The 144,179-nt window shown below is 26.6% G+C and overlaps 10 protein-coding genes across 15 annotated transcripts; 3 read left to right on the top strand and 7 right to left on the bottom strand.

Annotated features, from left to right (window-relative positions):
• Positions 1 to 1,687: 1,687 nt before the first annotated feature.
• Positions 1,688 to 21,755, bottom strand: LOC135928404 (MATH and LRR domain-containing protein PFE0570w-like). Its single transcript, XM_065464864.1, has 10 exons — positions 21,434 to 21,755; positions 8,724 to 8,889; positions 7,913 to 8,081; positions 6,049 to 6,246; positions 4,346 to 4,767; positions 3,455 to 3,559; positions 3,345 to 3,394; positions 3,094 to 3,298; positions 2,158 to 3,015; positions 1,688 to 1,826 (listed from the first exon to the last, which is right to left on the bottom strand). The coding sequence occupies exons 2-10, from the start codon at positions 8,797 to 8,799 to the stop codon at positions 1,744 to 1,746; spliced, it is 2,166 nt and encodes a 721-aa protein (XP_065320936.1). The 5' UTR covers positions 8,800 to 8,889; positions 21,434 to 21,755; the 3' UTR covers positions 1,688 to 1,743.
• Positions 21,756 to 29,981: 8,226 nt separating this feature from the next.
• LOC135928159 (large ribosomal subunit protein uL2m-like) lies at positions 29,982 to 38,685 on the bottom strand. 2 transcript variants are annotated; one of them, XM_065464523.1, is made up of 7 exons: positions 38,435 to 38,685; positions 38,295 to 38,392; positions 38,043 to 38,190; positions 36,992 to 37,147; positions 33,057 to 33,189; positions 32,741 to 32,899; positions 29,982 to 30,268 (listed from the first exon to the last, which is right to left on the bottom strand). In XM_065464523.1, exons 1-7 carry the CDS (start codon positions 38,631 to 38,633, stop codon positions 30,067 to 30,069), a joined length of 1,095 nt encoding a protein of 364 aa, XP_065320595.1. In that variant the 5' UTR covers positions 38,634 to 38,685; the 3' UTR covers positions 29,982 to 30,066. The 2 variants fall into 2 exon arrangements, with proteins under 2 accessions (XP_065320595.1, XP_065320596.1); XM_065464524.1 differs by lacking the exon at positions 38,435 to 38,685 and having other exon boundaries at positions 38,043 to 38,155; positions 38,295 to 38,328.
• A 7,601-nt stretch (positions 38,686 to 46,286) lies between these two features.
• LOC135928598 (protein PFF0380w-like) lies at positions 46,287 to 48,311 on the top strand. Its single transcript, XM_065465054.1, has 2 exons — positions 46,287 to 47,564; positions 47,694 to 48,311. Exons 1-2 carry the CDS (start codon positions 46,287 to 46,289, stop codon positions 48,309 to 48,311), a joined length of 1,896 nt encoding a protein of 631 aa, XP_065321126.1.
• A 5,852-nt stretch (positions 48,312 to 54,163) lies between these two features.
• Positions 54,164 to 64,297, bottom strand: LOC135927803 (choline/ethanolaminephosphotransferase 1-like). The gene is made up of 5 exons (XM_065463995.1): positions 64,170 to 64,297; positions 57,275 to 57,682; positions 56,809 to 57,090; positions 54,933 to 55,272; positions 54,164 to 54,795 (listed from the first exon to the last, which is right to left on the bottom strand). Exons 2-5 carry the CDS (start codon positions 57,657 to 57,659, stop codon positions 54,588 to 54,590), a joined length of 1,215 nt encoding a protein of 404 aa, XP_065320067.1. The 5' UTR covers positions 57,660 to 57,682; positions 64,170 to 64,297; the 3' UTR covers positions 54,164 to 54,587.
• Positions 64,298 to 67,650: 3,353 nt separating this feature from the next.
• On the top strand, positions 67,651 to 76,801 carry LOC135927950 (selenocysteine lyase-like). Of its 2 annotated transcripts, XM_065464236.1 has the most exons (4): positions 67,651 to 67,733; positions 67,991 to 68,101; positions 68,147 to 68,470; positions 75,588 to 76,801. In XM_065464236.1, exons 2-4 carry the CDS (start codon positions 68,002 to 68,004, stop codon positions 76,547 to 76,549), a joined length of 1,386 nt encoding a protein of 461 aa, XP_065320308.1. In that variant the 5' UTR covers positions 67,651 to 67,733; positions 67,991 to 68,001; the 3' UTR covers positions 76,550 to 76,801. The 2 variants fall into 2 exon arrangements, with proteins under 2 accessions (XP_065320308.1, XP_065320307.1); XM_065464235.1 differs by having other exon boundaries at positions 67,991 to 68,470.
• A 15-nt stretch (positions 76,802 to 76,816) lies between these two features.
• On the bottom strand, positions 76,817 to 88,140 carry LOC135927952 (ketosamine-3-kinase-like). Of its 4 annotated transcripts, none has more exons than XM_065464237.1 (8): positions 87,955 to 88,140; positions 87,828 to 87,911; positions 87,686 to 87,786; positions 87,514 to 87,640; positions 83,125 to 83,178; positions 82,933 to 83,077; positions 81,934 to 82,108; positions 76,817 to 77,141 (listed from the first exon to the last, which is right to left on the bottom strand). In XM_065464237.1, the coding sequence occupies exons 1-8, from the start codon at positions 88,108 to 88,110 to the stop codon at positions 77,051 to 77,053; spliced, it is 933 nt and encodes a 310-aa protein (XP_065320309.1). In that variant the 5' UTR covers positions 88,111 to 88,140; the 3' UTR covers positions 76,817 to 77,050. The 4 variants fall into 4 exon arrangements, with proteins under 4 accessions (XP_065320309.1, XP_065320310.1, XP_065320312.1 ...); XM_065464238.1 differs by having other exon boundaries at positions 76,819 to 77,120; XM_065464240.1 differs by lacking the exon at positions 76,817 to 77,141 and adding an exon at positions 79,931 to 80,139.
• Positions 88,141 to 92,659: 4,519 nt separating this feature from the next.
• LOC135927938 (uncharacterized) lies at positions 92,660 to 96,957 on the bottom strand. The gene is made up of 3 exons (XM_065464217.1): positions 96,827 to 96,957; positions 94,081 to 95,655; positions 92,660 to 93,957 (listed from the first exon to the last, which is right to left on the bottom strand). Exons 1-3 carry the CDS (start codon positions 96,918 to 96,920, stop codon positions 92,714 to 92,716), a joined length of 2,913 nt encoding a protein of 970 aa, XP_065320289.1. The 5' UTR covers positions 96,921 to 96,957; the 3' UTR covers positions 92,660 to 92,713.
• A 4,087-nt stretch (positions 96,958 to 101,044) lies between these two features.
• On the bottom strand, positions 101,045 to 105,716 carry LOC135928904 (biogenesis of lysosome-related organelles complex 1 subunit 2-like). The gene is made up of 4 exons (XM_065465356.1): positions 105,570 to 105,716; positions 105,409 to 105,528; positions 105,260 to 105,364; positions 101,045 to 101,217 (listed from the first exon to the last, which is right to left on the bottom strand). Exons 1-4 carry the CDS (start codon positions 105,658 to 105,660, stop codon positions 101,186 to 101,188), a joined length of 348 nt encoding a protein of 115 aa, XP_065321428.1. The 5' UTR covers positions 105,661 to 105,716; the 3' UTR covers positions 101,045 to 101,185.
• A 171-nt stretch (positions 105,717 to 105,887) lies between these two features.
• Positions 105,888 to 111,832, top strand: LOC135927934 (vacuolar protein sorting-associated protein 28 homolog). The gene is made up of 7 exons (XM_065464213.1): positions 105,888 to 105,988; positions 106,034 to 106,071; positions 108,212 to 108,301; positions 108,372 to 108,477; positions 108,527 to 108,628; positions 108,680 to 108,825; positions 111,558 to 111,832. The coding sequence occupies exons 1-7, from the start codon at positions 105,962 to 105,964 to the stop codon at positions 111,676 to 111,678; spliced, it is 630 nt and encodes a 209-aa protein (XP_065320285.1). The 5' UTR covers positions 105,888 to 105,961; the 3' UTR covers positions 111,679 to 111,832.
• Positions 111,695 to 128,934, bottom strand: LOC135927933 (uncharacterized). The gene is made up of 13 exons (XM_065464212.1): positions 128,802 to 128,934; positions 127,711 to 127,965; positions 125,768 to 125,868; positions 123,129 to 123,246; positions 118,265 to 118,378; positions 117,428 to 117,533; positions 116,259 to 116,482; positions 115,275 to 115,388; positions 114,187 to 114,312; positions 113,752 to 113,824; positions 113,528 to 113,694; positions 112,388 to 112,489; positions 111,695 to 112,300 (listed from the first exon to the last, which is right to left on the bottom strand). Exons 1-13 carry the CDS (start codon positions 128,803 to 128,805, stop codon positions 111,852 to 111,854), a joined length of 1,953 nt encoding a protein of 650 aa, XP_065320284.1. The 5' UTR covers positions 128,806 to 128,934; the 3' UTR covers positions 111,695 to 111,851.
• Positions 128,935 to 144,179: the final 15,245 nt, after the last annotated feature.

Genomic DNA, 144,179 nt, shown 5'->3' with positions numbered 1-144,179 from the left:
TAGATTACATGTTTCATTTTAAAATAAATGATTTCAATATTATTATTTTTTAATTATTAATTATAGATCACGCGTTGTTTTTTTAAAATAATCGATTTTTTAATATTATTTTTTTGATGAAAAAATATAATATTGTTTTATTATTATTTATTTTTTTTAAATTTGTTAAAAAAGAAAAATTATTTTTTCTCATCATTATATTTCTTTGGATTGAAATTTAAAGAAATTAAAAAGTAAAAAAAAATATATAGTCATCAAGAATTATTTTACTGAAAATACAAAGTGTAGAAGAAAATTAAAGAAAAAGTAAGATTTTTTTTGTTGAATAAGAAAAATAGTTGGAGTCTATTTAAAGTGTTGATTGATAAAAAAAAGGGGGGGGGGTTGAATTAAGCAGCTAAATTAAGTGTTGAACGGTTTTAAAAGTGAGAAATACCAAGTGTTGATCGTTTTTAAAGGTGAGAAATATCACAAGAATAGCTAAAAATTATATTAGATTAGATTTGTGTAACTGGAGATTTTGCTTTAGGTAGTACAAAGGTTTGGCCCTTTATTTGCCAAATCTTGAGGCTGATAAAATATTATTTTGTCTTAAATTTTAATCGGGCTTTTATTTTATATTAATCCAAATCGGGCCGTTATACAACACTATTTTAGACGTATTAAAATTAATTATACCTATAGTATATAATTCATTGATTACTGTTTACCGTCATGATAAAAAAAATACATATAGTTGTTTCGTGCTATACAGTATTTTTATTGGTTCTTGATGAGTTTTTTGGATATCATTTATAAATGATTAAAATATTTTTTAAAAAGTTTCTAAAATGGCCCCCGATGTAATTGACTATAAATTTAATATGACCAGTAATACCTAACCTAATCTAAATTATATTTACAATAAAAAATCCTTTTGAAAAGTTAAAATATTTAAGAAATATATTGTGGAATCGATATATTTTTTTGCAATTTGGATGTAATAAAATAAATTAATAGACCGTGAGTTAATCACTTGATTTTTCCTAAAATAAATATAGGCTTAAAAGGTTTGATACAAGAATGAGTGGTTTTATTCGTGGCAAAACAAACATTAACAAGGCACTAAATTAAACCATTTAACTTTCATGCTATATACATTTAACACAGCATATAAATTTTTCTAGAAAATAACAAATATTCTTTGATAGGCTTATGCATAAAATGTATATATGCCTTACCCCCTGGTAGAATAGTCCACGGCCTTATAGCGTTTTGTATTTTAAATGTTAATCTAATGAAAAAAAAGTGCTAAATAGTAAATTTAAACATGTTAAGATAAGCCGAAATATGAAATTTAGGTGCCAAAGTAGGAAAAAAAAGTCGTGCAGAAATTATTTTAAGGCGTGTCGGGCAACGTTATAACCCCACCCCCGCAACGCTACTGACATGATTTGGGATATCTAATTTAATTTTTGTATTGGACATATACGTAATCTAAACAGAATGAATGAAATAAAAATATAAAAGTTCTGCATTTCTATTCCTTGGTTTTTTTTAGAGAATTAATAAATTGTTAAACTTAAATTACTATTAGAATATAGTTTAAATAATTATAAAGAGGCCAAAACCATTTTGCAAAATGCTATATTCTATTATATTATTTTTTATAAAATAAAATTATTATTTACAATTTATAAATGCACAATATTATTATTTTTGTTGTATACTACTATATACAAACTTTAATTTGCTAGTATTAATTCAATTTTCCCACGAAAAGTGTTTTGTGAGCGGTGGGTAACCTAAATAGGCGTCATTTATTTTGTACGAACTATCCGCGCTAGCTGTATTACGAGAATATTTAATAATAATTAAATTAATTAGATGTATATTCAGATATATCTTAATTATATAATTTTTTGTAAAATAGGTGAATACTTAATAAATAAATTACATTATTATTTATTGGTTAACAAATCAATGCAAGTAAGGGCAGGGCGCTCCAGCTGGAGGAAGGGGGGTGGGCGACAATACTTTTTTGAAAGGTAGCAATTATAAAAATAAACAAATTTAACCAATGAATAAACCTTAATTTTAAATAACTATTTATATAAATCTTGATATAAAAAAAATTGTATAAAATAAATAGTAAATCACGAAATGATATACACATACCGGCAAATAATCCGAAATCAGGTAAGGTATTAAAAGAGGTTTCAATTGTATCTCGAGGAATGTCTAATAGTGCTAATTCCTTTGGAGCATTACTATATCTTGACGTTTGCGGGGAATAATTTAGACTATATTGATTGAGCTTATGCATTGCCATTTTATATGAGTCATTAATATCCTCATCTTCATCTTCTTTCGTGTTAGTGGAAAGGGACTCTAAATTTTTAGTTTTTTCTAGCGAATCATGTTTGGATTCAAAGTCATCGGATAAAAGTATAAAATTTGGGTTTCCTTGAAGCAAATTAAAATAGAGGGAAGATGAAAATTTTGCTTCGTCTGAAGCGTTTACACGACCATTCGAGTATACAAATAGATCTTCATAACGATCAATGGCAGGCAAATTGACCAATGAAATGCTTTTATCCACGGAAATACCTGGGGAATCTGAATTACTTTGAATTATATTAATTGGAGAAGAAACGGTGGAAGACTGTAAATGATCGTTGGTTATATATATTTCATTCGTATTAGCTCCATTATCGCATTTTGAAGTTTGGTGGTTTGGAATATCATCTAGGGTTGTTCGTGTGGGAGAAATAACTTTCAAACTATTACTAAGTTTAGCAGGATCCTCAATTTTATTATATTTGAAGGATGTTTCATTTTTAGAATTGCAAATTTGAGTATCCAAGGATGATTGAGTAGTGGTAGAAGGTGGACAAATATTATATGTTAATATATCTTCGTGAGTATATTCAATATTTTCTTTGATAAATTTATTGAGTAACTCCATTTGTTGATTTTGATCGAAGGCATGATTATATTTGGTGAAAGGAGGTAATATAATCTGTGATGATATATCTATAAAATTATTATAAATAATTAAAAGATCAATGGTTATTATAGTATGAACTTTTATTAAATTAATCACTATTATACCTCCAAGGGATGTAACCGAACAATTTTTGGCATTTTTCAACATTTTATTTTTGGGCCAATCTGTTTTGAGTGATATTTTGCGATCTGTGAACATAGAAATCGATGTGCTTATATTAATTTTCTCATTGCAATCGTCGATTGAATTAATGCACAAGGCTTGGTCGAGTGTTTTAATATTGTCTTTTAAGGTTTTTAAAATCTTATGCTAGAATCAAAATTAATGATAAATCAAAGTTGTTATTTTTCGGTACTTGATGATCTATCACATGATTTCCTAAGAAATTATTATTCAAGTTGTTTGCTAAATATTATAATAAATATCATTTTTTGCCCATTTATTTTATAAATGATTAAATTTAACCTTTATTCGTTTCCTCTGTTGATTTTGAATCACTATTTTTGTAAATATTTAACTTGTTCAGGTTTATGTTACTGACCAACATTTTATTAGGAGATTTGTAGACATCTTTTTTTTTAAACAAAGTATAAAAAATAGGATAATAGAACAACTGAAGAAATCTGTAACTTAAAGGAAATTTTTTAATTTAATTGGATGAAATATATTTAAAGTGAATCGATTAAAAGTTACAGAGATATAGGTTAGAATTAAGATACATTTTAAATGGTTTTTAATATAATTTAATCATTTTTATTAATAGGGTCATTTGATTAAAAATTTCAGATTCTATTGGGTGGAAGGAGAAGTGCTATCAATATTTTTTAAAAATGAATGAAAAAAAAAAGAAATCATTTGAAAGAAGAGTGATTATTTATTTTATTCTTTTTTTTCTATAAATATTTTTTTTTAAAAAAAAGAAACTCAGATTAATCCCAAATTAATCAATTTAAATAAATACTTCTTTAAAATTTAAAAAAGTGAACAAATTATTCGGGCAGTAAAATAAATCAAAATAGGCAGTGTTTTAATGGGCATTAGAAAAACATTTGGCAGGTATTTTAAATTTTTAATCAGTTAATAAGTAATTTTCTAGTTTATCTATTTATTTGGGGGTTTTTAATTTTTTCATAGTATACCAAAATTATATCAAGTTGAGATTATTGATTATATCGATAAATTACATCAATTAGCTCAAAACCAAATTATTTTTTCTAGAGTCTAGACATTTTTTACCAAAAAACTGGGAATCAGCAGTTTTAATAAAAATACTCATTTTTATTAATTCACAGCCCAAAAAAACATAACCATTTAAAAATCAAAAGAAGAGTCATTTAGACCCATAAAAATAGTAACCAGAAGGAGGAATGGAAAGGAAGCTATTTTTCTCAGTTGCAAGAGTTTTGGGAATGGATGGTGGCGTAACATTCCTATGTCCATTTTGCAATAAAATTTGTCGCACTAAATCTTCATTTTTAGCGTTTTGCAAGATTAAATCATCTATAGTTAAAGGTTTTTTAGTTGTTGGTTGTTCTTTATTTGCGAGAGTTAGTGAAAAGACAGGGGTATCCTTGGTAGAACATAATTTTGATTTCATTTTTTTGTTTGGAATTTTTAGTGCGAATCCCTCATCAATTAAAATATTGACATTTTCAGTCTCTAGGTTTCTTATCATATCGTTCTTGAAGTGCGGCTCATCTAAGATGGCTCCATTTTTAATTGTATCAAAATTTTTGATTTCGAACGACAACTTTTCTGCCGCGTTGTTTCGGACAATACTAAAAAAAAATATAAAAATGTATTATATTTAAAATTTATCATTTAAGATGAAAATATATTCCTTAAAGAATTAAAGTATATATTTTGTTAAAAAAAATCAGATTCAAGGGTGTCGAGGTAAATCGAACCGCGAAATATGCAGTTATAAGAAAATTTCAAAAGGGGAGTTCTCGGGGCCAGGGTTCCGAATCGAACTAAACCTATGGGAAACCGGAACGAACCGCTATAATTTTTTGAACTGTAACCAAACCATATAACAAAATATAAAAAGAGCAAACCAAACTGTTATAAATATTATAAAATCGTTCATAATGGTTTTTTATAAAAAATTAATTTAACCTAAATTTTAAACTTTAATTTTCCTTGGGAGCAATTTAAATCCGTGATTACTATTCAAATTAAAATTTTTTATACAATTAAATCATAATTTTTACTTTATATACTCGATTTAAGAGAGATTAGGTAAATTACTAGTTAATTAGATAAGAAATAATTTTCATGGTTAAATTAAATAAGGAATTATTATAATGTAAATTAAAAAGATTTTTTTTTAAGATATATATATATACATATGTGGTCTATGATTAATTTTTTTTAAAAAATCAAATTTATAAAAACCAAAACGAACCGAAAAGAACTATTATAAATTTGAAACCGATATAAATTTCTTGAAAAATTTCGAAAATTTTAAACTAAAACGAACTGCCATGCGAAACCCTGCTAGGGGTACCCTGAAAAAGATTTTTAATTGAAGTTAATATAAACATTTATATTTCATTTTTCGAGATGAAAGATTAACTATAAGCGGTTAATTTTTTTCTCTTTACCTTAAAAATTCTCCTATTTTTAAAAAAATCCAAAAATATTAGAAACCATATAACTTCCTAACAATTTTTTTTAAACAGTAAAATTTTGACCTTTTTTTAAAGTAACCTAGAATCCTTTCTGAGCTTTAGAGGTCTAAAAATGGAAAATTTTTTTGATCCAATTTTTTTACTATACCAGGTTAAAAATATTTATGGAGAGTGCTTAAATTAAACTACACTTTATGAAATATCACTTATATCAAATATCAGAATTCATTTATACAAATAATTTTTTTGTCTGGCCCTTCCGGCTCGGCCAAAATAGAAATAATTCAGAAGTTACCCGGTCCAGCCCATGTGCCGAGTCGGACATTGTATCCTTTTGCAAAGATATCCATTTGAAAATGAACATTTCAAGTATGGAAAAAAGAGCTAATAAATGATATATAAGATTGAACAAAAAAATTTTTGTACCGATTTATAGAACTGACACTAGGTATAGTGTCTTGATCACATATGCCCTCTATTAAAAGTTTGTCTCTTATCTCCCAAGCGAACATAGTAGGGTTATGTAGTTTATAATTGGTTATAGCGTCCACCACCTTAGGCGTCGCAACTTTGGGTTTGCTCCCACCTATAACGCCAGGGCGGATTGAACCGGTCTCGTAATATCTAAGAATTTTTTTAAAAAATCATTAACTTATACTTACTTTTCAAAAAATATTGTTTATAAGGATATTCTATTCATTTTGGGAGAAGAAAGGACTATGGGGTGGGTTTAATTTAAGATAGGAATGGCAAAAATCTTTTTTTTATATAAAAATTTTTAAATCATTTTATTATTTTTTGATTAAATCACGATTTTTTTTTGTATAAATGTTTTATAATATACGTCCGGAGTATCTTTCGGAAAAAGTTATTAATTGAACACATTCATTTTATTACGTTGAACATCCGTTTTTCTGAGAAATTTATGAATAAAATAAATTATTGTAAACTGTGAAATTGGATTGACTAAAATTATATTTTATTAAATATAATAATGTTATCAATATTTAATATTCGTACATTTTATTCTAATTTTAATACATTATAATCAAAAATTTTCTTATAATGTTTGTCTATTTAATTTAAATAATATTTTATCAGAAATAATATTGTTAAATAAACTGTGAGAACTAATTTTCTTATCAAAATATTGAATTTTTTATTTAAATAAGAACAAATTAAAATAATTATAGTAACTTCTTATATTTTAAATTAATAATTTAGATGTTCTTTTGTAGAGATTTTTTATATAAAAAAATTTTTTCAAGATTAACTGGGTAATATAGAAACTTTAAAAAAAAATTTCGTTCAAAAAAATAATTGGCCAGAAAGTGTAAAAAAAAATATTAAAAAATTATATTGTTGATAGAATCTTTCAGTTTTTAAAGAAATCTTGTATTAGATCTTTCTTTATTGAGATCTTTTATAAATAAATATATATTTACATATTTATAATCCTTATCAAATTGAGTATAAAAAAATATTTTTAAGAAAATATAGAAATTTATATATATTTAAAAATTTGCAATTTAATAAAAAAAACATTGCATTTCCATGAGCTTGTGAAAATAAATATAATTATTCTTTATTTTTTTGAATAAATTAGGCTCACAATATTATAAGGAATAGGATACCATTTCTTATTATTATCCTCAATGATTTAAATAAGCATTGGTAATTATTGCTGCACCCGGGTTCGGATGTAGGGAACTCTTTTATTTTTAGTTTAATTAGAGACATCGAAACCATCTAATCAGTTTATTTTGGGCTTTCAAATTTTTTTTTTAAATATAATTTATCTTTTTTTCTGTAGGGCTGTAAATTTATTTTAGATTTTTTTTTAAAGTAAGGATATATTCAAATGAAGCATTCAACAATTTAGGGATGATCTATAATTACCTTATGCTGTTGATAAAAAAAAATTGATGATCTATGGTAGAATAATTTTAAAATATTAATGAAGATGATTAGAGTTGACATATTAGAAAGTATGATTTTTTTATAGTGTAAGAAAACATGAGATAGGTAAAACGAGGTACCAAAAATCTTCAGGAGAGAATGACATCTGGCAATCCTTGACGATTAGTATCGATATTTAAAAGCAGCTAACATAATATTTTAGCCAAAAAATAAAATCAAGCCTTGAGATTCAATTAATAGATGTCCAAACCCTTCTGCCACCTAAGAGCAAAATCCATTGGTATTTTTGGCTAAAATAAAGGGTTAGCCAATTTTAAAAATTGAGTCTTCAATAGATATGATACACAATAAATAATGAAAGAAGATATACCTTCCCAGTATTTTACTAACGCACCCATGAGATACTTTGAGTTTTCTGGATATATCACATGGTCGAACGCCTTGGTGAGCAAATTCGACTATTTTTTGGCGCACTAAATCGGGTAGAGGTCTTCCGTTTACAAAAATTCCTCCTAATTGATTGATGCCTCCTCCGTTAGCTTTAAATAAATATATAATTTTCTAAACACAAACTAAACTTATTGTTGTAAAATAATAATATAGAAATACCCCCCCCCCCCACCCTGAAATAATAATATAGAAATATCCCCCCCCCCACCTTTCCCCCAACAACATTTAAATTAAAATAAGATTTGTTTTATATTAATATTGTGATATCATTTTTAATATATGTATTAAAAAATCATAGTGTAATTCTATATATTTTTAATTTAAAAAATGTTATGATTAGGTCAAACATTTCTACAACGCCCTAAGACAATGACTATATCACCATCCCCCTCTCTATCAAATAAAAATATTTATAGCAAAAAATGGAAAATACTCCCTATCACCTTTAAAATTCAGTAAACCTGCCCCCCTTCATTTTATTCCAATGACCATCTCCAGTAATACTTTGTTTACAATTTTAACAATTATGGCTCTCACGTTTAACCCCCCCCCCCCAAATAGAAGTTCATGAATTAGGATACTCTTTACATTTACTTTTTTGGAAATGATAAATATACAATCATTTCTAAAGGAGATAATTGATAACTCCCCCCCCCCCCACACCCCTGGAAGTCAAGTTGGCTTCAAAAATTAAAATATAAGTATATTCAGGATTCTGCAATTATATTTACATTTTGATTTTTTCTGATCATCGCTTTCTATTTCGATTGATTTGACTGGAGATGTGGTAGGATCCTCACTATTCATCCAATATAAATTGGTCGTGGCGTACACATTACCCTAACATTAAGATGAGATGTTTAGCTTGTTTTTTTATCGATATGGGTTATTTACTTTCTTCAAAATAAAAACAAATAGAAAAATAATGTAAATGTATGTTTTCGAAATATGTATAGATTTTAGCATCAATGTGTTATCTTTTCATTTTAAAATTATTTTTAGGGGGCGTTTTTTTTAAAATTCAGAAATCTATTTCAGTATGTTTAGAAAATCTATCCATAGAATTTCAGAAAATTTTGCTATTAACTATTGGGTCATTTATAATTTTTATAAAAAATATATGGAAAAACGAATAATAAATTATATTAAGCTCTGGTAAAATTTTTAAAAATCAGAGCAGGTTTTCTAAATACGCTGGAATACATTTCCTGTAAAATAATATATTTAAATTTAAAAAAACAATTAAAGTTATAAAAATAAAACATTAACTGAAAAAAAATGAGGAAAAGGAACGCCATTCGAAAAGTAATGCGTTTATTTTTTTTTGTGTAACGATATCACAGAAGGGTACACGTTTCTTAAAATTTTTACTTAAAAAATCTGAAAATAATATTTTTTTAAAATTTTATATATAATTTATTCTTTGTAAGTAGAAATTGTGCCCTAATTCAAATATTGAACCTCGATGTCCAGCAGCTCAAATCTTAAAAAAAACATATCAAGGCAGAAATATGAATTCAAATTAAATTCTAATAAAGATTAAATAAAAAATTTGATGAGGATCTGAATAAAGATTCTTGTGAAGGTGATCTAATAAATTATTTTGAAAATAAGGTCAATCCTTAAATATTTTTAATTAATTCTCCCATTTAAAATTTTTATTTATTAAATTCAGCTGAATGTTATGCACAGTGAAGTATTGAGCACTGAGCGCCCTTGTTTATCTGGTCAAAATTTTGAGAATCAATATAATATATATTTTTTTTATAATCTTTATTATCTATAGGGAAAAATAGATAAAAAGAAATAATTTTTCTAAAATAAAAACAAATGTTATTTTTACTACTTAAAAAATTATCTTAATGAAAAAAAAAATTAATACCTTTTCAAATAGATATCAATTTACCCGAACAAAGGAGATATCAAAATTACTTTAAAATATGATTTTCAATTATAATGTTGGGTTATGATTGAAATGAGCCATATAACACTCCAATTTTAACATTTATAAACAATAATATCATTTTTATAATTTGAAATTCCCGCCACAGCCCGATGCATAGGCTCACCCGTCTCACCTGCTTTAATAAAACTAATGAAGAACCAAAATGAGATTTTTTTAATAAGAATAACAAAGTATTTTTAATTTTCGTAAAGTTAGCCTTTTAAGACATAATTCCAGTCTCCCTTATTCTCTTCCCACCAAAATCCTATTTAAAAAAACATATATTTATAATTCTCAATTATATTGAACGTCTCTCTATATTATGTAACATCTCTCAATTGAAAATTTTATGAAGGGTGTTTCTTTCACTATTATATTATATATTATAATAATAATATAATTTGTAAGTATACAGTATACTACAAAACATATCTCCAATTTTAATATTATGTATAAAAAAAGGTTTTATGAAAGGAAAAGTTAAGTGTTCTATATGAATATTTATTCCACTTTCACATATCTCGAAATATTAATTATAATATTAAATAATATGTTTTAAGATAAATAAAATATTATTTTATCATGTAATATTAGATTACTTTACCGAACGTTGCACTCGTTAATTGACAATTTTATGAATCACACACATTTACGATTTAAAAAAAACGAATATTATTTAATTTCTTCGTGATAAAATTGTTATTTAGATAAATGCTTTTCTTACTAATCTGTGAACCCTCCATTCGAATGAATACGGGAAACTGGGGCAAAATGACAGGCGTTTTGCTTTTTGGTAAGAGTTTTTTTAAAGTTTTTAATTTGTGGGATTAAAAATCACAGTATTATTAGATAAGGTAAAAATTCACAGCATGTAGCTATGATACAGCATATTGATTATGATAAAATAATATCTTTTTCAGAAACCTGCATAATTAACCCATTTACAAGCCCGGTCAAGGTTTGTAAAGAATTTTTAGTATTTTGCAGCCTGGGGCCTGAGGTAAAAAAAAATTTTATCATTAAAAATAGTGTTGGTTGTATTTATGAATGATAAAGCGAAATCGAAAATAAGAGATGCAGCTCAATGTTTAAATGATATATTGCAATGATTTTTCAGCTGATTATTTGAGAGCTTCTTTATCAGATCATAATAGCTTCATTTTTTTTCGGCAAAACGCACGTTTCACACCAAGGAAAATCTTCATAACTCTAAAAAACGTTACCGGTTTTTTAAAATGAAATTTGGTATTTTATTTAAGAATATTTATCAGAGACCTGTAGGCCCAGCTCAGGAATACGAGGGCCTTATTTTAATTTTTTTACATATACCCAGGCTGGGCTAAAAAATATTTTCAAAAATACTCGGGTGGCAACCACCATTTGCTATAAAAATTAAAAATAAGTGTATTATATTTTTTTAAAAATCGGGGCCATGCAAATAGTACTTCTGCAGGTATCTGATATATATAGAACTTAATCTCAATTAATTTAATTTGAAGGTCCCCTTTATGTTGGATTATAGCTTGATGCCTACCTATTTTTTAAAATTATATCTTAACATTAATTATAACTCGAAACACAAGCATGCTTTGAAATTTATTTCAAAAAATTATAGAATTATAAAAATAACAAAAGTTCAATCTGTTCTCTTCGTCCATTGATCAAAGGCCAACTTAATTTTCTTGAGAAATTAAGGGCCACTCTTCACAATTCTTTTTCCAAAGTTCGTCCAAAGATTTAAAAGGTAGTGACCTATTTTTATAAATGAAAGTTCTTAAATTTGTAGCACGCATGATCTTCAAGTGAATTTAAATCAGATAATATCTACCATCCCTGTTTCAGTAGTCGCATATGAAAAATGTTTATCTGAATTAAAACTAATCTTAAGTTATTTGAGATTGTTTATAAGCCAGGAGTGGTTATCAACATTTACAATAATTTCTATTGAAGATGCAAATTTTAAGAGATATGAAAATATCAATATATAATCTTTTTTTATATTACCGAAATCTAATTTTTAAAAACAGATGAAAATGACATTTTTGTTGTTTTTTTCATAGGGAGGGCATGCCTTTTTTTTACCTAGGGCACGAGATTTGTCATAGCGACACTGATCTCGCTGGAATATTGGCCAAATTATCATAGAATAGCCAAGAACACACAAACTCAAAAAACATCCAAATTTTTTTTGAATATTATATATTAATTTTTTTTTAAAAAAGTGTAAAAATTTTTAATCTACAAAAATAAAATGAGCTATGAAATGCTATTTACGAAAAAAAATTCAAGCGATTAAGTAAATTAATCTGGGGTTTTATAGCAAGCAGGTTGCTAAAAATTTGCCAACACATGGCTGGAGCTCTAATCAAAATTATTATTATTTTTACATTAAATAATATTTTAAAAAAGAGGAATGACGAGTAAAGTTGATTTTTTAAAACTTCACATAAATTATAAATATTATTTTGGGGATCTGCGAAAAAAATGTCAAAAGTGATTGTTATATATGGGATCATGGAGCATGGTTAATATATTTTTATATATAAACAGGAGTTTTTTTTATGCAATTAAAATGTTAAGGATCAAAAAGAAGAATATTATAATTCTTATAAAGAATCGGTCGGTGTGGTTTAAAGCAAATTAGACGAAAACTCATGGAAGAAGTTCAAAGTATTTATTTATTTTTTTTAAGAAAAAGGGATTATATGTTTTTTTAAAAAAAAGATTTAAAAAAAGATTAAATAAAAAATTTATAACTTATATAAAAAGTCTATTGATTGCGTCAAATAAATTTTAAAAATTTTACTCCTGGTAATTAGTTTGCCTTTTAGGTCAAACTTTTTCTTTGTACCTCTGAAACAATTACTAAGACAATTTATAACTTACTTTTATTGAGATTTCAAATGATTGGCTTCTCACTTTCCTTAAAAGATAAAAAATAATAAGTTAATTGTGTACCTCAATTATGTAGAAAAATAAAATTTTTTTAGCATATTATTGGTTATGTTATTAAGCATTTGTCTTTCTAAACTTTGAATTTAAAATCTGAGATAAAATCGGAACTGATCTATCATTCACATAGGACTGAAGAATTAGGAAAAGAGAAGGGTCAAGTCATGCTATATTTTATCTATATTCATAGGCGTAGCCAGGATTTTCATAAGGGGGGGGAATTAAAAAATTACTGGGGGCGAAGCCACCAGACGCCCTTTTGGGCGGGTCTTCGGCCCGCTTTTCCCCTGCCTTCGGCCGGGTTACTTTAGTCTATAAGTCATAAAATATTTTTACAAATTTTAATAAAAAAAATAAACCAGGAACAAATATGGAATATATTTTTATTAGTTTATATAAAATAAAAATATAATAAATTACTTGTATTGTATATACCTTAATATAAAAGCATGGTAATAATTTATTCCAAACAATTATAAGAAATTTATTTATAAAAGTAAGTAGACATATAGTTGATTTTACTCTATTATATAGAATTAGTTATAAAATACTAGGTAAAATTCCACTTTTACAGACATATTTGACAGTTAGAGAATATAATACAGTTAATAATTTAACAAATTTTACTAATCAATGCTCTTGTTATTAAATATAGCAACAATTTGCATTCAATTATTTAACGCCATCTATTTATTTTAAGTAAAAATGATATTTAAATTTAATCTTTATATTATTCATCCCACAATGTCTTTAAAAGATATTTTCTGATGTCATCAATATTTTATAGTTTTCTGTAAAATAAATAATTCGCCTATATTGGTAAAAATTACTTGATTGTCATTTGATAATAAGATATACTGTAAATCTACGACATATAATATTCCACTGTTTGTATTGTGCTTTAATATTTTTTTAATTTATGATTTAATTTTATCAATAGTTTTATAATTATATTTTACTTTTATCAAGATAAATAAATTAAAATTACTCACTTTATAAAAAATTATATTTGATATATTATATTATTTTGTAATTTTATGGATCTATTATTAATAATTATAATACATTTCACTTCTGTCTTAAGACTTATCTTTGGCTTATATTCCATTTATTAAAAAACATTTTTGGTTCATTTATATTTATAAATTTATTTTCCCAAAAATCTATAAATTATGATGAATAGTTTTATAAAAAAAATATCAACTTTTACATTCTTTCTTTTAAATTATTATTTAAGATATATGCATACATATTTGAGGGTCAGGGAATGGGGGGAGGACTAAGGGGGATATTTTTTTATTAGCTAAAAATGATATTTACAAAAAGTGATAAACTTCTGAAGGGGGGGGGGAATTTCCCCTTGCCCCCCCCCTCCCCGGCTACGCCTATGTCTATATTAAATTAGGATAGATGTATGCCGATTTTTATATATCCGATCTGATGGCCAGATCCTTTATAAAAAAAGGAGGTATAATATAATTATTTGAAATTCATAACAATAATTTTTGAAATCGGTAAATCTGCAGGCCCCGTTTGTAGATTACATCATAATAAACTGGTCTTCAATGGACAATGCCTCAATGAATTGATTGTTAGTGAGATCATTAAAAATAATCATTTAGCTTCTTATATTTTCCATTTAAACCCATTTATATAAAATACAGCCAAAATCATTTAGAATGTCCTACTTTCATAAGTTTTGGGATGAGTCGTAAAATTATCAAATATAAAAAAACCAAAAGTAAAATTTGGAGGGGACTAGAAAATGAATTTAAAAACCTCGAACCAAAAATCACGGAGGCTCAGGTTCATTTTTTCAGAATCGGATCGAACAGGGGTTATATTTTACCCTTTAAAATAACGAACTGATTTCTGGTCGGTCTCGCAACGACTAAAAATCTACCAGACTCTTAATCCGATGAGGTGTCTGTTATATCCCATTTGTTTTATATATTTATTGTAAGGAGATATTATTGGGATTTTTTCATCAAAATGTTATTATTAAAAATTAGGATCGGTTGCTACCGGTGAGATCGCGGATCTAATTTAGTCGTTCTAAAAAGATGTTTTGTTTATTTATTTCTAAGGTTAAACTTTCAAAATTTAAGTATAAATATAATATGAAATACTTATATTATTTTATCATATTTATCCCACGAACCACGATTATTCTTTTAAAATCATAAATTTTTAAAGGTAACGCTTGATAGCGGGAGTATTTATTTTTTTAAAAAATCTCATGTTAATTATTATGCAGATGAGCAAAAATTATTAAAATTATCGAATTTAAAAAAAATTAAACGATAAAAATTATAAAAGGATTTGAAAAATAAAAAGCTAGGGAAGGGTCAAAAATATTTTTTCAGCAGATTTCGGACATTATTCTTTTTTCTCCCCTTTATACATAATCTGTAAAAAAAAATGTTAATTTTATACATATGTTATGCTCATGTTGTCCAGTTCTTTCCTAAAATAAGCGACGAGGGCATGTTAATTGGTCGATGCGACTCCTTGGACAACTTAAAAATAATTTTAATGGTCAAACAGAGAAAATTAATTTAAAGACCGGGCTATGCTAACATTTAATGCTAATATTCCAAAAAGAAAGGTGGAGATTAAGTTTAATACAAAAATATGCAATTTTGATATTAAAATATCTTACCAAATTATAAAAAATTAATAATAATTTTGAAAAAAAATGGAAATAATTGGCGCAGAATTTCAAAAATATTATCGAATAAATAATAATAAAATATAATTATGAATTCTTTTTCACTCTTTTTGATGACTTATCTATTTTTTTATTAAATGTCACTATTCGTTTTTTTAATAAATTAGGTTAGGGCAACATTTTTGTTTAAGGTTAGAATAAAAGGGGGGAGGGGGGGAAAGTTAAGCGATGCCGGAGATTTTACATGCGAAAAATTTTACTGCTAAAGATGTTAGGATATTCAAAATGGTGTCAGGTAGTTAAGAAATGGAAGATTTGGGGGAGGGGGAGTGCACTAAACAAACATCAAGTGCCAAAGAAACATACAAGAAGCAAAGAGAGATAGCCAAGAATAGGCCTTAAACTCTGCAAATAGATAGGTGAAGTGAAAATACTTCATTTGGGTTTATAAAGGCGCAAATAGTAATAGGTGAAAAATGCAAATTTTTGATATATTTGAAGGAGAGGAATATTCGAGAATGATTATTTTCTTATTTTGAGAATAATGAGCAGAACTATAGAGGAAAGGGGAGAGGAGGAGTAGAATGATAATCTGGTGGAGAGTATTATCTAAATTTGTCAAAATCGAAAAACTTCATGCATGGTGGATAGGAAAAATCCCTGCATTCATTCTATGGGATCTTCCTTTGTTATTTGTTGGAACATAAGTGATTTGGTTCGTGGATATACATTTATAACAGCTTATTTTTAACTTTTTTGAAATGAGGAATGGAATTATTGATATTATGCCTTGAAAAAAATCTCCATGGATATTATGTCTTATCCTGCATAGTGTTGATAAACGGCTCGTTTTGAGCTGATTTTTAAAAACGGCTAACTAACTCAATATTTTGGCCAGAAAAATATTGTCTAAAGCCTCGAGATTTCGCTAATAGATGTCTAGATCTTTATTCCTTTTATGAGCAAAATCTTCAGGCTTGCTAAATATTGTTCTGGATAAAGTATTGAGTTAGCCGTTTGCCGTTTAACAACACTATCCTGCACCCTACCCATCCACATACTTCTTAACTACGAAATTATGGTCTAACAGATTTTATTTAATCATCGTGACAAATTACTCCCCCTGCCTATCCTTTCAATCTCCCCCACATGTTATCTTTATTTTATCTTGTATGTTGATCCCACAATATCCTTTTTTCCATTTTGTTAAAAAACGAATTTAAAACAAAAATGTACATAAACAAATAATGATTAAAATTTAAAAAAAAACAATCATTGACAATTAATTAGGAGAGATGGGTATTTTTGCGAAATTCGCCAAATTATAAAAAAAAGGCATTTTATTTTTAAAAACCTAACTGATGCTATAATTTTTGGTGATATCTTTTACCCGATTCTTAGTGATCAAGGAATTATTTTTTACTTTTTTTTTAGTTTTAGGAGATTTTATAGCTCATTTTCCTTCAGAATATTTCTTAAAGAGGAATTGGCATTTTAAAAAGCTATATTTAAAGGACCATTTGATTATGCATATATAGGTTATTTTATTTTGGTGGCATCTTTGTAAAAATAATTGTGGGGGTGGGAAAGGACTTGAACATATTTTTTTAGCCACTGGAACAATTTTTAATCAATTTACTTTTACGAAATAATCAATGATATTATTTTCATTGACCAAAATTAAGTGACACGTGATAAAAAACCTTTCGTCCTCTAGTTAGGATTGGTGCACAACCAAGGGGTGGGGAACATTTAATCGCAAATTTGCTTATTCTCGTCAATACCCCCCCCCCCCCCAACTTCGTCAAAAATATATAAAATTATATTAGAATAAATAAGAATTTGTAAGAAAAATTAGTAAAAGTTATAACTTTTTAAATGATGACAATTCAAAATTTTTAGAAAAAAAATAATTTTATAAAAAAAAATAAGTAAAACCTCAAAATTATTTTTATAAAAATATAATATAGCCAAAGGGTCTACAATAAGAGGATCTAAAAACCTCCAATACAATTTATGAAGTTATTCCCCACATGATAGTGCTCCACTTCTTAATAAAATCCTGGATAGGCCTATGAGTTGTGAATACAAAAGAGCTACAGGTATTCTTCATTTCCATCAAACAATGAAACAATTTTAAGGAAAAATTGTAGATGTAAAACCCATTACACGTTTGGAGACAAGCCTTATTTATATGCGCAAAAGTCAGCAGACTCTCATTTGAAACTCTATGAGCCGAGATAAAAAGAGCTAGCTAAAGTAAGAGCTTATACCCGAGAATTGCACATTTATTTAATTTAATTATTTTATGGGATGAGTTAAGCAATTGTTACTTTCAGTCAATTTATTTTTGCGTTTTAAATGATCAATGGTATTATTCTCGCAGACCATAATTCAATTTATAATCACTTATAGACTCTCGAATAAAAATCATTTGCTCCAGTAATGATTAACTTTTCTCAATAATATACTTCGTCATTTATCTATGCCAAATTTTCTAAATCCCATTGTTTACAAATATAGTTAAGCAGCTATAAACTTTGGGGAAAAAGAAGGAAATTTTTTAAATACAAAGATAATATACAAATCTAATATATATCTAATATATATAATCTCCATAATCAAAACATGATCGTTTTCGTATCTTCCTAAATTTAAAATTTATGGAGACTATATAGTGTAATGTTATTTTTTGCTCTCTACGAGAGTCGAACACAAGCCTCCCGTTTCAAAGTCGTATGTTTTAAGTATGCACCAACTTGAATATAATTAAATTTAAAATATATTAATTAAAAGCTAATATTTTTAAATTTCTGCCGTTTATTACCATAAGCTGACGGGGTTGAAGGGTAATTATTTAGTTTGTGTGTATGGTACTAATACACTTTATTAATAAATTTTATATAAATATTAAAATTTAGGAAAGAAAGAGGTAAAATGCAATGTACCGTGAGTGTATTAGAAATATCAAAATTTAAATTTGTGATGGAAATCATATTGGATAAAATTTAAAATAGAGATGCTTTAAGATTTTTGAATTTTATATGGGTTATACATTGGCCGAAAATTTTTTTTTTGCAGACATAGCCAGGCCAGGCCTGATCAAAAAACCAAGTCCCATGCAACTTTCATAAAATTTTGCCATTTATTTTTTATTGTAATTTAATAAAAATGTCTTAATTTTAATTTTATATTTAGAATAAAATTTAGATTTGTGATAGAAATTATATTGTGTAAAATATAAAATAGAAATGCTTGAAAAATTTTTAATTTTAAATATGGGCTAGACATTGGCTTCAAATTTTTTTTTGCAGAAATCGTCAGGTCTGATTAAAAAACCAAGCCCATGCAACTTTCATATTCTGATTTTATATTTAAATGAATTGACTTTTATATATTTTATTTCAGTTCTCAACTAACAAAATTATTATGGTCTTTGGCGGGCTTGAGAAAATTTTCCCAACAATATGGTTTTCAGTGATTTACCTATCTCCAGGCTTGGGAAAAAATAACAAAATTATTATGGGTTAGCCATTGAGAAAAAAAATTTCAGGCCAATGTGTGGTCCATATTTAAAATTAAAAAATTTTCAAAATTTTACCCAACATGATTTCTATCTCAAATTTAAATTTTATTCTAGATATAAAATTAAATTTAAGATATTGTTATTAAATTACAATAGAACTAAATGTGATATAAAAGTTAAATTTAAGACATTGTTATTAAATTACAATAGAAATAAATGGCAAAATTTTATGAAAGTTGCATGGGATTTGGTTTTTTGATCAGGCCTGGCTATGTCTGCAAAAAAAATTCAATGACTACCCCATATTTAAAATTAAAAAATTTCCAAGCATCTCTTTTTTAAATTTTATTCAGATTTCTATCACAAATTTAAATTTTATTCTAAATATAAAATTAAATTTAAGACATTATTATTAATTTACAATAGAAATAAATGGCAAAATTTTGGGAAAGTTGTATGGGACGTGGTTTTTTGATCAGGCCTAGCTGTGTCTGCAAAACAAAATTTTGAGGCCAATGTCTAGCCTATATTTAAAATTCAAAAATTTTGAAGAATCTCTATTTTTTATTTTACCCAATATGATTCCTATCACAAATTTAAATTTTTATATTTCTAATACCCTTGATGCTCACGGGTTACATTTCAACAATTTTACCTCTTTTTCTCCTAAATTTTAATATAAAACATATTTAGTACCATATACACAAATTAACTAATTACCCCTCAACCCCGTCATTCTTGACGGGTTATTAGCTAGTAAAGTATATTGTTAGATCATTTTTTGGCTTAATTAAACAAGTCGTAAGGCTGTGTTTTGGTTCGACTTATTACTAATCAGCCATTTCTAGCCGGCTATTCAGCTTCGACTAAACAAAACAGCCTAAAAATAAAAGAAATTTAAAAAAAAAACGGAAAAAACAAAAAGATGAGAAAAAAATAGGAAAAATAACAATGCCATCAAAAACTTAAAACAAACCAAAATAGGATGTTCTGTTTCAAAAGCTATTTAGCAGTATTAAGTTTCAAAAATAAGTCAAACCAGTAAATGCAAAAAAAATTGATATCAGGTTTGTGACTCGAAATTTATTTTTTTAGGAGGCTCAATAATATTAGACCAATAATATTTATATCTGTATTTTATTTAATATATTAACTCCCAATATGACGAAGAATATTATGAATTGTTCAAAATTTATAGTAAGTATTCTACCGTGACAGACCATTTCCGGAAAAATTAGATTATTTAAATTTAAAAAACTAATTAATACACAAATTAGTGAAATATTCTTTATAACTTCAAATCCTCTTTCGAAGTTCTTGGGTTTAAAATTATAGAGGAAAGGGAAATAAGTCTTATTATTTCACAATTAAGGGATTCACCTCTGTGAAAAAGTTTTTTTAAAGGCTTATCAGGATTGTAAGATATTTTAGAGGAAATACTTTCACTCCAATATTCATTTTTACCAAAAAAATATTTTAAATAAGAAATTTGGGAGATTTTAAATAAGTATTTCTCACAATTACCTCCATTATATTCATTAAACCTTATCTCTTTTTTCATTTTTTGGCATCACGTTTGATAGACAACACAATATTCCTCCTTTATCCTAAAAGAACCTTTTAAATTTGAGCCTGACTGCTTGAAAACTCTGGAGGCTACAAATTTATTATCAGATGATGGCATAACTTTAGTATCTTGGTCTTTAGTCAAATCCATAATTTGAAAATTTGCGTGCGCCTCTTCCTTTCCAGAAATGCTAATTCTAATCCGGCTGATATTGCCGAGAAAAGGAAAATAAATAAAACTCTAAATTAATAAATTATGTTTGTATCTTTTCCCCTGAACGCCAAGCGGAACTTTAAGTTTTTAAAAAAATATAACCTGTAAAATCAGAACATTTTTCTAGAACAAAAATACAGATTTTTGGGGAATTATCCATTCTTATATAATATATTTTTTATTTTCCAAATTATCATAATGTAAGTACAATATATTTTAAAATAAAAGAAGAAAAAGTTCAATAGACTATCAACTTATATTCATTAATCTATTGTTATGATTAATAGTAGATTTGGATTTTAAAAAATGTTGAAAATTACTAAAATATTATAATAATTAATATTCACCCAACTTTTAAAATTTCCAATTGCATATAAATTACATAAAATTAAATTAATTCTTCGCTGCTAAAATTAGTAAAGTAAGGTGTTAGGAATTAGGATTATTATTTTTATGTTCTAAGAATATCACCATAAGCATACCTAAATAAAAAACTCATGAAGGAATGAAAACAAAAAAATAGGCATGAGTGAAAAGAAAATTTCTCTAATTTACAAACAGTTTTACTTCGATAAAAAGATTTTCGGAATAGTGATTTTTTGTTGAAATTAGAATATCTATAAGAAATGATAATAAGATGATTTTATAAGAATGACTTTCCCATATGCATGTTTCAATCCACAATTTAAAAATTTTATTATTACCGTTATATACTTTTATAATAATTATATTTCTTTTTTTTAATGTGTATGACAATTGTCAAAATACACACAGATATATTTATTTTAAATTGAAATCTTCTTACAAAACAAAACAAATATCCCTATCTCAGCATCATTTATGTTATCTTGTTTTGTTATTTATGAATTATAAAAATTAATAAAAACAAAAGCCACCAATAGATACTTTTTTTTTGATTTTTGAACACTTTTATAAATTAAATATGACAAATACCCCTATTATTAAGTAATTTTAGTTTTACTATTTTTATATTAATATTTTTATTATTAATTTATTTTTTATAAATAATAGAATGATGATATTGTCATGTTTTTTTTTAAAAAAAAATATATAAATTAAATATAATATTTATTTTTTTCTTACCTGCATGTAACCGAGTTTACTTATTTATTTTTTTACCTTAAAGGCATTTTTCTTATTTTTGATAACAATAAAAAGAATATATAAAAATTGCAAGACAATAAATAAATAAAAGTATTATAAAGTTATAAAAGAAAATAGAAAATCTTGTGAAAAAAAAATTATTAAAAAATATTGTATGTAAATGTATTTATATTATTATTATGGTTTTTATAAAAGAAAAGAATGGAATAATAAATAATATGATTTTAAAAAGAAGAAAGAAAAAATAAATAACCTTATCTTTTTTCAAGCTATATATTACAGTAGGGAAGGGGATATCTAGAAATTCCCCTAGGCGGAGGCAAAACTGTAAATTCAAATATTTTTTTTTACTTGTAAAATTTATTTCTGAAATTTTGCAAAAGTACCAATACAATAGCATCGTGAGACAAGGATTAAAAAAAAGTTTTTTTATCCGGCACAGTGTATACAAATTTTTGATAAAATGCTTTTGTATTGATATAGAAAATATGAGAAAAAATCATTTTATTATATCCAACGTTTTGATAACATTTTAGTTATCATTTTCAAGGAAACTTGGTGGTAAATTTTTAAATTTTAAAACCTTCAAGAATAACATTGAATTTTTATCTGCTCAAAAAATTCATATCGGGACGGAATTTACTAATTGTTTGATAGTAAAATAAAATTTTAGCTCTGTAATAAATCCCTTCAATAATTAAACCATAAATTTCCAATTGCCGATCTTCAAGTATTTTTAAATGCATAAATTAGTTGTTTTTTAAACATTTCTTCGTTAAATTTTTATTATACTAAGGTATTAAAGGACTTTTGGATCTACATTTTTAGTTCATAAACATAGTAAATCACCCTCGTTTGCAAAATTAAAATTGGAGAATATGTGGAATTACCCCTCCCCCCCCCCATTTTAACCTTTAGTAGATGTCTGACAAGTTTCGCCCACCCCCTTTCATCAGCTTGTTAGGGGGTTAGGGGTCATTAAATTTTTCTTCTTGTGCAATTATGTGCATTGTTTTTGATTTCCTTTATTTGCTATTTAAATTTTATTTTTGCTAATTTTAACATTATTTCTTTCTTTGAAATTTTTTTGCTAATCTGGATTTCCTTCTTCTTTTTTCCCTGCCTTTATCTGGATTTTTTTTTGGGCTTAGGCAATTGAATTTCTTATAAAAGCCATTATTTAATTTTATAAGTTACGATTAATTTTAAATAATCAGGATTATAGGAATATTTTGAAAATTGCATTGAAATATAGATACAAATACTTTTCAACAATTTATTTCTTAGAAACTCACCTCTATAATTAATATATTTTTAAATACATCCGCCCCTAGTCAATTCCCAGGATTTTTTCTGTTTTTCCCTTCTTCGCTTTTAAGTCTATCTACAGTTAAGTGAACATTTTTATCGTTATAAGCAATGGAATCATATATTTAATTTCTAAAGTATTTATTAATATATATATAGTTGTTTTTTTTTAAAATGAAATATACCGAATTAACTGTAAAAAAGACGGGGTTTTTGATGCAATATATAAAGTAGATGATTAGCGCTCAAAAAAAATTCTGAAATAATTTTTAATAAACTTAGCAGGTTCCAGAAGTGGTCATTAATCTATGAATCTTTTTTTTTGGCAAATAATTTTAGAAATAATCTTGAAGTATAAAGAAAGACCGCCATGAATTTCTTTTTGGCACAAAATTTATCAAAATAAAAATATATCAAATTTTAATGAGCCTTTAGGATATTATACAAAATAAAATCCTTTATCAAAATAAAATATTTTATTTTTCTTCAGCCATTTAAGAATTATGACAGATTTTTTTTTAAAAAAGTGGAGCATTTATTTGATTTAAAAAAAAAATGGCCACATTGAAAATCGAAACAAATCTCTTTTAAATTTTAGAAGAAAAAATCTTTAAATATTAATTATTATAGTTTCTAATGGTATACGGATAATTTAAAATTAAGGGCTCGAACACGGTGAAAGTACACTTACACCGACTGGCTCTTACAACAAGGTGAGTAAGGGCTCTATTAAATTTGAAAAATGGCTTCAATTAGAAAATTCTGTATCCAATCCCCCCCTATCATATTGGGTATTTTTTTAAATACATTTATTTTATCCATTCAATATTTAAACAAAATATTTATAACATATTTATGTTTTCCATTTTTAAAATGTCCGAAAATACTCAAAAAAGGATAAATCTTGGATCATTGTACATCCCTTTTCCATAGAAGAAATGACAAATTAATTGATCATATACAGATAAAACAGAAATCTTCGTGATCTGGAGACAACTCAAAATATTCATGATATAAAATTTTTTTGAATTAGTGACAATCTCAAGATTGCTTTGTAGAAGAAAGAAAGAAAAGCTTCCTAAAAAAATGTTTATACCCCCTCCCCCACTAAGAAAACTTTTTTTGAGCCCGGTGATGTTGTAAAGGCTAATAATGTTCCTGCCTAGAGACGTTTGAAAATAACGCGCTACGGCTACTTGTTTAAAAAGGAAGTGGCATGTGTGCTATAAATATCATTTTCATAGTAACTTTACTTTATAAAAAAAAATTATAATTGGATTTACTATGTTTTTTAAATAATTGTCGGCAAAGGATTGTAGTGCCATATTCATTCTTTCAATATTATAGTAAACAAGGGATTCTTAAAATCTTCTCATATTTTCAATAGATGAAAAAGTTCTATTTATAATCGATTTGACTATGTAAACTAGCTCTTGTACTTCTTAAATACTAAAATTATGGGAAACAATATGAATCACTTGTATTTTAATAATTTAGATAAATATATAGACCAAATTTAGAAATCCTTTGGCTATCGGGCTTGGCTAGACATATCATATCTCCCCCCTTTAAAAGATATAGGGTAATAGTTGATTTTAAAGCTAGACATCGACAATGTCATGTGAACAAATACAAATATGTAAGGCACGGCACGAAAGAATTAATATTAATCCAAGATTCATTATTCAAAGCCGATGTTCTTTCATATCTCGAACCACGGGATACTTCTGTTATTAATAACTCGCGGCCCGATGGGAATATGTTAATCCCTTGGGATATAGTGAAACACTTATATTGGGACTTCACATGTATAGACATTTTCGCCTCATCAAATAATAATTACGATTCCTTAGTTATAATGTAAAAATGGAAATCCCAAAAATATTTACATCTAGTTGACAATATATTTATATATATATATACCCATTGCTATTTCAACAAACTGCTCATTTGGGAAAGAGATCCCTAATCAAACTAATTAGCCAAAAGAGCCATAATACAACAATCTCAAAGGCCTGATTAAACAAAAAATCATTTATGAAATATTACGTTATAATTTTAAATAATTTAAAAATTCATGGCCGTCACCAGAGGAGGATGACTATTTTTAACAAAAATAATTTTTTTCTTCTTCTAAATATGTTGTCATATAAGTGTTTACATGTTATTCCTAATTACTTTATATAATTTCAATTACTAAATGAATAAAAAAATATCAATCAAGGGAAAATCAAACTTTGTATATATCACATTTTAAGATTTTTTAAAACTTTTAATGAATAATTGATAAAAATTAAGCTTATCTCTTAAGTAATGGAACTGGTATATTTGATTTATGAATTTTTGAAAAGCAAATGAGTACAGCAAGATTAGGCATTAATATCTTTTTACAATTTGCAGAAATAAAGGATTTTTTAATGATAAAATTTCCTAATTATTTTTAAAATAGTATTTACTTAATCTTTTCCATTAATTATTTATAAATAATATAATTTATATTTCGAAATATATTTAATCATCAAAATTATATGAATATATTTTTAGGTGTAATTATGAAATTATAAATTAATTTACATTTAAGTAAATATTTTTTTTTAATTGAAGCGACTTCGTCATCCTCATAAATAGAAGCGCGCTACTGTCACCACCATTTTTCAAAAAAAATGTGCTTTTTGAAATAAATTTCGGATCAATTGGAGAAATATATCGAATTGGGTCGGACTGAAGGATAGGTCCGAAGCATGCCTTTAAAAACGATCTATTTATATTAATATAAAATCATTTGAATATTTAAGTTTAAAAATATAAACTAAATCGTTTCATAAATGTAAAATGTTAAATAAATAAACTAAATGGTATAATAAAAGTTGAAGTTTTCTAGGTTTACTGGTAATAGGAATAACAAATTTAGGTGATTTTATTTATCAATTCAAATTACAATCGTATAAGAAATTTATAAAATTACTAAAAATGTAATATATTTTCATTTATTAGCTTGTAAAAATCAATTTATATAATGGAAAAATCAATTTAATAATTTATATAAACGAAAAATCAATTTAAATCAAAAGGTTAGTATTAAGTTAATAACAAAAAAGAAATGTATAAAAAAGATTGATCAGGTCATCTCAACATTCCACCCTTTAAGAAATGAACTCCACTCAGGTTCTTCTTGTATGTGAATCTTATAAACTCATGATCTTCATATAGCGCAGGCAACGTTTTATTTCTATTCGACCTCTAAACATCATATGTTTTCAAATGTTTCGTTTCATTATTAAGAGGTATGATACTCGTTGATCTTTTTTTGATTTGGTCTAAATGTCTTTTAATAATTCTCCAATATCTACTTCATATAATAAATTCCCATTTTTGCTTTTACCGTTCCTTTGTCCCATATACTATCCTTGAAAGTTTTATACCAAACTTTTCACCATTAATGATATTTCTATTTGACGATATATTACGATTAAATTCATTCACTTTATCTTCTTGTGGTTTAATTAAATCCCATCTCTTATAGTTCTGTTAAGCATCACTTCGCTTGGTACAGCGTCTACATGAGCGGGGGGGGGGGAGGGTAGGAACAGTTTGCATTATATTTTTTGAGGGGGTAGGCTGCTTGAATCGGGGTAGGATAAATTTTTTGAGGGGTTATCTATTAAATTTTGAGATGAATATAAATGATAAATAAATCTATTCGAAAATCTGAAATATTTAATGAAATTATCACCATCCCCACGGGCAAAATCTGCTACCTCGGCATCGATATCGACTTCGAGGAAAAGACAGCAGCCGTGGATAAAAACACAATTTATTGCTGTAAAAGTTAATACTTTTATTATAAAATTATTATCTATATATTGCAAACAATCATACACATTGTTTTCCAAATAAAACCTTCTGCTATCCTTTTAAATGTAATTTAAAAAGTTTAGATATATCAGCGCTCATAATGCCATAATAATTAATTCATTTGTAAATAATGGAGGTTTTAATTGAAATTATTATCTAAAAAATAAATTCTTTATATTCACAAAATATCGAAAGTTGGTAGAGATAGATTAATTTCAGTTACCCTTATAATTTCTCTGAAAAGAGTATTAATATAATTATAAAGGTGAAAATTATAATAGCTGGCTTGGTATCTTGTTGGTTATTGCGTTTGGTGTATTACGATAATTAAATAAGAATTTTTCTAAAGCTATATCTAAGTCTATTTTATTATTTATTTCCATATTACTTTTCATGCTTATTTTCATTGATCTTATCATTCGCTCACACAAGACCATTGAACTTTTGGTGGTTATGCACGGTGAGAATGTGTTCAATTCCATGATTTTCGCAAAATTTCTTGAATAAGTTACTTGTAAAGTTAGTACCATAATCACTGACTATTAAATTAGGTATACCTTTTTATTAATTCTTTAATTGTTGACTCAGTGGTTATGTTTCTCATTCTTCTAATAATAGGGAATTTGCTAAGTGCGTCAACACATACCATAAAATTGCGCAAAGTCGATGTGCATGCGTTTGAATACTTTTGTTGTTGTTTACCAAGGGTTTTGTATATTATGAGGATTATCTGCATATTTATTACATGTATCACAATTTTTCAGCTCCTGATCTATTTCAGAGTTTAAACCAGGCTACCACAAATAATCTCTCGTCAATGATTGTTAATTAAGCTCAGTTCCATTTACATATTTTATTCTTTATCTGTTCATTTTTTTTTATTGTTAATTACTTCCATTAATTCTATATCAATACTAGTTTCTTGAACTATTCTTTTGAAATTTATTGGAAAGTCCCAAAATTTTTCATTAATTATTTCACCATTTATTGTACTATCTCTTCTGTGTTCATTTGGGGTAATCTTGACAAACAATCCGGTACTTTGGCGAAAGATTATTTGTGGTGCCCTTTTAAACGCTGAAATAGATCAGGAGGTGAAAAATTGTGATACATGTTAAATATGCAGATAATCCTCATAGTCATAATATACAAAACTCTTGGGAAACAACAACAAAAGTATTCGAACGCGTGCACATCGACTTTGTCCAATTTAAAGATAGAAATTTTATGGTATGTGTTGAAGCACTTAGCAAACTCCCTATTATTAGAAGAATGAGAAACATAACCACTGAGTTTTGATGAAAATAATCAGTTTATTTGGTATACCCAATAAAATAGTCAGTGATAATGGTATTAACCTTACTAAATTTTACGAAGATCATAGAATTGAACACATCCCACCGCTGCCACCATGAAGTTTTCTAGGTTTACTGGTAATAGGTAACAAATTTAGGTGATTTTATTTATCAATTCATATTACAATCATATAAGAAATTTTAATATATTTTCATGCTTATATGGCTTGTAAAAATCAATTTATATAAAAGAAAAATAAATTTAACGAAAAATTAATTTAGCAATTTATATAAACGAAAGATCAATTTAAATCAAAAGGTTAATATTAAGTTAATAACGAAAAAGAAATATATAAAAAAGATTAATCAGGTCATCTCAACAAAAATCGACATTAATTGTAATCAAGATTAGAATTCTATAAAATGTGTAAACTGTTGGATATAAATGGGCTCTAAAATGTTTTAATTGTATATATATTATATAATTTAAATATTTAATAATTGCATATTAATTTAAATATTATAAACATTATTAATCACGAATATAAATTTGTCTACTTTTTAGTTAATATAAAATTATTTATAATATTTGATAATTGATTTATAGTTTTTGCTTCAAATGTTTGATATTATATTAAAATATAAATAAATAAAGTTTTTACTTATTTAACTTCAAGAACAAAATTATATTTTATACAGTTGATTTTGAAAAATAGCTCTAAATCTTTTAGATTAATATATATACTAATTTAGACAGTAAAATATTTTGTGGTTTAAATTTGAGCCATTCTACCCTGTATTTGCCAATTTATCCTGCGTATAATAATAGCAAAAAAAGGTTAACTTTCATAAAATCTTAAATAGCCTTAAACTATGAAAGGCATGAAGTAAGGCTTTCCGATTCGCAACTTTTTAGCTAATAAGTTTCGATATTAAATAATCACCGATCTGATACTAACTTGATAGTTAAAAAATTATTTGTTAATATTAATATTTTAATTGAGTTTATTTTAAAAATATAATCAGAATATTTCCATTAACTTTTCTTAAAAAATAAATATTCCAAAGCGGCTTTCTATTTTATTTTAAAATGAACTCTACTTAAATTCTGGTAGGTCAAGGCTTATGCCCAGAAGAAAGAAAATTCATTTCATAATGTATGGAAAAAATAATCTGCCAATATTATTGCAAATTTTAATTTTTGAATTCATTTTAAAATGATAATAAGCATTTTTGTTCTTGTACATCTCTTTCATGTCTCTTTCTTATAAAAATTCAAAAATCAGCTTTAAAATGATATAGCAGATCCAATCTTTCTTTATAATAACTAATATCGATGCCAATATATCGAATAGCCCTAGCAGGAAGCTTAGATTTATATAAATTAACCTTTTTTTATAACCTGATATCCCTAGTAAATATACATTTAGACCTAACCAAGTTATTTATAAAGCATAAATCAAAACGATTTAAATCTAAATACTACGTATTTATTATCAACGAATCATATTATCCTAAGATATGTTATCATAATCTGCATCAGGTCAAAAAATTAAAATCCTTTCATAAAGATAATAATATCATGAAGTTAGTATATATATAAATATATGCATATTTTCATCTATCCAAATTTATAAATCTAGGGGTTAGCGATATTAGTCGACATTTTTCAGCAGGAGATATATAAGGCCGAGAATTTAAATTATTGTAATAGGCTATAAGCAAATTTTTCCGCTTGTATTGCATCCTTTTTTGGAGCGCCATATAATTTTTGTACCTTTTGTCCTTTTTATCCATATCTGCGAACTTGTTCGTGGCACTAAAAGAAATAAATAAATTTCCAAGAAGGAAATTGATTTAGACATAAGATATTTAAAAAAATATATATACTCTATAAATAATTAAAAGTTAACATATATTTAATTCGTTATTGTTATCTATTAATTGAAATTTGTATTATAAGCATATAATCACAAACATCATCAAACAAGCCTTGCACATTGCAATAATGGGGAAAAAAATCTCTAAATAAATTGAGGCAAAAAGAAGAGATTCATGATAACAAGTAACTCAACGCTATTTATTTCATTACAAACAAAATATTCCATTGCTATATTTGAATCGCATTTAAAATCCTATCAACAAGTTGTAGGCTAATCCCATAGCAAATAGACCAATGATCATATCAACCATCTTAAAAATGAATGAAACTTGGCATGATAGTTATTTAAGTTTTAGATGTCAATAAAATCAAAATTTCAAAGCGTATCTCAACCAGATCCAAAGATAGATATACGCCTTCAAAGTCGAAAATCGCGCAATGCTTCATTTTATTAAATCTTGTTTTTTAAAAAAAATATTAAGACGGAGTTACAAATTATATATCATCTTATAGCCCTTAAAAGTAAAAAATTTCAAATGTTTTCTTATTTCAGGTAAAAAATAAAAATTAACATTGTTAGGAAGGGATTTTTTTGGGGTGTTGATATTATCTAAAAATGTTGATTACCTTTATATTAGGCTATTTGATAAAAAGTCTCGATAACATTTTTGTTTTTTTAATTTTTATTATTTTTATAAATAGAAAAGATAATATAGATGGCGTTATATTAAAAAATTATTATAACATTATATATTTAAAAAAAATATTAATGATTAGTATTAAAATAAAAAAAATCCATTGAGTATAACCAATATGATGTCTTGGGGAGACATGTAAAAAGGTAGCCCATACAGATAGAATTATTATTTGGAAACTATATTGTAAAATAAACATCTCTTAAAATTTTAAATACAAACTATTAGAAAAAAAAATATTTTAATTATCTTTATCATATTCCATTTTGTGCTAATTAATGGAATCACCTGAGGCCATAATTTATAGGCATATCTTGTTGCTGATGAGATCTACTACCGTTATTATTTAATGTCACTTGTGGGGTAAAAGAAGATTGTCGGTCCACGGGGTTGTAAAAAAGAAATATATCAGGAATTTCATTCTTTATTAGTACTGTGGCTAACCACCAAAAATCGTCATAAAAAAATGTTTAAAAAAAAGACTGGTTCAACATGTAAATAAAAGACCGATTATGTATATTTAAACGATTTTTGGTGGCTAGCCACATAATAAAAAATAATATATTTCTTTTTTACATTCCTATGGACTATCACCATCCTTTTTTTACCCCAAGATTAAGAAAAATGCCCGCTAATCAAATACAGTGTTATGCAAATTTAATGGAAAACATTTCCATATTTTTTAATTCGTTTGTAAATAAAATTATTTAATTTGCAAAAATTGATAAGAATAAATAAATATGTTATTGTAAAAATCCTTTGCAACTCAAATAATTTTATTTGCAAATAAATTAAAAAATATCTGCATAACACTGTAATAACGATAGTAGATTCCAACAGCGTCAGGACGTAGGAATTATCGCCTCATGAAATTCAACAATTTTTTTTATAATAATTTATAAATATAAAATATGTTTATTTAACAATATAAGGTCCTTATAATAATCATATCTATATGGGCTGCTTGCTTACATATTGTCTCAGGAAATCATATTGGTTATACTCAATGGATTTTTTTTATTTTAATACCAATAAAATTCCTATTTTTAAATATTATTATTATAACGCCATCTATATTATCTTTTTATTTATATAAATATTAAAAATTTTAATAAAATTTTTTTAAAAAAATGATCGAGATTTTAAATAGTTTAATATAAAGATATAAACATTTTTAGAAAATATCAACACCCAAAAATAATCCCATCCTTACATTGTTAATTTTTTATTTTTACCAGAAATAAGAAAACACTTGAAATTTTAAAATATATTTTCGATATTTTCAAATGTAAAATTTTAAGGGCTATAAAATGATATATAATTTGTAATTCTATCATAAGTATTTTTCAAAAAAACAAGATTTAATAAGGCATAGCGCGATTTTCGACTATGAAGGCGTATATATTTGGATCTGGTTAACTTAGCACTCTAAATTTTGATTTTATTAAAATTTACAACATAAATAATTAACATGCCAAGTTTCATTCATTTATAAGATGGTTGTCCGATAATCTCGTTTTTTGGTCGATTTGAAGTGGAATGATCCTTGCAATTTCTTATATCATATTCATTCGTCGGTTATTTAGGAATTCTGAAAACTTAGTCCGGCTTTTTTTTGGAGGCCAGATACAATGTATATTGTAAGGAATTCTATCAAAATTCATAAAGGGTTATTATAAAAGTTGTTTCCAATTTCAAGCATCTTAGAACTTACTGATAGGAAGGTTTAAGCTCGTTCACCAGCCCTCCACTAGAGCCACTATCCGAGGTTAGCTTATCATATATGCGTATTGGTGGGAGAGGTCTTATTTTACGTCCACAGGTTCCGTCTTTCCTATGCCAGAGTCCACTCCTTGGCCTATAACCTAGATATCTTATTTTTACAGGTTTTAATATATATATAAATTATAAATTTCAATCAAAATAAAGTACGCTATAGTGAATATTACTTTAATTGTTTAAAAGATTGCGAAAATCATGGTCGAAAAAAAAACTTTTCCAAATTGATCATTGAATAATTAATATTTAACCTCTTTTGCAAAGGACCTCCTATGACCATGTGCTTGTGTTCTGGATTAGAACATCTGCCAACAGTAGCTATGCATTCTCGGCTCAGGTTTACCTCTTGCTTGGAAGGGAGTCTTAGAATTACATGATCATTTACTTTTAAATGGAAAAAGAGAAATATTTAATTAGAAGAGGTTAATTACATGTTTTTTGAATTATTAATATTTTAACTGAAAAGATGACCTGAATTTAAAATTTCTCAAAATAAAAGTTATTAAGATACAACGAGTGTGTAAAATTCATTGGTAGACATCCATTTCAGTTGAGAATACGCCCAAAACAAGGAATGCCTATAACCAGGAAGTTAAATATGTGGATAATATTCTTTGTTACAGCATATCAATTTAATTCATAATGACAGTCAATTTTTAAGGCAAATAGTTTTTCTTATTGTTTATTTTTATTAGACATGCGATTTTTGACAGAAAATTAGTTCCAACTATAGTTGGGTAGTGGCTACGGCTAATTCATCCCAATCTACAGGCGCTAAAGAGTTTTAAATTATATTAGTTTCTTCCAAATTTGAGCTGCTATACTTTAAGAAAAACTTCAAGGCTAAAGTGATAGTTTTCGATTAAAAACTCGGTAGACAATTTTTTAGCCAGTTAAAAATTGGCTTAAATGTCTTAAAATATAGTAATTACACACCTATAGTTCCAACAATTGATTAATAAATACCACCTATCAGAAATGATTAAATTTTATTTTAAAAAAAATTAATAATTATTTCGAAAAATTTGATTTAAATCTAACATATTAATCAAATATTTTGTCCAATAAACAAATTATTCAAATAATTCGTTTAAAATTGTTAGTTAGCATTCGTTTTTAGATAGGTCGAATTAAAGGTAACATTGATGCTAGTCTATTAAATAATGGGTGTTTTTGAATTATAATAAATATATTATTATTTTATAAAATGTTACAACTTACAAGATTAAAAATTTAAATTTTTCATGTCTCGTCCAATAAAAATAAATGAATGATTATAGGCATTCCAGGTTTTAGGCCTAAATCGCCGTTAATGCATTATGCAACATCAAGGTAGGTAGGCCTATTAAGACGTGCTTATAGGTGGATTTTCCACCTATAACAATGTTTTTTTTCGAGATATTTAGGCAAATTGTTTTTTTTTAAACCTAAACAGTTTAAATAAATTTCAAATATTAGTTATATTTTTTAATTCATATTTTATCAGCATTCAATTTATAGAAAATTGAAAGGAATTAGGTTAAAACTATGACATGGAATCACTCCATTTTTTAATATGAAGAGGTTCATTCATATTAACAGGTTCTAATGATTTCCATTTTACCAAGAAAAAGAAATTTCAAAGTATTTCTGGTTTGCCTATAGTTTATAGTTAGTTATTTTTTTTGCATAGGCTAAAAGGTAAAGAAATTCACAAGTTAAAGAAGCTACTACACCCAAGAGTTGATTGAAGATTATAATTTTATCTGTATTATCACCAATAAAAATTCTATTTTATCTTCACCACTCAAGATTTAAGCCATTATTGGAAGGCGGAAACATTATTTTACTAAACACTTCTGATTTGTGTTGTTATTAAATTATTTATATTAGATGTTTCACTCATTGTTCGACACAATTTGATGCAATATATTCAAAGATTTTGCGATTGAAATTATATCTTTAAAAGATCGTTTGTTGATATTTATGACTTATCTGGTAAATTATGTTGAATATTTTCGGGTGTCTTCACAAATTATAAGAAGTATTGGGCATTGACTAAAAGTTCTCCGAGATAGATAAAATGGTTTATTTAAATCTCACAATATAAGAGAGGAACTACAAATAAATATAAACAATATTATAAGTATGCTTGGATACTAACTGGTATTACGCTGTCTACCCTCACTATGATCCTTTGGAGCGCAAAATTCAATCTAAAATATTTAATTTCGTTCTTCTAAACATTTTACAAATTACTAAAGAAGAGCTATGGTTTTCTTTATAAAGAAAACGGTTTGAAGATCTATTAATGGACTTTGGCATATGAGAAGCGCATTTAGGATATAAAACAGAATTCACAATAAGTTCCTTATCTAACATGTATTCCATAACTATGCTTATTCTGTGAAATTAAAATTATTTTTATATTTTATAATAAGACTATCTTTTTAAATTATAAATTTAATTTTCTTATATTTATAAAATGTACTTTTCCTTCTATTTAAATAAAATATAAAGGTATTCCTCATTAATATGAATAAAGATTTCACAAACATGATGGCATAAAAACTTTAACATAAATCCCTACGTTCAAGCTTTTAACATATATAATCTAGTGTTGTTAAAGTAGCGCGCTATATTTTTCAGTAGCCGTATCTTTAGCCCGCTACTTTTAAAAAAAGAGCAATTTTATATAATAAATGCACATAAGCATCATTAAAATATATTTATAATTAATTATAAAAATAATCTTGTTATTTAATTTTGAAATTTATATTTTAAAATCTACTTTATAATAGTTTTTAAAATAATATAAAATGTCGACGATATAAATTGATATTGAAAATAATTTTGTTTAATAATTTCCATGAAAAATGATAATAATATAGAATTTCCTTTTCCTAAATTCACAAAATATTTTAATTTTGATAAAAAAATTACCACAAGGTATAAATTTCATTGTAAGATGTACCAGAAGGTTTTATCATCAAACAAGACTTCTAGCTTCAACGAGGAAACATTTAAAAGTAATATATCAAACAAATTTAATAGTCCATTCCTTAATCTTTAAAAAATTTGAACCAAAGCTGTATTTATAATAGTTTTTGAATTAGATGAGTTTATGTGAAAGTTGGTTTTTTCTGGCTCAGTCCAAACAAAGTTTGCTTCAACTGGCCATAAGATTATTCAAGAATGATATTATAAATTAAAAATTATGAAAAATAATAATATTAAAATTTTATTTTATAATTAAACTCATCTATTTAATGATAATTTTCTCATTTATTATATGAATGTTAGATATGCTTTTAATTAACCATTCATCGTTTTATAAATTTATAAAAATTTATTAAAACATGCTAAAAAATACTTATTTCAATCCTTTCAAATTATAACCAATTTTGAAAGAAATTGGTTCAAAAGATAAAAAGTTAAAGGATGGTGGCCTGGCAAGGCAAACATTGTCATTCACTTATCTCCTGCATAATTTTTAATCTAACTAATATTATTATAATTTTAAACTGACCCTAGCAAAATCAAAAACGCCACTCACTATAGATGATTTTTTTGAAATATATATTAATACTATTGAAAATCCTTTAAACGCATTTTTTAAATCTAAAAATAATCAAATAAATATTTTTGATGATTTTCTTATATACAAAATATGTATATTAAATTTAATATTGGATTACGTGCTAATTTTGAACGATTATTTAGCCATAACTTATACTGATCGTCGCTCTAGACTTGGAGATGACAGTATGTAAACAATGATTGAGATGCAATAAAAAATAAATAAATTATATATATTTGAAATTTTATTCATAATTTATATTACGTAAAAAATATTTTATAAAAAATTCTAAAGTAGTGAGTAGCTAATAGCACGCTACTTTTTTGAAAATGGTAGGGGTAGAGATAATGCGCTACTTTTTTTGTGATAGCGGTAGCAATAGTGCGCTACTTTTAAAAGTAGCTTTTAATAACACTGATATATTCCAAACTTCTCTTTTTTTTAAAAAAATCAGATTTAAATTTAAAACATCTACATTTATGAGTTTAAAAAAATTATTGATTTTAAATACAATTTAATGAAAGATAGATGTCAAAATCAATTCAATCATTTTGGTATCGGTTTTGTTCAAATATAGAAAATCATCAGTTCAGATAGATGAAAAATATAATACACTAAATTTCTTACCTGAATCCTGGACCGAAGCTTGTCTAATAATCTGGCAAGCTGTGCCAGCAGCCATAGCCCAGTTGGATCCCCAGCCAGGTCGCATTTCAACACTGTTCACTAGTGTGCCCACAGGCAAGGCACCAAGTGGGTGAGCTTCACCTTCTATAGCTCTCACTGAATATAAATAAATAATATTCATGAAGCAATTTAAATAAGTTTATGATGTGATGCAAACTAATTACAGAAATATCTAAAATTGTTATTTTACCAAATTATTGCTAATAATTGGTAGTTTACAATGATCTTTAAAGACAAACATTGCATTAATGCAAGGCTAAACAATATCACAAACAATTTATATTATTTTTCAAATTTGGTGAATGAATGCATATTAGAGCCTTGCATGGGCTATCCAGGATCTTGTGAGTGAGGGGAGAGGGGGACTATTAGTTTGGCCTTTCCCCAGTAAAGTTTATTGAAGGTTTTAAGTCCACATATTGCAGGATTTTAGTTATGTTATATTTATTAAATAAAAACTAAGATTTTCACTTTTTTTCTAAAAATTTTGAATTATAGTTATTAGTTTAAAAAAATATTAACTTTACTTATTTTATTTTAAAAAATGCCCAGTAAGGCCTATGGAGTTGTGCATAAAACTATTTTTTAAGGCCTGACCCAATTCAAATTTTTTTTTTCCAACTAATTTTTTTTCAAAATCTGAGTCCAGTCTAAAATTTTATTTTATTTATTGCACAAAATATTTGGAATAAGATTGTTTTTAGTGAATTATTAATTAAAACATTAAATTTAAATTTTTACTTCTGATGTTCATTTTTTCAAGACCTATGAAATTTTATATTTATTTTTTGATTAACAATGGAGATAGATGGTTTTGAGTAGATAATAATTACTATTTTGATACTTGCCTATTTGTCATTAATGGGTTAGTATATAGATTGTGAAAAAAACTGTTAAGGCAAAATTACAAATTAATTCACAATTCCATATTTAATAAATTTTTAATTTAAATAAATGACAAAATATAAATAAATTTTTTTGTTTTATTTACCAGGCATTCTTGGTATAATCCCAGATGATTTTAAGACATCACCAACTTTCATGTTTTCTGTACAAATTATCCATCGTTTTTTGGTTCCACCAGCTAGCAATGCCAAGTTTGAACTATGTAAGGGGTAATTATTTATAATTTGAATCACCTATAATATTATTAAATTGGTTGGCTACATAAAAAAATACATTTTCAATTTAGGTTTTTCCAAATTAAGTATTAGTATTTAAGACAAAAAATTGCTAAATTTACCTTTTCAAACATAGGACTTTGATTAAATAAAATCCTGTATCTATCAACTAAAACAAAATGTCTTTTACCACCTCCTCCTCTTCTACATATTCGCTGCCCTGCAATATAAAAAATGAAAAAATAAACAAAAAAAAATATACCAGATTCTTTATCTCTCCCACCGAGCTTTCTGAATTCTAAAGGTTCATGTGTGTAACCATTACATGCTTTTAAAATGTTTTCAAAATTAGGTACAAAGCCTTCTCTACAGCGAGTATGATCAGGTTTTGTGCCTCTCTTTAGAAAGATATTTGTAGAAAGATGGATTGATCGTGATATTATAAATAATATTTTATTCATTTATCGTAAAACTTAAATTTTATTCAAGATTTGCAATAATGCAACGAGTCGAAATACACATATCATATGTTATTGATATATTGTATAATTACGAAAAAAAATAGAAAAAAAATAAAATAAAAATTGTGAATAATAGTGTCAATTGGCAGGCTTGTTAATCGATCCTTTTAAAAAGATCGAAATCCAGGATAGACCTTTTTTCAAAAGAAGGATCGCGATCACGATCCTTTTCTTATTTAAATTATTGATCGATCCAAAATTAACTAATATAAAAAATCAACAAATATGGTATAAATTAATTGTAATTGAATAATATAATATAAGTATAACAATTAGAATATATTTATTTATAATTAAATTAGCCTTTAATAACAAAATTTTTTCTAAATTATTATCATTTAAATAACCACGTTTTTCATTAAGTACATGTTTAGCTTTACTATGGTAAAGGTGTGTTATATTTAATAAATGTTTTTTATTAAATTAACATAATTATTAAAAATATTCAGTGAATCATCATTAGAATAAAAAAATTTATTAATGTAAAGCATTTTGTGACGAGTTTTTATCAAAAAAGGTATCGATCCATGCATTCATTTGAAGGATCTGCATATGGTTGACCCTGTATTTTCTAAATGGGCAATTAACCTATCTTTTAGTAACAAATTTTGCGGCAGATTAATAAAAGGCCAAGAGCTTAAATTTTGGTTGAATTATTGACACCAATATATTACAGTCATCATAGTGAAGAAAATCTATAATTTTTATTATATGCGTATTGTTATGATCTTCACAAATAATAAAGATTGTATTTTTGAAAGAATTAATTACTTCTAAATGCTTCTTGGTTTGAACTACTAATCTTTGAAGAAGATATTTTGTTTTTGCATAAAGAGCATTTTTCGTAGATCATTGTATGGTTACTTCCATCCGTTTCACATAAAGTAAAATACTTACGTAAATTATGAAATGGTTAAAGACTCTCATTCTCACTTATATCTGCTGTCACATCAATAGAAGTAGATGTATCATCTTCTAAATATATAATGGAGGACATTATTAAAACCTATAATTTATATTATAATATAATTAATAAATAAATATAACTTGTTCTTACAATAAATTTTGGAAATTGTTGAAATATAAAATCTGGTGGAATGGTGTGTGATAAAATATGATGTAGTTAGATATTTTTTTTAAAATAATATTAAAATTTAATTTTCAAAATTTTTATTTTATTTATTGCTTTTTAAGTAAAAAACATAATTTTTATAAGGATCAGGATCGAATATTTAAAGAAATGATATCAATCACGATCCACAATTTAAGATCAGGATCTTAATCCGAGAAAATTAACAAATTTAGGAACGAGTCCAGGATCGGCGATCTTATGATTCAATCCTTTAACAACTCTGTCAATTGGTCACTTTACATTAGTCACAATAAGCTTATCCATATTCTTCAAAACATGTGTAAAATTTGTGAATGGTAATATAATTTTATTATTTTGATAAAATGAACCATGAGATAACTCAAAATTTAATTAATTTTTACCCGCTGAAAAAATTAAAATTTGCTTGGTTCGGTTTCCGGTGAAATGAAATAAAATTTGTTATCCTCAATCACAATATAAAATACCAAGATTCAATACTATATTAGAAGTTATTATTATAATGTATATTTATTTTTTAGATCAAACTATAACATCGGTGGCGGGTATGCCATGTAAACACTAATTGATGTCCTATGAAGAATATTCAAAGTTATGGAATTATTTTCAAGAAGCTTTACATTTATCAGAAGATCCTCATGATAAGATATTGTGTTAATTATGTACTTCCAGCTTATACAATCTATATTATAATTTTTCGATGTCCTCATTACGTCGTCGTGACGTCATTTCATCGCTACGTCATGTCATTGGTATTTTTTATTTGTTTATTTTATTTATTTATTTTATAAAAACAGATGAATGGAATTTCGAGAATTGATGGTGTACACATACCTAACATGGTTGAGAGATTTGAAAAATCGTCTTTGAATTGATATAAACAATATTCCCTCAACTTTCTAAATATGAATGAAATAAATGATGTGAATAAAAAGATTCAGGCTAATACTTCACTTAATCCTTTCTTTATTTTTTAGATTACCTTATCAATTTTCATCTCATATTATCAATTACACATTAATGAAATCTCTACAAGATACTCAACTTGTATATTTATTTTGAACATACTCACAATTTTTGTCAGTACTTACATTACAATTTTTTATACTCATATTTTTCATTCATAATCAATAATAAAAAGATAATCAAGTATATTTAAATATTTAAATATTCTTATCCTAACTTATTTATAATCTCCAATCCTTATAAATAACTCTTTCTTTATTTTTTCCCCTCCCTTAATGAATTTATTTATCACTAAATTTTATTATCTCATTCTTTTCTTTCTAAGTCTATTATCTATTAACCACTATTTCTCAAAACCTTATCAATTCCTTTAATTTAATTTTTATTATTTTTATAATATAATAATTTATACCCTCCTTTTTCCCCCCTTTTTTAATCTTATTTTTTAATTACCTTACAATTAATTAACCTTAATCTTTATAACATTACAATCATCATGTTATTTTTTAACTTTTAGAATATCATAATAGGCTTGATAAGTCCCCCAAAAATTTTTTTTGATGATAGCCCTCCAACTACTAGAAATATGCATATTATATTGACCCATCCACCGGTTTTACATTATTTTAATATTTGTTTAATTTCAACAATATTTTATTTATATTTTTGCCTGATTTCTTTATTTGCCTAGGCTAACCCTAATCCCTCACATTGCTACAAAACATGATGAATCTATATTAAAGATAAGTAAAGAAAATAATGATGATTGAACAAACACCTTACCCGTTCTAGAGTTACTAGTAGACAAAATAATAATGAACTACGCTTGAAATGAACTCATCGGGAGGTTTATTTTGTTTTTTTTAATCTTATGTTTTATATTTATGTTTATTTTATTTTCACCCTCTCCAAATGATATTTCTATCACCACTACCACAATCCCTATGTCTTTAACAAATATAAACATATAATTCTGTACTATCATTCACTTAACTAGGAGTTATTATAAATATTACTTTATCCGATTCTCTGAGAAACTTTCATGATTATTTAGAGAAATATTCAAACTTGAATGTACAGTAAGGCCAATTTCATCAACTTTATTAATGGAAAAATATGCAGTATTTCTGTCGTGGCCTTTATAACAATACTTATGACCGTTTTATGGTTAAGTTAACATTGTCGTTCATGATTCTATTTTAGAGGGGGATACCAATGCTGACATTGACAGAAATATCGTTTTGCGTTCTTCTTTTACCAGTATCTCAATGCATAGGCATATCATCTTTATCAGGACGTATTGTGTTTTGTACACTGCTTTGGTAATCCATCATTTCTTTCATCTACAACCCTAAATGATATAATATTATACATTAATTATTTCCTCTCCAGACGACCGCCCAGATTTATTTTGTCACTTTTTCCATCAAAAATTAAAATGTCAACAAGGATTTGCTTTTAATTTTATTAAATAAAAAATAAATATTCCTCATTATTTTTTAAAAAAATTATCCTAAATTTATATGTCAATAAAAAAAATATCTTAAAAAATATATAAATAATTTGCATATAAGTTTCATTAGTGTTTAATGGCATTTTTGTAATTTAAATAGACAGCATTTTTTTTTACTTAACATAAAAAAATATATATCTTATCAAATTCTTTGACAAATAATTTCAGAAATGCAAGACATACATTAAATTTATCTGAAAAACAACAATAACCTTATATAATAAACAACATATTTTTTAGATATAATTTTAACTGATTATATTACAAAAAAGTATAAGAGTCGGTTATTTTTATCTTATTTGTCATAATTCTCTAATAAGTGGTTGCCCAGGCCTTCCCAATTTCCCATAATACGGAATTTACATGTTTTTTTTCCATATTAGACTAATTGGTAAATCAGATTATTCCCGTATATTTCCAGCTTATGTGATGATAAAAAAATTAACTATCTCCGAGGCGGGAAAAAATTTTCAAAATTATAATGGGTAGGACTGGGTTTGGAACCTCAAAATTAATATTAGCTTGCACCTGACTTGGGAATATCTTTTACAAATTATTAAAGGTTGAGCTGGGCTTGATAAACTTTTTTATAATTAAAAGATCTTGGATGCTTCCTAATATTGTAAGCTTGAACCTGGCATGACATCAAACGTAAAAAATGAATAAGGAATCTCATTCCTTTTCACTTTTGACGGGCTTTCTACTAGTTTATAATTATAACATGAATTTTCTTATCTTATATACATTTGAATCATGGTCAGTACATAGATAGTTACATTTAAAAAAAGATTTTGGTACTTGTGGAACCCTAATTATGGACATATATAGAACTGTAATGATCTTTCATTCGTAAAGAAAGGTTTTGGTACCTGTGGTACCCTAATTATGGACATGTTTTTAGAACTGTGATGATATTGCATCTATAAATCCCTTTTAAGGAAATAGCATTTATTAACTATAATGTAGATAAATATATCATTTTTTTTACACATATATCTTTAAACGGGAATGGTTACATTTAATCTATTTTAAATTTGTTGTGTACATCAGATTGATCTAAAAGACCACACAATTTGGTTATTGAACATTTCATTCCACTCTTGATTGTATATATCTACATTATTTTGTAATTTATAAGTTTACACAATTAGATATATAGAATATCTTTATTCTTTATAAGGATTAAAAGACATGCAATTTTATATTGAATATTTTTATTTCACTTAGTAAGTATAAAATAACCATACAATTAGATTTATTATAATATTCTACACTTACTTTTGCAATTATAAGTTTACTTACACATATACGTTCTAAACTGGAATGGTTACATTTGATCTATTTTAATTTGTTGAGTATATCAGATCCAAAGTTAAGTGAAGGGTCACACAATTAGATATTTTGAATTCCTTATTCTTGTAAATATAAGAACCAAAAGATCACACAATTAGGTTATTGAACAATTCATTCCCCTCTTGATTGTATATATCTACATCCTTTTGCAATTTATAAGAGCAAAGGATCATCCAATTTTATACTAAATATTTATCCCACTCAATTCCCTTTGAAGCTGAAATGGTAACATTAAAAACAGAGACTATGATTACTGTATTCATGGGTATAACATTTTCCGATTTCTATTATTTCTTATATTTTTTTCTTATATTTTTTTCAAATTCTTTTCTTCTTTTTATCATAATAAATTTTTCTTCTGAAAAATCGATAATCAAAAAATAATATATATAATTCCGAGAAAAAATAAATTCCATGAAAAATATTGATAAATTTCAAAAATCGATAATCAAAAGTAATATTGATAATTCCGAGAAAAAAAAATAAATAAATAAAAAAAAATGATGAACATAACATCTCTCCTCTTAGAGAATGTCTGTTCTCTTCCGCATTTGATCTTGGTGTCTTCTCCATCGGCCCTTGGAGGTATCCACAACGTATATGCACCTCCCAGCACGAGCCACTATTGTTCCTTTTATCCATTTTACCTTGTCGTTGTACATTTTGGCCCACACCGGTTGTCCTATCCTAAATTGACCTCTCTGTTCCGTTTGTGTATCGTTTGATCGGCTTTCTTGGGTGGTCTCTTTAATCATCTCCAGATGATTTCGAACATTTCGTCCCAACATCAGTTTTGCTGGTGTCTGTCCCGTCGCTGCATGTTGCGTGTTCCTATAAGCTAATAAGAATTCGTTTAATCCTTCGTACTTGTTTGGGGTTGTATTTTTTCCCATAGCTGTTTTAACCGTTCTTACCATGCGTTCTGCTTCTCCGTTTGAGCTCGGATGGTATGGAGGTGTCAGCACATGGTTTATTCGGTGTTTCAAGCAATATTCTTTAAATCGATAGCTGGTGAACTGTGGACCGTTGTCCGATACCAAGGATTCTGGATATCCCCATCTAGAAAATATTTCGCCTAGTACCCCCATAGTTCTTTCAGATGTGGTGGTGGTCATTCCTTTTACCTCCACCCATTTGGTAAAGGTGTCTACCAATATGAGCCACATTGTGTTTTTGAACGGTCCTGCGAAATCTATGTGAACTCTTTGCCAAGGTCTTGTCGGTTTCTCCCAATGATGATCTTGCATTCTTGGAGGATTGTTTGCCCATGTGTTACATGATTCGCATTGACGACATAATTCTTCTATTTCATGGTCGATTCCGGGCCACCATACATATTGTCTAGCTAAACTTTTCATTCTGACGATTCCTTGATGACCATTATGTAATTCGTTTAGTATTTTTTTTCGCAATTCTGTTGGAATTATTATTCTGTCTCCTTTGTATAAACAACCGTCCTTTTCCCATAAATTGTTTTTGCACATTTCGTATTGTCTTAGTACACTGTCATCTTTTGACTTGAATTGTGTTTTTATACTCTCCTTTACCTTTTTTAACATGTCGTCGTTTTTAAGTTTATCCCGAATTTCGTCTATCGATATTGGATGTTCGTTTATAAAATATACTTCATCATTATGGTCTTTGGTTTTGTTTTCCATTGGGCATCTTGAAAGTCCGTCTGCCACTTTGTTTTCCTTGCCAGCTTTATACTTTATTTCGCAATTGTACCCTTCTAATATTAGAGACCATTTGAGCAATCGTGGTGACGTTATATTTGCCAAACTTTTGTTGCCAAATATATATATAAGAGGTTTGTGATCGGTCCATATTGTAAAAGTTTGACCCACTAAATATTCATAAAATTTCTTTACTCCAAATACAAGCGCTAATGCCTCTCTTACGATAGTTGAGTAGTTTTTTTCTGCCGCAGATAGTGTCCGTAAAGCAAAACCTATGGGATTCTCGGATCCGTCTTTCTCGATATGAGACAATACGGCTCCTACGCCCTTCATAGACGCATCCGTAGTGAGTTGGATATCTTTACCTGGATCAAAATGCAACAAATATGATAACAATGAAAAAAATATAATAAAAATATAAGACGTAATAGAAAAAGGAAAATATTATAATGGCGACTATGTATACGGAAGAACCCGCGCGGAAATATATAGAAAAAAAAAAGAGAAAATTTAAATTTGATATAAAATTGTCTAAAATGCCAGCAGCAATTCCTGTTAAAGAAAATAATGACTCATTTACTACTTTTCGAATAAAACTAGAAGCCTACTTTACACTAAATGATATATCGGACAACGAGAAAAAGAGAGCAGCATTGATATCTGCACTATCAACCTATGACTTAAATAAGGTTATTTTAAAATTCGCTCCGAAGTCAATTAATAAAATAAAATACGACGATATGCTAGATTCGCTAATAGACAACGAAAAAAAAATTGCACCATTGGAAAGTTTTCAATTTTATAAACGTACCCAAAGGGACGGGGAAACCAATTTAGAATTTCTAAATTCTCTAAAATCTTTGGCACTTAAATGCAACTTCAATGAAAAATATGAAGAGAACTTAAAAATGCAAATAATTAATGGTTTAGAAAGCAAAGATATCACGACAAAGTGATTACTCGAAGAAGATATGGGTATAGAGGAAATTGAAAAACTCCTTCGAACCATGGACTTGATAGACGAAAAGGAAAAAACAAAAGATATATTTTATTGTCAAGCCGGAAAGGAACAAGAGGAAGACAAAATAGAAAATAAGGAAATAAACTATATACAAGACAATAAAAGGTATAATAGTAATAATAATAATAACAGAGTTCAGGAACGCTACAGTGACAATTATTATCCCCACCAAACGAGATTCGATAACAGATTTACTAGATATAATAATTATGACAACTCGAGTTATGGAAGATATAATAACGTTAATCCGCGGTACAAATATGATAACGATAACAAATATTATAATAATGATAACAAATATAATAATAATGACAACAAATATAATAACAATGATAACTACCGACATAAAAATTGGTACGACAACAATAATTATTATCATAAAAATAAGTATCAATATTCTTACGATAAGACAAGGGGAAATTACAACACCAACAATAATAACTTTAAATACAACGACAATCAATATTACAGTCAGACAAAAAAAACTTGCTTCAAATGCGGTAGCGATAAACATCTGATTAAATATTGCGATCAAAGAGACAAAGAGGAAGATATATCGTATATATACTCGATGGATATCAAATCTTGTAAAGAAAAATTCAAAATCAATTTAAATATAGAAGGTAAGAAAACAAACATGATCCTAGATACAGGAGCATCAGTATCAATCATTTCATTAAAGACATGGAATAAAATCAACTCCAATAAAACAATTCATGATTCGGACACAAAATTAAAGACGTACGAAGGTAACGAAATCGCCATCATAGGCAGCGTGGACGTAAAAGTTCAAATAAAAGAAACCATAAAATATCTACCCTTAATAATAGTGAAAGCTGATGGACCCTCATTGGTAGGTATAAACTGGATAAAGGAATTCAGAGAATTGGTATGGAAAGAATCAATATTAGCAGGAACAGAAAACACATACGATAATAATAACAAAATATATTATGTGGAACAAGAATTAAAAGCCCTAACGGAGAAGTACGTAACAATATTCGATAAACGGGAAAAAGCACCCCACTCAAAAAAATTACCAGATTTTATGCCTTGTCATATGACTTCCATTAACGATTCTGTAAATTCTTACAGTTTAGCACTTGTATCAAGTATCGAGAAAAAAGAGCAAGTCCCGTCAAAACGAAAGATATGTTCTAAGTATTTATTAAAGGATAAATTATACGTTAAAACCACTAAAATTTTACATAAGTGTAATAAAATTGATGTAATACCCAAGTCTTCAACTAGACATTATCAAGATATAAAAAATATTTTAAAAGATAAAAATAGTGAAAAAATCAAATTAAATAATGACAATATAAAAGTGAAAAATATTTTAAAGGACAAAAATAAGGGAAAATATTTACCCAAAATCAAAAAATACAAATTCGATATATGTAAATTAAAAATATTTCAATATAACATCTGGGACGACGATGTATCAGCATCTCAGATAAAATTAGGAGAAATCGGCAACAAAAAGATTAAGAGACTCACGATCAGAATAATTCAACAAATAGAGCTACCGAAGAGGGAAAAATATACGAATTCCAACAAGACTAAACTCACATCCAAGATCAACAACTTCGACTTCGGAAGGGGAAGGAAATGGAAGCAGGATACGAAAATAAAAAAGATACTAAACGAATTCTTATTAGCTTATAGAAACACCCAGCATACGACTACAGGAGAAACCCCAGCACAGATGATGTTCGGACAGAATGCTCGGAATCATCTTGAAATGATTAAGGAGACCACCCAAGAAAGCCGATCAAACGATACACAAACGGAACAGAGAGGTCAATTTAGGATAGGACAACCGGTGTGGGCCAAAATGTACAACGACAAGGTAAAATGGATAAAAGGAACAATAGTGGCTCGTGCTGGGAGGTGCATATACGTTGTGGATACCTCCAAGGGCCGATGGAGAAGACACCAAGATCAAATGCGGAAGAGAACAGACATTCTCTAAGAGGAGAGATGTTATGTTCATCATTTTTTTTATTTATTTATTTATTTTTTTCTCGGAATTATCAATATTATTTTTGATTATCGATTTTTGAAATTTATCAATATTTTTCATGGAATTTATTTTTTCTCGGAATTATAAATATTATTTTTTTTGATTATCGATTTTTCAGAAAAATTTATTATGATGTAAAAAAAAGAAAAGAATTTGAAAAAAATATAATAAAAATATAAGACATAATAGAAATCGGAAAATATTATTAGCTATTAACACCCAGCATACGACTACAGGAGAAAACCCAGCACAGATGATGTTCGGACGGAATGCTCGGAATCATCTGGAAATGATTAAAGAGACCACCCAAGAAAGCCGATCAAACGATACACAAACGGAACAGAGAGGTCAATTTAGGATAGGACAACCGGTGTGGGCCAAAATGTACAACGACAAGGTAAAATGGATAAAAGGAACAATAGTGGCTCGTGCTGGGAGGTGCATATACGTTGTGGATACCTCCAAGGGCCGATGGAGAAGACATCAAGATCAAATGCGGAAGAGAACAGACATTCTCTAAGAGGAGAGATGTTATGTTCATCATTTTTTTTTATTTATTTATTTTTTTTTCTCGGAATTTTCAATATTATTTTTTTGAAATTTATCAATATTTTTCATGGAATTTATTTTTTCTCGGAATTATATATATTATTTTTTGATTATCGATTTTCAGAAGAAAAATTTATTATGATAAAAAGAAGAAAAGAATTTGAAAAAAATATAATAAAAAAATATTATAATTCGTCGCCATTATAATATTTTCCGATTTCTATTATTTCTTATATTTTTTTATTATATTTTTTTCAAATTCTTTTCTTCTTTTTATCATAATAAGTTTTTCTTCTGAAAAATCGATAATCAAAAAATAATATATATAATTCCGAGAAAAAATAAATTCCATGAAAAATATTGATAAATTTCAAAAATTGATAATCAAAAATAATATTGATAATTCCGAGAAAAAAAAATAAATAAATAAAAAAAGATGATGAACATAACAATGGGTTGAATCATTAATAAAAAAAATACACTATATCTACTCAGGCAAATTTTTTTATTTTAATCATATTTATTTACAGATTCTATGAACATTAAATCTCAATAGTGATAGTAATCATCAAAACTTACATTAACTTAGAATCAGCCATCACCCACCTTTAAAGTAATTAAATTATACTGTCGTTCTCGGGTATAGGCTCTTTTTTTACCACTCTCCTTTTTACTAAGCCTATAGAGGTTTAAGCAACTTTTTTCGAAATGTTGCGCCTACAAGTACGTGCGGCTTGCCTACAAAGGTGTGAAGGGCTCCTCATTTTTCTTCCCCTAATTAACTATCCAGTTTGATGGATTTTGAGGAAAACCTAGCGTAGCTCTGTTGTACCCACAACCAGAGGGAGAAAACGCTTTTATCACGTATCACGTATATTGTTAATTAACAACCCATGATCGTTATCCTAATAGATGAATCTCCAGCATATTCAAATAAAACAGCCTTCGTTATTTAAGTAAAAGCGGTATTAGGTTCCACTTTTCACGAACCTATTTTTATATTTCTAGACTTGGTCGAGCAGGTGCGATAATAATAAAAGTAATAAATGCCCAATGAAATATTATTATTATATATCATTGTAAATGCCCCAGTTATTAGAAAGTTTTAAAATTGTATTAACATAATTCCGTATTGCTAGTGAGCATTTTCTTCTTATGAATGTCATTATGACGGATTTGCGTGCAGGTCTTATGATAAAACATATTTCCATTTTAAAGGATAAAGGTAAATGGGCCTCCTCTCAGTGGAATTCTCCATATATTAAAAAGTGGCTGATAAATTATATATCGACAAATAAGAACTAATCAAGTAAGCAAGTTAATATTTTTAAATTGGAAAAAATTTATTATAGCAAATATAATTTTTTTCGCCTTTGTTAAATCTATTTCGATTTATGCATTATAATATAATAATTCAATGATTTTATATAGTTATGAAATGCATTCTAAACAATGACCACAAAATTTTATGCAATATATTTCAATTTTTATATAACTTTCTAAATAACCATTTAATATAATATAGATATAATGTATTTTATATGAAATGCTCTTTTATAAACTATTCGAAAAATAAATTAAGTTTTCCAGAAAAAATGTTTGCCTTAAATTCTTGGGAAAACAAAAATCCGCCTCTATTTTTTGTCTATTGTAGCGTGCCCCTTACTATTTTTAGAGTAATAGAGTACACCCGTTGTTAATTTTAGGATTACAATATTGCTAAAAACATTATGGTTTCTCTTTCTAATTCAAAATATTTGAATTCATGATTCCATGATCTTTATAGACATCATTTGTTCTTTTCGGTAAATTTAATAGAAATATGATAATTCAATCCTCTGGATGAAGTTTGCCAAACTTTTGAAGGAACTAATTCCAAAGCGTAGGCCAATATGTGTAATGCTTAAGCTTAACTAATATACATCTTAGTTTAATGTGTATCAATCAGTTTGGTAGGGTAGAATTAGAAATATAAAAGCACTTAAAAATTTATAATAAATAAAATAAAATTAAAAAAAATACTATTTTAAAATCTTATATTAAAATATGGGACTCGATATATTTGTTTGTACTTAATTTAATTTTCCTCTAAATTTTAGATCCTTTCCTGTTAGAAATGATAGCATGATGTATCTTATTAATTGGATTTAAATTAAGCGCTCCTAAAAAAACTTTTAAATAAAAATTAAAGGTGTATATTATAAGACAATTGAGAGTAACTAATTTTTATTAAAATATAGGGATCTGCCGATTTTTTAAATATCGAATCTGCCAGATCATTCTTTTTTTAAAAAAATATCGGTTATCAGTCTATATGGTTTACTTAGTCGATTTGGTACATAAAAACAAAGGAAAATTTTGATACAATATTAATATCAGAGTTTGAAAAGTATCTTAAAAAAATCTTTGAAGAACTGATTTTTGATCAAATTTTACCTTAAAATGCCAAAATTTTTTGTAATTTTTATGCATGATCTTTTAAGATGAACTTAAAAAAAATTTTTTTAAACTGGCTTAGAAAAAATATTGATTAGTTTGTTATTAAAATAGTTCATTAACTTAAGATGCAATCAGTGGCCCCTACACTTTCTGAGGGATGGAAGCAGAATACCCCCTGAGGATAATTACTTTTAGACACCCATAAATTTTAAAAATAATTTTTATTGCATCAATCTATATAATATAAATAAATTGTAAAAAAATATTATTTTAAAATTAATAATTTAGATAAATCGTGGGAAGAGAAAGCTAAAGAATTTATAATTTCATCAATATTTAATTGTTTAAATAAATTTTTTCCATTGATAAAATTGATTTCCCTCCTTCATAAAATCTTGTGCCTTTGGAAAAACATCCAAAAATTCAGTGTTATTATCTATTAGGATTAAAAAATAATTAAATACAATAATTTAAATTATACTTCTCAAATTAATCAGGCAGTCTTTTACCAATTGAATTTGAATTATTGCAAACCCTATATTCTTCGAAATGTTTTGAAATTTTGTACAAGTCAAACTTGTTATCAACAATATTTTATCCACACAAATTGATTAAATAAAATCAAATTTTTCTATTCTAAAGATTATAGCCCTAGCCATAGTCAAAGTGGCAGGATCTTCAGAATTCTTTAAATTTGTTAAAGCTGCCCACAAGGCATCATAAAGCATAAAAAATTTACAAAAGCTTTATATCACGATAGCCAGTTTCTATCTAAACAAATAAAATAATATTACCGAGTGGTATTCTTGATGCGTAGAAATCGTTGTGATTTTGTCAGTGCATTACTCTGACATGTTTTGAGCACCTCATATCTTTTAACACCATTAAAATATATATAAATCTCGTCTAATATTAATCGATGACAATAGTACCAAATAAAAGCTGCCTTTGGCGCCTCCGTTCTAATCAAAGCCTGCACACCACTGATTCTTCCACTCGTTTGAGACGCCATCATAACTTTACCCAAATAGGAATTCAATAGGTAAATTCATGGAGCCAAGTTTGGATATTATATTCTTTATAATATCGAGACTAGTTGAATTTCCTGTACAATATATGTCTTTTAATCTTTCAATGAGCTTAGGCGTCTCACTAATTTCAATATATCTTACTATCAAAGCTATTGTTTTTGATTTCGAAACATCATATGTGCCATCAACTATAATTGAAAATCACCTGTTAAATTCAATCTCATTTTGAATTTTTTTTATAACCATATTCTTCATGGTTTCAATGAAACTATTTATGTTATTGTATGATAATAGATATGAATATAATTTCGTTTTTAATCCCTTATTTTTTTTTCCTTCATCATTTGTTGAATATACAATTTGAGTACTGGTTCAGAATCAATGAGTTTAATAATGTCCATCATATTGCCTTCTTGTTGTCTGTTCCCCCAGAAGGCTTGGTTACAAGATATTAATACCTAGATATCTTATTATTATTCTTATGATAGAACGGTTATTATCCACACAATCTTTCTGGGGTATTATAATTGTAATATGGAATTTTTGTTGTGCGAATGCCTTCCATAATCATCCATCATATGTGCCTGTGAAGATACATGCACAATAATATCAGGATTAAATTTCATGATCATTATCAGAGTCAGATACTATATTTTCATCTTACTCATTTTCGTTATTATTAGTACACTTTTAAAAAATAATTACATTAATAAAAATATTTATTATATCAACAGCATTGAACCCACTTTTTACTTTTTTTCTTAAATTGTGATTTAATACCCTTTATAAGATAAGTATAAACAATTATATATTTAATAAAAAAATTACTTTGCTATTTGTCCAATTTTGAGTAATATTCTAAAAGCTACTATTTCAAAGCTTTTCTTTATATCATTGAAATCAAGCCCACCATGTCTTTTTCTAATGTGGTCTGTCCATTTATCATCTCTTATATTATGCGATGTGGAATTTTTAATTAAGCATTTGTATTATTTTTGGGCATATTTTGAAATTGGAAAAATAATTTATGACAAGAAATCTCGGATAACAGCCTAATTTACAAAACATAGACCAAAATTTCCAGCAAACCATATTATATTAAATAATAAGTGGGGGGGGGGCTCTTATTATTACATACATAAACTAGAAATCATTGGTTATGGATGGATGTAGCAAAACAATAAAAGAATTAAATTTTTAAAAAAAGTACCCAAACTCAAATTTTTAGAAACAATTGCTTTGGATCCCCCCCCCTTCCACCGTTGTAGGGGCCACTGGATGCTATATTTTTGGCTTATTTTATTCCCTATTTACATTTTTCCCATAATTTTATTCCAGATTGGATCGACTCATATCGGCGATGTCGAATATCGATTTGATATTAAATTGGCTTCTAAAAACTGGATCGGCACATTAATCCATTTATTAAGTGATTAATTACTTTTTAATAAAAATATGTAGTTTAAATTGTAATTATTTAAATTTACTGTCACATTAAATATTTATTTGTTCCTAAATTATATTTTGTTATGTTATTTAATTATATATATTATGTTACATATATAATATTGCATGTAATAAAACCAAATATTATATTTATAATTACAAAATTTAAGATAAAATTATAACATTCTGAAATATTTACCATAAAAACATTTCAACGAAATAATAAATAATTTAAATAACAAATATTAATAATTTAATAATTTTTTGGTTTAAAAAATGGACAAAAAGATAACATAAATTAGTTGGCAAAGACTTGTTAAAACAGATAAGATTATTTGTATTAAAATTACATTATATAACACGATTAAAATTCATTATTCTATTTTTAATTTTACAGAAATGATTAGTAGTGATAGTAACAAAAATAAAAGTTAATGAAAGATAGAACAATATAATTCTCAAAACACTTGATCATTATAATACGAAGAAAGCCATTTCTTAATATAACATAGGTGTTTTCATAATCATTTTATATATATACAAAATAAATTCATTCATATAAAAGTAATAAAGAAATTTAATGAGGTGGTTGAGGGCTTGTCAAAATTCAAAAAATATATCAATAAATTTCAGGAGTCTTTTTTAAGTATGTTTAATTTTTTAATAATCTGAGATGAAATAATAAAAAGCTATAAAATATATGATCATCATAATTTCGCCTCTTTTGTATAAAAATATATATGGTATTAGTGTAATATTGTCATTTATATTTCTTAGCTCCAGCTTGTGCATTATTATTCAAATTATGATTCGATGCTAAAGTCTGTGGATTCTGATGTGCGTTCGACGAATTTTTAGGCAAGGTTAAAATTGGAATTTTTAGGGTTTGCGATATTTGCAAACATATGCAAATCGAGTAACGCGTTATGTCGAAAGCAGTAAATATGAACGCGAACCATAGAACAAACCTTTAAAAAATAAACAAAACAATTTAAATTTGAAAATAAATTTCTTACTCATAAATTAGTTCAAAATTTTACTAGTACGAAAAAATAATTAATTAAATCAACGTTTTTTAACTAAATCATTTAAAGAACAAACCAACCTCTCGTCGAATAGATGGTTGTAGTATTGATTAAGCGCCAAAAGGGCTGGCCCCCCGAAAATTCGATCCATCATACTCAATTCGCTTTTTGTCATGTGAGCTAGGACCAAGAGAATGGTGAGTTTAGCTATCACCAAACCGAACGTTAGAATGTATAAGCATAAGTGACGGCGTAGAGCTAACGATTTGTCGAATATGGCCAAAGCGGCTACGGCAGCGCCGGCAAACGGTATCGCAGGGGAAAGGACACTGGTATCAGCTACAGTTGACTTATTTCGACCCGCTCCCCCACTAAACACGATTGTTACGTATGAGTAGATTATGTATGCAGAACCCATGCCTAAAAATATTGCCCATTTGTAAACATCAATTTTTTATATATTATTATCAATAAATAAAAAAGAATGTAGCTTGAATAGGCCTGTGCACCACAGGCTGACCGCGACCGTTGGCAATTTTCTTCATGTCAGAAAACCAGCCGATTGAGATAAGACATACCGCAAAGTCCCCACCTACGACGGCGGCCGTGGAATTGTTTTTAATAAAATATTATTTTAATTTGAATTTTAAAATTAAGAAAATATAGTTAAAATTTGTAATGTGAAATTATGGGAGATCATCGTATATGCCTGCAATCAATTTTTGAGCCTGTCTAGATTTTGGATATTGATTATTCTTTCAAACCTTGATTTTATGTATATATTGATATCTCTGTCACATATAAAAATTCATCAACAGATCGAATTAATATGAAACATTAGATACGATTACTAAATCCAATCAGAGAGTCTGTAGAATTTTTTTCCTCCGAAAAGGGATGAACAATTAGGCTAGGTTTATTATTTAGCAGCAAAATAGAAAAAAATATACACAATAAATCTGATATAGTTATCATTTACCTAAAAGAAAATATGCAAAAAAAGCTTGATCATTGGTTTCCAATTTCCGAATTACAAGTTATTATATAAAATAATTTTTTTAAATATTTTTATTATAAAATTTATAAAATATTTTGAACATTAGATAATAGCGAGATTTTCAAAATTCAAATTTTATAGAATTGCAATTTCTAATTGGACATTTAAAATTTATAGAGCATGCTAGAAATGCAGTTAGATTCAAGTTGAAGATAATGGGTAAGCATCCAATTCATATATGGTTAAAATAGCTGATACTTTCCCTTTGAATCAACGAATAACTAACCATCTAGAATATCATATTTTACTTGGCCAACACTCTACCAGAACAGGACATATTAAATGGATGGAAAAAGCGACTGGAACTTCCTATATTTGCTAGTTTAGCTTGGAAAGTACTTTGTATATCTACAACCAATACACCTAGCGAAAGAACTTTTTTCATCGCTTGATTAATACTCTATGCCAAAAGAACTTTTTTTTATATCTCATCAAACTCGATAAAATATTATTTATTTGCCACAATTATAAATTTAACTAAATTTGATCTCCAATTTATTTATATTTTGTTTGCTTTCAAATTTATATATAAATTTGTTTTAATAAAAATCGATAGAGTATTGATGTGATTGATGTGTGTGACTATGATCTAAGTAAAAACGCAATTCCTAAATATATTTCGGAAAATGAGAAGTGCATAAATTTATAAAGAGGTGGGGCAAAATTATAAATCGTTGTAATACAATAAATTTTAACTATTCATTCTTAAGATATGTAGCACTGTAAACGCCGCCGCCAAATTATCAGACGGCGACTGATTTGACGCGCCGATGAAAAATGAAAATAAACCGCCGCCGCTTGAGACTTCGGTGCACAGGTCTAGGTTTGAATCATATTCGTAATAATGATATTATATGTAAGTGTGTTATGAAATGCGGCTTATTAAAAAAATTTATAACCTGATATAACGGCGATAACCAGTCTCAGATAAGGAACCGTGTCCCAAACGGGAGTTCCAGCCAATGCAGATATAAGTAAGACGGCCGCTACGCCAGCCTGTGCTTCGGTAACGTTCAAGGATGTGAATAGGAGTCTACCCGATACATAGGTGTGCCAGTGGGCCGTATAGAAGGCAAAAAGAGTGAGTAAAGCGATAAAAAGGGCAGGACCAGGCCACACGCCCAGCTTAGCGCTGATACAGACAGAAAGAACGGCGAAAACGGCCGAGATGGCATCACAGCCTGAAATAAAAAGTTTATTTTGGTATATAATTTTAATTAATGAATAAAAGGAATGAACAAAAAAACTTATAAAAATAAAGTAACCATAAATGATAAAAATAATGTTAATAATTCCATGTGTATGCACTATATTATAAATAAAGAAATCGCTCAATTAAATCAATAAAAATAGGAGAAAACAAACCGTGATCAAATAACTCCCCCAGAGGCGAACTACTGGACGTCCTGCGAGCTTGTTTTCCGTCCAAGGCGTCGAGAGACTGGTATATAAACAGGCCCAGGGCGCAAAGAGCGCATGCCCATCTAGGCACATCCCTGGCTGCATCCGGACTGTATACCATCAAGATCAGAGTAGTGAAAACATTGCAACTGAGCCCTAGAAGGGTTAGCACATTTGGGGCTATATAAAGGGGTATGTAATTTAGTTGACGTTCCCACAGACCCTGCATGCTCTTTTCTAACAGGGATTGCCCCGAAGCAGAATACTTGTGCTCTTGCAGGTGTTTAATTTGTTTGGGTTTCAGGATCGTAGTTGAAGGAAGGAAGAAAGATGAGGAATGGTGTGGCATGGTGATGTGATGATTACTCGATACTATATTGCAGAAATTAATTTTAAAAAAAATCTTTTAAAAAGAATACATAAAATGAAGATCTTAAACATTGGTTAAAATTTTTAATTTTTTTTACAAGGTTTCCAATTTTTCAATCAAAAAACATTTCGAAAGAAAAAAGTCACTTGTATCATGTTTTCAATAAAAAAAGAAAATCGGCCATTTTACACAAAATTTTAATTAATTTTATTAAAATAGCAATTTAAAGAACCAAAAAATTTAGTGATTTTAATATGTTTTATTTACCAAATTTGATCAAAATTAGTGAAATTTAATGGCCCTGTCGGTTTGATCTTTAGAATCCGTTTGGATTTTGTAATCGGTCTTTGACTCGGAATATAATCAAATATAAAGAATTTTCAGAATCTTATCAAGTTTTATATATAAGTTCCTATTTTTAATAATATATTATTCTTAGTTAGGTATATTAGATAAATATGTAAATAAAATATATATAATACTCTACAATAGTCCATAATAATATTAATGGTTATCTTCTATAATTATCAGTGACTTAGACACGGGATCCCTCCTCCCACCCCCTGAAAAATAGATAAAATTTAATGTTTATTGATAAAAAACCCTCTACTTAATTTTTATAATTATATAAATCATAATGAACTTCCTATTTAAAAAAAGTGCGCGTATCTTTTAGATTATATTAAATGCCAAGATCATATAATAACTCAATGTCAATGTCTAAAAGAAATAGTGAATAAAGATATCAAAAAATAATAATATATTGAACAAATGCAGACAAACATTGCATACATCCGTTTATGAATAATGATAGTCATCAAAATCACATACTAGACTATACAATCTTATGTGACATCAGATTTAAGCAAAATATAGATTTTTGTATGCCATTAGTTATAGAAATATATTTATATTTACATTTTTTTTTATTAATTAAAAATTTAATAATATAATTTTATTTATAAAATGATCATATATTTTTTTTTAACTGATATGTTAGGCAATAATATAAATAATATGATGTTCAATACGAAGATTACGTCATTATGATATAAAATATTTTTGATTAAAATTCATTTTTATAAAAACTTCAGGAAATTCTCTAATGAACCAATTTATTTATTATTCTAGTCTAGCTCTATAAAAGTGTCAAATAAAAATAAACTTAACAAAAAGGGGAATAGTTCTAGGCTCATTGTCATTATAAAGGAGGGAGGAGGAAAAGTGTCATTATCTAATATATTTTATAATACTCGTTTATTTTTGATAGAGCTGTCGGCGTTACTCAACGACATTACTTTTTAAAGTAACGCCATTACGTTGATTTCCAAAAATAACGCTTACTTTACTTTTTTTAAAGGGTTTCTATGAAAAAAGATTCAATAAATTTATGAATCAATATATATTTACACTATTTATAAAAATAAATACCTGGCCCGTAGAATGGGTGCTGATGTATTATATTTTATAAATAGTGTTTTAAAGAATTTTAATGTTCATTAGTCGACAAAAATCACTTTTTCTTATCTTGGGAATGAGTCTTGACACTGATTTCTTGTCTTATTTTATAAATATCTTTCCTCAAAAAAATGAAACAAATAATTTCCTTCGATTCATTTGGCTTTTAAAATTTTGAGATAGTATACAATTAATATTATCCACTAATCTCTAACACAATAGAAAACATCCAATAACAATAAAATAACGGCTGACAAAAGAATAAAGTGGCACCCTTTTAATTTATATAATTATCTAATTTTTTGAACATTTTTAACGCGTTATTGACAATGAATGGTAATAAAAAATACCATATTCTATACAATTAAGATTATAAGGCAAATCAAATTTAAAATTGTAAATTTATATATAATTTATTTGTCATTCAGGACACAATAAAATAAATTAATGAACAAACTTATTATCATTGACAGTGACAAGATTTTTTTTTTTTCTCTTTAGCTTTCACCTTTTCTGGTGGTAAGCTCAGTGACAAGATAAAATATGTTATAAATAACCCTTTATATCGAAAATTACTAGGAGTATCAAAAATTCTTTGGTAGTCATCGAGGAAGTATAGATTTTTTTAAATATCGTAGAAGCCTGAATATCGGTCAATATTTTTTTAAAGTATGTCAATAATCGGATTATTTGATATATGAGGTCTGTAAAGCCGGACCCGCGGGAAATTTTTAAAAATATTATATCGAGCCGGGTAATAAAAAAATACAACGGGCCGGGTAGAGCAATTCAAGCATATTTTTTGGACCGAGCTGGACTATTTATATTTAAAAAAAATCTCTGATTTTTAGCAAAATTTTAATAGGCCAGCCTGGGGATTGAAATGTTGAAACCATTTTGAAAATGAATACAATATGCTTATTTCTTTGTTTTTAAGAGCTGTCTAACTAAAATACATGGAAACTGGGCTTGAAAATGGGAAAAAAATCCACAACAGGTTTAAAAATTCGATTTATGCAGGTCTCTGAGTTAAAAAGTATAAAATATTGATTGAGATGTTGTCACATGAAGTTAATGTAGAAAATACTAGCATCTATTTAAAATAATAGAGGTAGAGGTTCAATAAATAAAAAATAATAAACAGGCATTTCTAAGACATAGTTTAGTTGGATAATAAAAATCAATTTAATCAAAATCGTGATTACTTTAATTATTTTAATTCTCGTTATTCATTTTCATACATATAATGTATTTTGTTCATTCTTATCTCCTTATATAGTGAGAAATCATTTAATATTCAATTTTAAAACCTAAACTAATATTAAGCTAAAAAAATGGTTTAAAAATTTTTATTAGAGATTTCTCTCAATAAATAAAAAAAATTAATTTGTAAAATTAAAAAATAACTTACCTAATTTAATAGACTAACAATCACCATGAAGGACTTTCGAAACAAAAAATAAATTAAAACGATTTTAAATAATATTTATATACTTTAAATTGATGAGTATAACTTTAATTAATATAAAATGATAGTTTTATTAGATAATATCATATAAATGACTTATGTTATGGTTATGGATGTTATATAATCAAATGATGATGTGATTAGAGATCTGCAAAAGTAGGCCCGGCCCAAACGGGCTTCAGGCTGGGCTTATTTTTAAAAAAAAATCAGGTTGGGGCTGGGTCTTATATTTTTAAAAATGGCCGGGTCGGGTCTTGGAGTTTTTTTTTAATATATTGAAATTTATCAATTTTATGTTCAATATTTAATGTAAAATAAAAATATTTGATTTTATTTATGGAAACTAGATTTGACACCACATAACATATATCTTTTATTTTGAGTAATTATAAAAATTAATTTCTATATTTAAATAAATTCGGGCCGGGCCAGCAAAACTTTTTAAAAATTTTTTAGGGTCGGGCTTGAAAATTAGAGATTCAGATCACTAGAGATACATACAATTAAAATATTTTTAATAATCAGATATGTAATATCGGATCTGTAATTAGCAGATGTCAATTTAATAACGGATCGACCTCTAATAATATCGTTATACTCTATCAAAAATATTGAATCGATTTTCTTATAACTAGGCCCGATTATGCCCCGATCCGGCATACCCCTAAAAATTAGCCACGTGGCATTGAAAATTTGATCTCATTGGTTGTATAATTTGAAACGTAATTCGGACTTAGAAGATAGGATAAGAATTGTGTCAGTAAAAGTAATATAATAATTTTATATATTTTAAAGGATGCAAAAAAAAAACCAAAAAGCAATAAACCAAATTATATATAATTTAATGTTATCAATATAAATATTTAAAAAATAATTACCTTTACTTATTTTATTTGTAAATATTTTGTTATAAACAATTGTTGAGCCGTCAGAATTTTTTTTTGTTTAAAATATTTATCATAATATAATTTAAAAGCGAAACCCAAATAGAAAAATGGAGGATTCTAAAATTTCTTGATTTTGTGGATACAATTACCACAAAACTCATAATGAAGATTTTTAAAAATGACTGGTATTCATGGATAGCCAGTTATAACAGTATCTAAGATTAAAGATATTAAAACAATTTTAAAAAATTTCAATTTGGTTTAAGGGTTTTATTTGAATTAGTGTTGATATTTCATCCATAAAACTATTACGCAAGCCTGAAGACTTAGTTTGTAGAAGGAACAGGTTTGCACATCTCGAGCAGTTTAACAACACTAATAACGATTATTCGTTTTAGAAAAAAAAGGTAGATAACGATAACCAACAAATTTTTATTTGACAGTTGACTTTCTATTTGAAATATCGAATTAAATCAAGTTCAATAATTTCCTGTGTGGACCTCTGGAAGCATTAACCCTTAACTTGCCAGCTTATATTATATCGCAGTAAAAAAATTATGATATAAGATATTTTATCAACTAAATTTATAATTAATCAGCATTTGATTAAATTCACAATTTAAATTTTAAAAAAAATTAAAAATTTTGCTTATAAGACATCACTCAAAACAAATTAAAAATGGAATTACGTTTGTCATTAAAGCTAATCCATATTGCATAGTATCAAAGATTAAAAATAATTTCAAAAAATAAATTACATATTCTTGTGAATTTCTTAAAAAACCTAAAAAATGGAAATGGGTTTGTCATTTAAAGCTGATTTAGAAAATTTGAGGTGAATACTATTTATTCATGCAAATTACATATTATTATAAAAATAAAATATAGTATTGAGTTAGTCAGGATCATATCTAGAAAGAGTTAACATAAATTTAATTCTTTGTTACTCTTTAATAATGTAATTTCAAACTTATTTTAGCATTTTTTGGATTAGCTTTATCACAAATCCATTTTTATTTTATTAGATTCTGAGTGATATAATTTATTGATCCTATACCTGCATGATTTCAAATGGGTACTAGCATTTTATATATCAGTTTCACAAAACAAACTCATTTCCATACTTTATATATACTTTTTTTAATAAATATGTTTTACTTTTTGGAAAAGTTTACCTGTATAATTAATAATTTTATGTAATTATCTATGTTATGAAAAACCAATTTCTATTTTTAATTTGTTATATTTAAGGAAATTTACCTAAATGTGTAGTCTAGTTTTTTTTCTCTTATTTTCTATTTCCCCCCCTTACCTATATAATTTCCAGATGTTAACATTTTCATTTTTCTATTTAAACAGATAGATTTTTGGTTATTTCTCATGAATGCCTAATAATGTGCATTCTAGTTTTTCTTAGATTTTTCTGTTTCTAAATTTATTAGCATTTTCTGGTAAGAATTACAAAGTAAACCCATTTCTATATTTATTGTTTTGAATATTATGCATATTTTTATGGATGTGTAGTACTCTTTTTTTATTTTTTATAGGTTTTAAGATTTTTAACTATGAACTGTAGGGTCACTAGAGAGGGTTGTGCACACAGGGAAAAAATATCTTTAAAAAGAAGGTCATTCTGAAAATATTTGCTTAAATAAAGGTCATTTTAAAAGTATTAGCTAAAGGTAATTTAAAAAAAAAAAGAATGTTAGACTAGTGACACCACTGCCTATGCATTTACAAAATTAACCTTATGTGACAAACATATTTTCACTTAATCTTTTTCGTGCTTTGTATGGATCAAAACAAATAAAATATCATTTTCGATTTTAATAACTCTGATGCTTATCACATATCTACTTATTTTTGATATATGAATTACTTTTAGAATAAAAATTAAAATTCTCAGAATTTTTTTCCTTAATTGCTATTAATTAAAAAATACTTAAAGAGATTTTTTATTGAATTTCACAAATTTTTTTTTTATATTAAAGATAATTTTTGGAAATTTGTTTTTTAATCTAAGCATCACAGTTTTAACCTGAGCAATTAGTATTCTTTTTAGGCAATTATTATTTTTATTTGAACATTCAATATTTGTTCTGAACATTAAATATTTATTCTGAGCATTTAATGAATTTGTTTAAAAATTCCTGTTTCTATTGTGAGAATAGGAAATGCATAGTTAATCACCACCCCCTTCCCTGATATGGTACAGGCCCAGATTAAAATTAAAATGTTAATTAATTTAGGTTATAGAAATTTCTTAGATCATTAAGAATGAATAAAATAAAGTATTCAGAATAAGCAAAATAATATTTTAATTGAAAAACTATTTGCTCCAAAATATTAAACCATGATATGTTATATATTATTTTTAAAAAAAAATTCAAATAATCTGATTATGTTTCAATTTTTGTTTAAACTTTGACATAATACTCCAATAATCCAGCAAGTCAAAATATAATATATTTAGTTTTAAAAATTTGACAATATTTTTTTAAAATTATTATATGTTAAAATAACTTTTGTTTCAATATTATAAATCAATAATTGTTAAAAATTAAATATATTGATTAGTTGTAACTTATAAAAATAAATTGCAAGCCTTAATATTTTAACTAAAGATAAAGATTTAAATCTTTGTATAAAACAAATTTGAAGAAAATTAGATGTTACTTTATATATATATTCTTATTTCCTATTTCTTCATTTATATAGCTACAAATTGTGGGTATGATTCTCGAGTTTTCATATGCAAACGTAATAAAGAAGCGCTAATAAAAAATAATAACATGACATCTTTCATTGTCATATGATCTATATGATCGATACTCTCATGTAGTGTTGTTTCAAGAAGCCCGATTCAGGTATATTAACATCCCTATTAAAATTTTAGGTGAAGTAATATTATGTTAGCCTCGAGATTATGTAAAAATAAGTCCAATTTCCACCATCTATTAGCAAATTCTTCAGGCTTCCAGAGTTATTATTTTGGCAAAAATATTAATGGGCATTTTATAATTCGACAAATATCGGGCTTTTTAACAACACAACCACAGGGTTGGAAAAAATTTCAGAATATTTATTTGAATATAAATACAAATACACTTCACAAAAAAGGTTTATGCATGTAAATATACATACGTTTTTAAAAAATGTATTTCAATTATAAATACTAAATTTCTACAAAATATTTTCACAAAAGTATTTAAATGAAACTACTTTGACGAATTTTTTTTATATAACTAAATATTTTAACGAATACTTTTTGTAAGTGGATTATTTTTATTACTACATTATAAATTTTTTTAAAATATTTTATTATTAAATGAGTGACGAAGGTTCTATAGAGGCAAGGGCTTAAGTTACGGTAAAAAATAAATATGTACCATTCTTTTTGCGTACGTAAAAATATTACTATTCTCAATGATATACTATTCTATAAGGCCATTATTTTTTTAAAATTGCAAATTAGTCATAATCATGGATCCTATTTTAAAATATTACAATCAATGTTTTTAAGAAACTATCTTAGTTTTCTAGAATCTCAATGAAAGCATAATTCCCCCCCCCCCATATATATGTTTTAAAAAGAACATTCCTTATTTTTGACTTTTTTAAATTGTTTACTTAGTTATTTTTTTACAGGTTAATATAGTTTTATATATTATGCATATTTTTAAATGCAAATTAAGATTTTTAAATATAAAAATTTATATTTTTATATTAAAGTCATTTTCTTTTAACTTACAATTATAAAGTTTTGTTTTAAAGGTTATTTGAATATAAATTTTGAAAAAAAATGTTTAACTTTTTGTTCTTTTCTTAATTTAATGTTTAACCTTAAAATAATTTGTTCTTTTCTTACTTTCGTAAAAAATGTTATATGTAAATAATCATATGTATATATATATCCGACAATTTTTAGTAGAATTAAGAGATTTTGAAAAGATAAAATGTTTTTATAATAAAGAATTAAAAAAATAAAGTATAACAATTTTTTATATAATCTTCTGCCTTCTATAATTTTTTAAAAATATTATATTCTTAAAAAAAATTTTTAATTGTGTTTTCGAAAGTTTATCAAAAATATCATTTAGCTCAAGATAATGTTTTTATAATATCTCATCTCATGGATATTTTGATATATTAAATGATATAAATTTTCTAATTTTGTTATAATTTTTCCATAAATGTCCAGAAACGGATATATTATTTAATATATTTCAAACTATAATTAACGATTATTGACTAGAAAATATTTTAGATTACAGAAATTTAGTTAATTCAAAAAAAACATATTTGATATTGTCGTAGCTTAAGATAATTTATTTATTGAAGCAAATAATCAAATGTATATAAAATCAAAAAGAAAACGTGGTGATTCAAAAGGTGATTCTCGGCATAGTATTTTGAAGATAAAATAAATAATCTGTTAACTGATAATATCATATAGTCTTATATATATTGTAACAACTTAGTATAATTAACTATTTAACAAAAAGAAAGTTACAAAATAAATTTTCCATTATATTAACTGTTGTAATATTTAAATAAAAACGAAAAATTATTATGGAAATTAAAAGAATTATAATGATATTATTTAAAATTACAGACTATGTAAATGATTATTAAAGAAAGGATATATTATTGAGATTTTGTGAATATCAAACCACTTTCTAAATGTTGGAATTTTATTTTGTTTAACCCTTTTTCTTTTAAAGCTTTTTATTTTTCTCATATAATTTGTTAATTTTTAATCTTTTTATTTTTATTTTTCGTTCTATCTTTTGTTACTTTTTCCTTTTATGTTAATTTAAAATGGATTAATTTATAATTAATAGAATTTTTTAAAGGAATTAGAATTTATAATATGTATTTTATTTCTAGGCTCTAATACCCAACTTATACATTAACTTTACATTTAGCAATATTTAAAATATTTGATTTATAGCCGCAAAAAAATATATAAATAGATAATATAATATTATTAACAAAAACATTATTAGAATTATAATATTAATATAGATATTTTTGGGGAGAATTTATATGTATGAAGACAATTAAATAAAAGTTAATAGATCCGATCTGGATGCCCAATATATAAAAATTTCATAAAATTCTAATAATTAAAAAAGACATGACCTTTTGTCAATGTAAGTTGCTAAGAATTATATTATATTATGTGGTTTTTAAAAACCATTAATTGAAGCATATTTATGAATTAATTAACCTTTTTAATCACTTGTAATTCTTTAGACGCAATTTTTTTTAAGCAGTCGAAATTATTTATACTGTAATAGATTTTGTATTAAAAAATATCATTTTTAGAAATGGCATGTATTGTTTTAATTATTTATATGCAAGTTTATTTTGTATGCATAATATAATAAATGACAAAATATGAAATTCAGAATAATTGTACATTAGCAAATTTAAAAAAAGTATTATATTGCAAATTTTGGATGAGGTCTTCGCTCACCATAAATTTTTTTTTAGTTAAGCCCCCTGAGATTGTAGACTTGTGACTCCCCTGAATTATAGATGTATAACCCAACCGAGTTCGACAAACTTGCATTTCTCAAATCCGCAAGGACATATTGAATATGAAAATTTTCGGATATAGTCCAAAGCCGAGCTATTTGAAAAGATAGGACGCGCCAACTATATTTTAGGGGTTAGCATGAAAGAGAAAATTTAGCATTCACAAATAAACAAAATATGCTCTATTTTTCACCGCGTATTCGCTCTAATGTGAATGAGAGGTTATCACTTCTAACAAATATCAACAGCAACACACTTACATAAGCCGAAACAAAACATTGGGTAACTTTATTATTACTCCAATGGCCACATTCATCCGTTGAGATTTTAAAATTAACTGTTAACACTTCACCTCTTTTCTAAAAATCTTGGGCACATAAAATACGAATCCACACATTGGAAGCCAAAGAATTCCTCTTCTAAAGACAAAAAAATACAAAGAAATATTTATATATAATTATAATTACTACACATTTTTTGAGTTACATTTATGTTTTCATAATTGTATCCCCTATCCTCTATTTAACCTTATTTTTTATTATATAAAGTTTTTATATGTCTAGTCCCTTAATGTTAAAATTGTGATAAATAATTTGGTTTAAAAAATTAATTCATGCATACGACTGGACATGGAAATCTTTGAAAAACTCTTGTATGCTTGTTATGTAGGATAACCATTTTATTTTTATATTTCAGGTAAAATAAAATATAAAATTTTAACTATTGTGTTGATTTTTAAGCGTTTAGTAGAAAAAAAATTTTGTATCACATAATTATTTCTTCTCTAAATATTATGAACTATATATTAAAGAAAATGTAGGATGATAATCAATTTCTTATGAAAAATAAAATAAATATTATTTTACCTTAATTATACATAATATATCTCATAAGTTTAAATATTATTTTATCATAAATACCTCATAAGTTATTTAACCTTATTATTTTTATAGCTTTCACAAAAATGGAATTTCTTTATTTTGACTATAATGCTACGACACCCTTGGAAGAATCTGTTCATAAAGTCATAAGCCATCATTTAAAACACTCCTGGGCTAATCCTAGTAGTAATAATATCTTAGGGAAAGTAGCTAAAAGTGTTATTGAAGAGGCTCGAGCTCATTTAGCAAAACTCATAGATTGTAATGATCAATCCAATATAATATTCACTAGTGGGGGTACAGAATCCAATAACACTATTGTTTATTCTGTGCTAAAGAACTTTCAAAAGACTAAAGATAAAATCTACAAAGCTCAAGCTGGTGTTGAAAGCAATCATCTGAACAGTCCAAATGGGTTTAATGAAGTATATTGTGCAAATGGTAACCATAATACTCAAATTTTTAATGAAAACATGAACATACCACATGTTATTACATCATGTATTGAGCATGATTCCATTCTTTTGCTACTTCAAGATCTTCAAAATAAAGGTAGATCAATATGGTTTTTAATAAATGTTTTCTTCTAAATTTATTATCATCAAATAGTTTGTATTAGTGCTGTACATTAGACCTGATATTTAGGTTCTATTAGTGTTGTTAAATAGTTGAGTTTTATTGACTCTGAACTCGAGCCATAGTTGTATAATACGGCTCAGACTAGAGCGGCTCAATAAGCCATTTGAGCCGACTCCTGAGCCGATTTTATATTTAAAAGTATTTTATATATAAAAGAAAGTAGTGTTGTTAAATAGTTAAGTTTTATTGACTCTGAACTTGAGCCGTACGTATAATACGGCTCAGACTAGAGTGGCTCAATAAGCCATTTGAGCCGACTCCTGAGCCGATTTTATATTAAAAATTATATTATATATAAAAGATATAAAATTTATAAAGAATTATTCAAACTATTATTTTATATATATAATAGAGTTGTTAAAAGTTATTTTTTAAATGGATCTAGGTGCAGATACAAATACATCGTCTAAAAATGGATCTAGATGCAGAAATATACAATTTTAAAGATACATCTAGATACAGATACAAATTTTTGCATGCTAATATACAGGGTTCGCCGTTGTTCTCAAACAGATACAGCAGATATAATCTTGATCTGTAAATATATTTGGGTTTATTTAGGGGATATATTATATGCCACAAGCTAAGAATCCGTTTAATATATTATTTGGTGTTACTGTAATTATATATTTTAACCGACCCATAACAGCTTTATTACCCCAAGGCGACATATATTATAAACATCGTTATTGCGTGGTGACTTCTCTATAGATTTCAGATAAATTTTATTTTATAACAAATACATTAAGGAACATATGTGCCAAATTTGAATCCTGAGGATATTTATATTTTAGTAAAAGCAAAATATACTAGAGAATGATTTTTATATTTTTTGGGTAAAAAACAGTTTTTTGACAAAATAGGAAAATCAGGTAAGTTTTTAAAAAGATGAACATAGGTATGAAATTAGATATAAAAATACATCTTCACACCAAATTTAAAATCTTTGTGCTCAAGGGTTAAAAAATTATTCGCGTTAACATTGTTACCCCGTCAATCGCTTTACCCAGGTCTCCCCTACATAGAGAAAATTTTTTAAGAGATATATAATATAATATAACATGATATTGCATCAAACTTTAAAATTTATTTAAAATTTTTTACATTATTATTTATCTCATAAGAATTCAAGTAAAATTTCTTTTACCTGAGATTATACCTATATAAATCCTGCATAATAATTTAATTGTATGATAAATCAATTGAAATTGACGCAATAATTTGTTTTTTATTAATATATTTTCGAATATTATAATTTTATATATGTATAAATAATGTAAAAAATATTATATAAACAATTTAAATAGTATAATACATAAATTATTTATTCCCAAATATTATCGGTAATAGTAAAAAGATTCACATCCCACGAATTTAACGACAGCGTCTGTTTAAGAACGGATGAAGACATCCTATTTCTCTTCTTAGTCATTGTATCGACAGCTCTAGAGAAAGTTCTTTCACTTGATACGGATGTAGTTTTTTGTGCCATAAAATCTTTAGCTATTTTGGACAACCTTGGAAAACGATGAGTATACCGAGACCACCATCCCAAAACATTCTCAGTGGTCTGTGCAACTGGGTCTGATAAATAATCCTCTATTTCCCCCATAGCAGGATTCACGGCTTCTTGGGCACAGCTAAAAATGAATATATAATTTATATATAAGTTAATAAATACTTACGTTCGCAATTCATTAAGTATATTTACTGACATTAAATGAGATTCATTTTCTTCATTAGTAAAATTATATCTATCCAAATTATTATTATCATCATTATATTGAATAAATAAATCTTTCATAATATTCCGATGTATTCAAAATCGGCGGCAAATATTTTTTCTTAATCCTTGGATCAAGTATACCGCAAACGTAATTAGGAAAATTTTTCCAGCATTTTTGTAGCCCCACTTTTAATACAATTATTTGTACTAAATCTACATACAGACTCCAAATTAGTCTGTATTTTATCCATGTATAACATGGCCATACCGATATTTCTGTGGCTCTCCTCACTTATTTCGCAGGTTATTTTATAAAATGGAAACAAAAATTGTTCTAAAAGCACCAAAAATTTAGATTCCTCGGTGTTTAAGCTAAAGTCTTTATCACCACTGTAATCTTTAGCTAGCTGGATATTCTATTAAAAATTAAAATATGTTAAATGTTATAATTAAAAATACCTTATTAATGGCTGTAATCATGATGTACTTGCTGTTCCACCTTGTGGCAACATCCATCGGTATTCTAATACCCCCACTTATCTTCATGAATCCTTGCATTAATTTGGGGCTTCTGTGAATACTTTTTACGAAGCCCTCAATTTTTTCTAATGATGGGGAAAAATAATCCAGCCCGTATTTCACGATAAGATTTATAGTATGGGCTAAGCATCGGTGATTATACATTTTTTTTTTATAATTTTTTTCTATATATTCTATCAATAAATTAACTCCATGGATAACATTAGCCCCATTATCATTCGTTATGCTTATTACTTTGCTAATAATTTCATATTCCTCTAAAGTTGTTTTTATTATTTCAAAAATATCCTGACCACCATGGGGGTGTGGGAATTCAAGAATATCTAATAAGAAATTCTTTATCATCCATGTTTTATCTATATAGTGGATTGTTAATGAACAAAACGTCATTTTATTTAATCCGGTCCAAATATCGGTTGTTAAGGAGACTTCACTACGAAGCTCGTGAAGATTGGTAATAATGTTTTTTTTGCAGAGATGTATATTGTAATTATGGAATCATTTCCTAATTACGTTTGCGGTATACTTGATCCAAGGATTAAGAAAAAATATTTGCCGCCGATTTTGAATACATCGGAATATTATGAAAGATTTATTTATTCAATATAATGATGATAATTAGGGATGTACCGATATTTTATATCGGATCGGGCCGATATTTCGCTCATTTTAAAATATCGGTTATCGGCAAATATTATAAAATTTTCCGATCCAATATAAAATGGCGCTTTTAACAAAATTTAAAAAAAGTTATATCTATAAAATCGAAATACATTTTTATGTTTAATTTTTTTAATAGAAATCATTAGTTAATAAACATTCTGCAATATAGTTATTTTTTTCGCATTCTGTTTAAAAAAGTGTTCATTAATCTCTTCAGTATCTGTTTTTAGTGATGCTAGTGATATTAACAGTCCCCATCACCGCCGACATATCTCTGATAAAAAGAAATCTTCGATATATTAATTTTAAATATTAATTTCAAATTTCATAATATATTTTTTTATTACTAATTATGTAAATAGATTAATGTTATTACTTATTATATAAATAATAGCAATTGAATTGAATATAAACTATAACTGACCATTATAATATATTTAAATGACATATGTTATGGTATAGTAAAATTATAGATGTTGTACTAATAAAAAGTATATTAAAAATTAAAACCGGTATCTTTGCAGAATACAAAATTAGATATGATATCGGATTGGTTATCGGCCGATATCAATTTAATATCTGAAATATCGGATCGGATCGGCCTCCAAAAAGTGGTATCGGTACACCCCTAATGATAATAATAATTTAGATAGATATAATTTTACTAATGAAGAAAATGAATCTCATTTAATGTCAGTAAATATACTTAATGAATTGCGAACGTAAGTATTTATTAACTTATACATAAATTATATATTCATTTTTAGCTGTGCCCAAGAAGCCGTGAATCCTGCTATGGGGGAAATAGAGGATTATTTATCAGACCCAGTTGCACAGACCACCGAGAATGTTTTGGGATGGTGGTCTCGGTATACTCATCGTTTTCCAAGGTTGTCCAAATTAGCTAAAGATTTTATGGCACAAAAAACTACATCCGTATCAAGTGAAAGAACTTTCTCTAGAGCTGTCGATACAATGACTAAGAAGAGAAATAGGATGTCTTCATCCGTTCTTACAGACGCTGTCGTTAAATTCGTGGGATGTGAATCTTTTTACTATTACCGATAATATTTGGGAATAAATAATTTATGTATTATACTATTTAAATTGTTTATATAATATTTTTTACATTATTTATACATATATAAAATTATAATATTCGAAAATATATTAATAAAAAACAAATTATTGCGTCAATTTCAATTGATTTATCATACAATTAAATTATTATGCAGGATTTATTATTATGCAGGATTTATATAGGTATAATCTCAGGTAAAAGAAATTTTACTTGAATTCTTGAGATAAATAATAATGTAAAAAATTTTAAATAAATTTTAAAGTTTGATGCAATATCATGTTATATATATCTTAAAAAAATTTCTCTATGTAGGGGAGACCTGAGTAAAGCGATTGACGGGGTAACAATGTTAACGCGAATAATTTTTTAGACCCTTGAGCACAAAGATTTTAAATTTGGTGTGAAGATGTATTTTTATATCTAATTTCATACCTATGTTCATCTTTTTAAAAACTTACCTGGTTTTTCTATTTTGTCAAAAAACTGTTTTTTACCCAAAAAATATAAAAATCATTCTCTAGTATATTTTGCTTTTACTAAAATATACATATCCTCAGGATTCAAATTTGGCACATATGTTCCTTAATGTATTTGTTATAAAATAAAATTTATCTGAAATCTATAGAGAAGTCACCACGCAATAACGATGTTTATAATATATGTCACCTTGATGTTATGGGTCGGTTAAAATATATAATTACAGTAACACCAAATAATATATTAAACGGATTCTTAGCTTGGGGCATATAATATATCCCCTAAATAAACCCAAATATATTTACAGATCAAGATTATATCTGCTGTATCTGTTCGAGAACAACGGCGAACCCTGTATATTAGTATGCAAAAATTTGTATCTGTATCTAGATGTATCTTTAAAATTGTATATTTCTGCATCTAGATCCATTTTTAGACAATGTATTTGTATCTGCACCTAGATCCATTTAAAAAATAACTTTTAACAACTCTATTATATATATATAATAATAGTTTGTATAATTCTTTATAAATTTGATATCTTTTATATATAATATAATTTTTAATATAAAATCAGCTCGGGAGTCGGCTCAAATGGCTTATTGAGCCGAGTCTGAGCCGTATTATACGACTACGGCTCGAGTTCAGAGTCGATAAAACTTAACTATTTAACAACACTACTTTCTTTTATATATAAAATATTTTTAAATATAAAATCGGCTCAGGAGTCAGCTCGGGTGTCGGCTCAAACAGCTGATTGAGCCGATCAATGCTGAGCCGTTTATTACGACTAAAAACTCGACTCGAGTGGCGGCTTAGCCGCATCGGCTTAGCCGTTTAACAACACTAGGTTTTATTGGCTTATTTACATTTTTCGCAGAGATGCACCACATTTAGCTAATACTCAACTCAATACTAACACAACATCTACCAATACCAGATGCTTAATACCAATATCAAAACTAATAATTATTTATTGAAAAATGTAGAGATGTAATTAACCATATCATTTTTAATTAATTTGTAAAAATAAATTAAAAGTTAAATAAGTAATAACATTCCATTTTTAATCACTTCGAATTTTAAAATAATTTTTTTTATATAATTGTAATTATCATTTTTGGCATTGGTTAAGAATATTACATATTCAAATAATAATAAATTAATAATAGGAATCTAAATTCAATTTATTTATAATGAAGGCCTAAAAAAATAGAATTATTTTAAAAGAAAACAACAAAAAATGATTTAAAATATTTAACAAGCCACATTCAGCCTTGCCCATATTTTAAATGAGACTTTTGGGGAATAAAAAACAAAATACACTCTTAATCATTAATCATAATGCACTAAATATTGCTTTGGCAACTATTAAGATATGCAACCCTTAATAAAAACTTAAAAATAATAGTGAAATTTCAAATAATCATACATACCAAAAATAAATAAATTCTAAAAGATATTAACTATTTTATACCTATTATACTATATAATATTTATTCAATTATAATATTCATAATTTAATAATGAAATAGCAATCTAAAATAAATTATTAACAGGAAACTTATAGTTATATTAATAAAATAATAAATATTGCAATCAAGTATCTTTAAATTAGAACCTAAAGATTTTATATATTTTTTAGACACATTTTACATTTGGTAAGGATAGAATTATTTTATTGAAGATATTATTCTACTGTAGAGTATTTATTATATTTGGGCCATGGTAATTCAGAATGTTGATGATATCGATGCTTACTCTAATCTATAAATAATATTCAAATAAAAATAGTGACTTGTTAAAAAATTCAACTGATATAGGAAACAGTTAATTAAAAAAAAACTTTTTTCATGAAAAATTTGGATCAATATTAAATTAAAATTTTTATTTTCAAATGAAGATTTTTTAAATTGAATGAATGCATTCGTCAAAAAAGGAACCGCGTTCACATTCAAAGTTCGTAATAAATAAAAGGAACGTCGTTCATTATCTTTTCAAAAAAACCAACTTAATTCATGAACGCATTCAATAGAGATCTGCAAAGTTAAACCCGGCCCGAACGCGCTTTGGGCCGGGCCTAATTCTATTTAAAATAATCGGGGCCGGGCCTAATATTTTTAAAAAAAAATCAAGCCGGGTCAGGTCGGACCTTGGTATTTTTTTAAATATATCTAAATTTATCAATTTTATTTGAATTTTTTATGTAAAATAAAAAAATTTGATTCTATTTATTGGAAAACGCCATATAACATATGTCTTTTATTTTGAGTAATTATATAAATTAATTTCTATATTTAAAAAAAAATTGCCGGGCCGGGCATGAATAATTAGGCCCGATGCAGATCACTAATTCATTTTGCATTATTTGAAATGAAACTCAAAACTAATGTTATTTTGATTGAAGTTATAATCCAGTGCAATAAATTGTTCCCGTGTGGTCTGAATAAAATTTTATTAATAGATCGGTCAGCTCCTTATAGTTATAATTATAATAATATTTTATTATCAACTTAATTTTTTATTATTGATAAAAATAAAAGGTAAACTCTCAGTAACCTATCTTCCAATATCCCCTATCAGTGGCAAAATACTTATATCTGATCTTGTATCAGCACTACAGCACAACACTCGCTTGATAACCATCATGTTAGCCAACAATGAGACAGGAGTTATACAACCTATCAAAGAACTCAGTCAAACTTTAAATGATTTTTGCCACAATCCGAATAGTCAGTGTTCTATCAATCGAAGTGATATAATAATCCATACGGATGCTTCTCAAGCTATTGGTAAAATACCCATTTCTATCATAGAGCTAGGGGTTGATTCCCTTACTCTCACGGGCCATAAATTTTATGGTCCCCGCATTGGTGCACTATATTATTCTTCACATTTAAAATTCCATAATAATCTTAACCCATTATTGTTAGGTGGCGGTCAAGAGGGTGGCCTGAGAGCCGGGACAGAAAATACGGCTCTTATAGCAGGGCTAGGAGAAGCCGCTCGTCTGGCCTATATGAGTAATCAAGCTTTAAATCCTACAGGAAAGGATTTCTCATACAGTCTAGAGACCATCACAGCTTATTTGATAAAGCGTTTATTTAATACCTTTGGACCTGTTATAAATTTTAATAATTTGCAATTTTTGTCGACAGACTTTGACTATTCAAAAGAAAAAGAGAACAATTTTATAGATTTCGAGCAATTATACTTAGACAATCACCGGGGTCATTTACTACCTAATACTTTGTCCGTTTCCTTCGAATCTGATTCCGTGAAGCATGAATGGGGATGCATGATACTGGAAAAGTGTTCTAAGTTAATGGCCAGTACGGGCGCTGCTTGCCATGCAGGCAAATATGAACCCTCAAAGGTTTTACTTAATAGTGGTATGAATGTTAGTACGGCTAAGAAATCAATTAGATTGAGTACTGGTAGGTTCACTACACAGCAACAAGTAGATGACGCCATTGAAGATCTGAGATTGGCCCTAAATTTTTAGACATTCTTCACGTTAGGTATTGGCTTTAAGCAAACAGTATTATTGATTATAAAGCTTTTCCTGATTAGTCCTTTTTCCTAGTCTTTAGATATTAATTCGCTCTATTTTGTTTTTGGTTATTATATTTTGTAGTCAATTTATATGTATATATATCGCGAAGAACTTTTTGAAAATTTATAGCTAATTTAAAAAAAACATATTCCAATTTTTTGTATTTTGGTGTTAATTACCTCAAATTTTATATTTAATATAATGCCGATATTCATTTTATTTAGTCAATTATTCATTATACAGGTTTACGAATAAATTTATAAAATATGCACTGCTTGAAAATAATATATGGTAAAAAAAAAGAAATTTCATCATAAAACAATTATTTGTTGAATCGACTTAAAAAAATTACTGATAGATTTGTAAATTAAATTGTAAAATTCGCTTCACCAGAAAATGAATGTAAAGAAAGAAATTAAAATACATTGTTAAATAAATGTTTTGATAAATCTAATAATCCTTGATTAGCTTTTTCATGATATTGATAGAAGGCGAGCGATAACTACCACCAAAATGATTCCTATTTAAACATTTATGTTTACTTTTTATAAAAATTGCAATTTATAATAAATATTCAATTCAAAGCCGGCTCTAGGCTCTATTTGACTTTATTCTGTATAGACAACTCCGTAATGATATTATTAAAAATTGGGTTGGCTATTTCGATTCAGGAGCGATTAGGAAATTGTTGGGAAAAAAATATATATAAACTATGAAATTTGATAATTTTTAAATAAACAATATAATCAGTATTTTCGTCGAAAAGGAGTCAATTTTTTTTTTGCTAAATTAAATATTTTTGTCGAATTCCCTGATTAAAATAAAAATAAAGCTATTTTTTTTATGGTATCCGGAAGGCCTAATTTAAAATCCTTGTGGGAATATTTTTTTCACTTATTAATTAACTACACGTCATTTAAAAATTATTGATTCCGAGTTTGTGGCTATCGTTTATAATAAAATAAGTATATACTGATCATTTTTTAAATATATGGATGTTGATTTCACAAAATAAAAGATTATTGATTCCAGAAAATATTAATTCATTATTATTTTTGCATTATAATTAGAAATAATATCAATAAATATTTTATGATCAAATAAATTTCTTATCCGTAATCTAAATTGAATTTTTTTAATCTTTAATATAGCAATTTCCTAAATTATAAAACATTTTTTTTGTAGGGGAAATTGCATCAATTTTTTATTAGATTTTAAAAAAATTGAAAGAATGCTCATTTAAATTTTATGGGTGGCGTGTAGTGTTGTTAAACGGCTCGTTTTGAGCCGATTCTTAAAAACGGCTAACTCAATATATTAGTCAGAAAAATATTCCTTAAGCCTCGAGATTTCGCTAATAGATGTCCAAACCTTTGTTCCTTCTACAAACAAAATCTTCAGACTTGCGCAATACTATTCTGGATGATGTTACATTTGAATATTTATTATTGTAAGATATATTTAAAGGTCACCTTATATTTGTATATTATATTATTCCGACATGTAATATTATATTATCGAGGTTAATCAAATTGCATATTATTACAAGTTAAATTGGATAATTATATAAATGTATATATACCATAAGAATTACAGTTTTTTTATAAAACATAATCGATATAATATTTGGCGACGAGGAAAAAGGTCGCGCGGTTTTCGGTCAAATTAAATATATAGAATTATAATTTTTTTTTGTTAAAAAAAATAATAAATTGATTTAGCAATTATGGATAAAAGATGAATGAGATAAATGGGCTACTGACGACTATAGACACATAAAATATCCTCAAAATTTTCTATTGATAGGAGCAATTAATTTCATTAGATTAAGTCACGCCCTACTGAATCCATAATAAGAATTAAGAATTCGCGATAAATTAATCGCCGGAGAACTATGTTTACGATACCCAGATACTAAAGACGAAGACCAATCGTGAAACTTAAACAAAATTATAGAATTTATGATAAAGGCACGATGCAGCCTATTTAGATTTCCATCGATTATAGAATTTATGATAATGATAAAGGGCACTATCAAAATGATTGATGCAGCCTATTTAGATTTCCATGGATTATAAAATTTATATCAAAATATTGATACAGCCTATTTAGATTTCCATGGATTATAGAATTTATGATAATGATAAAGGGCACTATCAAAATGAATTATAGAATTTATATCAAAATATTGATACAGCCTATTTAGATTTCCATGGATTATAGAATTTATGATCTATCAAAATATTGATAAGCCTATTTGGATTTCCGTGGATTATAAAATTTTACACAGCCTATTTGGATTTCAGGAATTATAGAATTGACTTATCGTTACCAACATATGTAGAAATTAACATGATCAACATTATAATGATAATGGTAACGTGAATATTGACAAACTATATAGAGTAACCTGGAGTACTCCAATGGTAGTGGTACGTAAAACTTCAGGTGAACTACGATTGAGAATATTTCTACCAACGAATCGCAAAAATCGCTATAGATCTACAGATAAATGATGTTAAAATAACAAGCGAAAATAAAACAGTGATGGTGGGAACAATTGGTCGAAAAACTAGAATCGCCATCACAATCCTGGAAAAGGGAAGAAGAAAAAGAAGAAACAAAACCTATTTAAAACATCCCGACCAACTACGCGAAATCAAATCAATAATAACAATTAAACCAAGTCAAAAAGGAAGGCAAACGGGTTATCTAACAAAGCCAACAAAAAAAAAATATAGATGAACTTAAACGCTATTTTATCCAAAGCCTTTTGATTTTTGTTAGATTGGCTATATAAATTATTTATCGTGTAATAAAGACTTTAAAGTGATTAACGTCAGTAACCATTTTTACGACATCTGATACCGCTAATTCTAAAAGGTGATTCAAACGAAACCAGTATATAATCGTTGAATATAGTGAGCAAAAGGGCATTGCGACAACAGATTTCTTCCCAGTCCGCCATCGCTAACGAAAAAAAATCCTTTTTATAAAAATTCTTTTGAAACGCGTCGGATTTAGGAAATAAACACGGCTAGTCAAAACGGATATAATCTTATTTCACAATTTATTGGATTTTCTGTTTTTTTATATTAAATTAGAAAAGGGTTTTGGAATTAAAAATACAAAATTACATTAATATAATTCAGAATAAAAAAAAATTAATTATATGCGAAAATACCAATATAAAAAAAATATATTTTGGAAAAGGCAAATCGTGTTTCCTTTGAATAGGGGTAGGGGAGGCTTAAAATTTATTAAATTGGTCTCGCTTTGATAATATGGAAATATATTTTAATAATAAAACAAAAAATAATAACATAGAAAAATGATTTTGTGGTATTATTTAATTAAGGCGGGAGGGGGGGGGGATAAAATTGAAATATTTTTTAAATATTCATATGGTGCTCCTAATCAATTATTTGTGCCCATACAAGGTTTTTTTGTCCTGTAATGCACCCAGAGCCGGCCATTGAATTATTCTTGCTTTATCATTAAATGATAAGCAAATCTATAATTTGTTTAATGTTTATAATCTATTTTACTGTAATATTTATTGCAGTTACATTATTATTGGTAGCACTAAAATTTTATCAAAAATTATTCTGTTAGAAATATTTTTGACAAATTTTGGTCAAAAATTTGAATAACTTTCTCTCTTTGTTAAATGAAAAACTTGAGATGCCATTTTTTAGCAGCAAAATATATAATGATATTCTTATGCAACATAATATCTAATTATTACAATTCTAATGCAATTATTTTAGATGTCATTCTTATGCAATCAATATTAATGAAAGAAATAACTTAACATTACATTCTTATTCAACTACATATGTAATTATATAATCACAATATTAATAATTTTAATGAAATAACTTTATATCATTTTGTGTGCATATAAGAGGTGGAATCAGAGACCTGTCGGCCCGGCTCTAAGCTCGGGTACACGGGCTGGGCCGTACTTATTTTTTAAAAGTACCCGGGCCGGCCTGGGCCTAAATTTTTTTTTACCCGAGATAGGCATAAATTAAAAAAAAAAAAATCCGGGCCGGGTCGTGTGAGCAAATGTTAATTTAAGTGCAAAATTCGATGAGTATATATTCTACATTTTATTAGATACGAGCCATTATCTTTTAGTTTTTACTGAAATACAGGACTGCGCTCTTGGACCAAGTTAATTGTTAGCTTAGGGGTATGAAACAAAGATAATGGTTAGCATTTGTATAAGATGAGAAGAAATGTTGATTAAATTAGACAACAAATCCATTACATTTGATAAAATCTAAAAAAAAGAATAATTGAAATGTTTAATGTGCCTTAAATGGGCAAATTCAAAATGGATATTGTTGATATAATTTTTTACATTTCGGACTAATTGTTATTAGCATATCAAAATTTACAGGAAATAAACGAAATAAAACCCAATGATTTCATAATGTTATACGTATAATTGGCCAAAAACACCGGATTTTTAGAATTAGAATTGATTATAATGTCTAAATTCTTTTTATATACGTTATTTCTTCGATCTAATATTCAAATTTTATTAAAATTTTCTAAAAATGCATAATGATCTCATTTTATACATCAAAATTAATGCATAAAAATTATAATTATGCTTTCGAATTTGACAAAAGTCCTTCATGGTTTCTTCCTTCAAAGACATTCTATCATTATCATATTTATCCCCAATGAGAATAGCCGCTCACATGAAGCCGAAGATCCCTATTGGACATATGTCAGTTGCTATTTTCGACAAAACGGGAAAATAATCCCCATGCGGTCTCCACGATTCTTAATTCATAAAGATATGTTTCAACCTCAAATTGATGAGATGATATTTTATTCGAATATTTTATCCGTGTTTGCCTGGACTATTGTTTCATCAGATGATGTATTAATATTATATTTAACTTTGTATTCATTATATATTTCCTTAAATTTTTCTAATAAAGTTGTTGTATTTATATTATATGAGGTAGGTAATTGTTAAAAGAATTCCATTATAAGTAATTTCGAATAATTCAAATCGAATAATAAAAAGCTTACTATTTCACTAATACTTTTCCTCATTCATATTCGATTCCAATAATTGTGTTATTCTTATTCGTAAAATATATAAAATAACAAATAATTTGTTTTAGACCTAATGACATCAAATTTTTCATTAAGATTGTTTGTTCTTTTAATAAAAGTAAGTTATTCAAATTTTTGAAGAAAATTTGCCAAAAATATTTCTAGCATTTAAAGAATAGCTGATAAATAATTTTTGATAAAACTCCAGTACTACCTGTTTTTCTAATGAAATTATTTTGTTAAAAACTAACCAATGGTTTAAATAATGAAACAGCTGATACAATTGGTGACGTTCATCAAAACCAGGCATTTTGGGAAATACTTTGTGGTATGCTTTATAAAACTGTTCATTAAACCCTCCAAAGATACCAGCTATTCCCAAATCATATTCGTGATGTCCGTAAAAAGAAGCTGGGTCAAATATAACTTTATTTTTAATTTAAATATTTAGAATGGAAAGTATATTGTCATCTTTACTATTATTAAATTTTGGATGATTATACCTAAATTGATAATTAGCATAAATCTTTAATATTTAGGACTAGTGCCGAAATTAAAAATTACCTTTTATTATCTTATTTCAAACATTATAGTGCACACAAATTGAGCTTTTCAAAGCGGTGTTCCAAACGCAAATAACGCATTTCCAATAGTATAATGCAAATTGTTCAAATTATCACCTGGCGTTAGTTACATCTGGTTTGCTTTTTCAATACATTTTTATATATTATTTTGCAAGTTAGCTATGATCATTCTCAAAAATTTTCCGCAAAAAAGACGACTAAACCTTGGAACCCAGGTAAGATTAATGGGGGGGGGGGCACTACTTTCAAGTTATTTAAAATGAAAATTGAATTTAATATTATATAAGATGTAAAAAATAACGTATCTTTTAAAATAGAATATTTCGAAATTAATAAAATAAAAGGCATACGATAATATAATTTACAAAAATCAATTCTTTTTTATAACTTGTTAAAAATGAGTCGATGCTTGATATTAATAATAAAAAAGGCAAACTTAGTTTAAACAAGAGATGCATTACGACTTTTATATTTAAAAAAGCATGGCATAACACAAACACTCAATTTGTGTGCACTATTAAGAATGAAAGAAACATTTCAATAATCTTTCTTTGATAGTATGATATTTATCTACATAATATCTACATACTTGAAATCGGCAAATTATTTAAATAAAGATTTTAAAAATAATCAGGAGAAAATAAAAATCGAAGCACAAAATTTGACCTGGATCTCCATCAGGTGTTTGCCCTATATTTCCAGACCACAGATCCCCATGTAAAAGGGATGGTTCTATAATTATACCATCAAAATATTTTGGTATACATTCTTTCAATTGACTCCAAATAGAAATGCATTCTTTATCATTGTGCTAAAGTTTAAAAAAGTTTTGCTACGTTAAATTTATTAATTATGAACCTTATCATCTATCATATTGATTTGGTATTCTAATTTTTGCTGAATAAAAAATTCCTGGATATAATTAAAAAAAGGAATAAAATCTATAGGGAATATTAATATCAATAAAAATTATTTATTAACCCATTAATGGTCATACCATAATCTGCAACAGTTGTTATTTATTGATTTTTCAAATATAAATTTGAATTAAAATAATTTCACATATGATTCTTATAGCTCGAAGATTGTACTATAACATAAAAAACACCTTTTAAAAAATATTTATTTTTGAATGCGATTGCTGCCATTTAAATTCGACAATTTTGGACTATTAAAATGCCATATGTTCTAGCCTCCCTCGTTAAAAGAGTATCTTTTTAATGCAATTGACATAAATTTATTTATTATAGATGACTTAATCTATTCTAATTAATTTGGCCCATCATTATATTTATTCTCGAATTAATAATCATATGTTTTTTTACTGTACCATTTATGCAATGTTGACCACATAAGGGTTCAAAAAAAAGTAATTTATATAAAAAATAATATATAAAAAAAATTTGGCATAATATTTTATTATAAATTTTTCTTTATATTCTTATTAAACAAAAATACTATTTTTTAATCATAATATTTTTATTATTTATAAAAGAAAAAATTCCAGAAAATTCATATAATTATATTTTTTCATTTGAATATAAAAATTATTTATTTAGAATATTATTATGACAAAATAATTTCTAACAGTTGATGAAGCCCTATCCATGCTTTCGATGAAGGCCCTGGTGATGAAGCAGATGTTGTAATTATACTTCCTAATGCTGCTTTAGTTAGTGATGAAGAAGATTTCGATAAAAACGATTTAACCGACTATTGCAGGGGAGATCGAAATCCATAATCCAGCAGATATTGATATTGTCTCAGAATCCTCAATATATATAAATCAAGAAAGTAATTAAATTTTCGTAATAATTTAAAATGGAGAAAAATTGATCCAATTTACACATCTTGACCTACTGATAATGATAAAGAATTATTATCAATTTGATTTGATCGGAAAAATTCCAATAAATATTGGAATTATTTTTGATCAAAAAATTTATTCACTGCTTATGGATCAAACGCATATTTATTCCATACAAAAAAATCGATGAAAAGATTTATAAGAATTCTTTTGCTGACTGGCATTCCTTACCGCAAGAAAGAATATATTGTTCGAATGACAATGAAATTACTATTCTAATCGTTAGAAATTCAATGACACCACTTACATTTCGAGATATCAAAATGAATCTATATTTATCTAATAACTCAACTCTTGTTGAAGAGGATAATCTTTATAAAGTCCGCGCATATTTAAATTTACTAAATAAAAAGTTTCAACAATTTGGTAAATTTTTACATAAGTTAGGCATAGATGAGCAATACCTTATTGAGTAAGTCATTCCTATAAAATGTTTATCAAAGGTAAACATATTTTGGATATAATCATGGACCCTTGCTTCCTCCTATGGATATATAATTTCATTTAATATATATCAAGGTAAAAATAAAAGCCCAATGGCTTCGAATCTTGGATTAGTAGGAACGGTTGTTAGAAATTTACTCAAAGTGGTCCAAGTACCTTCGGCTTATAGCATTTGAGGCATCTTGGATTTTTCACAACTGTGACTATAAGAGAAAATATGAAAATTCTCCTCTAGAAACAATTAAAGTTATGCCAAAAAAGAGAGTAATTATTACGACTACTGATTTGAAAAGACATATAGAATATTTGTAGTTCGATGGAATGATAGTTCAGTGATGACTGGTAAAGCTCTTACCATTTATGCAGCGTATCAAGATTCTCTCGAAAGATTTTCTCAAAAATAAAAATTACAACCTAATCTTATAAATTCATATAATTCCAATATGGGTGGAGTTGATCTGTGCGATAACCGAGTATCTATAGAATTATTATATAATGTAAAAAAATGTGGTAGCCTATTTTTAGTAATTTTATTGATGTAGCAGCAGTAAATTCATGGAAGTTATGGAATCTAGTGAATCCTGATGATAAAAAATCATAACTAACATTTCGGAGGGAAATAACTAATGACACTTTTGAAAACTCCCTCTGTAAATAAAAAGATGATTACAAGTAGAGGCCATCCTAGAAAAACTTGAAAATTCTTATGGTGTAAATTTCCCGGGAAACTATATTTCGGGGAAATTTGGGGAAAAAACGGGAAATAATGGGAAAATAGGGAAATAACGGGAAACTATCTTTTTTATAATACTTTACAGGTCAATATTGATTTTTTTTTTATGTTTTATTGAAAATATATAGATTATAAACATTATAATTAAACAAATATAAATTATTTTCAACTAATTTGCAATTACTTTACATGTTTTATTTGAAATATTATATATAGACTAAATAATATTTAAACAATTAATTTTGAATAGTTAATTATCTTCGTTTGAAGATGAAAATGATTCCAGATCAGAGCTTGAAATTCTGGAATCAAGCAATTTGTCATTTTCAGAATCCTTTCCCATAAAATGTAGATTGGCTCTTATATAAACTAATTTTTTTTATTCTATTTCTAGATTTAGAATGAATATTTCCAAAGGAGGACCATATTCTTTCGGATGCTGCACTTGTTGGTGATACTGATAAAATTCGTATGGCTAGGGTCGATATGTATTGATTGCAACATAGACCTAATAAAATATTGAATAACACTATTTTAAGATTAGAAAAAGAGTTAAGTTATTGTTTACAGAAATATAAAAGTATTTAACCTTTCCACCAACTCACTGGATCTGTAAATGATGCGCCTTGCCAAAGACTTGCTATATTAAAAAAATCTTCCCTTGCACGATATTTGGATAGGTTTCCTATTACTCTTGCAATATCTAAATCTAGATATCCAGAAAATCGGTTAATAATATCCAACCCCTTTACAACTTCATTGTCTCTTAAATTAAATCCGCAAAACCTTGGGTCAAATATATGAGCAGCATAATGAATGTCCCGACAACAAAAATTTTTTCGGCTTTCGATAAACAGCTCTATTTCTAAAATCTAGCTCTGCCACAATATATTTGATATTGTTTTATAAGCGTTAAATGTCTCCCTGATATGAATAAACGCTTGAGGGACATCAGATAATTAACATAACTTAAAATTTCATATATTATTTATAAATTTCATCGGTATTTATTTATAATATAAATATACTTTTCAGACTAGCTATTTAATTTTAACAAGTATCTTCTAAAATTTTGCAAATGTAAATAGGGAAATTGACATAATTCAAAAACAAAACACAATTATAATTTATGATATGAACCACGAGGAAAAAATGATTTTATAAAATCTAATAAAAATCGTATTTATTTTATCATAAGATCATTTTCAAAATTGGGAAACTGTTAATATTATAAAAATCATGTTGATTTAGGCAAAAAAACCTATTATAAAAATTGGGGAAACTATAGGGGAAATTTCCGGGAAATATAGGAAATTTCCCCTGTCTTACATCCCTACTTATGGTCACATTATGTTATAGCTATTATCGATAACAAAAGCTGATGTTGCAAGCTTTGTCATAGTCAGACAAGATACACATGTAACAATACATAATTATTGTTTTAAAAAATACCATAAAATATAAAAATTACAAAATTGTATCTTATATGAAAAATATATAATAAATTTTGAAATTATCTATTGTATTTTGATTTTTTGCAATAATATAATTTTATTTTTATAACTCTAATGGTCAATGTTGCAGATATGCAACAGTTGAATATTTTGGATGATTTTTTCATGCTGATTTTTTTTATGATTTCTTAGTTAACTAAAATAGATAAAATTTAAAATCAAGAATTTTTATTAGCTGGAAAAAGTGTGACCATTAATGGGTTAATTTAAATATACACTGAATTTATAAACTTATAAATAAAAACCAGGGACCTGGAACAACAATATTTGAGTTCCTGTTTGGGACAAAAAAGTGTTTTTCTGGGCTTTGTTTGTTAGCATTGTAATTTTATTTTATTAATGATAATTGATATTTAAAATAATTATAAAGAAAACTAAAAATAATTTATATAGGTACTGGCTAAATGGATATAAAATTTCTATCTTTTTCCAAATTTTTTATCTCTTATTATCAATTAAATTATATATCCATTATATATTGATTAATAAATTTTATTAATAATTATTAAGAAAACTAAATATAATAATGAAATCAAACATTTATTTATTTCCATATTATAATTTTAATAGTTTATAGGAACATTCTGGACTGTTCTGTAATATACCATCTGGTTATGTTAATTTACTCAACTTTCCATTCTTGGTCCCTGATAATAAAAATCTGATTATAATTATTTTAGAATATGTACAATCCAATCTGAAGACCAGTGATTGTTTTGGGGCAAAAATCCACAGCATGTTGGTATAGAAAAACCAAATTCCTTAACATATTCTTTAGAATTATTTTCTTTCATTGTTTTATTATAAATATGAAGTCTATATAATATTAATAAAACAATATATAATAAAAAAGGTATATACTTTGCTAATTTTGAACCAAGTTCTTTCTGATTTTTGCATCTTTCAATATCAATGTATTCCATTATTAAAAAAATATCATTTCCATTTAAATTTTTGATAATCTTCATTTATTATAAATTTATTGAAATCATAAATAATAAACTTTTATAGGTTTTGGAACTTTAACTGTATTAGTTTCCATAATTGCTAATAAGCTCTTAAATTCACCTTGAAACATTATATCAGACTTTAAAATAATGCTTGATGTGGAAATTACATATATATTCTACCTTTTCTTTATCGTTTGATTTAATGAATATTTTCCCTATATCGGTTATATAAGATTCTCCTGTGTTAATACATCCTCCTCCTCCTTTGTTTAAACATTCAAATTTTTTGACATTTAATTCACTAGTAACTAGGTTTTTCAAATCTTCAAATTTCATAACATATGATTTAATGCTCTAATGACTTATAAATTCAAAAACAGTGTTCTAAATTTAAACAGTGCCAGAATTATATTAGCATTAATAAATAGACTAACAAATTATTCAGGATCTCCATAATCAAATTAAAATGACCCTATATGTTCAGACTATAATAAAATGACTACCACAAATTATTGGCTGATCTAATAAATATACCGTTTTATTATTTTTAAAATTATCTTTATCAATTCTATTAATTCGAATGTTCCATTCTTTTTTATAAAATATAAAATAAATAACATTTAATACAATTTATTACAGAGACTAGATGCTGACTCTATCCAATATAAAATTTTAATTAAGTTTGAAACATTACATATTACAGTCTATGCAAGCCAAAAGCCAAATAGTATGTTTGCATTTATTGTTTTTTATAGTTTTTATGATATTAGTATATAAGTTTAATAATTAGATTCTTTTTACTAATGTTGTTAAAAAGTCGAGTTTTAACGATTCTGTTGAGTTGGAGTCTCAAAACTCATTTCGAATTGAGCAGCTCAATGAGCAGAATAAATCGACTCGAAAAATTTTAAATCAGCATGCTATTATTATTTACTCCTGGAGGAAAATTTTAAATTTTTTTTAACTACTTTGGTTTGGATGATTTAAATGTTCAAGCAAAATTCTAGGATTTACCTGTATTGTTGTAGTAAGAATATGACTATGCTATTATTTCTGACCATGCTATTATAATAATCATAAGATTTGAACTGAATTAAAGGTTTTGATACTCTTCCTTGTTTATTATTTTAAATACTTAATTTTCTGTGTGATAATATATTATTTAAACTATATAGATATGGAGCGAGTTCAAGTAAAAATAATGTATCAATATTATCAAAATATGGAATCTGGATGATTCATAAATTTTTTTTCTATCCAAATAATTTTTCCAGAACTTTTAAAACTGTGTTTTTAAATTTTATCTTCTAAATAAATAATATTTTATATTAAGGTTTCTAAAAAAATGTAAAATGAAATATTCAAGAACTAAACACTTTTTTCAAAATAATTTTTACTATTCCCTCTTTCCTTTGTAAAAGTTGCGATAAAATTTTTGACAATGCCTTTAGATGGTGCAAAGTTTATTTAAAATATTTATCAAGATTTTATTGTCGAAGGGTATATATTTATAATACAGTAGGGGGGGGGGGTTGAGGTAAGCTCGTCATTGAAATATGATAAGGAGAAATAGGAGAGGAAGTGTGGTTTTTTAAGATTATCATCAGGTTTAGTTTTTTTTTGCTAAAGGTATTAAGGAGGGTAGAAGGGAGGGCAAGGGAGTAGGGGATTAATTTTTTTTTTAGTAAAGCCTAGCATTTTTGGGCCATTTAGAATTGTTGTAAATGTTTCCCAGCATGGCCCGTAAAATTTTGCACGGCTCATGTTATAACTATTTAATAGGGTTCGGCATGTTAAAATTTATGAATAGTCTGGCCAGGATCGATTAACTCTCTTTTTTAAATTTTTCGACCACACAATTTTATCAATATCTAATTTTTTTCTCAATGACAATTGGGACTCATATTTCTTTTCTATGGCTACTCATTTCTAGAACACGGTTTAATAAATCAATTGTGTTTGTTATCTGTATTTGCATTGAGTCATATCATAAATAACTTGTTAAAATTTTCTGAATTCTATATTTTTAGATATTTATTATTTTAGTCCCCTCCCTCACCTCCAATCTTTATACAATTCCTTTTTATTATATCTTAAACTTTTTTAAAATCATTTTACCAGATTAAAAACTATATTTATTTTCCATTAAAAATAAACATTTAATTTTATAACTAACCCTACCCACTTTTCTATAAAGAAATATTATAATTAATGAGTAAAGTATAATATTTATCGTAGTCGGCATATGACAAACGAATTATCAAAGAAATATAATCAAATAAAAAACGGCACCTTTTTTCTAAGATTTTTAGAACATTATTGTTGTATTATTCACATATATCAAATCTAGGTTAATAAAAAATAAAAAATACTATTAGGATTTTATCATTTATACTTTGAATCAAATCTCCAAGCCACAAAATAAAATATTACAAATCTTGGCAATGGAATGTGTTTTATTCTAGCCTTTCAAATGAATTCAATAGATATTTTATACATTCTTTCTAACGATTTCGATAGATTTTGGAATCGCTTCATGAATTATGACTAAAAACATATTTTTTATAAAAAACATATCAATATTAAAATAATGAGTCCTTTCTTTTGACACAAATCATAAATAAGAGTTTGATATAAAATATGTTTTCATTAAAACTTTTTAAATAAAATTTATCTTTCTTGTGCATGAGCATGAGCCAATGTCAAAAATATTACCACAACCTGAACTAGGAAAAGGGGAGACTTAGAATAAGTAAACTATTTTAAAACAACACTTTTAATCTACTTTGTTGAATATCTAATTCGATATTATTTTTGTTAGCGAAAAACTTACCCAGTCAATTTATAAAAATTTTTGTAGATGTCCTTAAACTTTTAGTCATATTCACATAAAAAAAATTGAAACTAAATTTTATTTATCATTATCTTTAAATATTAATAAATATGAGTATGAAGGCAATGATTGATTAAGGTTTAGGTAGCCATAATAATCTTAATGTAAAATCTTATAAACATAAGATTATATTATAAAGGTTATTATTCCTTTTTTATATATAATATTCTAAATAATTGTATAATTATAGGTTTATAATATTTACAGATTTGAACCGAAACGAATACTTGTTCGGGTATAAATAATAGTTCAGGTTTGGACTTTGGAGGATATTTGTATTAATATATTCTATATCACTATAAGATATTAATAGTAAACACAAAAAATTTAGATTATATTAATTTTATTAAAGTTAATCTTTGAATCTTTTAATAATCACGAGAAATAAATATTGCCACTAATCCTTGGTCTCATTTACTCATAAAATCCGAAAGATAAATTAACATGATTTTAAAAATAAAAAAAATTATAGTTTTAAGTTTTAGAAATCCGCTTTTATGATGATATAATATAAATAAAAAACGTAGTATATATTATTTAATTAAATTTTGTTTATAAATTAATTTGGTATATGCCTATTACAATTAATATTATATTCTACTTATTTATTATAATACTTATAAAGGACTGAATGAAAAATAGGGGGAAGGGAGGGGGGCTAATAATCGTAATCTAAATTTTTATCTTAAGACTTTTACATAAACTGGAACGAATGTAAAGTAAAAGTAATAAAAACTGCTTTGGACGTCTTAGGTTAATGAAAGATATTCAAAATATAAACTGGAAACAAATTGATAACGATAAAGAAAAATCAAATATGAATATTAAACTTAAACACATTTTTTAATAAAATAATACACCCCAGAACCACCCTTTTAGATGATGCAACCGCATCAAAAAATCGGACAAATCGAAACTACCTATCCACTGTTTTGGGTCATTGACCTTATTCACTCTATATGGTAAATGGCAAAAATTTGTTGGAGGCAAATCCGGCTCTAAAACTAACCAGTGAGTATTATTAAAATACTATTGGGTCTGTATGGAAGCAAACTGAACGAGGTTTGAGTCCAAAAACAAGACCTCAAGCCTAACTCAACCATTGATCTATGGACCGACGAATTAATGGGCATCATGAGCAGATCATATCGACCCGCATGGTAACCCAATGTATCAAAATAAAACTACTTTGTTTTAAGTCGATTTCAAGATTTATTATATTAGAAGGATGTTCCAAGACTTTTGGGTTAAAAATTGGCTCTGCCATCTATTTTATTAATATACACTGAAAATGAAAAAAATATGAAATCAAATATTCTGTTTAAATTCAGTTAAAGATAACTTTGGTTTTCTAAAAAAAAATAGATTTTGGAATATGTTATTTTTCAAATTTGTAGATTTTTGTACTCTTCAGTATACTTTTTATTTTACATAATTTCACTTTATAACTTAATTTTTTTTTCCGGTTACCTTTATATAATTCTACCGATTTTTATTTTTTAAAACATTTTCTCATTTTTGTCAACTTTTATCTGTCGTATTTTAAATATTTTATTATATTTAAATTTTATCATTTTTTGGATCTTTATTGTTTTTGTATTTTTAAAAATTTTAAAAATTTTAAATTTAATTTTTTCTATTCATTCTTAAGTGTTTTATCATGTTTTTAAAGCTTATATTTTCAATTTTCTGTAGGTTACAATGTTTAGCCATACTAATTAATTTACTTGTCTCTCTTAGTATTATCTTTTTTAAATAGATCACATAAATCCGTTTCTTGTAAACTTGTTTTTTTAGAAAACTTTTAATCATTTCCAAGAGAACAAAATTCGACTTTTTTCCCATAAAATTACTTTCAACGCATTTCGTGGTCATCTCTTTTATGAGTAAAAAAGGAATCAAGATTCAAACTGATTCTTCAAAGATTTTCCAAAAGTGAAAACTTTTAAATTTATTATGGAGTTAGTGCCTAAATTTAAAATAATAATTCCATTTCCAGTAAAACAAATTTTTTATTATCCAATATTTGATATATTTATAGTAAAATCATAGCATTTTATTATAAACTCTGTTTGCGCATGTTCGTTCTTCCGGCGAGTTGCTAATATTAAGATAACCAGGGCAATCGGCAAATCCATCGCACACGAAATCTTTATCGATACAAGCTCCCGGACATTTAAATCCGCACGATGAATCGTCACTAGAATCCTTATTTGTTTTAGACTGTGGCTTTTTATATATTTTTTCGTAATATTTTTCATTCCAAACTTTTATGGGTTGAGGTTTCTTTATCAATATCCAATTGGCCAGTATTTTATAACTGTATTCATTTTTTGCATTCAATATGTTAGTCCGATCGATAATCATTTCAACCACAATTGAGTTTTTTTCGACTATAATTTGTGGAGCTTTTCGTGCTGTTTCATTATTATCGACAAGTTTATGTTTGGAAATAAAATTTGAGGATTGATGAGAAGACCAACTGTACCAACCAAGTGAAAAAAGGTCCAACAAAGTCTTCCTATTGTTATCATGACAAATACGTTTAAAGGGAAACGGCGACCCTAATGAATAAATTAATAAACTTTCCTTCCCGCAATCTTCCAACAGATCCAATCTGATTAATTTCAAGTAGACATAATATTTAGGATCGTTTACTACAATTATCCAATGGCACGATAAAGTATTAGTTTGAAATTGATTGAATTCCGTAAAATCGTTATTACCGGTTGTGTCGTAATGAGTGGAATTGTAGGACGAGTTATTATAATTGTTTGTCTGATTTAAGGGAAAATGAAACTGTCCCCGATTTCCATTCGTTTTTTGTGCGAAAAATGTAAACGGTGGGCAAAAAGTAGACTTTAAAAAACTGTATTCGAGTAGAAATCCTATCGAGCTTTTTCCCTCCCAATATTCGATGTTATTGATAACAAATATTAGATTAAATACTGGCAATCTACGAAAAAGGCGTAACCCGATATCCCTATACTCTACATTATCACAAAAACACCCTAGCTCCCTTCCTTCTTCAGAAAATATTTTAAAATATCTTGAAGGATTTTGGAGCAGGCATTGATAAGTCATGGATGTTCTATTGAAATAACTTGTGCATTGTGTACTAGATCCGTTTTTATCAAATTTGAAACTTTTTAAAATTAATGCTACTTGATATCCGGGATTCGCTCGCAATACATACCGACACCTTAGATCGTTGTTAAAACCCAACCCATATAACAACTCGTTCCTGGGACTAATTAGTGGTACATTAAACAATGATACATTATGTTTACCTACATAAATATTTATTTATTTGAAAGTATATTCATAAAACACATTAGGCCCAATTTTGAGCTAAAATTAAAAACTTAAATATTTATCTCAAAAATTATATATATAATTAAAATTTTAATTACCATGGTGTGTGTTTTGTTGATCGATAATAAATTCGCAAACGGTTCCTTGTTTGCGTCGACTACCAATTGGGTCCGAAACGTCAACAAATATAAAAGATCCTACAAAATTTATATTCATGCCGTCAAAATCCCCATGGCTATCAGAATAATATATGTAGGAATCTTGTTTTTCGGATAAATAACTAAAGAGGATGGCTGAATTTTCGATAGAATCTACATTATTTCGTGTAACATGATTATCTGGGATTTCCCCTGGACAAATTAATATGGCCTTATCTGAGTTGAATGCTGAATCACGGGTCAAGTTGAATGGAATGTTTTGCATGTATAAAATCACTTTTCTATCACAAAAATTACTATTACTACTCGATAAAGTAGTTGAATTTCCATCTAAGGTCTTATAAATGTCTAGTTTCATGATAAAAATATTAAATAGTAAAAGTACTCTGTGTTTATCTTTAACACCTTCAAATTTTAAAATACAAGCCATTCGAGGTTTCACCCAATGTCTTAAACTCGAAAACTTACCGCTTTCCGTTTTAGAGGCATCTATAACGAAATAACAATCATTAATAGACGGCACCGGTAGAAGCGAACCAATAGCTGGGTTATATTTTATAGTTTGAACGATCAGTTCAAACCCGGTATATCCAAATTTTTCTTCAAACGCACTTTTAAACACGATTAATATATCGGTCGTCCGAGTTATGATGTCTGGAAATTTGATATTTCCGCATAAAACAACAATCAAGTTCGACATTATGGGTGTTAAGCCATCATAAATTTCCAATCGATCAGAACGACAATTCGTAAATCTTCTTCGTTCAAGGCTTTGGATAATGCTAGAATTAGTATAATATAAATCAGGTCTGGGCAAAATAATTTTGGACTTGATTCCATTTCCACCTGATATCAGAAGGTGAGATGACTTTGAAGGGTCCCGATTACCTAGTATGTAATATTTGCAGGTGATGTTCCTTAAATAAGTCCCAGGCCACCCCGGAGATTGAACTCTACAATTTTGACTTGGTTCGCAACCGACAAATAATTTATCGCAATAAGTGTAAGGAATATGTTTTCCCCGAAATTTCGGAAATTCGTAACTTCCATGCCTAACCTGGGCTCGGCTATTGCTTACAAATCGGTAGATAAATTGAAATTTAAAATAAGATGACGAAGCAGCCGTTTTATCGATGTCGAAGAGATCTCTCTTTAATGTTATTTTTACGGTGTCATACTCTGAATAGTAATACATTTTACCCCCATTTATAAACGAACAAAATTTTCCTTCCTCATTTCCCCCTATCCTTGTAGTATTCATATGGTAATTATTAGTTGTGCCATCGTTATGTCTAGTACGCTTATAATCTTTTATAGAAAGGAATTCATAGTCGCACGATTTTCCAGCTCTCCTAAATTCGACATCTTTAAAGAACAGATGGATGATTTGATCAGGTTCTGCTTCCAACAGTATTAAACAAACAAAAGATAAATGTGCGTTATTGGAGGTATCGACGAGTATTTGGATCCTCTTCAAATTACCTTCTACACTTGTCAAAGTTATGTTACAATTATCTGTCGAGAATACAGTTGTGTGAATTGATATAAAAAATATCACATAAAATAACAAAGTAATATTTAAAATTATGGAATTGAGTTTTCTGTTTATATACGCTCTATATTTTTATAAACTTGTTAGCTAGTGGAGACCATGGCTAGTTGTGGCAATTTTTGTCAAAATCATCATAGGTACGAAAATAATTGTTGTATTTGAATTTACAAAATACCACGAGATAGCCAAAACATTTATCTAACCTTATCCATTGACAAATTTTTCAAATATTTTTTAATATTTTCTCAAGATTGATTCTGGTAAAGGTTTTTTTTGCGCCAACCCAAACCCGGGGCTTGCAGATTCAATTATTTTATTAAGTTTTCCCATAAGATATTTAATAATGTATAAAGTTTTTAATAATTTTTTTTATTTTTTAATTATATAATAGAAGCCAATGAATTTTTATTTTATATTATTACATAAATTATTTTAATATATGGTTTGTAAGCATAATTTGATTGATCCGAGTAACCCTGAGTCTACTAACCCCTAGTTACTAATATAATTAAACCTCTTTATATATGATTATAAAACTTTCTTAAATGAGAAAAGAGGGGATTAAAATTTCATATGTCAATTTTATTATTTTCAAACTCTTAATAATTTAATGCCGCCTAATATTGTGGTGTAAAAACAATTTAATTTTTACATAAAAAATATATTTTATCATAAAATTTTTTAATAACCTAGTGGTATAAAATATTTTTCGCCTCAAATATATATATATTATACAAGACTATTACATTATGTAATTTGAATTTCTAAACATGTCTGGTTTTTAAATAAAATCCGCTGAACCGAAGCCTCTTGGGCCGACGAGCCCTGGTCTCCTCTAATCATGGACGATTATAGACGGGGGAGGGGCGGTGTCATATATATTATAAATATAAGAGTATCCTAATGGGAGTGAGCATATGCCATTTGGCCAGGTAATGTGGACTTCTATAAAAAGTTGTAACTATTTTTGAATTCATAATAATATTTAGAAGTTAAACGATTTGATTTTTTATGTTTTCATAATAGAAAATATTATGCTCATTAAAAAATGTTAATTTTGAAAAATAAAGGTAAATAAAACATTTTTTACATTATAAAGTTTTTCAATTCCATTTTATGAAAAACCATGATAACCTGGGGTGTAGACTTGATCCAAAATAGCCGTTATAGTCTGTACAAATATACATATGACAATAAATCGAATATAGAAAATTAAGACGAATAGCATTCAAGAAATATATTTTTTATAAAAATGAGTTCAAAATATAATTTAAAAAAAATATGTATTATTACAATTTTATAAAACAAGATAAAATTTTGATCTACCATTACGCGTTTTAACATGAGAAATTTTAATTAAATTTAAAAATAAATAAATTAAATTGATGAATTAGTATGTGTGCTGGATGTATTTTTTAAAATATAAAGAGTATAAAATAACGTCTTTGAAAGTAACGCTGTTATTAATGGCGTTACTTTTATAATAACAAATTTTAAAGAGATCGTAAATCAATATAAATTATGCAAATATGAGAGTTTAAATTTTTTTTAAAAAATGATATTATTTTATGTAATTATGAATTTTTTTTTTGAAATAAAACATTCATTGACGTGAAAATAGCAAGAACATTAATTTATAATAACTAGTTAATTTGGCGCGATAAATTGGGCCCATGATGATTCGAGGTAGTCATTTCGGCTAGCGTCAATTTACTCGGCTCATGATAATTCTGGGTAATCAATTAAGTGCAAATATAATTAGACGTGGACTCAAATTTTTTAAATATAAATGTATATAATCTTTATTATTTTTTAAAAAAATTACTAAGGAATCTCCAATACAGGGTGTTTCCCTATAATTTATTTATTTAAAAAAAAATTAACTAAGCGCATGTATTTAATCTAAATAAATAACTTCAAAAACTCTTTTTTTTAAAAAACTTAAAACCATATTTATTATCAATGTTTTTTATTGCCAATCTAATAATAGTATAACATAGTTTATCTATAGCTCCAGCTTGACGCGCTTCAAGAATTTACAGCTAATTTTCACAAATTATCTAAAAAATTAACATTAAATGGCTTATATGCTCCAATTTAACATGCCTAAATAATTAATAAAATATTAATTCGTGTGCTTCCCGAAGACAAATCATTGTCTTCAAACGTGGGTAAATGAACCGCATGAATTGTCTAAGGAGCTGGTGTTCAGTTAGATACGGTTAAACAGTTATAAGGTTTATTTATGAAAACATATGTTGGGACGGAGAAAAATATTAGCCGTTTTTTATAAAATTATTGTATATTTCTTGGAAAAACTGGCGAATCTATATTTGGAGACCAAAAACTAGAGACAGGTGGACACCGGCACAACTTATATATTTTGAAAGTTGCTTAATATTATACGAAAGTGCTCTATAATAGACGATATGATAAAAAAATGATTATCATGCGTTTAATACCCGATTAAATCTACTATTAGTTTGAGTGGTGTATTAATCTCGCAAGAAAAGTCTACATGGTTTGAAATGCCTATATCATTTCCCGCAATAAGCCGTCGGAATAGAATGAACAGTTGATTATGCTTCAAATACTTATGATAAATAAGCATTAGCAGGGTACAATCCAAGGTACATGGCAAAACCCTGAATTGCCTACAACTAAAAAGAGCGGGGTTACACTATTTAAGGTGCCGTTGAACATTCCTATCCATCTCAAAGCAGAAACAAAAAAAAGATCAATAAATTCATAAATCTTAACTTTCTTTTTTATTCTGGCATTTCTATTAAAAGTTTAAAAAAAATCTTGGCAGTAAAATTAGACATTTCAAACGAGGCCAAATATTTTTTTATATATTCATCAAAAAAATCAAATAGAAATCTTTAGATAAAAACATAATTTTTTTTTACATAAAATCAGAGATTCAAACAGAATCTAAACTAGCTTTGTTAAACAACTAGATTAGAGATTTTTAAAAACGGCTTACTCAATATTTTATCCAGAAAAATATTAGACAAGCCTGTAGTTTTGCTCATAGATGGCACAAAGTTCTAGACATCTATTCTCGAAATCTCGAGGCTTAGGCAATATTCTGGCTAAATTATTGAATCAGCCCTTTTTAAAGATAGGTTGCCCTCTAACACTTCGTTAAACCTATATTATTTACGGAACCTAAACCGAATCGTTAAAAAACACTCGACCCTGAACCGAACCTCTAAATATCCCTATGAACCTAATTAAAATTTATACTCTCTTAGAGATGATAAAAATCAGTTGACTGATTAGGATCAGTATATCTTTAGATATTTTTCTATATTGCTATTTGATGGTGCCAGCTACTCAATTTGTTAGCATATAGAAGTGTTCTCAACATTAGAATTTATTCTACCACCTTATGGATATAATTTGACTGGTGAGAATCTTGAAAATATTTTTATTGTATTCGGCTCAATAATAGTTTTTTGAGAATAGTTATAAAATTTTAAAAAAATGTTCTTTTCTTTACATATTAATAAGTTTATATGTGAAAAAAGCTTAAACCGGTTTTAAACGTTCAAACCGAACCTATATTACTATTTTTACGAACCGAACCTGAGCCGTTATTTTCCTTGAAACCTAAACTTGAATCGATATTCGTTATGGTTTGGATCCCTGCATAAAATCTTTTTAAAAAATCTTGATTGGGATTTCCCAGGAGGTAGTGATTGTGGAACTTTTCCCGATTAAAAAGGAATAGAAAACAATTTTTTTGAAAAAAATAATTACCCTCCCAAAACGAAAAGGGATGAAACTCAATGACGTGAATCTATATATTTCTGCATCGGGCCTAATTTTTCAAGACCGTCCCGGCCTGAAATTTTTTTTTAAAAGTTTTGTAAGCCCGACCCGAACCCGAAATTTTTTTAAAAAATTTTGCCGGCACGGCCCGAACCCGAATTTATTTAAATATATAAATTAATTTTTATAATTACTCAAAATAAAAGACATATGTATGTTATATGTCGTTTAGTTTCAATAAATAAATCAAATATTTTTATTTTACATAAAGATTCAATATAAAATTGATAAATTTAGATATATTTAAAAAATTTCCAAGGTTCGACCCATCCCGGCCTAAAATTTTTTTTAAATATTAGACCCGGCCCGAATCCATTATTTTAAATAAAATTAGGCCCGAGTCCGGCCTGAAACCCGTTCGGGCCAAGCTCAGGCCGAGCCTATCTTTGCAGATCTCTATATATAACACTAGTCTGACAATCACAATAAAAAAATGAGAACGGGAATCATCCTAGTTAACTCATATCATTTAAAAAAAATTATACATCATATATTATAGTAATAAAATATATTTTAATTCGATTTAACAATTCAAAAAGAGCATTTTCGTGAAATTTACTAATATTTTTAACAGATACCTATAGACACGAATAGTATTTTAATTTTTTTTATAATACACCGGAGCCGGGCCTATAAATTTTCTTTTAAATACTCGGGCCAGGCCTAAGATTTTTTTTAAAAATACCCGGGTCGGGCTGAAAATCTAAAACCTGGTAGGGCAGAAAATTTTTTTGAAAATAATCCAAGCCGGGCCATGCAAATAGTACTTCTGCAGGTATCTGATTTTTTAAATATATTTATCTCTTGTTTCATCTTATTCACAAGGTACTAAAAAATAAGAGATCAAGTGACTTCAATTATTTTCATCTCATATTAACCTAGTCTTAGTAAATTCCTACAGACCAATTCCAGCTTACATCAAGAGTCCTACAAGATGAGATATTTACATCCTCAATCCCAAGATATTTAATGTTTATATTTAAATTTGCGAAAAAACTGATGATGGCATCAAAATTAGAAAGAGTTGTTTATCAATAAAATTATGTTTTTGTGGGAATTAATTTTGCTTATTAAATTAGTTTTTTTATATATATTCATTACAGATACCCCCCCCCCCTATCATATTAATCAAGTTTCAAGTATTAAATCGAAATAAAAACATTTTATTAAATATAAAGTTCTGATTAACTTATTACTGCCAGTCGGGCTCGAAAAACTGGTAGTCTATAATATCTTTTTGAGGAATGAGCGGGTTAACACTAAGATCATAGTAAAAACAAACTTTTAAATAAAAGGCCAATTTTATTCGTTTTATTCATATCTTCTCCGAACAATTTATATCATTTAAAAATTATTTTCCTGCTTGGCTGGGAAAAAAATTTAATGAATAGACTTAATTTGTTAATTAAATATGATTTTATTTATTTAAGAATTTTATTAAAAGCTTAGAAGTATAAGACAGGCCTGCTACCCGCAATTTATAAAAAAAGACATTTTTATTTGTATATTCGTTATATTTATCTTATAAATTATGGTCTATATTATATAATAAATACTATATTAATTATAATAAATTATGTGTTGTTTGTATGTTGTTTCATTTGAATGGCAAAATCAAATGTTGTTTTATTAAATGGCAGTTGAATAACCGGATGTTCATATTTTTTCGCTTTGCTTAAATGTAGTTTCTAAAAGTTTGTTTGGTATAAAACGAAAAGATTAATTCACATGCATCATAATATATTTTACGAGAATATTTACTAAAATGAGTTGGAGCAAAAAGAGAAATGAAGGATATATATGAGAAAAATAAATTATTGAATATTTTCTTAAAAAAGCTCGATCTTAGGTAGGGCTAGGGGAGGGTGGCTTAAGATATAGCACATTTAGTTTGTTTAAAAAATAATTAAAAATTTGGCAGAAAGTTATGTAAGTACATCTTCCTTATTGTTAAAATTAATGTAGTTCTGAAAAATGTTTTAACTACTATATACCTCTTCCAACTGGTGCCTATTTTAAAACCATAACAATTGGGGAAATGACGACCGTAAAAATTTTTGTTTAACGACCCTCAGACGAGCGAGGCTCGAAGTTTAACTCCGAGCCGCAAAGTGCATTCGAAATATCGATGTTCAGTGTGCCCTGTAATTCACACTAACTCTCTCCGACTATGTGAAGACACGTGAAGGGTGTAGGATAAGTGGGAGGGCAACCGCCAGTGAAATACCACTACCTTCATCGTTTCTTTACTTATTCGGTTGCGCGAAAAATCAGTAATCTCCTTACGATAAGTATTATCGTTTTGGCCTTAACGGACCGCTAGGGATGTACTGATATTTTTTATCGGATCGGATAGGGCCAATATTTCGCCTATTATAAAATATCGGTCATCAGCCAATATTATAAAATTTGCCGATCCGATCCGATATAAAATGGCGTCCTTAACAAAAATAAAATGTTATAAATTTTTTTTAAAAAGTTATATCTAAAATCATTTTTTTTATAAATAAAATCGAAATCCATATTTTTTTAATAATAATAATTAATTAATAAACATTCTGCCATATTGTTATTTTTTTGCGCATTCTGTTTATAAAAGTGTGCGATAATCTCTTCAGAATCTGTTTTTAGTGAAGCTGGTGATATTGACAGTTACTATCGTCGCAGGCTGATTTCTGATAAATTGGAAATTTTGATATTTTTAAAAAGAAATCTTCGATATAATAATGTTAAATATTATTTTAAATATTTATTCAAATTTCATAATATATTTGTTTATTACTTATTATGTATAGATTAATGTTGTTACTTATATATAAAAGTGATTTATAATAATATATTTTATATACTTTTAGGCAATAGAATTGAATATAAACTATAACTGATCATTATAATATATTTAAATGACATAAGTTATGGTTAAATTATAGATGTTATACTAATAAAAAGTATATTACAAATTAAAACCATTGGTATCTTTACAAAATACAAAATTAGATATGATATCGGATCGGTTATCGGCCGATATCAATTTAATATCTGGAATATCGGATCGAATCGGCCTCCAAAAAGTGGTATCGGTACACCCCTATTGGCAACTAAATGAGAAAAATTGTGCATTATTAGCGTTTAGCCATAAAATGACAGGCCAATCCTTATGTTGGTTACCCCTTGTTTAGCCTCATACATTACTGATATAGGTTCTTAATATATGAGTGAATCTAACAAAGGGTTCTCCATCATGGGTGAATATTATTCTGTCTGGGTGTTAAAATTTTAGTGAAGAAAGTAAAAAAAATAAGAATCAGTTATATCTTTATTTCTGGTGTAGATATAGGAATTGTTAGTGCATCCACAATCGTTTTTTAACATCCCAAAAATTCTTTATGCCTTATTTATTTCTTTGTGGTGGCAGATCAGTTTTTATAACATGACTATTTATTTATTCAATAAATCTGTTCTAATTTAATTTATCAAAATTTTTACATCTCTTGATAGAATAGTTAAATGGGAATAATATTTCTACAATAAATATTATCATAAATAGAGACAATATGAATAAAATGTTGAGGCATTTTCTTAAGACATCTCTAGAAAGTCAAAAATATGCATATCCTTGGTACATTAGTAAATATGTTATCAATTTTTTTTAATAGTTATGTATTATTTATAATTGTTTTCTTTTAAGTTATTTTAAGTTTTACATTTTTAAAATATATTAAAGCATTGTTTTACATTTTTACACTGAACTGAACAGTATAGAGTTTAAGATCTTTATCATTAAATATATCTTCAAAATTGTTCCATATTTTATTTTACTACTACCTAGCTTTAATTGTGTATTTACTATTTAGTAATATACTTATAGCTGTTAACCGTACTCTAAAAATTAAACAGTCACATTTTGCATTACTTTGTAAAAATAATAATATAATTAGATTTATGATAGAAATTGGTGCAGCCCAACAAACTGTTTTTAAAGTTGATAACTAGGCAAATTCATTTTGTCTATTTTCCTAAAAAATCATTAGCAAGATAGGCCAAACAACTTGTACAAAATATATTTAACGGGCCAGGTAAAAAAAAATTAATAGAAAATTTCCCAAGCCAGTTCAGGCCTAGCTGACCTCATTATGTTACCTAAAAATAGGGCTGTGCCGATATTAAATATCGGATCGGTACCGATATTTAGCGTTTTCCGAAAATATAGGATCGGGCCGATACCTGTAAAAATCGATCCAATCCTTTAATTTTCTTTTTTTGTTATTTTATTTTATTTTATGTATATTTATTTTACATTATTATATTTTCTAACTAATTGTTTTAAATTTTATTTCTTTTTTAAGATAGATTTATAGTATTTAAATTTTTTTTTTATAAAAATAACAAGGAACACCCAAAGTTTTATTTATTTTAAATCTTTTTAAATAACGTCAATTTTTTTATTTATACTTTAAATAAAAGAATTTTTTTAAATATGGTATCTGAATTATGAAAATATTTAAAGAAAAAGATAATTTTGCAAAATGTGTTATCTGCAGAATCATCTGAGTCTGTCTTCAGTATGGCAGGAGATATAGATAGTCCATATTGTAGAAGCTTATTCCCAGAAAATCTCGAGGCTCTTATTAAAAAAAATCTAATATATTATAGTTTTATATATTAAATATTACAATTTTATAATTCATACCAACATAAAATGGATATATTATTAAATATATTTTTTATTATAATCTTAATTGCATAAATAAAAAAATTAAATTAAATTCATAATTCGATTTTTTGCAAAAAAAATATTGATTTCTTAATTACATTTGGTTCAAACGGGGGTGATTAAAAATCAGTATAAATATCTGATTGGTTTTGAAGCAATATCAGAAAATATCGGATTGGATAAAAATATGTGTGGATCAGCACAGCCCTACTTGAAAATATAATGTCATAACTTTAAATGCCTTTTTAAAGTTCAGAAACAGTTTCTATGAAAGTGGATTGCATAAATCAAATAATATTTATTAAACAAATCCCAAAATTAAAATGAATAACAGAATTTATTATTATTATTATATTATGTAAATATACTGCCCTTTTTAACAATATTATATTAATTTATTTTCAAAGTTTTTATGCTTATCACTCACTTTCAGAACCAAGTTTGCTCTTTTAAAGCTCATATAATAGATGTTGAGAACAGTAGAGGTTATTAACCAAAGATTTAAAGTTGGAAAAGTAATAAAGGTGTATACTATTACTATAAAATTAAAAATAATTTTTAAAATAAAATATTTTGATTTCCCTGTTGCTTCCTGTTCCCAAAATTTTACAGATTAAGTAGTTTTTCTGGTATAAGAAAGACAAAGTTATTTTGATTTCTACTGGATATAATATTTTAAAAATTTTAATTGTGAGGGTTTAAACAAATTATTTTCTTAAATTTTTTCTTTTAACAAATTGTCTAATAGCATAACCTAATTGAGCATTTTCAGTTTTGCATTTTTATGCTTATAAATTGTGATCATTATGCACAATATTATATAAAATGCATTGTTTTCATTTTGCATAACAAATGATCAATTAGGTTGCACTAAAATTCACATTAAAATTTCAATATAAAACTAATTGCAATCTTGAGTAGTGTGAAAGACAGAGTAAATTTATTTGATATTAATGGGATTAAATTTAAAAAAAATGCATTATGAGAAAAAAATTCATCAGTTAAAATTTGTTAACCTAATTGCTTGCTATAATCTTGTAGTTTAAAGACAATATTTTCTAAAGCGATGATATTTGTTTCTAAAGTATCAATTTGTTGTAATAGGGGCATGACATTTTTATCTTCAATCAAAAAAAATATTTATAATAATCACAAGATTGATTACATTTTTTTAATAATTCATGTGAAAAATCATTAATTTTCGAAAGTGATGCTTCCATTTGATTATACTTTTGAGATAATAAATTGTTTGCTTTCTTAAGAACGTCAGTCTCTTTATTAGCTACTAAATGTTTCAGGATTACAAAAAATTTAATTGTTAATTACGTAAAATTTCGCTCTCTATACAACTCTTTATCTTTGAAAAAGTTTGCTCTGAATATAATTTAATTTTATCTTTTTCAGAATTATTATCCATTGTAACCAACCACTATATTGAAGATACTATAAAATGACCTGTATGATTGGACTCAGTAGTTCGAAATAATTTTGACATAAATATATTTTTTAAGTATTTGTCAGATAAATTCAAAAAATTAGATAAAATCAGATATTGTAAAATTAATAAATATGTTGTATGTTTTTTTACAGATAGATATTTCATATATTTTAAATTGATATTGTAGCATGTCAATATTAAACTTGTGTTACATTTCATAAGATGCCACTTTTTATGGAATTTTCTGTATATTCCTAAAATTTCGTTAAAATATAAGCGAATGGATATAAAGAATGATTTATATAGAGTATGAATAATTAATCACATATATATATCATTTAATAGCATTTAGGAAATTAAACTATATAATAGCCCCAGAGAAAGAGAAAAGTATGTTTTAAATACTTTTATTACTAACAAAATATTTATTTATAATATTTATATTTTATTGATTATTTTAAAAAAATGTATAGTTTTAAATTAAGAATGGGCAGTTTTATTATAAATTATTATAAGATAGAAATTTTAATTATAAATTTTTATCGTAATATATATGACTAAAATACCCTTGAAACTAAGAATCCCCTATTAAACAAGCAAAAAATAATATGAATTCCTGTTTAGCACTTCAATATGATTAGAAAATGTTTTTTTTAAAAAGTAAATTATTAGAAAACATTTTTTTTCATAACTAAAATAAGAATTCTCACTAATTATGGACTATTATAAATAAATCAAAATTGATTTAAGTTTATCCCTTCAATGTGATTCAGAAAATGTAAAAATTATTTTTAAATAAGTGGGACATTGAAAAAACACTATTTTTTTGACCAAACTAAGAATTGCCAATTAAAATGCCTAAAATTTACAAAATATTCTGAAAAAATTAATATTTTTTTGACTAAACTAAGATCCCTATTTAAAAGGCTCAAATTTAAAATAATATAAATAAAATACTGTATAAATGTTAACTTTGACTAAACTAAGAATCTCCTATTAAAAGGCTTTAATTTAAAAAAATGATTATAAGTCTTATCACTTCAAGAAGATTCAGAAGATGTTTTTTAATTTAATAAATTGTAAATTAGTAAAAAAAATTTTTTAATGAATTAACTAAGACCTTATTAAATGATATTTATATGATTTTTATTTACCATCTATCTTTGTATTACTATCATAAATATATCAATATCTACTTTTAAATAAAACCAAAACTTTCAGGAATGATTATGATTAAGTGCATTTTATTATTATTATTTTTCATAAGTTAATACTCATTTAAAATATTTGCAATGTTTATGAGTGAATGTAGTGTTGTTAAACAGCCCCATTTAGTCGATTTTAAAAAAAAGGCCAAATCAAAATTTTAACCAAAATATTGCCTATGCCTCGAAATTTAGCCAATACAAGTCCAAACTTTTCTGATATTTGTGGGAAACATCGGCAATATTCTTGGCTAGAATTTTTCATTAATTTATTATTTGAAATTATTAATGAAATAAAAAAATGATTATATATACAATTATAAAATAACCAAAAACAATAAAAAATATCAGATTGGGGTTTTAAAAAAGATAGGCCCAACCGGATATTTTTTGAAAAAGCTAGATATAGTTGCCAATCCGACAGTAAATATTGGCATAGCCTTAAGAATATCATCTCTTCAAAAGGATTAAGTAAATATTAATATTAACTTTTTTTTGACTAAACTAAGAATACCCTATTAAAAAGTTTTAAATTTAAAAAAATAAATATAGAATGTATTCTTCAGGAAAATTTAGAAGATGTTTTTTTGTAAATTTGTAAAAAATTTTAAAAACAGCCTATTTTTTTGTTGACTTATCATTTTCTGAATATATTTATAATTTTTTATACTAATTTACCAATTTTTATTAAATTATAAAAACATCTTCTGAATCCTCTTGAAGAGTTATACATGATTCTATAGTTATTTTTTAAAATTTAAACCTTTTAATATGGGATTAGTTTATTTGGTCAAAAAAAATTAATTTTTTCAAAATTTTAAGATATTAATATTAACATTTTCTTAATCCTTCAGAAGCTTTTTACATGTTTCTATATTTTATTTTTCAAATTTGAGGTTAATAGGGGATTCTTAGTTTAGTCAAAAAAATAATAGTGTTTTTCAATATCCCACTAGATTAAAGATAATTTTTTTTTAAATTGATTTCTACTTCTGAATCACATTGAAGAGTAAACTTGAATCTATTTTAATTTTTTTTATAATAGTTCATAATTATGGACAATTTTTATTTTAGTCATGGAAAAAAATGTTTTTTTTACTTATTCACTTAAAAAACGTTTTCAAAATCTTATTGAAGAGCTGAACAGGAATCATTCTATTTTTATATATGTGCTTGTTTAATAGGGGATTGTTAGTTTCCTTTCCAGGGTAGTGTATTTTAGTTACATCTCCAATTTCTATTTTGTATTTCTGCAATTTACCTTTTTTTGTCATTTTAGTTATATTTTAAGATTATTCATTAATAATAATAAATTTATTCTAAAGATTGGATAATGAAGCAGAATTGTTTTCAGTTATTTGTACCTTACAAAATTTAGAAAAAGCATATATTAAAGATGCAGTACCACCAAAAGAGTAATATATAATATTATATTAAACATTTAATAAATTTGTGTACATCTCTTTAAATTCATGTTTACAATAGATATACAGCTTCATGTTCTAAATTACTAGTCCAATATAAAGCTGCTTTTAAATTAGTGCAAGGTTCAGAATTTAAGACTGTTGAAGATTTTCTTAAACATTATAGAGTAATTAAACAATCATAATTTGTAGATATAAAAAAACATAATATTTTAGTGTACATTCCCTGCTGCTATGGAGAGAATTAGAGAGGAGAGACCTATTACCATCAAAGATGATAAAGGCAATACCAGTAAATGCATAGCCGATATTGTGTCGGTAAATAATTTGATAGCAATATATATCTAAGCCATGAATAATTTTTTTTAGTTATTCATAACTATTATGGATAAGCTGCGTTTAGAAATCAAAGCAATGGACGAAATTCAACCAGACCTGAAGGAACTTCTAGAGGTTATGAATAGATTAAGAAATCTTCCTAATGATTTTGATGGCAAACGAACCATTCAAACATGGTAAAATTATTTTTTAAATTTTATTGAGATGATGTTTTAAAACATTGTATAATTAGTTTATAAAAAATTTTGAATTAAGATTAAACTGTATAACTTCTCACACAGCTTACTTTAAATTTTGAGAACCGTTTTTATTTGTTAGATAGAATAGATAAGTTCTCTTGGAACTTCTTCGATGGCATAAAACAGTCACATATTCAAATTATCAATCATAGGTTTAATTAGGAACAATAATTAAACGTTTTACTTTATTTGCTAATGTTGATAGTATTTGGAATGAAATCTTACTTTCCAACACCAAATAAAAATATGAAATTTATTTATTTATATGGGTTATTTTAAAAAAAATGTTTAGTGAGTCATCTTCCTCTGTTTTTCTTATTTAATCTATTTCCTCAGAAGCCTATAAATCATTAAAGATTTTTTGGGCTAAATTATACACTTTTTTGTGCTGGAAATTTATCTTTTTATTTTTGTGGATTTAATAATATTGCAAATCTATTTTTCACTATTTTATTATTTTGCTAAAATAATCAAACGCGTCAAACATGGATATAATTTTTAACAGAGAATAAAAATATTCTAACATAAATAGAAATAAATTATAATTATTTGTCCATAAACAAAACAAAAATACAAACAAATTATACATTTTTAACCTAATATGACATGTCCCCTCTTTAAAAAAACACCAAATTGACCATCCACGAATCACTCCAATCTTGCCTCAAGGAAATCATCCATAAGCACCTTGGCTGTCGGTTCCGCATTTAAACCTTTGGGATTCTCCGTATTCGTCACAACGCCGATAAAATCAAATTGGAGCTTAAAGATGCACATGATATATCAAAAACAATTCCACAATAAGGAATTGAATTCGGTGAACATCGGCAGTTTTACTAGCGACTTATGAACCAGGGAATGGAGGATTTAATAGGGAACGCCCTTGGTTGACGGGCAGGATAGCAATGGGAACTTGAGTGCTCACTGGGTAAGAAAGATTAGTGTCTGGTAGGAGGAGCCATATGGCGATCACCTGTTATGGTTGTGGTGGTATTGGTCACATATCAAGGCATTGTCCGACGGTCACAACTTTTGGACCAAGGGGAAGAGGGGTTTCAGAAACTCGACTGTTGGCAGCGGACCATGTTCCTTTTCCCAGATGGAGTGACTCATGTGATGCGAAGGAGTGTAACGACGGTGATACGTTCGGCTGCAGATTGTGTCAGAAAGGAGCTTAGACCGAGGACGGAACGTGGGTCCAATGTGGATCATACGGTAAGAGATGCTAATGTGGAGTCAGCTGGAAGAGTGGTGATCCCGGTAGTAGCGATTCCGGGAAGCGACGGTTATGACGAGTACAAAGAATCCTAATGGTTTGGAGGAACCGACAGTAGAAGCGCTTATGGATGACCTCCTATAGGGCAAGATTGAGGCGATTCATGGATGATCAATTTGGTGTTTTTTTCAGAGGGGGCATTGCATACATATTTGGTTAAAATGTATATTTTGTTTGTATTTTTGTTGAAGGACAATTAATTATTATTTATTTTTATTTGTGCTCAAATATTTTTTATTATATACTTATTTGATAATTTAATTTTTGGTCCCTTCAACAAAAATCTACCATTTTAACCTAATGTGACACTTATAAAATAAATTGTTTTTCATATCCATTTTATCATCTCTATAAATTCCCAATTGAATTTGAATGCAGCATGGAAAATTTGCCATAAAGCTATTGAATCTTTTATTATTACCAATACAAAATTCTAAATCCACAAAATAATTTAATTTTGAAGTGGATTCTCCATGTATAGAATAGAGATCTGCAAAGTAGATCCGAATTGAGCATACTTTTAAAAAAAATGTACAAGCTGGGGCGGGCCTAATATTTTTAAAATAAATTGAAGCGGGCGACAAATATTGTACAAAAAAAATTCGATTGGGATTAAAAAATAAGGTCCGATGCAAATCACTAGCATAGAGTACCGGCTCAAAATTTCATACAATTTTACCGTGAATTGGACTATCAATTTATATTAATTATTATCATAGTCCTGCAGAGGTCTAAATTTTCAAGTCCATCCTGGATTTGAATAATGAAATCATTTGTAAACACAACCCCAGCTTGGAATTTTTAAAAGGAAATTAAAAATAAGAGCATTATTGTATATTTTCCAATTGAGATAATTTTAAATACATATTTTTTAGAACCTGCCTGGCCTCGATTATTAATTTTTTTTTAAATTCTTAAGCCCAGCTCGATTTTAAAATCATTATTTTTTGCCCCGTTCCAGGCAGGACTTGCAAGTATTCCGGCAAGATAAGACTTCTCGCTCTTTTATAAATATTTTACCAATTTGCTAAAAATCTGGGTCAATAAAGTATTGAACTCAATTTGCTAAATTACTACAACACATATAGTATTAATGTATTCGAATGTTTACCATTATTTTTAAAAAATTTATGCAATAAAATTAAAGTAGCTAATGCCCACTCCCAAGTTTTCTAAGGTAGCAGCTCTAGCGTTTTTTGAAACGAAGCGGTACTACTTAACTTTAAAATAAGAGTATTGTAACTATTGATTTACAAATTCAGAAAAAATTTGTCAAAAAAACACCGTCCAAGCTTAGAAGTAGGAAAAATATTTAAATTAAAGCCGGAACTCGAAAATCTATCATTCACATCTTTCATAATTCTTAACTTAAATTATATATAAAAAATACAAGGCTTCAAAAATTAAACACTATGAGCGTGTCCGAAGAATTAACCCACGATCAAGTTAGACAAATGCTTTTCGATCTTGAATCGGCTTACAATGCCTTCAACAGATCTTTACATAATTTATAAAATATTCTTATACATATTCATTTATTATATTGGCACAAAAAATTTAATGACTCATTTTATAAATATATATTAAAATATACAACAATTTTCATTATTATAATAACATATATATTTTTTTAAATAATTTCCTACTTTATTTATTTTCACTTCAAAATAATCATACAATAAAAAATTTAAACGTTTAAATTCACTATTACGGCCTTCATAAAGGCAGCGGCGGTTAGGGCTGAATAAGGGGCCCATTCATTAGCATTCATGTTACTTCCTTTATTCCCAACACTTGAACCACCACAATGGTCATTTATCCCCCTTACGCACACGTAATTCTCCACTCTATTCCCTTCTAAAGCATCTAAAACCAGGTCAAAATCTTGGTCGAATGCTAGAATACCGTATTTAGAGGATATATTGTCTAATAATGATGCATTGTTATTTTCTAGTTTTTCTAAAGTATCACACCCCGGGGTATGAAAAGATCCAACCGCACCCAAATGAATAGATATTTCGTTGTTGCTATTAATATAAGTGTCTGGATCTAGATATAGGAAATCGTTACCGCCTATTGATATGGGGATTTCTGAAGAAACTGTAGTTGGTTTGTTAAAGTTGACATCGGTTTGGTCTAATAAAATTATTAGGAAAGAGGGTAAATAATAGATAATAAAATTAAACAAAAATAAAATAAATGGATTTTTTAAAAAATTGATACCTTTAAGCTTAACTAGCGCATCTTGAAGATATATATTCCATGGGCAAAAATCAGGATTTCTCAAATGTTCCCCAATTATAACATGAATCAAATTGTCAAGTCCTGAATTTTTTTTAAAATATATGCGATATAAACTACGGCTCCACCATTATTAACATGGCCAGACACAAATATCACTAGGGGTAAGTCGCCCCCCCCCTTAAAAACCTATATCTACCCCCCTAAAAATATTCCACCACATTTAATTACAAGTTTTTATTTATAGTGTTAATCCCTTCATATATTTTAAAAAGATTAACCTAAATTATAAATATTATATTAAAACTATCAAAAAAAATTGTGAATGTGAAAGAATTATATTTTAGAAAACGAATTGAATCTCTCATTTACGTTGAATGAATTAATAGTGTATTGTTTGGCATAAATATGAATTTGCTGATAGAATGTCTAACCCTTTCAAATTACATTTAAAAATACAGCAAAAAATTATTCAGAAATAAGTTTTATTTGAAAATATGACTAATTATATGATAGAATCAGTCGTTATTTTTCATATAAAGCATAAAGTTGGTCGATGTTTATCAATATATATTATAATATAACAGTTATATAATAAGTATTAAATAATTTTTTGCAATAATATATTTGCCCTATTTCATCCAAAAATTTAATTGATAACCCCCAATAAATTTACTCATCGATAGACTACCAAAACAAAAATTTACTGAATATTCAAAAAAGAACCTAAACAGAAAAGTATAAAATAAACTTAATTCGATAACAAAATAAAAGCATAAACCAAGAGCAATTATAAATATATTGAGTTCATAACACTACTCTTTATTTATCAAGTTATATTTACAAGAGCTGAGATTTAAAAAATATATTTTTATAAATTGAAAATTTATTTATCTACTATTCAGGTATAATTAGAAAGGAATGAGTGATTATTAAATCCAATAAATTAAAATTTATAAAATTTAGAACAAAAAACGATGCGGGCTTAGCTTCTGTGGGAATTTTAATCATATCTATTTTACTCTCCAAGAGATAATAAATAATTTTAAAAAAATTATCTTGCAAAACGAATAAAACATGGCATTTTAAATTATTCATAAATTATTTTCTTTCATTATTTACTAGGTGATGTAGGTTTCCATGTTTTTACATTAAATTCATGGTCCCTCTTAAGTTCTTTATTTGTATCCGAGGTTGGCTCGATCCAGGAATAATCGCACCTAACATATATGTAATCGCAGCCAGGATTTTTGGTTGACACAACGATATCCCCTAATTTAAACTTTTTTCTTATGATTTAAAAAAAAATCAATTAAATAAAATTTAGTAAAAAGTGTAAATTTTACCTATAATCGCGAAATTTATTTATCGCGGTACCAATTCCCACTAACATGATGTATTTGATGGATGAAAATGTACCTTTGAGTAAATGCAGTATAAATAAATGCGTTACTATAAAAAATTTATTTCATAATGAGTCAAGACCAAACTTATCAATCCAACTAATACCATATTTTATAATCATTCAAGGCATATTTCGACTTTTACAGGGCTGCCCATATAAATACATTTTAAAAATTTTAATCTCTATCATTTAAGATTTTAGGAGACCCCCATATTATTCATCAGTTTCAGAGCGCTGTTCTGTATATTTTACAGTTGGAGCTAGAATTTGGCGATAATTCTCAAAAAAATTTTATTCGTGTATTTATACAGAATAGCTGGAATAAGAGCATGGCAAATAATTAAGATCTTATCAAGGAATTATGAGAGTGAAAAACCTAATAATCGTGTTATAGTATTGGTGGCAGATATCATAGCGTGCCTCGTTTGGCCCAATGTGGATAACTTTATGGATACTACTTTATAATTACCAATATCCCCGATAGTGTATAAATGGTGAGAACCTTAAAAATTTGATATATTTTTTTAAAATAATCAAATGATTGTAAATTAAATATAAAAAACGATTTTTTGATTTTAAACAATATTGATTTCCGATCGTAAATCTACCACATTCATAATTGTGCCCGATTCTGAAACCAAATAATATTTAACTATCAAGGCGTTATTATTAATTATTATGAAAAGTTGATTTCTTTTATTATGTTTCTAATGCCATCTAATTATTTGGAAGAAAAAATGTACGTTATATTATGGCTATGTCCAAGACTTTAAAGACAAAATTGGAGAACTTTAACAAATTTAAATAAAAATTTTAATAAACTTCTCTAAAATTAAAAAATATAGAGTAGATAAGTGTTGTGGACGGTAAGTAGAAAATAATTCCCCTGGAAGATAATTGCTCGGAAAATAATTTCCCTAAAAAAAAATTCCAGGGAAATAATTTCCCGAAAATAAATTTTCCATTTTTTAAAGTTTAAAAATATAAAGTGGAAAATAATTCCCCGGAAAAAAAACCATAAAATAAAATTCTCGCAACCATTTTTTTTCCCCTAGATTCGTTAATACTATATTCCGATAGAAAAAAATAATCGCATTTTCTTTATTTTAATTATTGTTCTCGAATTTTATCAATTTTTTTATTAAATTTTGGGTACCGTCAAGAAAAATATTTTTTTAAAAACAGCATAATTATGAGTCATGCAGAGGTACTATTTACACGACCCAGCCCGGATTTTTTAAAATATATTTATTTTTTATTTTTATAGCTAATGGCGATTTAAAATATTTGGTTTTAAAATATAAAGCCTGGCCTGGGTATTTTTTTTTTAAATTTCAGGCCTAAGGTATTTTTTTTAAAAAAAATTCAGGCCCGGCCCTTGTATATTTAAATAAAATATTGCCGGGCTTAGAGCCCATGCAGGTCTCTAATTATTATCCTAAATATCTTAAAATAGAATGTAACCTTGTTTTTTATACTTGACTAAAGTAAAGGCGTTTTCCATCATCGCATCGACGGCTAATTTTTCGCAATAATTCGATGTTATTATGGCAATAACCGGGTTATAATTATTATAATCTAATAATGAAAAATTATGAATATCGATTCAAGTAAAAAAAAATACAATTTATATTTAGACTGTGTCCAAAACTTAAATATAACAAAATTAGAAAACTTTACAAATTTAACTAAAAAAATAAATATCTATAGAATTTTTTAAATTAATAGGAAGAAAATTATAGAAAAATGTTGAATGAGAAAACAATGGAAGCGACGCGATTTACCTTAAGTTTATATAATCGTTTAATGAGATCAATTTTCTTTATTAATCCACTGTGAATTCAGCATTATATCCGAGATTGATAATTATGAGGTAAGATAGTATACTCCATGTCCAAATATATTATTTTTTAAACCTATATTTGATAGGCAAATAAATAGCCGAAAATTTAAGACCAATAAATTTCTGAAAATTTATAAAAATTCTATTTCCCTTTTATTATATACAATATTTTCTATTGCGAATAATTTTGACTATTCAAAATATAATTATATAGGACTTTTTTATACTAAATTATAGCCTATAATTTATGTATAAGGTTAATTTTTAAATTCATAATATTTCTGAAATAAGGAATATATTTCGATTATACATAAAATGCAATATATTTTAACTTATATAAGAATTTTGCTAACGAAATGATATTTCCTGAATTTGTTTATCAAAATTCACGCAAATTTTACATTTTGTAATTGGACTTAAGTTGCCCGAAAATAACATGGTAATCATCTAATCTTATTTGCTTATTTTACATAGTTAATGTTAATAGAGACGGGTTTGGATTAAAGGTTTGATCTAAAAAAATATTCATACAAAATAAACAAGGTTAGTATAATTGCCAATCACTTCATTTTCGAATAGTCCAGTTAATTCTATATATACTATACCTGTCGATCTTTTTTTCAAGATAGTATCTTCTATATTGTCAAATGAAACGTCATCAATTATCGTTTCAACGGTAGTAAAATCATTTATCCGAATCCAGGATTGATCTTCAAGCTGGCGAATTTTGTTGAGCTTGGAGAATAAGAATAAAATTTTTTTGATACTTTCCTCGAGTGCTTTTATGATGTAAGGGTCTTCCAAATATTCATATTTTTGTTTGATATGCCTAATATAAGAGGGTTAGTTTAAATATAGATATTTTTTTAATAACATCGATAAATAGAGTTGTGGGTACGATTTTGATTATTGTTTCACCTTAAATAACAGTATTGTTAAACGCTACCGCTAATATTACTTGGCAATCGCTAACAATTTTTTTTGGAAAAAACTTACTTTCAAAAAAGTAGAGCATTATTAACTTTTTAAATTTACATGTCTAATGTATGTCCATAAAATTAAATTTTAAATTCAAACATGTAAAAGATATTGACATAAAAATATGATTAAAAAGTAAAATATGTATACGCTATTTTTTTTTGGTTGCAATTTAATAATAATATAATCCCTGTATTATCATTCCCTAGTTTAGAAACGCTATTTTGCAGGTCCGGCTCAGAGAAAAATTTTAAAAAAAATTTGTCAGACCGATCCCATTCTATATTCTTTTAAATATGGGAGCCCGATTCAAATTTATTTTAGAAATAGGCCACTTACAATTTTGTCGAGCTTCGAGTCCGTAAAAATCAAGGGCCCGTCTGACCGAATATGAGAAAAAGTCTACCCAATAGTGACCAATTCGACAGGTCTAATTTAAAAAGGTCCGTGCAGAGTTCTATTATATTATATGCTTTTTAGTCAGAGTCCTTTTTCAGAAAAATAGTGATTTTTTTTCCAAAAACATAATATCCGTGTGTCTTAGAACATTGCTAAGTTAACATCTTTATTGATTTAAAATTTTAGCTTTTCATCTTTAACCATTGAAAATAATAGGGGGGGGGGGGGGGTGATAAAACATATAACATGTATTTATATTTTATGGTCTTAAATAATTTGAATTTCCCGATACAATACACACCATTTTACTGGACTGGGTTATATTATAATTGATTAAAAGAAAAGTTATTATGATTTATATTTGTTCTTCTATCGATAGAGGATGTATTATTATTACTTAAAAATAGAGGGATACATGATTGAAGACGGGTATACAGATTCTATTATTTCTAATAGCTTGCTTTCCAAAAAATTTGAATCGATTTCCGGCTTGGATTTGTCATCTTTTATTGAGAATATATTGCAAAATAACAACATTATTATTATAAACATTTGCGTTACAATCCGTAGCCACCATAATTTTTAACCACGCCGACACTAGAAAAAAAAGTATCTCATCAAGCCACCACCGATGTAAAAATTTGGCGAGTGGTGACGTGATATATATTTTTGATTATATTAAATAATATATTAAAATATTTAAAGATATATTCGGCGTCGCCCCCGATTTTCATGTTGGCGTGAAATTAAATGCGCTGCCGCTAATCAATCTTTTAAAGAAAGAAACGCTGCCGTTGATAAAACTATCCGCGTACATGTCTAATAATATGACAATTCAAATGTACTAGATAAATCGAAATATTGTCAATTATGTAAATAATTTTTTTTTAAAGTCCGCAAGAATCAGAAATTAAGAACAACAGCAGCGCGAAGCCGATATAATATCCTTATCTGCATCCGAAACTGATGTGTATGCCAAAATTTAAAACAGAACGAACAGGCCAGTCCCTAGAATCAGTTTTGTTTTGTTTCGTCGGTTAAATTTTTATGATCGTTACAGCCAATAAATGAATAAATTCCGAAAAAACAGTTTAAATAATGGTTAGGATCACTAATTCTTGTTAGAATATAAAATTCCTGTCCAGCCTTCCACTGACGAAGACACAAAAAACTCAACCATATACATTTAAATTAATCTAAATCAAATCGTTTGCCACTTTTAATAATTACATACTTAATGGTATCTCATGGCACGCATGTGGTTCAACCTTGAACTTAATTTGAATGGTGTCAATTTCTACCGATTTCTGCATAAGCTTCATGACCTTTATCAAAAATCCGATATAATCTGAAATAAATCGAAAAAAGAGATATATATAAATATTAAATAATATCACCACCCCCCCTTCTGAAAATACAACTTATCAAAATAGGATCAACTGCTTATCGCGTTAGAAGAGTTTCAATTTAAAATTTAGGCGTATCCATGGCGACTTCGCCATCGGAGTTAACTAATAATATAGAACAGACAATAAACTAAATATTGATATAAGTGTAAAATTTTTACTACTAATAAAAGGACAGTAAAACTGATATTTAAAAAATATATATTGTTAGGTATAAATTAAATTATAAAATATTGTAACATTTTGAAATTTTTGAAAGGATTGAGAGATTATAACCGTTGTCAAATAAGAAAGGTTAAAATAAAATGATACTAAATCAGACTAATATCCTCGTTAGAACTAATTTGATACTAAATCAGACTAATATCCTCGATTATATATATTTTTCTATAATATTCGTCAAATCAGAAAAGTTAGAACTAAAATGATACTAAATCTTTATTAAATAATAAGTTAAAAATATAATCAACTAAATTAAAAAAAATTAAAATAATCAAAAATTAAAATTAAAAATTATAATTAAGTTCGTAAAATCATGATCTCTGTTTATACAAATATCCTCGAATATATATATACTTTTCTATATTTCATTTACATAATGTTTTACAAACAAACTGAAAAAATCTTGAACTTATTCGAAATTTAATTCTTTTTTCTTGAGTAGATTTGAATATCCTTCGGCTTTGTAATTTGGTTTAACAATTACAACACCATTCCACTTAGATTAGTCCCACCATTCTGCGAGTAAGGCATGGTTCCCGATACATTCTTCTAGCTCCTTTAATTATATCTCGTTTTACTCCCACATTATCCTAGTCTTTGCTTGTTTCTAACGGTTTCTAGTAACTAATGACGGTAAACCACTGACGATAATTTGTCTGCGAGTAACGATGGTTTCCACGACTTCTTGTTCGATTTTTTATCTTATACTAAATTTTTGATAAGCAATTGGCTATAATTTGTCCGATAGCATCCTGGTCTTCTTGTCAATATATCCACTTTGCCGTAAGATCTCTTATACGATAATGATTTCTTGTATCTTTTGATCCAAAATAAAAATCCGATCTCTAATTGAGCTCGATTGCGGCATAAATTTTCTAATGACGAAAAGCCGTTTCTCTTTATGAAGATTTTTAGGTTAATCAACAACCTGATATTTTGCTAAATATTATCAACTTAAATAACAGTCAACCATATATCTTTAATAAAAATTTATAACGAATTTCTTTTAGCTACATCGATCACTTGTACGTATAACGATCTCTTGTGAAGCATTCTTTTTAGCTAAACGACTAATTCTCCGAAATACGACCATTAATATTGATACCATTGTTTTTTTGCTCTCATTCTTTGTCTTAGTGTCGATAGTCATCTCATACATCCCCTTCCCCCTTTATTTAGAATCTCTTTTCAGAGTTAATTAGACTGACTTTTGATCTTCTAAAGCCTGGATCAATCGCTGTAAGGCACCTCTGTACCCATATGGTATTGATATTTATATTGCTGAGGCTAGTGTGAGAGTTAATTAGACTGAATTGTTGAAATTGCCCTGTCGCCTCGCCTCCACTCTCCAACATCATTGTAACATTTTGAAAAATTAGAATAAGAATTGGAAGATTATAATCGTTGTTAAATAAGAAAGGTTAGAATAAAATGATACTAACTCTTTATTAAATAATAAGTTAAAAATATAATCAAACTAAATTAATTAAAAAAAAATTAAAATAATAAAAAATTAAAATTAAAAATTATAATTAAGTTCGTAAAATCATGATCTGTCTTATACAAATATCCTCGAATATATATATACTTTTTTATAATTCATTTACATAATGTTTTACAAACAAACTGAAAAAAATCTTGAACTTTCTTTAATTTGAATAATCATTCTTTTTTATTCCTCTTTCTTTAAATCATTTGCATTAGAAATTTAATTCTTTTTTCTTGAGTAGATTTGAATATCCTTCGGCTTTGTAATTTGGTTTAACAATTACAACACCCTTCCACTTAGATTAGTCCCACCATTCTGCGAGTAAGGCATGGTTCCTGATACATTCTTCTAGCTCCTTTAATTATATCTCGTTTTACTCCCACATTATCCTAGTCTTTGCTTGTTTCTAACGGTTTCTAGTAACTAATGACGGTAAACCACTGACGATCATTTGTCTGCGAGTAACGATGGTTTCCACGACTTCTTGTTCGATTTTTTATCTTATACTAAATTTTTGATAAGCAATTGGCTATAATTTGTCAACGATTAACGATAGCATCCTGGTCTTCTTGTCAATATATCCACTTGCCTTAAGATCTCTTATACGATAATGATTTCTTGTATCTTTTGATCCAAAATAAAAATCCGATCTCTAATTGAGCTCGATTGCGGCCTAAATTTTCTAATGACGAAAAGCCGTTTCTCTTTATGAAGATTTTTTGGTTAATCAACAACCTGATATTTTGCTAAATATTATCAACTTAAACAGTCAACCGTATATCTTTAATAAAAATTTATAACGAAATTCTTTTAGCTACATCGATCACTTGTACGTATAACGATCTCTTGTGAAGCATTCTTTTTAGCTAAACGACTAATTCTCCGAAATACGACCATTAATATTGATACCATTGTTTTATTGCTCTCATTCTTTGTCTTAGTGTCGATAGTCATCTAATCATTCTTTTTTATTCCTCTTTCTTTAAATCATTTGCATTCGAATTCTTTTTTCTTGAGTAGATTTGAATATCCTTCGGCTTTGTAATTTGGTTTAACAATTACAACAAATATAAAGATTTCCCAACTCACACAACGTTGAATAAATTGGAAGTGGCGATTCTTTTTAAATTTTTGGGCCAATGATAATGAAGATATTTTAAGCAGAGAGAACCTGACCCCTTTGGATCTATATATACCTGAATCCTTTTTTAAATGTAAGGTTAGGGTTAAAGAATTGCTCTTATATTTATTTATATTATTCACTTCACATCATTCCATTGAAATAACATATATATGAAAGCTGTCGTAAAGGAATAACAATCGCTATTCTCTATCATAGGAACCCTTCCTTCACCGTTGAGCTAAATGTAGATAATTCCATATCCGAATCAAACTCTGTAATTAAATATCCAACCTGAACCAGTCTGAGATATTAATAATGGGAATTAAATACCCAGCTCTAATCCAAGCCTCCTAGTAATTAATGAAGAATCAAAAATATCCATCATTTCGATTAGTCTGCCACTACAACTCCCAATCTCCCATTTGTTTTGATCATCAAGCTCTTCGTTGTCGTCAATAGATGGCTTCTAACTTTTCTGGAAATAGGCCAGGAGTGAGTCAACTCGTTGGTCAAATTTTATATATTTGACTAAAAATATTTGGCATTAATTTGAATCTTTTTTCCACTAGAAAAAAAATATTAAATTATTAACCTATTTTTATTCATCTTTAAAAAAAACTTATTATTTATTATTAAATTTTTCAACCTGGTATTACAAATATAAAGATAAGGAAAAAAATAAGCAGCTTATAGTATTTTTAATGATGAATATCGATTTTAATGAAGAAAAAAAAAATATTAACTTAAAAAAATGAATCATTGATTATAACTATTTATTTTAATTTCATTTATATACGAAGAAAACATTTATTATTTTTACAAAAATGCTTTGGTTCTTTCTTTTTTTGTAAAGGGGGTGTAGGGAATCAGAAAAAGAGAATTATAATAAATTAACTCAATAATAACGGTCCTACCTACGCTCGTATAAAACTTTTTTAAAATTATTTTTATTTAGCGACCTTGTGTTTTTAAACATCCTCGTATAAATTTTATTAATATTATTATTTATGCGAGGAGATAATTTTTAACGGCCTCGTATAAAAAATAAAGATATGCGAGCTTTTGCTTTAAAACATCCTTGTATAAAACTTTTATTTTTTAATATTTTTTTAAAAAAATTATATAGTTTGTAAAAAAACGTGTGTCATTTGGGCACTAATTTGGAATCAATTTTTTTTAAATAAAAAAAAATAAAAGTTTTATACGAGGATGTTAAAAACACAAGATCGCATAAATCCTTTGATAATCGTTTATATACGAGGTATTGCACTATTATAATAACTCCATAGAAATAATTTTCAGTTATAACATCTGATTCTAAGAGCGTTTAATATTACGGTATCAATTTTCTTTTTAAATATAATTTATTTATCGGTCAAAATTTATGTTTTTCTCATGTATTTCTTAAAAAAAAATATATAAAATATAGCTTCTTTTTCAACTTTAAACTACATGCTCAAATCAAGAACCGGAAACCTTTTTAAATTTTTAGGAACCGGAACTGAAACCGGTGCTAATAAAAATGCGCATTATTATTATGCAAATATTGTTTTGGAAGGATTCATTAAAACTGGAACTAACCTAGAGGTGTCGCGATATTTATAATATCGGTCAGTATTAGCTGATACTTTCAATTTTAAACGAAAAACACTCGAAACTGGGTCAAATTTAAAAACCGGGGCCTCTATCTTAAAATACCTGAACTGAAATCAGAACCCATTTTTAAGATAAATATTTAGAAATATAACTCTTTTTAAGTTCAGATTTCATATAGTTTAATACAACATCGATATTAGATCAAGGATTAAAACATTTTATAAATTTTTTAAAATAATTTTATAAAATGGAAAATATATACCTCTAGGAAATTCGTTGGGGGAAAATAATTGTCGCAAAAAGACATTGGTCGATTGGTACATTGCATTTTGGGAAGATATGTGCGATTCGTCAAACCAAAAGCTTAACGTCCTATTTTCCTAAGATATATATTTTTTTAAATTCTTTTAGTTAGCAGGGCATTTTCAATAATATCGAGTGTTGTTGAAAAAAATAAAATAGTTAGAATAATTATCCGATTCATATCCACTAAAATAGTATTAAAAAAATTCTGATTTTGCTTAAAAAAAATATACATATTACAATTATATCTGGCTCTATTTTTAAAAGATTTAAATTAAACAATTAACCAATGAAATTATCATATATTCAATTTTCCTTTGAAACCATTTGCAAGCCAAAATTATTTAAAATGAGCAAATTTTTAAAATGCGGGCTGGACCGTAATACGATAAAAATAATTTTTTTTAATTTAGGGCTGGGAAATAATATTTAATAATTCAAGTCGAATCATTTAGCTAAAATAATTTCTTTCTTTTTTTCTTTCCTTCCTTTCTTTCAATTATTAGACTAATTTCAATTAATGTCTCATGTTAAAATAACATAATCACTGTTATAAAAAAACGAAAAGATAATAATAATTTAGACCTTAGGCTTAAATCCTTCAAAAATATTTTATTCAAACTGAGTCAAATTATGAAATCACTTTAAATTCAAAAAATATTATATATAAAAAATAACCTTAATTATATAAATTATTTTAAAAAATATATTTTATTTAATTAGACATGTTACATGTCTAAAATCGACTTATTTTTATAAACTTTCGAACAATTTGTATTTTAAGTATATATATATATATAATTTTGACTATTTGATGAATAAGGATATAACATTGAAACAAATTAATTTTTATATCAGGCAGGTGTTATACGATATTATAAATAAAGTAATTAATTGGTGTTGTGATGAACGACAAAAAAAAATGAGAAAAGGGTTTTGTTTCCCTACACCTCTGTCAGAAACAAAATAATCGATAGTTTTCTATTTAGTTTTTAGACAATATCACCAAAAGCATTTATAAATTGTGATAATGTGGCTATAAAATTTTAATACAATATTATATTCTTTTTGTTTTGTAAATCAATTTTTTAATATGATGTCGTTTTCAACATTTACAATTCTAAGTTGATAGAAAATTTGTATTTTTTGTTATTAATATTTATCAATTGTATTATGATTCATAAAATGATATTATAATAGGCGATATATATTTCAGCAGATATGAAATATTATAGATACATTTTATTTTTCGTGGTAATAAAAGTAAAAATCGTTTTCTGTTATTTTAATTGATATTTAAAAGATAATTTGTAAAGAATATAACGAAAAATGAATAATAAAAGTAACTAGATTAACATTCGAAAATGATTAATAAATATAATCACAACCAGACAAACTCCGTAAATCACAAAAGTTCCTCAAAACTCCATGAAGATAAGATCCTTTGTGCACCGTGGTTTCACCCCCTTTGATTCTGAGAAACCCTAGGTAGATCTAATAGGAAGAGTTACATCTAAGTCTACACTATGGAAAGTGAAGTTTTATTCAAAAGATTAACTATAATTAATCTATTAAATTCATGTCCATGCGTAAATTTTTATATAGTCAAACTTATTTTCTTTATTTAGGATATAGTCTCGCTATAGCGTTTGAGTCGACTTCGTAATAGGGCGGCAAATTTAATGTATTCGTAATTTCTTTTTAAATACATCGCTAATTAAAATAAACTAATTCGACTCATCCCTGGGGGCGCTGGCGGAAACAAATCAAATATGCCTTGAGGCGCGAGCGTGAATCTCAGATGCTTATCCTCAACGTTGAAACGTTTTCCAGAACTTCAAAGCCCAGTTGTTTTTTTGGGTTAAAAAAATATTAACACAATTTGGAGTAGAAATCAACATTTTAGTGGCGATTATAATATATGCACATATATTAATAAAATAAAAAGGTTTAATTTATACATTTAGAAGGTTATTCTATTGGCTATAATAAATAAGCCAAAATAAATGATATGGGTATACGATAAATCGGTTAAATAATGAATTACTCTTTATAATTCTGGCAATTCCCCAATTTATTCAAAATTTTGAGTCGAAATAAATTCCTTTTATTACTTTAAAGTATAAAAGGTCTTGATAAATTGGGCAACTGTCAAGTTGGGGAAAAATCTTGTTCCCAACGGTATCAATTAGGGGTTTACTATATATATACCTAAATGTTGAACTCAAAATTTGACTTAATTTATATTTGAATCTTTTAATATAGGACACGAATAAAAAAAAATAAATATAAAAATTATCAATCACTATGTAAGTCTTGCTTGAGGTTGTAAACCCTCAAAGTAACTTTCTAGAAAAGAAAATTTAAATTGAAAAATTTGATATTCTTTAAAATTTCCCAAGCCTAGTAATTGTTATATTTAACACACATAGTAGCGTTGATGGATCTAAAAAATCATCTATTTTTAATGCGGCCTCCCTTGTTTTATAGAAAATAGAGAATTTGATATCATAACAATCTTAAATTATTTTGATCAGTGTTTATTTTTTTTATAATGTTTTAATAATTTTTTTAAAATATATATAATAAATTGAAAACTTTTGTATATTCGATAGCTTGAGTCTCGCTTCCAACATTAGCACGCGATAAAAATACATTGAATCTGAAATCGATATCCGGCATTTTGATTATACCGTTACCTAGAGGAGAAAAAGAAGTTTACATTTCAATAATTATTTAATATTATCAGTGAAATTTTTGATTGATTTTCGTCAATCTTTGAATTTTCACATTAAATTAATATTATCAATACCATACTTTAATACACTATACCTATACTAATAAAATTTAACTAAGATTATTTTTATCTTTTATTATTCGCACCATATAAGAATATTAAATTATCGATTTAAATAAAATTTGAATAGAACATTTAATTATTCGATTCGTTATTTGGATTAATCTATTTTTGTCTAGTGATAATACCCGCCAAACATGCCAAACAACGACCAAATTTTACTAAAATGTAATATGATCCATTTTTTTTTAATTTAAAGAGTATATATCAACCCCCCCCCCCCGACGGAACAACTTAGTTGGTTTCAGAAAAATAATATGGTCCTTTCTGAATTCGAACCCAGATTTATGCGATTAGTGATCTATCTCCTCTTAATAGGCCTTAAACGATATACGAAATTTGATAAATGGCCTTGATTAGAGCTTAGACTTAATAAAGCGCTAACTCAATATTTTGAAAAATATAATTCAAGCCTGACTATTTTGCTCAAGAATGGCACAAAAGTTTAGACATATATTACCGAAATCTCAGGCTGCAATATTATTTTGGCAAAAAAAATTGAGTTAGCCGTTTTTAAATCGGCTCCAATTGAGCCATTTAACAACAATATACGAAATCATTAATTTTTTTCGTAATGACAAATAAATGACGTGTTTAGATATCTTACGAAAAATACATAAATAATAAAACCCGTCTGACGGAAAAAATCATTACTCTTAATCTGGCTAGGCCTATTCAAAAACGAATATTAATCGAATAATGTAATAATACTAATCGAATAATTTCCGATTTATTCAAAAGAATCAAATATGAATAAATTTTTAATCAATTTTTTTTCTAGGCATTGTGTATATTAAGATTATTATTTATAAATAAATATAAAAACAAAAGTTGAGATAATCTAAACCAATGATAAACGCAAATGTGTAGTAATGTAAGCAAGGAACTATGTGGTTGCAAAAATGAATACAAATAAAACATTTTATAACATGAAGATTATACACATAAGAACAAGTGAATAAAACATTGGTAATAATTTAAAAAATCAATATGCTAATCAGAAATGAAGCCTAAATAACCCTTTATATTCTCTAGATTTTCTACAATTCTACCACACAAAACTATAATTTATATTCAATTCTTATTCGTACGAATAGTAAAAGAATTCTTCGATTCGAAAATTAAATTTATTAAAAATATTTTCAAAAGTATTAAAGTTTAAAAAAAAAAGATTAATAATAAAAATAAAAATAATAAAAGTTCCACAAGGAACATGTTATATATTGAGAAATAATAAGAATAATTTCAAATATTTTAGAATGATTTGATCTAATAATGAAGAGACTATAATTCGATCGATTAATGAAAAGTTTCCACTATTGAAATTCGATTTTTAGAATCAAATAACGATTCGTTTTATTTTAAGTATACTTTACACTTGTAATATTCCTGTAAAAAAAAATTAAGATAAATCCATTAAATTCCTAAATACTAATACCTTTCCTAATTAATATAAAATTGATTAAATCATTAATTACTTATATGTATTTAATTTTAATTTAAGATAAATCCATTAAATTCCTAAATACTAATACCTTTCCTAATTAATATAAAATTGATTAAATCAATTACTTATATGTATTTAATTTTAATTTTTTTTCTTCCCTATCTTTCAGAAAGGAGTCCTTTTTAATTTATATGTCATCTTATATTTATTTATAGATTAGACTTCTAAAAAATGTACTTTTTAATTTGTATTTTCTAATAACGATTAATCCCTCATGAGCACCTTTACCGTAATATATTGATTGTTTTGCAGAAGAAAGGTCATGTTCATTTTCAGATATTTTAAAAATTCTTAACTGTAATTTGAGATGTAAATTGTTTATAATGTCTTCTTCTTTTTCGTAAGCATCACTCTTTTTAACATCTAATTTACTCAATAAAACAGCTTGAACCTGATCCTCCATCAATATGGGTATCAAAACTATCTTGATAACTAAATCAAAGCAAAAAAATGATAAGTAATTATTTTAATAAATATTTTGATAATACCCTTAAACTTAATTAGCATGTGTAAATTATTGGCTCTATAATTGTCCTACATTTATATCGTTTAAGTTACACGCTTTTTGTATATATATAATATAGATATTCATGCAAAAAAATTTTTAAAAACATCAGATATGAGGGCTTGCAGAGCATCTGATGACATTTTTTAAATAATTCCAGCAAACTGTGCAGGGGCTAATTTTTTAAGGTTGGTACAGATTTTTAAAAAACTGGATTTAAAAAAATAGGAGTATTTTATGGCCTGGTCCAGATTTTAAAAAATTTTGATTTGGGTGCATTTTATGGTTTTAAGGGTTATAATAAATATAAGATATAAATAAATGTTATATCTTTATAATATACTTTTCCAATTAATTGATCAAATTCAATAAAATATCAGCTTAGCTTAAGCTCTGTAAAAAAAAAATAGGACCAACCTAGTTAAAAATTTAAGGTGATTTAGTCTGGGACAGGTTTCAAGTGTTATATACCTCAAAGCAATTAAATACTGCATCCTATGTTTCAATTTAAAAAAGAAACATAATAAAATAATCATTAGAGGTCAGCTCAGAACAAAATCAACTTGTAAAACTCTATTTTATGGGCTGGGTAAAAATATTTGCAGGACCACACCAAAACATCCCCCAAATATAATATTCTCTACCATAAATATAAAAAATTTATATAAAAAAAAACAGAATAACCTTTAAAGATTTACCAATGTCTTAATTTTTATTTTATCAATTGTTTAAAATTTAAAGAGTATATTCATATAAAAATTACCCATAATTGTAAAATAAAATATTATCCTGATAATAATTGCATTCTATGTCATGGGATAGGTTAAAAAAATTAATTATATTATATTTTTTAAAATATCTTTTTTTATCCAGCGTTAAATTTAAATAAACATATGAATTATATAAATCAGCGTGGCATAGAAATTTAGAAAAACGAATAAAACATCAACGGCATAATGTCATTGCAAAACTAATATTCTGAAAGAAAACTCAATTATGATCTAGCATTGTTCAAACAAAGATACAATAAATATCAATAAAAATAATATAGGGAGAAGTGTATTTATAAAATCGTGAAATGAGTTCGTACTTCATAGTCAAGAAGCTTAAGATGGTTGTTAAAAGACCTGATTTAGGTCGATTAAATAACACAGTTAGGATTTAGCCAAAATATTATTATGTAAGCTAAAAAATTTCGCTCTTAGGTGTCAGAATGGTTTGGACCTCTATTCACTAAATCTCGAGGTTAACTTTGGCTATTCTTGATAATATTTTTAAAAATCAACCCAAATTGGGGTTTTAACAACACTAGACTCATAAAACAAAAGAAATTTGATTTTAGAACTTCAATCATAGTTTATGACAGGAATAAAAGCCTAGTATGAATCTTAGATTTTAAGGTATCATAGTTTACTAATTTTTAAAATAAGATTTGGGTTTGTGTCCTGAATTTTGCCATCGTGGAATAAATGAGATAGAAAGCTGCAGTTGAAATTTAGAGATATATAATGCATATATTTTAATACCATTAATAAACACAAATAATATCAATATATGTTAATCCTTTTATATATAAAATAAAATGAAACACTATACTCAGTGGCGTAGTTAGGAATTTTCCTTAGAGGGGGTCCATACTTTAAAAATCATATTTGTTTTTTTATAATATAAAATTCCTAGAATTATTGATCATTTTAATTAGTGTTGTATGACTTAATAATATTACTATCCAGAATAATTTCGATAGTAATATTATCCTTCCATAAACATCAAAACCAGAAAATTATAAATATTCACGGTATTCATTTGATATAGAGTCACTTTTGAGTCTTTTAAACTTATAATCTAAAAAAATTTAGTTCTGGGGGGGGGGGGGGTCCAAACCCGACCCCCTCTCCCCTAGCTACGTCACTGATACTTTTCATATATGCTAATCTTTTTTTATATAAAATAAAACACTTTACTATTCATATAGTTATGATTGCAAATATTACACAGCATACCAGGAATTACAGAGTTATGGCATGGAAGTTATTACTTCAAAACATATTTTTGCTTCGAGATATCCCGGATTGTAAAATTTAATGAGCATTTTAACAAAAAAGCTGAAGTAAATATCTCCTAAATAAAATTTTATTGGCCCTGAGCGATAACCTTGTGGCATAAGAACTAAAGGGTAAGGTTAGGGTATAGCTTAGGGTTAGGGTATAGGTTAGGGCATAGATTAAAGTATAGGTTAGGGCTATGGTTTGAGTTAGTTTAAGGTTAGGGTATAGGTTAAGTTATAGGTTATGGATAGCGGTAGGGTTGGGTTAGGGTTATGATATAGGTTAGGGTATAGGGAGTATAGGTTAGAGCTACGTTTAGAATTAGGTTAGGGTTTCGGGTCCTCTATACCTAAGCCCTATAGTTGTATAAAAGCCTGACTTAGGTTGATTTTTGTAAACGGTCCGATTAAGATTTTAGCCATAATAATATCGTGTAAAACTCGAGATTTAAGAAATTGTTGTAATTTACCCCCATCAATTAACAAAATTTTTAAGCTAGCATAATATTATTTTGGCTAAATTTTTAATCGGGTCGTTTTAAACAATATCCAAATCGGGCTTTTGACAACATTATTAAGCACTAACCATATTAAATCTAAATCAAAATAGGTAAAAATAGAAATATAAATCCAAATCCAATTAGAAAAAAACGAATGAATCTAACTTGCAATATATGTATAATTCTATATTTGCGATAATTATGATTCTATATTTAATTAAATGTACAATTTTGAAAATAAAATGTGATATATATTTTCCAACTAATCTATTCTTTGTTAAAATATTGATTCAATGGCTTAATTATGCCCAAAAATGGGGGGGGGGGGGGGAAATCAGCAAAGGTAATCTAAAAATTATTTTTATTTCAGAAAATAATAACATTTATTTTATAATTAAATTTAAATATACAATTGGAAGAATATTATTAAGAAATTAATATTATTTGGGAATAAATAAGAATTTACTTGTTTTAATTATTTTTCTGGAATAATTTATAGAATTGTTTTTCAATTTTGTTTTTTGAATGATTCATTTCAATAAATTAATTTTGTTGGTTATCTTGATTTAGGCCCGTTAACATATTTAAATTCGATTAAATAATTTGCAATTTAATTTTGATTCGTTAAAAATAATTTTTAAACTCAATAAAAGAAGAGTATAGTAAATTTAAACAAAATTGCATTTCTCATGAGAGGGCAGACACCGCTCCGTAGTTACATTACTGTGATCGCTGAAATATTATTTTTAACCCATTATTTTGAACATATTTTTTGGAAAATATATAAGTTGTCAATAAATAAGAATAAACCTTTGTAGAAAACCCGAAAGAAGGTCGGGCAAAATAGGAAAGAATGGGGTAAAGCCCCCATAAAAATGAGGCCACTAAATGATCTCATGAGGCCAAATTGCACCTGTTCGAGATGGCTTTTATTTGTCCTCATCTAAATAATTCTAACTACAGACTGTATCTGATTATGCATAAGAGCTATCCCATCCCCACAAAACTTTTTAAAATCTCCTTCCATAGGAATATCCTAAATAACCTATGAATAATGAAATTAGGGGGAAAATTATGAGATCTTTTTCCATAGTAACGAGCTTTTGTTAAAGATAAAGTGTTACTTGGTAAAGATATTACTCTTGTAAAATGTGACTTAAATGGATTTTTTTATTTTTTAGAGTGGTAGGTCTCTACTACTCTCACCACATAATTACTAAAAATTTATATTTTATTTATAATTTTGTCATTATAAAAATTTAAGAAAACTTGGATCATATGCAATTCAAGATTGTGACAATTAATTTTTATACCTAGCGCTCAAAACTTAATTCAAAAATTTGGAAAGTTATTTTTATTTTAAGGAAATCAAATATAAAATTTTTGAATTCATTACAAATTTGTTTTGACCATATTTTTAATTTTTCTAAAAGAAAGAGATTATTTCCACAGACTCGAACCGTAACAAATATCGCATCGGTTTAGTTTTAGTTTCGGATAAAAATAACGGTTCAAGGTTCAAGTTCGATTAGTAAATAGGTTCAGTCGAACCTCTAAAAACCGGTATGAACACTTTTGTATATAAAACTACATTCGATTTATATATTTCATTTGTGGGATATTTTGTAAAATTTATTGAATCCAAGAGGGCGTTTCATTTTATGTGATGCTCAAGATTTGCTTCCCCTTATTTTGATATGTTATTTATAATAGTATAGGCAAATAATTTATATATTAGATTCGATTATTTCTAAGCATTATGGCAGTTTCCTAAGGCTTAATACTAAACAGCCAATAATACAAAAGATGAAATTTAAATAAGAAAAAACAAAAAAAAACGAGAATAAAATACAAAAAATAACAATGCCACTAAATATTTAAAATAAATTAAATTAGGGTGTTTTAGTTCAAAAGTTTTTTATCCTAGACTAAAAAGCAATTAAATATAAAAATTAAGTCGACCCAGGACATATAAAATTAAAATTTTATCAATATACTAATAATAACTTTCACATAATTTTATAAGCACAAAATCATGAGGCTCGAAAGGGTTCACAGGCATTTTAGCGGTTCGGTTCAGGTTTGGGTAGAAAATTATATAATGGTATAAGTTCGGTTCAGGTTCGATAAAAATACAGATTAATATCGGTTTAACTGTTTTGTTCAGGTTCGGGTTGGATCCCTGCTTATTTCCTTTATTTCGATATTTGAAAGTTTTGGATTGTATATTTATGTTTTGAATACAACCTAATTTAATTTTAAAAAATTTCATCTTTATTTAGGGTAGTGCGACCTTACAGGGTAAATATTATTTTTAATAAGTATAATATTTTGTTTACAGTGTTTTAATTTGACAAAAATTAAGGTAATATGGAAATGTATATCGAACATCAGATGCCGAAGATTTTAAATTCATGATTTGTAGGCAAAAAAAAATTTAAAGATAATTAAATATTTTTCATGGAAATTTGTATGTTCAAAAATATTTATTTATCTGTATATCTACGATCACCTTGGGGGAAAATAACATAGAAGAATTCTACATTAAGGAAAAAGAAGTGGGCGAAAATTCTAGATAATGACTCCGTTGATGGATTTTAATCCACAGAAAACTTTAGGATGGAATTATCTAAACCACAGTTGACGTTTATAAGAATTTCAAGTTTTATCTGGAATATTCTTTGAGATGATTTTTTTTTATATTTAAAATATTACCTATATTTTTATAAATGTCAGAGACCTGCAGGCCTAACCTGACCCTAAGCCCGGTATTTTAATTTTTTTATCTATAATTGTTTTATTTCCCGTTTATTTTAAAAACAATTTTTTTAAATAGCCATTATTATCAATAAAAATTAAAAATAAATGTAATATATTTTAATAAAATCCGGGCAGGGCAGAAAAATTAAAAATAAATCATCCGGCCGTGCAAATAGTATACCTCTGCAGTTCTCTTATAGATATTATGTGACAAAATTGTTAAAAAAAATTAATAATTTCAAATATTTCAGAAATCCATTCTATTTTAAATAAATTATACAGTAAAAAATATCAAACAAAAAATATATTTAAAAAAATATATATATTAAAAAATATATAAATCAAAAAATATATTAAAAAAAAATATATATATTAAAAAAAATATCAATCAAAAAATATATATTAATTAGCAACTACTCCATCTTTCTAGGTTGATAGAAATAAAATTTTAATTTTAATTGTTCTTCTTCCTTTATTTTGTAAAAAAAAAACTTATAGGGGCAGGTCTGCCTTTTTGCTCGGTTGATCGGCTGAAAGGATCATATTGTTAATAGAGGTCGCATGCGCGTACAAACCTTTGAAAAAGCTAATCTAAATATAAATTGATCATGTTAAATTTCTACAATCTTGCTTTTAAGCTTTGAATTCTGATGCCTAGAAACAGACGTTTGCCTATTTTGGAATAATTGATGGATCAAGATTCTTACTATTAAATAAACTCTACGCTGAAAAACCGCCATAAAAAACGTATATTTGTATTTACCGATAATTTTGAGTACTGGCTCTATCCGCATATAGTATTCTTTAAAGAAAAGTATGAAGTATTAGAGAGTTTAATATTTTAATTTTTTCTCTTTTTTTTCTAAACAAAACAATATATACAAATGAAAATAATTAGATTTTCAAGTATTTTTAAAAAAAATGAAACTTAATATAGTTATTAATACTTTACCTACCCTCTCATTTAAAAAAACTATTTGAAGAAATAAAATATTTAAAATGACAAGCGAAAGATAATTCCCCAGGGGAAAACCCCCTGAATTTTATTTTTCTGATGGGGGGGGGGGAGGATTATTTTGATCATTTTTAAAAAATACCGGGGATTTTTTTTTCAGGAATCTTTCCCGATTCTTTTAAAATAATAAAAATTCCTTTAGGTTGTGCCCCAAAACCTGTTTCAAATTTTCCAAAGTCTTAAAACTTTAAGAAAAAATGATATCGCAAATATGTTATATTGTGGTCATATCTTTATTTTATTAAAAATGGCATTTTCAGGTTCTTCAAAGTGTGCGAATTAAATTTATATTTTGAAAATTGATATTTTGAAATAGCCCTTCCAGAGATTTTTTTTAAAAAATTAATTGAGGTAATGTCCTAAATCGATTTATTACTTAATAGCTGGTTATTTAGAATTGACTAAATAGCCAAAAAAGCAAAAGAAAATTTAAACAAAATAAATGCCACAAATTACTAAAAACAAACCAATCAAAAGCTTTTTAGCTTATACTAAAAAGCAATTAAGCATCTAAATTAAGTCGACACACAGGACAATAGCCTGAAAGCTATTATTATATGGCACTATTTAGTTGATTTCATTCATTTTCAAAATCCAATAAATGAACAAGAACAGTCTTTGCCTTTTATTTAAGGGTTCGATTTTTAATTTATCTATTGTCATCAAAATTAGTCGCCTGTGATTCTGCTCTTCAGGTTTAATAAAACCTTTAAAATTAATCTCTTAGGCCTCATTTATAAATTATGCTATCATTTAGCGATAATATACCCATCGCTTGAGTGACATCAATATTTTGCACTTAATCGAAACCTTAGTTAAGGCTTTTAGATGAACTAATTCTGATCGAACTATATTTTGGAAAATAAAACGGAACTTATTTATATTTTTTTTATCTCATTTTAAAGTTGAAATTTCGTCCTTATATTAATATTTTTAATATTTAAAACTTTTTTTTTCTCACTCTATAATTATTATAATTTTTTATTTTTAAATAGATATTAATTTTTTAAAAAAATTTGAATTTATAATTAAGATTAGGTTTCGTTACAATGTTTCATCCGATTATGTCTTACACCAGAATTAATGTGTCAACCCCGCCAAGAAGTTGTAAATTTATGATTATGAAAATCAAATATGTATCAGTTAATTATCCAGGGTACTTTTCTTTTAGTTGAAATAATTGTAGGAAAGAGGGATGCTTTTAATTGAAATAATTGTGAGAAGTTTTAAAGATCATATAATTTTAATAAAAATATGAGAAATATGGTATATTTTTAATATATTGCTACAAAAAAACGTGATATTTTGCGGCAGCTTCTTCAATAGTCTCATATTTTATGCTCGACTATGTTTGTAATAATTTAATACTACATTCACCAATCTCAAAGAATTTTGAATAGGTAGATATATGCATATAATGTATCAAAACATTCAGTAACTATAAGAATTACAATTACAATCATATAAAAACTTAGAAGTGCTCAATTTATCTGCTGCTTCTAAAAAAAATACTTTAATATCAAAATTTTTATACCAAATTTAGTGATTCGGATGTTAGATAGATGGCATTTTGCATATTCAAGAAAATCGACAAAAAATATTTGTATGTCTGTAAAAAATACATATATCCCCTTCTTGGCTTTATCACGAAATATCTCGAATTTTTTAGAAATTATGATATCCTGTGATATCTTACCAAGGTAGAACGAATTGGTTTATTTTAATATGCAAAAAAGAAATATTCTGATGTTTATTGAATTAAGCCCGCTCCCTGATTTAAAAAACTATGATTAAATTGTATTTCAAATCTTTTCATGGTTAATACTTAATTCACAAAATAAAAGTCCTTAACATTTTTTTTAATTAAAATGATTATCTGGAATTAAGTTCTGAATACATTAACTTATTATATTATTTATAACATTCATTTCAAAATCATTAATCTAATTATAAATATTTTACCTTCTTCTTTTTAAATTGCAAAATATAATTATAATTATAACAAAACTACTACGTGATTTTGATCTATAAATTTAAATTATTAAAACTAATAATAAAAAAAATCTACCAAACGTGCAAATTTTAATAAGCAGAAACGGGTGTTTTCTTAAAAATCAAATTGTTATTATCAAATTTCAATTTATTTTAGTAAAAATCCAATACTCTGGCGCCTCTTAAACTATATGAGGAACGATTTGCAATTTTTTATATAACATTTGGATAAATTATATAGATTATGTTATTCACATAAGATCAAGAATGAGTTGTGTAGCATTTTTGTAGCACACATAAATATATATATTGTATTTTCTAGTTCATCTTCATATAATAATGTAATATAAATATTAACATTATATATAAAAGAATAAATGTAAATATCATATATGAATTTGAATCCCCCTTACATCCGTCTTTATATCCTTTCTAATATTTCCATGGAAAACAAAAATATAAAATAAATGTCCTAATATCTATACAAGTTTTTTTCTAAGAATTAAAAACATTCTCTCATTGAAACCCTATTGTTGGGGTAAACTATCGAAGTCATTTATAACTACTATATTTTTTAGAAAGTATCATTTGATTTAAAATTGTTAAAAGTATAGAACAAGTATAAAAATATATATTATAAGAACAAAATAAAATTAAAAACTAAATAAAATATGTAATTGTGCTTTTAAAAATACTGTGAATCAACAAATGTTAAATATTTATTGATTAATATTAAAAAGATAGGATGCAAAATAGCATCACCGGCAGCACGAATATATCTACAAAGTTCCTACTCTCAATAGGGCCATCCGTCATATCGAGTTTTAAAATGCTTTTATCAGCTTATTTGGTGAAAATTTTTTAAAATATTTCTATAAAACTTACTAATTATTTTAAGTTCTTAGACACTCGTATCCAGCTAACACATCATAACCTTTGTTGATAGTATCCAATTGAGCGATCTCTTCGTACCCTTCCTTTTTTTGATTAGGCAAGATATACATGACCAAGTCCAGTAATTTGGCATATTAATGAAGGCACTGTTAACTGACCTCTACTTAAAGTTATAAACAAATTTAAAACAATTAGGCCCGACTTTAACAAGACTTAGACATAAATCTGTCTGGATAATAACAACATTTTCAGCTTAGAAACGGTCCTAAACATCCACCCTTAACATCGGAGCCTTCAAATAATTTATACTTATATGTTCCTTAAATATTAGATCTCTTTTGCGCATCCTTATTATTTTTACTTGAATAATTTATCAAGTGTTTAGAGTCTTTATTTTAAACCATCTTGTATTTTAATCTTAATTTTTCTCCGTTTATTTGAAAGTTAGTCCAACTTCCTGATATATGTGGCATCGACTTAATATTTCTACATATCTTGTCACCATTATCTTTTCTATTTTCCCGCTTAATAAACATTTGGTTAATAAGTAACCTAATCTCTCCTAATGATAACTTGCTAGATTAAGTGCTTACTATATGGCAGAACAATATTTCGGGAAATACATTTTTTTTCTGATATAATAACTCGCAAAATTATTTTTTCTCCATTCATTTTAAAATTCTATTCTAAATTATACACCTCGTCATCTAATAAAAATTTAGAGAGTCTCAGTCAATGAACAACTGGTAAGTGTTAATGACACATTCGCAAAATTTTATTTAAAATCAAAGTTATCAACAGCTCCATCGTCTCTAGATAAACTATTCAGACTAATAAAAAAGGCTTAAATTTTAAATATCTTTGAACCTCGCAATTTTACCTAAGATCTTATGGTATCACAAAACCTCTTAAATTCTATGTAAATCTCTCAGAACTAATATACTTACTTTGCCGCTTTCTCAACACACATTATTAGTGAAACACTTAAAAACCAGTAACTAGAACCCACGAAACGAGGCAGTCTAAAACCCGAAACCATTTAGAGAACTTATTGCTTTGAATTTTAAAAACCCGTCCTAGAAAACTGTTTACAATAGGAACTCTTTCTACAGACAATGATCAATCTAGACTAGTAAATCTATGTTTATTTTATTTTTGAAAATTTTTGGATCATACTCAACCCTTACTTCTTAAAATTGTTTAGTATATGATGTCCTATTTTAAAAAAATAAAAATTTAAATAACTTTATTTCAATAATATTAAATCTTCTGCTTTTCTGAAGTAATATTTAATTATTTATTTTTTTATTCATTAGAACTTTTAATACAGATATTTTTTTCAAATATTTGAATGAAAAATGTAATATTTATATTTCTAAAAAATCATTTTATAGGTAAAAAAAAATCTCCTAAAGAATTGAAATTGATGAAGATAGATTAATAGATTAACTTAATTTCATTTTAACCACGAACAATTCTTAATTTGGCATTCTAAAAAAATGATTATTTTCATTTCATTAAATTATTTATGAATTGATTCCTTGTTTATATAGCATTATGGCATTAAGCAACTAGTAACATCAATACAATACCGAAATATATTATAGTAATATTTTTAAAATACAGGATAATCATAAGATGTTCATTATTTTAATGATGTTTTGAATTTTTGAAAGGCATTAAAAGACAAAAAAACGAAATAAAACTTATTATAATTTGGAATTTACGCAAAGTTTCAAATAAATATATTGATATGTTTACCAGCAGTAGTAAAAAAATTTTTTTTTAATATTTACAATAATAAAAAAGAGTTCATGTGCAATTCATTACTAGACCCAAGCAATTTCACTTTTTTCTTCACCCAATTTTGTTCTGAATCCACCCCGGTTTATATTTGAAATATATAAATTAAATGCAATGTTTTTAAATAAAATTTAAAGGAAAATATAAAGCATACTATCACTTTGTCCTAATCCCAGAGATATATCCAATTCCTAATTTTATGCCAACTTTTTCAATTTTTTGGAATCATATCATCGTCAAAGCAAGTTTAAAATCCTGATTTATAAATTCCTTATTATTCGAATGAAAAATCTAAAAATAAATTTCCCAAAATAATGAATGCATCATGAATACTCCTGTTTTATATTCATATAATAACTCCTTATATATTAAATATATAATGCTTCATTTAACTAGTACAGTTAATGGCATTTTTGTTTTTGAAATATATTAATTTTAATTTATATAACCAATGAATATAGCCATCTAAACAATCTATTATTGTTCGTTCCAGCATTTTTAAGATACATGTGGGTCATTTTGGCATCAAGTCCTAACATTATTTAAAACAATAGGGCAAATGTTACGTTTAATCGCAGGTGATCTATAAGTGGGTTTCAATTGTGGCAATCGACCAAAATTTGCCGACCCAACGGCATATCACTATACAAGGGTCATTAAGCCCTACCGATTCTAACCTAAATAGTTGTTTTTAAAGCGTTTTCATAAATAAAAAATTGTTTTATTTTTATAGATATGGCTTTAATTTTTAGTTATATACATTTTTCAGTATTTATAACTCTTATTCTTATTATTGAATTTGAAAATAAAGATTTTAATATTTTATATGTAATATACTAAATAAATATAAAAAATTGGTAAATTCTACTTAAACATCAACAATCTTTCTAAATGGTTTAATTTTTATGAAACTCGGTGTCAACAGGAGTCGCAATTTCCCCCAATTGCATTGGCATATACATAAAATAAGGTGACGAATCATAAGCTGATTCCGTTATATAATATTGATTTACCATTTGGTAGCTCAATGTGAACATCTGGGCAACGATTTGCTTAATCGAATCTTATTAATGTTATATATATTAATTTTCATAATTTTTTTTAAAAAAATTTAAACACAAAAGATAAATTTTTAATCAATTATTAAAAACAAACGAGTCAATCGAAATTTCAACATTATCATTTTGTATTCAGATTTACAAATTATTATTTTTTTTATATTTGTATAATTATCGATTGATTTTGATTTCTAATTCAATCATTATGAGTATGACAACTTAAGCTTTTTTTTAATAATTCTCTTAAGATTTCAAATTATCCCTAATTTATCTCTCGTTTATTAAAAAAAGTTTTAACCAATAGTCAATTTAATGATCATTATTTAAATATCACTCATATTTCGTCGAGTTTCATAATAATTAAATTATACATAAATTATTATATAAAAATATCCTTTATAAAAATAAATTTTTAATTATTTTAAAAAAAGTTAGCATAGAAGAAATAATAGTGAGAATAGTTGAGACATGAGTATAAGACATCAGGAATAAATATTAAATATAATGAAACCTCTTTATTCACACAGATTAATAACTGTTTCCATGGTAATATTTTATCTTGCACATTATATGCCTACCACATCTAATTCGGAATTGTCTATTTCCTCCAATGTTACAGTTATAAATTATTCTCACATAAACTTCAAGAAACTGATAAAACGATTAAGTAGTCGGGTCCCATTGAATAACTCTGAAATCGATTTGCGTTTGAATAATTCTATATCGAATTGGCTCCAGAAATGGTATGGTGATCTGAATTCCACGATCCAAAAATTATCCCACTCTACTTCTCTTTCCAATCCCGAGAGCTTTGACAGAGCTTCTCAGATGATCAAAAATTTACTAAAAAGTTATGACGTTCGATTGAGACCCGATTTTGGAGGTAATATATAAAATTATAGTAAATTATTTACAATGAAATCAAATTTATAGAATAAATGTTTTCATTTATAAATATAATTATCATTTTTTTTCAAACTAATTTATTTTACTAAAAGCAATGGAAAGAGATTTGTTGAGTTCTCTTAATAATAAACACTAACCAAGGTATTCTCGCGAGAAATAAATAAAAAATATATTAATTTTGTTATTAATAAAGTATCATATTACTCAAAACTCAAATAATGAACGCTAAACAATGATTGAATTAGAAAATGTGCTAAGACAAGGGTAAAATATATGGGCAGGTGATTAACATTATCTTCATCATAAGAATGGAGGCTCAAAGTACATAATCACCATGTCATATAAACTAATCTTAGTTCATGGCGTATTTAATCCACCCGTTTGGAGAATAAGACGGATTCCGAAGTAAAAAAAATGTTTGCAGTGATTTTTCAATTAGTCTTATATTCGTTTTATTTATAAGTTATGCTTAAACATAATCCCACTTATTTTTTATGAACATAAACATTGATATGATTCCCTCTTGCATAAAAAGTAGGTTCATGTTACATTTTCATATCAGGCCAATCATTATCATTTATTTTAGCAGGTCTGTTTAGGATCTTAGCGAAACTATAAAAAAAATCCTCGACAAATGTTAAGGAGTAAAATCAAATATTTCGTTTTGAATATGATTGAACAAATTGGAAACTAAGCTAAGAATAATATTATACCAACCTAAGCATAGGTGATATTATATTTAAGTGTCATTTTATTCTAGTCTAGCTTAGAAGAGGAGAGAGAAATTAATATAACTTTGGCTATGCCGGTTAGCACAGCCCCTGCCGTGCTTTAGAGGGTTTCCTTATGAAATCATAGATACTACGAGCCCATATCGCTCATCCCATATCCAACATGATCAAAAATATAAAATTATGATGGTCACTTCTCCTTTTATTTTACATATTTGACATAAAGTGATTTTATCTACTTATTTTAAAACAAATTTAAAAAGTAAGTTAATTAATTTTTTTCCCCAAAAAATAAGATAACTTCTGTATCGTGATATAATTTTTGGCTATCATTGATGAATGTAACTTAAAAGTATATAAGGCACTATCATTATAACTACTTTTACCCCAAAAAAGTTGGTCATTACTAATAGTTGCTTTCTAAAAAAAAAAAAATTTGAGAGTATAAAAAAAAAATTTTCTGACTCGGTCGTAGAGAAAGAAAGAGTTGATAAAATAATTACCGCATCTTCAATTATGTATATTTATTGTATAATCGTAAATCTAATTGTTATTAATTTGAAATATAAATAATCTACACAAAATGGAAGATGCTCATAATCAAATTAACCATCTATAAATTTTATTTTGCCGTTAATTTTTCTTCACTCTTAATTTTTGTTAAGTATTACATAAAATTTCTATATACATATTTTCCTATGGGGGGGGGAGGAGTAGAAGGAGAGGGATTAGGTGGGCTCTTCCCCCATAATTTTAGGAGCTATTTAGGTTACTTATTATAAGCCTTTGGCTATGTTATATTTTGTAAAAATAATTTTAGGTTTCCACTTTTTTTAATATAAATTCGAATTAAATATAAAGTTATTTTAAAAAATTATTAATTTTTACTTTATCACTATTGTTTATTTTGTTATATTTTAGGGGAAATTGGTGTAAAACGATTCTTATTTTGCATTTTTGTCCATAAAATTTTAAACAAGAAAAACCAGATTAAATTCTATATTTTTATGTCGTCCGATCTAGTATCGTTTATTTCAATGAAAATTTTAGCTAAAATAGTATTAACAAGCCTCGAGATTTCACTATGAGATGTCCAACCTTTCTGCTTTCTACGAGATAAATTTCTAAGCTTACCTAATTTTTTGGTTAAAATTCTGTGTTAGCAGTTTTTAAAAATCTAGTCGTTTAACAACTCAAGCACAATCCCTCACCTATAAAATCAAATTAAAAAATGTAAATCTCTAACTAAAATACTTTAGGAGCTATGATTAATTATATGAAGTGTGCCATTTTCGCCATCTTACCCCTTGTCCAGGGTAAAGTGGCTTTAATAAATTTGAACATAATTTTATTGTTTTATTGAACAAAATATTAGCAACAATTAGAATATAAATAAATTATCAAAAATAGCAAATTATGAATGGGCCAATTTTTGGCATATCGTGAATTTCAATTATTCTTCACCTTTACGACAGTTTTTTTAAAATTTATTTCCTATAATACATAAATATTGATTAATGTTCCTTTTTACTCAAAAATATTTTTTTTATATGTTGTAGATGTTAATATTTTAAAATCTCTTTTTGCAGCTTAATTAGACGATTTTAACCGTTTTATGACAATTTTTACTTCAAAATGATATATATACTATACAAATCCTCATTATGTGATTTCTAGTTAAGTCATAAATTTCATATAATATATTTCATAACTCTTACTTTAAGAAATATATATAAAATTTTTGAATTATGATGATTAATATATTTTATTAAACACAAATTATACTAGAGGAAATAGGCATAGACAGGGGTGGTAAACGAAACCCTCCGTCCCTTCGGAAATTTGTCTGTTCTTCTCGTAAATCATGTTAAGCTCATAAACCCCTCCCCCACCCCCCTCTAAAAATGTGTATATGTTGCTATAAATAAAAATGAAGAAAAAATTAGCAAAGATTGAGAACTTTTTAAAATAAGGACTATAATTGAAAATTTTTCGAAAAATATAAAAAAATAATAAGAAACCAAAATTATTTTAACAAAAATCAAATATAGCCAAAGGCGTGCATATTAGTGAACCTAAACTCCTCCGATAATATTTTGGGAAAGTTCTCCTATTAGTGTCCCCTCCCTCTTATAAAACTGGCCACACCTATGCTTGAGAGTGATTTTTATCATTTTGAATGAAATAATATGAGCGGGTTTTTTTTAAAAATTTTTATTAAGATGTTTTTCCATCATCATTTAAATTTTTTTAAATTTAGTATAGCATTAGCAAATTCGGGCTTCCTCCAATTAGACCTTTAAAGGTGATTTTAAAGTGTAAGAAGATGTTTGAATTAATCTTATTTTTATATTTTTAAGCATGCATACACAGAACCCACAAATTTTTAATATCTTTTCTTCTTTACCTTCTAATCCCAAATATTTTTCATGAAA

Source organism: Gordionus sp. m RMFG-2023, chromosome 4, assembly GCF_954871325.1.
Source record: "Gordionus sp. m RMFG-2023 chromosome 4, tfGorSpeb1-WG-v2, whole genome shotgun sequence".
Lineage (NCBI taxonomy): Eukaryota > Metazoa > Nematomorpha > Gordioida > Chordodea > Parachordodidae > Gordionus > Gordionus sp. m RMFG-2023.
Note: the sequence above shows the minus strand (reverse complement) of the source record. Positions and strands in the feature narration are given on the sequence as shown.

Coding starts and splice junctions, on each gene's coding strand:
- LOC135928598 (XM_065465054.1), top strand. CDS start 46,287: ATGGGTATAGAGGAAATTGAAAAACTCCTTCGAACCATGGACTTGATA. Junction 47,565..47,693: donor ATAAGTGTAATAAAATTGAT/GTAATACCCAAG, acceptor GACAAAAATAAG/GGAAAATATTTACCCAAAAT.
- LOC135927934 (XM_065464213.1), top strand. CDS start 105,962: ATGGATATAAAGAATGATTTATATAGA. Junction 108,302..108,371: donor GATGCAGTACCACCAAAAGA/GTAATATATAAT, acceptor TGTTTACAATAG/ATATACAGCTTCATGTTCTA. Junction 108,826..111,557: donor AAACGAACCATTCAAACATG/GTAAAATTATTT, acceptor AAAAAATACAAG/GCTTCAAAAATTAAACACTA.
- LOC135927803 (XM_065463995.1), bottom strand. CDS start 57,659: ATGCCACACCATTCCTCATCTTTCTTCCTTCCTTCAACTACGATCCTG. Junction 57,091..57,274: donor GGGGGAGTTATTTGATCACG/GTTTGTTTTCTC, acceptor TTTTTATTTCAG/GCTGTGATGCCATCTCGGCC. Junction 54,796..54,932: donor AACCATCTATTCGACGAGAG/GTTGGTTTGTTC, acceptor TATTTTTTAAAG/GTTTGTTCTATGGTTCGCGT.
- LOC135928159 (XM_065464523.1), bottom strand. CDS start 38,633: ATGAATAAAATATTATTTATAATATCACGATCAATCCATCTTTCTACA. Junction 38,393..38,434: donor TGGGAGAGATAAAGAATCTG/GTATATTTTTTT, acceptor TTTATATTGCAG/GGCAGCGAATATGTAGAAGA. Junction 32,900..33,056: donor GGAGGTCCTTTGCAAAAGAG/GTTAAATATTAA, acceptor TGTAAAAATAAG/ATATCTAGGTTATAGGCCAA.
- LOC135928904 (XM_065465356.1), bottom strand. CDS start 105,660: ATGGATAATAATTCTGAAAAAGATAAAATTAAATTATATTCAGAGCAA. Junction 105,529..105,569: donor TATAGAGAGCGAAATTTTAC/GTAATTAACAAT, acceptor TGAAACATTTAG/TAGCTAATAAAGAGACTGAC. Junction 105,365..105,408: donor ACATGAATTATTAAAAAAAT/GTAATCAATCTT, acceptor TTTTGATTGAAG/ATAAAAATGTCATGCCCCTA.
- LOC135928404 (XM_065464864.1), bottom strand. CDS start 8,799: ATGAATAGTGAGGATCCTACCACATCTCCAGTCAAATCAATCGAAATA. Junction 8,082..8,723: donor TGATCAGAAAAAATCAAAAT/GTAAATATAATT, acceptor ATTTATTTAAAG/CTAACGGAGGAGGCATCAAT. Junction 3,560..4,345: donor CCTTTCCATTCCTCCTTCTG/GTTACTATTTTT, acceptor TTAAAAAAAAAG/ATGTCTACAAATCTCCTAAT.
- LOC135927950 (XM_065464235.1), top strand. CDS start 68,002: ATGGAATTTCTTTATTTTGACTATAATGCTACGACACCCTTGGAAGAA. Junction 68,471..75,587: donor TCAAGATCTTCAAAATAAAG/GTAGATCAATAT, acceptor TAAAAATAAAAG/GTAAACTCTCAGTAACCTAT.
- LOC135927938 (XM_065464217.1), bottom strand. CDS start 96,920: ATGCTATTCGTCTTAATTTTCTATATTCGATTTATTGTCATATGTATA. Junction 95,656..96,826: donor GGATCAAGTCTACACCCCAG/GTTATCATGGTT, acceptor TATTCTCGACAG/ATAATTGTAACATAACTTTG. Junction 93,958..94,080: donor TCAACAAAACACACACCATG/GTAATTAAAATT, acceptor ATATTTATGTAG/GTAAACATAATGTATCATTG.
- LOC135927952 (XM_065464237.1), bottom strand. CDS start 88,110: ATGAAATTTGAAGATTTGAAAAACCTAGTTACTAGTGAATTAAATGTC. Junction 83,179..87,513: donor ACTGGTCTTCAGATTGGATT/GTACATATTCTA, acceptor AATTATATCCAG/GAATTTTTTATTCAGCAAAA. Junction 77,142..81,933: donor TTTCATTATTTAAACCATTG/GTTAGTTTTTAA, acceptor TTTTATAAAAAG/TAAACATAAATGTTTAAATA.
- LOC135927933 (XM_065464212.1), bottom strand. Junction 123,247..125,767: donor AAGCTATCGAATATACAAAA/GTTTTCAATTTA, acceptor TATATATCTTAG/GAAAATAGGACGTTAAGCTT. Junction 113,825..114,186: donor TACTATAACACGATTATTAG/GTTTTTCACTCT, acceptor ATTTACTCAAAG/GTACATTTTCATCCATCAAA.